This window comes from Panthera tigris, chromosome A2 (genome assembly GCF_018350195.1).
Source record: "Panthera tigris isolate Pti1 chromosome A2, P.tigris_Pti1_mat1.1, whole genome shotgun sequence".
Classification (NCBI taxonomy): domain Eukaryota; kingdom Metazoa; phylum Chordata; class Mammalia; order Carnivora; family Felidae; genus Panthera; species Panthera tigris.
The window spans coordinates 105,272,276-105,416,454 of record NC_056661.1 but is presented as its reverse complement, the minus strand read 5'-3'; positions in this window follow the sequence as shown (position 1 = coordinate 105,416,454).

Below are 144,179 nucleotides of genomic sequence, written 5' to 3'. Positions count from 1 at the left end.
GGGAAAAACAAATTCTAGTGTACAGATTAAATATACTCAACAAACTTATTCAACAATTTCTTGTGGGGGTCTCTTGATCAAATTGGGGGGACACTAAATATGGGCTATCCAACCTGGTGGAGGCTAGCAGCATAGGTGGTGAAAGAATTCATCCAAGGCATACAAAGGAGATAGAAGTTTATTGAACACACCGCAAGGGAGAGGTGGGCAGGACAACAAGGGAGACACTGTCTGCCAGGAGGCAATTGTGGGAGGCTGCAGTTAAAGAGAAAGGTGAGGAGGTTTAGAAACATATGGAATTTACCTCTTTTGGGACCTGTTTCTGGGTGTAAGTCACCCATCGATCAGCTCAGGTTTAGGATATTTTGAGGGGGGTCACCTAATGGGTTTGTTAGTATTCATCCAGGGAATTGGGGTTCATTGTGGGCCCTCCTACCTTACTCAGGGTTCCATTGTTCAAGCTGATTGCCCATAATTGGCCTCTACAGTTCTCGTATTTGGCTATATGACATTGAACTTGGTCTCTAAGAGAATTATTATTTACTTATGTCCAAAATTGATTTTTATAGCAACCATGTTAATATCAATTTTCAGTCATTCTTTTAAGCCCTTATTATTATTATAAAAGAGACGGTTTTTATACCATATAAAACTGAATTCAGAAATTTTAGCAGAGAACTAATTACAACAGAACTTAAATAGAATTAAAGTGACTTTTTGAGAAAAAAAGGTCATGCAAGATTCTGCTTTTTGGAAAAGTGGTAGTCTGCTAATTAAAAAAAAAAGAATACAAATCAAGTTGCTTAGTTTAAAAAATATGTATTACTTCTGTCTCAGATTCTGAAATTCAGAGTATACAAAATGCCTTTCAATAAATCAAATAAAATATGTGTTATTTGAGTCATTTCTGTTTACTTAAATCTGGGTGATACATTGAGGGTCAAGAGGAACATGCTAACATAGTTTTTCCCGAAAAATGGGATTTCTACAATGATGACAATCCAAAAACAAAATTGAGCCAACCAACATGAGATAGTCAATTATTCTTTAAAATTTTTCTGAGAAAGCACACTTATAAGCAAATAAATCAAAATCAAAAGTTCGATATACCGTCACTATAGCTTAACAACAAAAAGACATTTTAATGTGCATAATTTAGGTAATAGTCCCAAAGTAAAATATCATCTTAAATAAACTGCATCAATGAGAAAGTACTCAACTGTCCTTATTTTTCTCAGATGATATAGATGATTAAAAATATTATCACAAAACCAGAATTTTTCACCAATTTTGGCCAAAAGAGATGATAGTCACTGCTTAAAATTCTCAAATACTTTCTTTCCTAAGAAACCTCATCACCAGAGATCAATGCTTATAAATGTACTAGTCTGGCTAGTTTTAGGATTATCATATCTGTAATTATTTATTTTTGTCTTTTATTAATTCGTAGAGGATCTTGTATATTTTAAAATCACTATCAAGTGCATTTTCTACTATCGCACTTAACATTTTCAAAATTCTGCCATGACACACTTCTCTCAGGGTTAGACAATAATTAAATGGAGTATATTTTTTTCTTAGATGGAAAATATCAGTTTTTCCTTTCTTTTTTTAATTTTTTTCCTTTCATTTTTATAAAGCTTAAAATTATTTTGTACTACTGCAAGTTGACAACCTTCCTTGGTCTGAGTTTGGGGACACTGTTCAATTTTCTTCCTCCTCAAGTTGTTTACCACTAATAGTTATTTTCTTTTTAAAATTAGATATTAGATATACTTTAATAATAAAGTACATCAAAATACATTTTGGAAGGATGAGGCAGGCCAATAAGTAAAGAGGGTTTTTTTCATTGGAAATTAAGTGCCCAGTATCCTGAGAATTTTGTCCCCTGAGTGAGGCTTTTGCAGCTAGACTGTGTGGAAATTTGATTTTGGATGTAACTTGAGCTCTTAGGTTGGGGTTAACTACTGGCTTGTTTGTTGTGGATAAATTTCACACTATTAAGTGTGTTATGCCATTAAGTGTAAATTTTATTCACTCTTCTAATGCTAAAAGACACTATGATGAATTCTTGTTACTTACTTAAAAATGAGAAAATGAACTAGGAACTAAGATTCTGAGCCTTTAATCCATAAATTTTATACCAACCTCTCTCTTTCTTTAGAGGATTTACCCTGGGATTAGGAAAAAAGTCATAAATGTTTCTTGATTCACAAGACTCAAACAGATATGCCCAAATATTTTATCTCAGCCTCATACACTTCTAATCTACTTGTATATGACCTAGAGATCCCTACTTTTTACTTTTGTTTTGTGTTATTATTACTCTTGTGCACATCTTCTGGATCATGAGTTTCTTTTTTTGTCTTTTTTTTTTTTTTAACAACCTAAGATGTTGGTAAGAAGAATGGCAGGTGAACAGTCAATGATCTTCTGTACCCTTTCAAGTATTGTTGCAATTCTTATCACAATACTATCTCTATCTTGCTCTCAAGATGTAGCAATGGAGTGCATTCTGAAGCATGTTTTCTCTGGAAATCACACTTCATTCTGATTTGAATCAGAAGCCTCACAGTTGCTGAGCTCTACAGAAAGAATTTAAGCTCTCATGTGCATCTTAGCTTTCTCATCCTGGAGCAAAAGATATTTTAGTGAAGTCAAGTACAGATTGGTGACAGTGAGTGGTTTTATATCCCATAACTTGCTTCTCTATTGCCTTAGAGCCCATTGTGTATCAGGAAAGAAAATACTCTATTAAATTAAGTTTTTCCATTTTTATCTTTTGTGATTCTTGAGTTTATCTGATTTAAAGGCATTCTCCTGCTACTATTCCTGAGAGTCATTGCTAAAACATAGTTCATTTTATTATGGAAACAGAGTAAGCTAATTATCTCCTGAGAACGTGCTATAATTTTAAGGGTTATGCACAAGATGTTAACTAATCACACAGCTCCCAGATATTTGTAACATGCAGCGGGACTCTGAGGTCGTATTTAAATGAGTGCTAGGCATGACTCGTGAGGTGTTGTTTCTGGGGCTGCATGAAAGAAAAACTAGTACATTACGCAAGGTTAAATTTACAATATCTAACATGTCTTGTTTGAGATACAATAGAAGTGTACTATATTTCATCAGTTCCTAACAATCTGCAGAATTTTCTAAGAAATAATACTTTTATTATCAAATATTTATGAAATGAAAGAAGTATTATCAGTTGCCAATTGCAAATATGATGCAAATTAATGCAAACTAGTATGACTTAATATACATGTGTTAAAATAAAAATCTTTTTCAAAATCATACCTTAAAATGATTCCAGTAATATGAATGGGGTGACTTGTGGTCTTTTTCATTTTTAACATATGTTGAAGTCAATGTCATTGCTGCTGGTGATATGAAATTCATTAGACATATTCAGGATTGTCGAATTAACGTGAAAATGTGCAGAACTGACACATTTGATTTGCACATCTATTAACTGTGTATCTTTCCATCAAGACTAATTTTTTTTATTTTTTAATTTATAAATTTCTTTGAAAACACAGCTACCATCCTGAGGTTACTTAGTTACTCTCTATTGCTTCTATTGATGCTTTCCACTTTCACATCCTAACCAACGAGTGAATTTACTCTCCTTAGAGTCCCAGTGCCCTTCTAATTCCCAAAAACCACAGCAGACGAAGCTGAAGCCAATTTCCTCCCAAGTTCTTCTGACATGGTTACTTTCCTATTTTCATTGAAAACTCCTCTCAAAATAATCTGTTATATTATCTTATTTCCTCACTTATATCTCAGACTTTTTTGTCTCTTGCATATACTCTATTTTTTTCTAGTTAATAGGAAATGTTCTCAAATGTTTCTGTTCTTACAATTTTCTTTCTCTTCACCAGTATTTTCCCTTTGCATTTCTCTTCTTCAGTTTCTACTAACATTTTGTAACTCTAGTAGCACTTTTTATGTACTAGCTGGTAAGGTGTTTATTTGTGCACATTTACTTCCTCTAATAGATTTTACAGACTCCGCCAATTAGAGGATTTATTATTAAAAGGAACAACTCATATGTGTATAGGAACTTTCAATTTTTCAAAATGTTTTTACATTCTATTTCTCTTTAGAAAGCAATTACCCTATCCTTCCTTTCCTTTTTCTGTTATTCTTTCTTTCTTCTTTCTTTCTTTCTTCTTTCTTTCTTTCTTTCTTTCTTTCTTTCTTTCTTTCTTTCTTTCTTCTGTCTCTGTGTTTTTCTTTCTGTCTTTAAACCACTAGCTGTCATATAACATTTGTTCAAAAACTACTCATGGGTAGAATAAGGAAGATGAAGTTCTTTTTGCTTTGAACGAATTTGATCCTAAAACCTGATGGGGTTTAAGTTTCTTAAGATAGCCTAGGTTACTACTTGTATCCTCAAAGAAATGAAGGCTTTTCCTATTTGTCAAATGTATTATTCAAGAATGACAGAATCCAAAGAAAATGAAACTCTTTATTTAAACAGCTATGTTTCTTCTTTTTCCTAAAACACATTGTGACTTATTTTTAATTCTTCACAGTACAATTACTCATAATTTAAAAATGGAATTATTTTTAATTACTTAATAAAATAATTAACAAATTATTAACCATTTGAGAGCAAATCTCTTTCCTTAATTCATCAATGAACTTTTTTCCTGCCTATTTTTTGATAGGGCATTTCTGTAAAATACATATTCTGGTGTCTATTAGGAAACATAATACAGAAGTTTAAAAATATTATTATTTATAAGTGCAGGATTTAATTATGACTCAGTAAATATACTGATAGTTTTTAATTTTAAGGTAAAATATATGCTTATTTTTTTGATCCTTAAATAGGACTATCTAAAATGTATGCACTAAGAATAATATTCAGAGTATATGTCAATCTAATGTAGATCTCTTTATTTCATGTTTCTTTAAAGTTCTCTGTATGTAGCCAATCATATTCCTAGAAGTTTACTGTATAGATTCCAAGGCTTTTAATATTTTAATATGTATTTCTTGCTTAAGATTTTCTTACCATGCTCACTTTTTTTTTTAATGAGAAAAAAGCTTAAATTCCTTTCTCGTTGTTAGTGTCTATGACGTGGAGAATATGTGAAGTCATGTTAGGCATAACCAGCATTAGGGTACCTATTTCTTATAACAAGCAAGGACTCTTTTGAGGACATCAGTTATGAAAATCAAACAACAACAACAACAAAAAGGAAGTAAAGAAAGGCCCTGAACTAAATGTGCCCAAAACTCTTTTTCTTCCCACCAACCCAACTAAAACTTCCCCATGTTCTAGGCTTTAAAGTTAGGGAAATTAATTCACAAAGGCAATTTACATATTGTTTAATGCTTCATGTGTTACCACATCTTTTCTGGGCTAATTCTGTCCGCATTTACTCAGTGAAGCACCTCCTCCTAGTCTTATTTCTGTTGCTGATTCCCACCCAAGCAAGCTATATTATGCCAAGAGAAAACACAAAAATTGGCTCTCTTTTATAATTTCTTTATGTTTTCAGAGACTTGGCTGACACCGAATTCCCTACAAACTATCTAATGGTCTTGGCAATTTCCTTAAACAATGCCCCAAAGTTCTCCCACCTATGCCTGAGCAGGTACAACAGAAGGCAGTTGAAAGAAAAGAAAAAAGAATCAACATGCTATGAGCCCCTCAATTTTTTACAGGCAGGTAGTAAGAATCAAGGGTCAAACCATATGGGAAATGTCCTTCAATTTGACCATGAAAATGGAACAGATCTTGAACAAACTGGTTCAACTGTTAACAAAGCATAAGGTGACCAGATGTGCATCTGTTTACCTTCATTTCCTAGCTATTTTCATATCCTGGGGGGAAAAAGTTTCATGTTAATGTCTTGGCTTCTACTAAAGTAGCAGTGACGCTTCTGGAGAGAAGCCTTATTTCCTCCCAGGAGAAAACTAAGTAAGATGCATTTTGATCAAGAGGAAAAACCTGACCTGAGAACCAGGATTAAAATATAACTATAGTCATATATATCAATGTTTAGACATTTAAAAAATAAGTCTTGCAAACCTGGAATACATGTATCCCCAGGGATATGTAATATGGTAATGAAGCATATAGAGATCCAAAGTGCAAATGTGGGATGTACCCTTATAGCATCAGAAAAAAAAATATTGGGGCTCCTGGGTGGCTCCAACTCTTGATTTCGGCTCTGGTCATGATCTCACAGTTTGTGAGATCAAGCCCTGCAGTGTGCTCTGCAGTGACCATGTGGATCCTGCTTGGGATTCTTCTTTCTCTCTCTTTCTGCCCTTCTCCCTCTCTCTCAAAATACATAAACTTTTTAAAAAAAGATAAAAAAGAAAATTAAATTTATTGGTAAGTTAATTGTTAATTGCTTTCAAATACTATTTCAAATTATAATTAGCACAGATATAATGTCTGCAGTGGATTAGTGAATTACTACCATCAAAAGTCAAATTCTTATCCCTGTGATTGGGCACTAGGTAAATAAATCCACATACTGTTTTTAACTTATGCATAATGTACAGGTAATAAAACCAAAGTTCTCTTCATGTCTGAGACAGCCCTATGCAAATTCAGAATAAAATTGGGTTCTGTGCAATTTTTTTTTATTTTTCTCCTTAGAAAATTGGTGAACATGATCTAAATCTATAAGCATCTCTAAGACAAGAGAAACTGGACATAAGCTGGCATCTGAGACTGGTGTGACCTCCACTGGTACCATTAGAAGACATATCTGTACATCTCTGCCTATCCCTTTGGAGTGACCAGCCCCTGGTGTTTCGATGACTATGATGATGATGAAACAGGAAACTTTTTGCCATTATAGTTCTAGAGCCTTTCCCTGATTCTTCTTCCTCAGTAGGCTATAAGCAGGGAGACCATTCATACTGTGGCAGATTGAAGAGTGAAAAGGGTGCTATTAATAATTGTGTTGGGACAATACGAATGTCCTGAGAAAACTGGGCCCATTTATCACTGCTCAAGGGGAAGTTTGAGGAGGAGGAATTAAAATGAGTTAATTTGATATATTGATTCTAAGAATGTTTTTTTGAGATGATATATGTTAAAATAGAATAGCCTGATCCTTCTCACAGCATCTTTCCCCAAAGTGTGCTGCAGAAAATGCCAAAATCCACATCAGGTTTAACATAGAGGACATAATATCAAACACATTTGGAAACCATCTCTGTGGCACATTAATCCACTTCCCCAATACTTTAGGGCTGCTCTTGGGCTCCCCTCAACCGTATAAGTTTCTCCAAGCAAAGTTTAGAATATGTTTAAAAATTTCTAGGAGACAAGGGGTGACTCTTCTATACTACTTTGCAGCCCTCATATTAAAAAGTTCACTAATGGTTTTGCATAATTGTAAAGGGAAAGGGGCAATAAGTCATTTGAATTAAGTTTCTTGTTATGTGCTTAAATCATAATAAATAAATTAAATAATTAAAGTTCCGGGGCGCCTGGGTGGCTTAGTCGGTTAAGCGTCCCACTTCGGCTCAGGTCATGATCTCGCGGTCTGTGGGTTCGAGCGTCGGGCTCTGGGTTGTCAGCCCAGAGCCTGGAGCCTGTTTCAGATTCTGTGTCTCCCTGTCTCTCTGACCCTCCCCCGTTCATGCTCTGTTCTCTCTCTCTCAAAAATAAATAAACGTTTAAAAAAATTTTTTTTTTAATAAATAAATAAAAATAAATAAATAAATAATTAAAGTTCCTTTCAGGTACCATAAGAAAACAGGAACATTTTTACAAAAATCGATTTTTATATATTGGTGTTAAATATATGGCAATGATAAATTGGAAAAACAAAAACTAGATTTTTTTTCTTGAAGCAGAATTAACACATAGAAGTCACAATTTTCTCTCTCCTATACACACACACACACTCACACACACACACACACACACACACACCATATATATATATATATATATATATATATATGATCTTTATATAGATCTACATAAATTTATATTTTATTTTTATATAATTATAAACTTGCAGGGAAATTACCACATATATATGTATGTGTGTGTATATGTACATACATAGATATTAAAATATCTGAAGCTCATATGTGCATTTGGTTTCAGCACGTCATTAACATGATAATGTACTTTTGTGCAACAGTACCTTATGTATTTATAGCATGTTGACTATTTTTCCAAATTTGTTTGAGGATACATATATTTATTTTGAAATTCTCATTTCTCTCTCACTATTGTATGTTCCCGTTTGCTATAATCTTTAAATTTAGTAATTTTTCTAACTCAAGAGTATTTTCTTCATGTGATTCTAAAGGCATCAAATGGAATATAAGAGATATACTTTGCAAATGATTATAAATATTTTTTTAATTAGTTTTGAAAATGAGTATCAGTAAATAGTACCAATATTTTAAGAATATACCTTTAAGGTCTTGAGACAATTTCGACAGGTGGCTTTTATAAAATAAGTACCTTATGACTTATCTGTTCTAATTTTAGTTTCATCATCTGTAATATTCAGTTAAATTTTTTTACCTCACTGGATTTGGATAAGGGGATGGTGAAGAAATATAGGTGACATTTTTATGTCTAACTTAACAGTCATCTGGTAGCAGTCAGTGGTCCTGAAGATATGGAATTTGGTAAACATGAAAGTTGGCTCTTGGAAGCAGATTTGAGAATAGGAGTTCTGGGTATTAAAGCAGCGGTCCTTTTTGCATGCTATTTCCTTGTGTTGGTCTTCTTCCTCCCCTTCCTTCCCGGGCAAACACTGCCTTATCCTTCAGGTGTGGTTTCGGTAGAACCTTACCTGGGAAGTATATATCCCAGTATGATCTGAATGTATTAATTATATTTCTGTAATATTTCATGTATACATTTATCACAGCATGGCTGATATGTATCTCTTCAGAGTATTTACTCTAAAATGGTGTGTTTACCAACTGTCTAAGTACTCACTGAACCCTATTATGAAAGGGGCTATACTGGGTTCCATGTACATGCTAAATCCAAAGCACACACTAAATATTTGCTCGTGGCTTAAAAGTAAAACGTAACTATTCAGAAAAATAAGGATAAAATGATCCTACCACTTAACCTAGTAGTGAGTGCCAGTGCCATGTTCATAACATTGCTTCTGATGAACTCTGGGAATTCCCCAGCCATCAGAACACAAATCTGCCCAATAGAGCTGCAGATATTTGGGCTTTTGTTTTGTTTTGTAACTGTACACATTTTCACTCTGTCTCTCTCTCTCTCCCTCCCTCCTTTCTTTCCTCCTTCCCTCCCTCCCTCTCTCTTTCTCTTCTCCTATCTCTCTGTATAAAATTATTGGGTTTTTTGTTTTTGTTTTTGTTTTTGTTTTTCCCCCTCACAGTAGAACTATGCCTTCCAGAGAACCCTAAACACAAGAGACTTAAATACAGGGTAAATACAGGTTGTTGAATGAAACTGTAATCCAAACATACTATGATGTGAGATTTCTGCCAAAAGCAAGCACAAAGTAAATAAACAGCCCAAACAACAACAAACTCTCTATATACCCCATTAAAATGGCTGCAAAGGCACTAAAATGATATACATAGATAAAAATTTGTGAGGTGACTCCATAGCTTTTATTACTCGTCAAACTTTCTATACTGATTATGATTACAGAGAATAGTATATGTGGATATGGTCATAATAAAAAAGATGGAAAATATAATTTTTCAGGTCCAAAACCATTTATTAATAATATGGTATGCTTACTTGACAAAATTTAGAAAAATGCAATGAAGGAAAAAATCCCATGTTGTGACCACCCAAAGGTGATTACTGTTAACAATTTTATACATTAAATCCATTAAATATTTTCTATGCAGTTTTTTCTTGTAATATTTTTGCATAGTTATATTCTGGCCATCCAAAGGGACATTTTATTATTGAATTATATTCTTTCAATCATACAAGGCTCAAATATTAACTATTTTTAGTAGGGATTCAGAGGGTGCAGAAAAATTTAAAACTTTCCTGAAACCCTTACTCTGTGGTATTAAAAATAATTGCTATTTAGTGTTTTTGAGCTTGTTTGTTTTTGAGAGAGAGAAACACACACATGCCGGAGAGTGGAGACGCAGGTGGAGAGAGAGAAATTTAAGCAGGCTCCATGCCAAGCCAATGTTACATGGCACAAGTTTGGACCCCAGTCTTTTCTACCACCACATCATTCTTCACTGTGGGAATACCAGAGGACAGGCATCCAAGCCTTGAAGTTATAATTTATGCGACATGAGAGACCTGTAGATTGTCCTGTCACCTCAGACTTCTACCAGAATCAACTGCCTTAAACACTAGGCTGAAGCTGGTTATTTTGGAGTTTTACAGGAGGTCAGCTTCTTCTCTGGGAGGTCAGATTACTGGGGTTCAGTCAAATTTGTTGTTACCTAGTAGTTGATGATACTAATCAAGGGTAGACTTCTATGTCTCCTATGCCTCTGTCTTAGGAAAGGAACCCAGGCCAAAAGCGTTATGAGACTAATCCCTAACAGTGAAGCAGGACACACCAGAAAGTAAGAAGTGGTCAGGCGACCACCTCCAGGGTGTGCCTCTGTTCGTCCAAGGCAGACAGGGGAACGTGCTTTGACCTTGTAGGAAAAGCAGCCTGGGAGGGATGTTTGTCTGGTGGCTGTTCTCCCCGCTGGAGAGCGTAAGACTGTATGGGGTCGATCATGGCTGGCAGCACAACTCCAGGGCAGGTATCAAGAAAATACTAATCAGGATCTACAGCATTATTCTCAAATCTCTCCCAATGACTAGAGACTCTAGAGATTCAGAAAGCCTAGAAAGAGGAAGTCCTGTGTGATTATTTAACCACAAGTCCTAGAGTCTCATAATCTGTTATTTTCATCAATAGATACTTGGTAGGGTTACTCAATAGAGTACATCTGGAGACCCAGAGGCACCATAAGCAGGGTGATATTATAGGACACATTGGGTTGGTTAACGATGAATGGCAGCACCAGCAACATGAAAATTACCCAAAGAGCCAAACACCTGTGGAAAACCCACTGAAGAATTTACAGAATCCTGGATGATGTTCTTTCCGAAGGACTCTAATGTCAATTCAGTATCGTACAACATTCCCACCTCAAGTAGTGTTAGGCTTTCCCTTCCTATAAAGGAAGAAGCCTTTATTTTTTTTTAAAACATCCGTAACATCTGGCCTATACTCTGAACTATCTCCTTGGCAAAGACCCTAGAGTTGTTCCATCCCTGTTACACTCTCCCCCAGCACCCTCCACCCCACCCCAGAGCCTGGCATTTGGAGTGTATTTGATACCCTTCCCAAATTTAGAATGAACAACATTATTCCAACTATTATCTCATTTAAATCCAGAAGTGCATTGTCACTGGTGCTGAATAAAGTCACTTCAGTGGTTGGCTACCCCAATAGTAGCCAGGAGAGTGAGCAGTGCCTCCAGGCTTGTATCCCCACATTTAACAGAATGCATTCTGGACGTCCAGACTTCCAGAGAGGGTTGGGATAGAGGAAAGAAAAAAGAGGCATGAAATGGAAGAGTCTGTGTCCCAGCACTGCAATTGTACTACACACAACTCATAAGAAATGGTTGTGAACTAATGGGAACTTCCATACTACCGTTGTGTTGGGGGTTGCATGGCAGAAGGCAAGTTCAACCAGCTTTTTATACTGCTTTCCAAGTTTTTTTCTGTCTTTTCTTTCCATAATTTGACTTTGATATATTTAGGTGTGGATATTTTCCTGTTTCTCCTACTTAAAATTTACTGAGCTTCTTGAATGTACAGATTAATGTTTTCCATAAAATTTGGCAAATTTTCAGCCATTGTACCTTCAAATACTTTTATGCCCCCTTTTCTTTTCCTTTCTTTCTGGAACTCTGATTTTTAATATGGTAGTATGCTAATGGTGCCTCACAGGTTTCTGTGGGTCCGTTTTTTTTTTTCTCTTCATTAGATAACCTCTACTGAAATACCTTCAAAATTGACAATTATTCCTGCTATTTTAAATATGTTTAAGCCCCTCTAGTGAATTATGTTTCAGTTACCTTTTCAACTCCAGATTTTCCATTTATCTCTATTTTATAATTTCTATTTCTTTATTGATATTTCCTAATTGATGATATATTGTCATGATTTGTTTTCATTCTTTAAAAATTATTTCCTTTAGCACTTGGACTATTTATAAAAATGATGTTGAAGACTTTGTCTGCCAATTCCAACATCTGGGCCCACTCAGAGTTTGTTTCTGTATTTGCTTTTTTCCCCTTAGTATGAGTAATAGGTTTTATAATATGTTGTTGAAAATTAGACACTTATGTAATATCTTGTAAAAACTTGGAATTCTGATTATTCATAGAGGTTGCATATTGCTTTTTTTTTGTTTATTTTATAGCAAATTGCCTGGACTAACACTGTGGAGTCAGTATCTCTTGTGGAGTGCAGCATCTAAGGTCATGGTAGACAGAATCTAAAGTCTGTGATATATTCTGTTATTCTCACTTTCATTTTGAATCCTGGACTCCAAGGGGTTTTCCCTCTGTTTTCATAGCTTAGTGATGAGTATATAAATGATACTTGGCCAGCCATTATGTTCAAATACTGCAGCTATTAAGGCATCCACTCTTTTCTTCATGGTTCTGTATCCAAATTGAGGAACACAGTCATAATTCAAGCAATTTACAAACCTTCCCCAACTTTCACTTTACACTGGGCTCTCCCGTTTCATATAAAGAGGGCCTCACATACAGCTAGGGATGTACGGGGAGTTAGAGTCTTCTCCTTTCTCTGTTGGGTGTCCCATAGAGCCTTGAAGATCATCAGAGATATTTTGGAGGTTATCAAGTCCCACTTTGTTGCTCTCATTTCCCAGACAATCTTGCTGCATTTCTGTCTAGCCTACCAATTTACTGTTTGCTCCACTCAGATTTTCAATGTCATCTAGCTATGATGTTGGACTTCTCTGTTCATTTGCCCCTGAGATCACTACTATTCTTGACAATATCTGGGTATATAGTGTTTCTTTGTGTTATGCTCAAATTCTTTCCAACTCCTTCTAGCAATGATTCTCTAGTTTTCATGATTTGCCCTGCTCTGGTAAGAGGCACATTGGTGTACCTAACAGAGCTAGCAAGGATGAATGGGGAGGGGAATGGGAAGAGCCCCAGGTTAACATGCACAGAATCCTACTGTTATTATAAGTTCAGTAGATGTTCTTAAATAAGCGCTTCTCAAACTGTTCTATACTTTAGATAAATATCCAGAGTCTTGAAATAGTTGTTTGTGATATGTTATTTTATTGTTACCTTTTGGAGAGAGGATTTGCTGAATTCCTTTTTCCACGATTCTAGAAATTGTGTCTTTTGTTCATTTTTAAAAGACCCCGTTTAGCAATCATCTAGATGCTCTGCTTGCTGTATCAACTGTCAAGATGCAAATGATTTGAGAACACATTAACCAGATTTTCTGAAATAGCACTTACTGAAGGGAATTCATGGAAAAAGGAACATTAGCAGATATACTTCCCTATTACCCATTGCATTATAGGACATGTGTGTAGCTGGCTGGATGTCACATGCCAGGAGAAGAAACTCGTTATTTTGCAGAGTATTTTGCTTTGTGGTGTTGTAGTGTTTGTTTGTTCATGGTAGTTCCTTTATTTTTTTTTAATGCTTATTTATTTATTTTTGAGAGAGAGAGAGAGAGAGAGAGAGAGAGCGCGAGCACACAAGCAGGGGAGGGGCAGAGATAGAGAGGGAGACACATAACCCGAAGCCGGCTTCAGGGCCTGCCCCGGGGCTCAAACTCACACACTGTGAGATCACAACTTGAGCCACCCAGGCACCCCTAGGATAGTTCCTTTAGAGTAAGTAATAGAAAAAGAGTTACTGGATGAATAGTAATAAACACTTTTTGTCTCTTGATAAATAATATTAAACTGAATTCAAAGAAGAGATTATACTTTCTATTAACAAATTATGGGAGTGTTTTTTCTCGTTGCATACAAACCAGTTGAGACTGATACAAAGGGAAGGATTATGACACATATGATAGGCATAAAAGGGTGACCTTTTCCTTTGCATTTGATTCGTACTAAGATTGAAGACCTTTCTGTATATTTGTTCTCTATTTTCTCTTTTGCTATTGTTCCGTTTACATCTTTTGTAAATTTAATAATTTTCTTAATTTGGCATCATAACAGACAAATCCTCAATACATTTTCTGCTCTATAAATTTCTATACCTAGAAAATTTAAGAGTTAAATGAATCTGCCCTATTGTGTATTAATCATTTTACTATTAAAATATATTTTAGCATGTAAAAAAAAAAGACATGAAAACTTAAGTACTAAGTTGAAGTATTTTTACTTAAAATTAGGCATTTGTACATAAACCTTACTTAATTAAAGGCGAATCAGTATGTAGTCATCAGTTTTCTCTATTTCTGACCAGACAGCACAAGGAGAAATGGGCAGATGAAGGATATGTTTCATTATATGGTAAATAGATTTTGGAAAAAAATTAATTTATGAAAAAGATTATGATAGCTCTTTCAAATATCTCATTTTTTTGTCTCCAACCACTGAACTGTAGAATTTTTATTCTAGTGGGAACTGTGGTATAGAATAATGCATGTTTAGAAAGAGTAGTTTTAAAATAAACCAAAATAATTTTCAATTGTACAAAAATATTTTCTGTTACTATTTTAATATTAACTGATTTCATTTTCTTGGCTTCTAATAAGGTTTGTACACATATGCCACTAACTTATGACTCAGGTTTTTTTTTCTTTTCTGCTATTATATTTTTCCTCATTTTTGGTAAATGGATATAGTCTGCTTCTATAGTGGACACACAATACATAATTTATATGCCTACTTTGTCCCCCAGTACGTTTGGCCATAATATTTATGGAAGTTTTGCAATATTTTCTATAAATGTAATCATTTTTCTTGAAGACTAACATGGACATCTGCTTCCCCCTAGAATCAGGAGGCCAAGTAAGTCTTTGGCTGGGCATTCATCACCCCTACTGACTTTAGAGGGAATATCTAAAACTCATCCAAGAACGGAATTGAGCTCATAAAAAATAAAACAACAAGGAAGTTTTAGATTTTTTATATTTGTGGGTGGGTTCATTTTTATTATTTTTAGCTATTAAAAAGTATTGACACTGAAAAGGAAGAAATGGCAAAAACATGCAAATGATTCTTATTTTAACTTATGATCAGTTCCTTTTTGTTTCAGTGATGTCTCTGCTCAATGGTCTCCCTATCCTGAAATCATATAGTATATCTATTTTATTACAATATCTAATCTGTTTTAAATTGAGTGGAAAGATGAATATTGTAATTCATTTTTATGTTTTGCTTCCTTGATTATCTGCGTTTTGGAAACACAAGTTATTTTCTTAGGTGTATTGCCCTCCATTTAAAGTTTTTACTTTTTTAAAGAAATTATGTAAAATTATCCCTCATATTTACAAAAAACAATTGAGTAAGTCTATTAGTATAACTGTTTGTGTCTCAGATATTTTCTTACTTTCTCCTTCCTTCCTTTTTCTCATTTCCTCCCTCTTTCCTTGCTCTGAGTTTTTATACATACTTCTTCATAATCTAGTACTTAACTTGGTATCACTCTCCACAAAAATTATGTCTTTTTGATCAATACATTTCTTAGCTGAAACAGCTTCGTGAGTAAAAAAAGTAAATAAAAGACTATGTGTGCTTTTGTGTCTGTGTTGTTTACCCACCCATATGTAGAATGGCAGTTCTAATGGATGTCACAAACTAGGTACATGTTGGTCATCTGCTTATAAGGCAACTTTGAGAAACTAAAATCTCATTTTTCTCTACATCTACATTCCCAGGGCAAGCTATAAAACTAATTCAAGCTAAAAATGCCCGGGGAACAAAACAGACTATAGCTATCCATAACCGTGTTCATTATATAATTCCTATCTCTACCTTTACACCTTTATTACATAACATATTCCCTTATTGCTGTATTTTCTTTAGGGAAGAAAGGTAAGTCGCTTGTGGGTGGATGAAGCTCTCAAGTCAGACTTTCCTGGTACTTGCCTCCATGAATGGTATCTCACTGAAATTTTTGATGAGTTCTCTCTGGATAGCTCTGTCCTTTACATTTCTTTGCCTTGGGGAATTTTTGCAGAGCCTGTTTCACAAGGAGATACATTATAACTCTGTAAAAGCATAAACTGACTGAAAAGATCATACTTAGCATGAGTATGGGGATCCAGAGGGAGTGTAATGAGAAAATATGGTTTGGAGAAGGAGCCAAGAGAATGTTTTCAGAGACTGGAATCCATGGTTGGAGGAGATCACATCCCACTTTGTCTTAGATGGCAAGCAGTTGGCAAGACCTTAAATGGAGGGACAAACCAAAGAGGGTGAACCCTAGGTTAGGAGACCACAAATCAGACAGGCCACACTGCTGCCAAAATGGTAGACTGTGGCAATAAACAGTCCAGCACCAAATAGTGACAACTGACCATCAGAAAGCATGACTGATTTTTTTTAATGTTTCTTTTTAATTTCCTTTGAGAGAGAGAGCGAGAGAGCAAGAGAGCAGGAGAGGGGCAGAGAGAGAAGGGAATAAAGAATTGCAAGAAGGCGCTGTGCTGATGGCACCAAGCCTGATGCAGGGCTCGATCTCATGAACCATGAGATCATGACCTGAGCCGAAATCAAGACTTGGGTTATTAACTGACTGAGCTACCCAGGGGCCCCAAGCATGCCTGATTTTCAACACTGCAGAATAGGTGCAGTGTTTTTAGGATAACACTAAAAACAAAAACAAAAATAAACGAACAAAACAAGAAAAAAAAAAAAACCCTCAGCAAGAACTGGATGATATTTTTGCAAGTATCTAAGAATGCTTGAAGTCCAATTTCAAAACTTAAAAACAAAATTTCTTACCATGAAAAGAGCAGAATTGTCGGGCAATGAAATTCCGACACTCAGTCCATCTCTTCTGTACAAACTGAAAGGGCTTCTAGAGAATGGGGTTCCCTTTCACCCATGTGGAGGGATAGCACCCCAGCTTAACTTCCCATGGAATCAAAGACTTTCATCTGTTGGAAGGGGAACTATACCATAAGCTCCAATGTTCCCAAATTCCTCAAAATGCAAAGTAATTAGCTTTATCACATAACTCCTATAAATGGCTGGCACCAGAGGCCTGGCAGTTAACAACCTGATGACCCTTGCATTGATAAGGTTGTTTTCATGCATACATTATAAAAACAAAGAATAAACAGTACAAGGCTCCACATGGAACTGAATCCATGCTCAGTCTAGGACTCACTGGCTCCCTATAAAAGACTGCACTTCTAATGGGTCTTCTATGTTTCTGAACTTGACCTTACAAGTTTTCCTTCTCTTTAACAGAGCCAAAGCCTTTGCTCATGTCCTGTGTCATTGTATAAGTTGTTCTAAACAATTTTCATGTCCCAGATAATACTCACTATGCACATTGCTAAAATGTCTTATTTATGATAGAGTTGCATGTGTAGACTAATATTTATCCTTGCTGCATATGCGTGATGTAAATACAAGTGAAATGCTCACAAGTGAGAGTCTGCCTAGGGACTATACGAATGAGTACATTTTACCATTGGATATAGGGTGTTAGAAACAACGGTCAACAGAAGACAATCAGGCAGAAAGTCTGAGATTTTACCTAAGCTTTAAAGCAGAGGTTGGCAGTGAATGGTTTTTACCTCCTTCAAGTAATAAGCAAACAAACAAACAAACAAACAAACAAAAAGAAGAGGAGGGGAAAAGAAAAGAAGAGGAAGAAGGGGAGGAGGAGGAGGATGAATAGAAGGAATAGAGACCAAAGCACCAAATGAGGCCCAAAAAAGTTAAAACATTTACCATCTGCCTCTTTACAAAGTTTGCAAACTGCTGCTTTAAAATAAGAATCTTCTCTTTTTTTTATAACAATTTAGTAATTTTGTGGCGATGTGTATGTGCATTGTATAGGAAGAAGTGTGATTCATACTACTACAAAAAACAAAAATATCTGTGGCCGCATCTCATAAGCATGACAAACTGTAAGGCTAAATGGATCACGGCAGGCTAAAAAGGTAGCCAACCTTGATGCCTAAAGCTAATTTAAAATTTGTTAACAAACTTAAACATTGCATCCCCAGATTTCACACACCTCCTGAGGTGCATCAAAGCTCAGAAAGGCTTTTTATTACCATCCGTGTGTTTCTATTTTTAGGTGCTGTATTAAAAAACGGTTTTCCCATCCTAATCTTTCATAGTGATTCAAGGCAGTTTGGAAATAGGGGAGGGTTCAGCAGTGTTACATTAGCACTTGTAGCCAATGTTAAGTCTAGCTTTAAATGGCCTTACCTTGAAGGGCAATAATGGCTCTGTAGGCTTTCAAAATATTTTTTGCCCTACTCTTTTGCTTGCTAGTATCTTCAGTTAGGATCTTAGAGCAAGTTTCTTATCTGTTTCCAACCAACTACCTTTGGGATATCTTGCGTCCAAGGAATCCAGGTTTCCTAACCTGAGACCTAAACTTTTCTGTATGTCTCCTTTGGATGTCCAGATCTTATGGGCTAGAATTAATAAACAGTTTAGGGTCTGTCCTTTTCCAAGCCAGAAATACATGATCCTTTTCTTTTCCTAGTTATGTACAAAGTTGGACAATGATTTTATGTAACCACGGCTCACACATAAAAGTTTTAATTATTTGAAATCCACATAGCATTATTTTAAAATCTGAAGAGTACTTTTTATTTATAACAAAATAATTTTTAGTTGTTCATTATATAAAAGTCAATAATTATTAGGCCAAAAGTGTGTTATCAATTCTAATTGATTTTAGTATACAAGAACATAAAGATAGGGTAATATATTTATAGTTTTTAAATTTCTTTCACATTTCGAGGTAAAGATCGTGTGAGTCATTTACATGTATTTTTGAAAAACAGAAAATGAAGTACAGTGAAAGAGATATCAAGGGCCACTTGGAACATCAAGAACTTGGAAATTTCATCTTTGATTCATATTTATCCCCAGAAAAAAAGCCAACTTTTAATTGGGATTTGGCAGGTATTTTGGCTTTATTAATGTATACACTTTAGTCAATAAGGGAGTAGGAATGCCTTTTTTTTTTTTCTATAAGCCAGTCAACTAAAAACAAAATCAATTACAGCTAATAATGTTGAACTTGTATCTGTCATCTCTAGGTTGAAACTACAAGTCCAATTGATTTTATATAAAAGGAAACATAGGTTTACGATTTCAGGGCCATATCACAGCTCTTAACAGACTTAGAGACTTGATGCAGATCAAGTCACATTCAATTGTTGTTCTTAAATTTAAGGGTGAAGATCATATGTTTTATATTTTTGGTACTCCCTTAATATTACGTTTAACCCGACATAGAAGGAGCGGTTTGCTTCATAAAAAAATTCTGTCAATATTTCCAATATTTTATATCTGTATAGTCCTCACAGTTATTTTACTGGAATTATTCCAGTTGATTCTTACAAAACCCTTGTAAGGTAGTAAAGACATATATCTATTCACTTTGCAGACAATTTAAAGCTACCTGAGAAAGGGGTATACATTGTCTCTTACTCTTTTTCACTAACTGTGTTCCAAAATGACTCCATTGTTTTTTCTTCTAAATAATCTGAAATAGATGAGAAAGAACAATTGAATAATTGCTAAAATTTTTAAAAGGCTTAGGGTCTTGTGTTATAGGTAATGTAACTATAATTTTCATTAAAATATGAAAGGAATATATTGAAGTTGAGAATATGAATGTCAGAAGAATTTAGCTAGAATACAGTGCTGTTAGCTGCCAGGTATTATAGGTCAAGAGCTTTTGGAACTGCAACTTTATATACTTAACAAATATATATATATATATATATATATATATATACACACATACATACATATATATGTATGTATATATATATATATATATATACTATGTATGTATATATGTATATGTTTATGTAGATATACTATGTATGTATAAACTTGTAAACATATGTATATATATACATATGTTTACAAGTTTATATATAAACATGTTTATATATAATTTATATTATGTTACAGCTGTAATGAAATTTTTGTGTTTTTTTAAATTTTTTTTAACATTTATTCATTTTTGAGAGACAGAAGGAGACAGAGCATGAGGGGGGGAAGGGGCAGAGAGAGGGAGACACAGAATCTGAAACAGGCTCCAGGCTCTGAGCGGTCAGCACAGAGCCCAATGCAGGGCTCAAACTCACAAACTGTGAGATCCTGACCTGAGCTGAAGTCAGACGCTCAACCAACTGAGCCACGCAGGCACCCCATGAAATTTGTTAATGAAGATGTGTTTCAGTGTACTTTATTTCTACAGGAAGGCTGACACTGGTTACTTTACAACATTTTTAATACTAAAGGAAGAACAAGAATAGATATGCTTTGAGACAGAAAACATTCTAATAATTTAGTCCAGGTCTACCCACCATTTTACACTATTGTGAGAATAAATAAGATTGCATTTTTTTCCTTCATGGAATGGATTTCCTCTCACATCTTCAAAACAAGGTATAATGTCATCAATTAAATGGAAGAAGGATATGAGAGATTAGAAGGACGGTGAATTTTCTCAATCCAGAATGATTTAAAGACGCTTTATAAAATAAAGCTTGTATTTCAGATTTTTTGAAATTGAGAAATGAACACACCAAAGAGAGAATGTTGTAATTAATTCATGTTTGCCAAGCCAAAAGACAAAAATTCAACCAAAACAAAGGCACATCTCAGTAAAACAAGTGTCAATATTTTAAATTTAAAACAAAATTTTTATGAGTTTATTTACTTATTTTGAGAGAGAGAGAGAGAGAGAGAGAGAGAGAGAGAGAATGTGCAAACAGGGCAGTGGCAGAGAGAGGCAGTAGAGAGAGAATCCCAAGCAGGCTCCGCGCTTACAGCTCAGAGTTTGATGTGGGGCTCACAAACAGGGAGATCATGACCTGAGCCAAAAATCAAGAGCTGGACGCAACCAACTGAGCCACCCTGGGGCCCCAACAAATGTCAATATTTTTAAATTACAAATTCTCAACTGATTATTAAGAGACAAAAATGAAAAAGAAAACTGTGTTTACATGTTACTTATTATCAAAAGTGAACACTGGCTATCAAAATACATAGGAGAAGCTGTTTGTATCACAAAACACAAAAGAAGAGTATGGCTAATTGAACAAGGCTTTTCCAACAGTAGCTTTTTTCCTGTCCCTCATAGTGAAGACAAAGGAATCAAAAAGCTTTTCAGAGCCTGGATGAACAGAGCTAAAAAGAAACAAATATGCTCTTCCTTTCTTAGGTTTGCATTCTGCATTAGACTGTTCCACCATTTCACCTCTGTCCAGTGTGGTATCTTCTAGGCTAGTGGCTAACACGTGAATGACACAATGAAGACTCTCTGATGGGCTCTTGCTGTTGGATAAAACAACTCTATATTTAATTATCTGCTTTTCCTTCTATACTAACTACAAACCCTCTTTTCATTTTCTTTTCCTCAAATAGGTTACTTAAACAGTGGCAAGAATCTTAAAAACATTATTTTATTAGTCAAGAGTTCTTATAAATGCCACTTCAAGTTTGGGTTCCTCTTTTTCCCAAAGTATAAATAGTGTAACTAATATTGTCCTAGCATAAATTTTGGCTTGTTTTATTCTTTTGGAGGAGAGTAAAAAGAGATGGAACCAATGGAAGTAAATCAGCCAAGGGCAATGGGACAGCCGTGGACAGTTCATTTAACCTTTCTGCTTTTAGTTTCTTTAATTTCAAAATAAAGTGGTAAGATTAGGTCACTAGAGGTGTACAGATAATTTAGAATAGTGAAGTGTATGTATTGTATGTGAATATCTGTAAGCACATCACAATAAAATCAACAGTAAGCAAGCATCAGATGGAAAGAATATACAGACCCAAACTGATCTGTAAAAACATTATGTCAATATACATAAAGTTTGCTACCTTCAAACTAGAGAAAGACTAGGCAGTGTTTTTTTTAGTTTTAAAAATGGATGAACTATGTTTTTATCAAATTATTAGACATATATAAATAGTGCTAGAAAATAAGAGTTTGTTTCTTAAAAATATATTAATGATCATGGGCTTGTGCTGTGTTTTCTAAATAATTAGGAAAGTTACTGTACAGAAGAATGGAAGGGAATGAGGTTACTTGATATTTGACTTAAACTATCACCAAATAAAGACGGTTACAAAACAACACAATTGTGTTCCTGTTGAACACTGCATAGACAAAATTTAATTTTACTGCAAAATAAATTTTTCAGTGTAAGAAATAAATTTTTCAGTGTAAGAACCCCACTAGTAAAAAGTGTTATATGTACGTCCTCACATAGAGTAAAATACACTGAAAGTTAAGCATGAAATTTAGTATGTATATAAAAGGGAACCCTCACTATCTTCAAGCTCACAATGACTGTCAGTGGATTCAAATGAATGACATTTTAGCCTTCCTATTCCATCCCAAATATAAATTACTCTATATAGGAACTAGAAATTCTCTTTAAATTATTTATTAATTTACTAATAAACAAATACCTGTTTGGGGACATTCTGACGACATTGACTTTTAAAAAATGATTTCTTAAAACATGTTGGTTTTAGTATTTTTTCATATAACAAATAAAATTGATTATTAAAATTAAAGCCAAACTGGAATCACATGAAATCACCAATGTTCTCTTTAGACAGTGTTGTTTAGGTAGTCTTTCATGGGCTGCAAATGGAAAACGTTTTCTAAGCTGGAATAAAGCCTTCATGTCTATTCTTGTCACATCACAACAATTATATTCTTTACTTCTTTGGAGTGAGGATTAGGGAAAGAAAAGAAGGGATGGAGGGAAAGTTAGAGAAAGAAAGAAGAGAAAGAGAAAGAAGGAGGGAAAGAGGAAGACAGAATTTGTCTTCCATACTGAGATTCTGATGATACACAAGTAATTGCATGGAATCCAACTAAATAATGTTATGCTGTTTACTGCTTTAAAGCCTAGAATCACTGTGTTTCTTTCTCAGGTATTTTCAAAAGCTTATCAACTCAGTGATTACCTTTATCATTTAAGTCAGGTCAGTTTTAGGGATTATATTTCAAAGCAAGTGAAGTTTCAACAGTGTTTTCACCATAATAAACAGCATTCTAGGTTCCTTGGTAAAGAAAGTGCAAAATGCAATACCACTAAATCAGGCAAATTCAGTGAATTTTAATTTGTCAGATACAGTTGATTTTCTAGATTGTAGCAATTATTTATGAGGGCTGTGAAACTGTAAAGATCTCATGTACACTTTAGATATACATTTCTATCAGGACTGTTTTTATATAATCTCCTTTATGTAGATGTGGTATAACAGCATCTTTTTATAAATTTTTCCTTCTGTAACTGCTGAAATCTACACTTAACACTGAACACATTATCCTGAACAGCCAATAGGAAGCAATCAGCAAGATGTAGATGGAAATTAGTATATGGTATATTGGAAAAGGCCACTGGAGATGCCCTTTGTCCAGTTGGCTAAGGGAGGACTCTATTAAGAGAAACAAAACAAACAAATACAGAAAAAATACAAATATTGTTAACTTATTGTCTTGCTGGGAATACAAGATAAAGGGAAATTTGGGAGTGAATAGTTTATACTATAAAATGAACAATTTCTGTTATGGCACATGATGAAAAATTATTTGAAGACAGGTCCTTAAGAAATGTCCTTTAAGGCAATTTTTTTTTTCCTCTTCTAAAATAAATTTGATTTTACTTTCCCTTGGGGACTCACCAAATTACATTTTCTTGAGTAATTAGAGAACACACAGTGGGCTAAGAAAAAAAAATACTCAAAAAAAATTGGAAAAGAGTATATTTTTTTAAATGGTGAGTAGAGATTTAACTCGACGTCTCATTAAAGTAAAAATATCAAAATTAGATTCTGAGGCTGATCTGACACCAAAGGCTGCTGACCTACTCCTGAGCATTTATGAAAAACAAGGTAGGGTATTCTTAGCTTGATATACTGAACAGTAGCTGACAGAACTCTGGAAAAAATATCCATGTGTTTCCAGATATTCATTCCATCATGATAAAAAGTCCACAAAGTCTTTTACCCCAAAAATATAATTAGAAGAGTTGATTCATTCATCACTGTTAAAAACAGATTGTAATTTTTAAAAGTCCACTTTGTCGAATTTTTCTCTGTGATTTGTAGAATCATTATTACAATTCAAGTGAGAAGAAATCATCAATATTCATTTTATTTTAGGTGACTACATATCATCAGTTTATCCAAGAAGATGCATGTTTCCTTAAAATGACAATATCAGCCCTAACACTTAATGTAATTTTATACTGATGAAAGTCAAGGTATAACTAGAACAGTACCTTAAACTTTGTTTTTCTTCAAAAGCAGCTTGCTGTTCTTGGTAACTTTAATTTCACACAGATTTTAAATTCATTCAAGTTCAAAAATGTTTGAATATTGCATTTTTAAATCTATAAAAACAGTATATTATGTCACTTATGTGGGTCTTTTTTAATTTACTCAGTCTTTATGTTTATCCATACATTTTATGCACAATTTATTGATTTTCCATATGTATTATATTCTCAAATATTATTTCAAATGTTATTTTTTAAATGTAACACTTTGTGGCTAGTAGATGGACATACAACTGATCTTTTTTAAACTAAATTTGTAACTAGCAATTAAGATAAATACACCCAATATAAACACTTTGCCTGTTGACATTTTTAGACTTTATGTAAATATGTCATATGCAAAGATGCAAATTATATTTATTTTTCCAACTATTTTACCATTTATATCTGTTTTCCTGCCTTACTTCACAGGGGTAGCATCCCCAGTATAATTCTACATGTAAGTGATAATAGCAGACATTGTTGCCTTTTGCTTGGTCTCAAAGGAAAGAATTTAATTATTCACCATCAATTATATTAATCATATGGCCTTTAAAAATCCTCTTTTTAAATCAAAGTTCTCATATAGTCCACCTTTAATAAGAGGTTTTGTATGTAGAAAATTGGTTTTGATAAATACTTTATTCTGAACCTACTAAGATGTTAAGATGCTCTAGATAATTTTCTCCTTTATTCAGTTAATGTAGGTAATTATACTTATTAATTTTGATGTTAAACCAATTCTCTATTTCTAGAATATATATCTCATTAGCTTGTGAAGTACTATTAGTCTCATATCACATATATAAAAATTGAAAATAAAAGATATAAAATGATTTACTAGTCAGTAGCTAAAGAATGGCACAAAAACAATTAGTTTTGCTCTCCCTTATATGGATTATGTATATTGTACACTAAGGCACTTTGTCCAAATGGTGTTTCACATCTTTCATGAAGAGCCTGTAAAGAAACGCTTAAAAAAAAAAAAAAAAGATAATCTTGGGTGAGATGGAAAGACAGAAATATCACTTAATGGTCAAAAGAGGTAAATGAAATGGGGGCTAGAGAGTCAGTCAGATTCACTGACTGAGTCACTGAATATTGCTACAGTGGCAATACTATTCAAATTAATGTATACATGCAATGTAATCCCTATCAAAATTCTAGATGCTTGGGGGCGCCTGGGTGGCTCAGTCAGTTAAGCGTCCGACTTCAGCTCAGGTCACGATCTTGCAGTCTGTGAGTTCGAGCCCCGCGTGGGGCTCTGGGCTGATGGCTCAGAGCCTGGAGCCTGCTTCAGATTCTGTGTCTCCCTCTCTCTCTGCCCCTCCCCCGTTCATGCTCTGTCTCTCTCTGTCTCAAAAATAAATAAAAACCTTAAAAAAAATTAAAAAAAAAATTCTAGATACTTATATTATAAAATAAACAAACTGATCATAAAATTCATATAACAATGCAAGGCACCTGGGATAACCAAACAATACTGAACAACAAGAACAAAATTGGAGGACTCCTACTTTCCTATTTCAAAACTGACTATAGCCTTGTAATCAGAATGGTGGCATAAGCATAAGAATAGACATAGAGATCAGTGGAGAAGAGGTGAAAACCTAGAAATAAACACTTCCATTTATTGTTAGATGATTTTTGACAGTGATTCCAAGATAATTCAATGGAGGAAAGAATAGTCTTTTGAACAAATAGTACTCGAACAACTGGGTAATCTCATACATCAGAATATAGTTGGACCCTACTGCACACCATAAAAAAAAATTTAACTCAAAATAAATCAGGGATGTAACATTAGAGTATTTAAAACTACAAAACTCTTAGAAGAAAATATTGGAGTAAATCATTATCAACTTAGATTAGGCAATGTTTTCTTAGAAAAGACAATAAAAGTAGAGTCAGAAGAGTAGTAATTTGATCGTTATCAAAATAAAAAAATTATTGCACTTCAAAGGATATCATCCATAAAGTGAAAACACATTCTGGGACGCCTGGGTGGCTCAGTTGGTTAAGTGTCTGACTTCAGCTCAGGTCACAATCGCACAGTTCATGGGTTCAAGACCCGCGTCGGGCTCTGTGCTGACAGCTCAGAGCCTGGAGCCTGCTTTGGATTCTGTGTCTTCCTCCCCTGCTCTCACTCTGTCTCTCTCTCACTCTCTCAAAAATAAATAAAGATTAAAAAAAATTAGAAAAGACATTCTATAGAACTAAAGAAAATATTTGCCAGTTCTTTATCTGATAGATAGAAGACTTATATACAGAATATATATAGAACGCTTACCACTTAATGATAAGATTATAAATAACTCAATTTAAAACCAGGGAGGGGGACAAAACAGAAGAGACTCATAAATATGGAGAACAAACTAAGGGTTACTGGAGGGGTTGTGGGAGGGGGGATGGGCTAAATGGGTAAGGGGCACTAAGGAATCTACTCCTGAAATCATTGTTGCACTATAAGCTAACTAATTTGGATGTAAATTTTAAAAAATAAAAAATAAAATTTAAAAAAAATGGCAAAAGGAAAAATAGGCAAAGGATTTAAATCTCTAAAATAGATATATAAATAGGCAGTAAGCACAAGTAATTCTGAGAGCCATCATTCATTAAGAAATTGCAAATCTAGGGGCTCCTGGGTGGCTCAGTCAGTTAAGTGTCTGACTCTTGGTTTTGGCTGGGGTCATGATCTCAGGGTTTCGTGAGTTCAAGGCCTGCATTGGGCTCTGTACTTGCAGTGTGGACCCTACTTGGGATTTTCTTTCCCTCTCTCTCTTTGCTTGTTTTTAACGCTGTCTCTTTGTCTCTCAGAGAAATAAACCTTAAGAAAAAAATGTATATATAAAAGAAACTTCAAATTTTAAATTATGTTAAAAAAGATTTTATGTTAAGTGTTCTTACTACACACACACACACACACACACACACACACAAAGTCAAATAGCAGTGATGGTTGAACAACTCTGTGAGTATAATAAAACCAAATGCAGATTTTAAAAGCACAAATTTTATGGTATGTAAGTTGCATATCGATGAAACTTTTTTTAAACAAATTCTGTGAGAGTAGGAAAATGTTGGCTTTTCAATTTCCAATTATAAATGACACAGATTTATATCACATCCCAGGTTCCACCTCTTCTAAACAACTATAACAAGCTACCAAATGCTAAATTACAGGTCTCTAAGTATCTACTCCTAGAGTCTGATTCAATAGGTCTTAGGTAAGGATCACAATTTTGGGCTTAAACTTATGTCTTAGGTAATTTTTATCGTTACAGAGAGCTTAGAATAATGATAGCCTAGAGTCTTGCTAAATGTGTCCTCAATAAATAGTAATTTTTCTTTATGTTCTTCTATGCCAGTAAGCCTTTAAGAGACTGTATGTGTTTGCGTGTGTTTGCCATGATTACACATGACTATATACACACTCATTTACATCAGAGTTTTCATTTATTTTTTTTTTAATGTACGCTGGCTACTTATGAAATTTTTAGGTTTCAAATGGATGTATGCAATTCTAACTAATTTCTTTTAGGTTCCAGGCAATGAAATCTGATGCAAAATCGACTTTAGAATGTAACCATGGCTGGCCACTGACACATTTTACCTTTAAAAGAAACAAAACAACTCAGTAATAGGCTATAAGCACAGGGATCTCAAGCTATTCCTTGATAGAAATTTGTCTTCCTTCCCAAAGTACTATATAATTTAGTAAGGTTGGCAGTCCTTGCACAATAGATGCCAAGTAATTGAATAGCAGGGGTGTCATAGATTTGATATGGAGTGCATGTGGGTAGAGATGTGTGAACAAACCTGGAGGAGAGCCACATGCAATTTCCCTAGCTGTAGTCAGGATTATCAGCATCACATACTCTCATTAGCACCAAATTTTTATGAAATTTATTTATACGTTGTAAAAAATGTAAAGTCAAATATAAATAGACTGGAATAAACATCTGTGATTACTGAAATCAACACATTTCCTCTATTAAATGTGCTTTCCCTGAGGAACATCTTCCTACAGAGCAAGAAAATTATTCCAAACTCCCTTTAGGTTTGTATGAAGCAACTGTCTCTGTCTTTTCTCAAAGATGCTTAACTGTCTATTGAAAATAGTATTTATTTTAAAGCAATAAATAAAAGTAGTATTTCCAAGAAAGAAATCTGCACAGTGTTCTTTTTGAAATTCATTATCATATTATACCTACTTTGAATTAACTTTATCAATTAATATAAACAGAAGAGCCTGGACACATGTATCAGTCATTCATTAACATTTAGTGTTCATCTGCTCTCCCACTGGCTTAGTTGATACTTCTAGTTGAGTGCCATACTTTACTTTGCCAGCTTCCAAAAAACATTCATGGTTTTGTAAGGGTTGCTTAAAAACAGTGAACCTAGAGCCCCTTGGAAATCTGTATTTTACAAAACAGTGTAGAGTGAAAACAAGTGAATCACATGGAAAATAGCATATTTTTTCTTTCTGTTTGACTTCTGAAAGTCTTCTGATAATGCTCTTAATTTTTTTTATCAGATTTCAATATTCACATCATTTTCCTCCCTGGATTGGCAGAAAAGCAGTCTTGATCATGTGGAAACCCAGAATATAGGAGGTATCCTACTGTATTACTGTAGGTAACTGAAAAATATTAAATCAAATTTTGTGCTTTATAGAGGCAACAGAAGCCACACTGAGTATAGAGCCACTGTCAATAAATTCTCTTTGATGAGATACTTGTTTAAAGCTAAATACAGTTATTTTTAATAGAAATTTGCATTCCTACCTGCCCCTTTTAACACAAGCATCATGTTTAAGAATGATGAATATTAGACGAATATTAGATCCTTTCTGATAGAAAGGAAAATTAGGAATTATGTATATGAACCAAATTTCTTGAAAATGGGAAAAAGTGAATTGTCCAACATTCTGCAGCAAATTAATGACAGAAAGAAAAATTTTGTTCATTGTAACTGCTTTAATATCAGACTTGCCTACCAATTAAGCACATCTCCTAGGAGTCTAAATCAACACATACTTAGTTTTTCATGTTTCTCACCTCTCTCTGGTCAAAGGACACAATTAGTGGTCCCTAAAATATTTAATAGATGACTGATAAGGAAAAAAAATATATGAAAATATATTTTAACAATTCTGATATATCTAGACTCACTTTTTTTCATTTTACAGCTATACTATATTTATCCATCTTCCTATTGACGCGTTTATTTAGGTTATTTATACATTTTTGCTAAGAAACAGTATGGTAAGGAGTGTTTTTTTACATGTTACCTTGTTCACATTTGCAAGATTTTATCTAGTTTATATACCTAAAAATGGAAATTCTGGACGTATGTGTATCTTGAATTTTATTTGATATTGGCAAATTAATTTCAAAGACTGATGTAGCAATTTACTGTTTCACCAGAAGGCTATAAGAGTCTTCATTACTCTGCATTCTCAACAAAATATAATATTGTAATTTTTTCAAAGAAAAGTAGATTTCATGGGCATGGGATTACTGAATATCTTTTTACATGTTTATTAGACATTTGTATTTCCTACTGTGTGTATTTATTATTAATCTATTTAATTTATGTATCTCTTAGATTATTATTTTTTTCACTTGTGGTTCTTTTATGTTCAAGACATTAATCGTTTGGCCATTTTTTATTTGTGTGCATATTCTCTAAACTTCAGTGGATTGTCTTTTAACCTTCTTTTAAATGATAATTTGTGGTAATAAATTGCCATTTTAATATAATCAAATGTGTCATTGTGTTTTTATTTGATCTGATACCATAGAAAATATCATTTGAGGGGCTCCTGGGTGGCTCAGTCAGTTGAGTGTCCAACTTCAGCTTAGGTCATGATCTTGTGGTCTGTGAGTTTGAGCCCCGTGTTGGGCTCTGTGCTGACAGCTCACAGCCTGGAGCCTGCCTCCGATCCTGTGTCTCCCTCTCCATCTGCCCCTCCTCCGCTCATGCGCTCTCTCTCTCTCTCTCTCTCTCTCTCTCTGTGTCAAAAATAAACATTAAAAAAATTTAAAAAATAATATTGATATTTTCTTCTAAAAGTTTAAAAATTTGTTATTTCTTCCCACAATTAGGTATTGTGTATGCTCTAAAACAGTGATCCAATTTCAGTTTTCCCTATATGAACAGCCTGTTCCCCAAAAGTATTTAAAATAAGTCTCTCCCAGGGCGCCTGGGTGGCTCAGTCGGTTAAGCGCCCGACTTCAGCTCAGGTCATGATCTCACGGTTTGTGAGTTCAAGCCCCGCGTCGGGCTCTGTGCTGACAGCTCAGAGCCTGGAACCTGCTTCCGATTCTGTGCCTCCCTCTCTCTCTGACCCTCCCAGGCTCATGCTCTGTCTCTCTCTGTCTCAAAAATAAATAAACATCAAAAAAAAAAAATAAGTCTCTTCCTTCCTCATTTGTAATATTGCCTCTGACATATATCAAGTTCCTAAATATACATGGATATGATTTTATTTTTGTTCATTCTTTATGTTTATTTTTTAGAGACAGAGAAAGAATGTGAGTGGGTTAGGGACAGAGAGAGAGGGAGAATCTGAAGCAGGCTCAAGGAACCAAGCCACCAGCACAGAGCCTGACACAGGGCTCAAATTCATGAGCTGTGAGATCTTGACCTGAGCTGAAGCCGGACACTCAACCGACTGAGCCACCCAGGCACCCACACATAGATGTGATTTTAGATTTTCCATTCTGTTCTATTTGCTATTTGTCTACATATATGCCAACATAATATTTAAATCACTCTGCTTTATTTTTTTTATTTTATTTTTTTTTTATTTTAGTCTTTATTTATTTGAAAGAGAGAGATTGCAAGTAGGGGAGGAGAGAGGGAGGGAAACACAGAATCCGAGGCAGGCTCCAGGCTCAGAGCTGTCAGCACAGAACCTGATGCGGGTCTCGACCCCACAAACTGTGAGATCATGACCTGAGCTGAAGTCAGACGCTTAACCGACTGAACCACCCAGGCGCACCTAAATCACTCTGCTTTAAAACATATTTTGATATTTGGTAAAGCAGGTTTTCCCATCTTGTTTTCATTTTTTAAAATCGTAATTTTTTTCTTTGTCTCATAAAATTTTTAGCCTGCTTTTTAAAGCTTCTTGAAAAACAATCTATTGAGAATTTGGCTGTAATAACATGACATTTTTAGATCAATTTACAGAAAATTGACAGTTTTATAATTTTGAGACTTCCCAACTATGTTAATACTTTTTATTAGACCTTCTTAATATCCTTTAATGGTGTTTTATGATGAATTATATATAGTTCTTAACTATTTTTAGAGCATTTAATACAAAGATATTATCTCTATTGATGTATATATAGTTGCTATACAATATTATTGTTACCTACTATATGCAATTATTATATATTATATATATTGCTGTTAAGATTAGGTTCAGACTCATTTATTAAACAATTTGATTCATTATTTTAGATATCCTAGTTAGATATCTCTTATCATGAAGTGCTTTTGATTTTTGTACATTATGCTTACATCATTCTGACTACAGTAGTTTTAAAAAAATGTTAATATTCTTGAACTTTGTATGTAGACAGTTATATATTTGGCAAATATTCCAGTTATAACACTATTATATGCCAGCTTCCAATCTACCCATCTACACTCTGCTGGGATGCTAAGGCCTTTGGCACCTGACTCTCCATTTGGCCAAACCTGGAAGAGCCTGGAAACTAGCCCTGGAAAAAGAAATGCTCCTTTGTGTTTGTTTGCCATTCTTATTTTGCTTTTTTTAATTTTAATTTTTGTTTATTTCTGGATCAGAGCTTCATCACCGGGCAGCGGCGATCCTTACCAATGGCAGCGGTTGATCCCAGTTTCGTTTTCCAACAATTTCAAATGCCTTTTCAGAAGACTCTGTCCAACTCACACAGAGTCCCTTCTATGAGTTCTGAAAAAACAAAAATACAAAAAGGTAGCGGCTGAGCAGCACCCTTTTCTCAGAAGTTTGAAACCCAGCCCTGCTCTACTGTTCCTCAAATTTCCACATTAAAACAAAAAAAAACAAACTGTATTCCATTCTTTCTATGATCCTAACAAAGCCAGGTGATTTCTCCTCTTGTTACTTCAACAACGTAATGGTGATTGATCCCTTAGGCATTTCTGTATGTGACTTCTGTCCCTTAGCTGGATCCAGGCCGACAAGCCACACGGTTTCTAATCTACTTCCCACTGGAGCTAGTGTATATAACTTTTCATCAGTACTTTATACGCATGTTTGTTATTAGGTGAAGGAAATTCCCTTCTATTTTGTTTCCATAGTTTTTCTCATGTTTCTTTTGCCATTTTTTTTATTCATAAATGTCTACTGATTTTTGTTGAATGGATGATTGATTTTGGAATTTATTTGGATGATTTTTCTTTACTCATTCATTCTCTTAGTGTATACTGAATAAATAGTTTCTGCTCTAATTCTCTTATGTCCCTATCATAATGTCTTAATCGTTCTGCCTTACAATGTATCTATCTTACAGTGTAAGTTTCTCCATCTTAATTCCATTCTTTAAAATTGTTCAAGTTATTCTTTATCTTGTAAACTTCCAACTCCCTTAATTTTTGAGCTGAAAAATGCTATCTAGCTTTGTATTTTTTCCATGTCTCCAAGGTTATGTATTTGCTTCTGAGGACCAATTTGGGGTCATTCTATAAGGCTTATATGTGGTACTTCTTTGTGTTTCTAAAATCTGTAACAACCCTTGGGATTAACTTATTCACAAATGAATAACTTGTGACTTCATTTTCAAGTTTTCAAAAAATTTTACTTTTATTTTGTTTTATTGTATTTTACTAGCTTTTGAATGTTATGCTTGAATTTAATTATGTTGAATATCTTATTAATATTAATTTTATTTTGTGTAAAATATTTGAATTATTTTGATACTTCTTTTGTAACTTTTTAGGTGATCAATTTTTGTATATTGTCCATGTATTAATTAAAATATGTGTACTTTTATTGGAATGCAAGTTTTAGTGTGCATCTATTATATAAAGCTTCATATTTGTATTGATCAGATTTTTATGTGCAAATTGCTTATTTAGTTGATATATTGAGTTTGAGTTATATTTCATTATCTATTAATTTTCTATTCATTTTCTTTTAAATGTTTCATAAATAAATATAAATATATAACTTTAGATGTGGTAATTTCAGAATGATTGTGATTTTTAAACATCATAGGTAGAAAGTCATTCTGTTTTTTGCAGTCAGTTATCATCCTGATATTTTTATCCAAAAATTGTACTCTGTCTGAAATTATAAAAGATACGCCAGTTTTCTTTTTGTTTTGCAGTACTAAACTCTATAGCATGAGTTATAATAACGTAGCCATAAGCATTATTTTACGTCTCTTGATGGACACAATGTTATTATTTTATTTACCAGTCAATATTTGTTTACATTTAAACACATAATTATGGATTTTTCTTGGGTGTAATGCATTACTTCACTTTCATCTCGAGACATGTTTCTTCTGTCTATAAAGTTTCCTCTAGAACTTTTTTTAAGTGAGTCCATTGGTGACCAATGTTCTCATTTCTGTTTGCCTAAAACATCTTTATTTTATCTTCATGTTTGCAGGATACTTTCACTGGGTATGGAAAAGTAATTTGGCTCTTATTTTCATTAAGCATTTTAATTGTATCATTCCATTGTCTACAGACTCATTTCTTTTGGTAAATCTTCCATCAGTGTTATGATTGTTCATTCGAAGATGATGTTCGTTTGTTTTAAATCTGGTTATTCTTAGTTTTCTATTTGTCTACAATTTTATTAGCTTATCTGTGATGTGTTTTTACGGAGTTTTCTTTGATTTTTTTGGGTGTATGGGCTTGAGGTTTATGGAGATTTTGAATATTTTCCTCAATGTCCTTGATGAGTAAAAAATTTCTCAGATATTATCTCTTCAAATAATACTTCTTCCTCTCTTTTTCCACTTCTCTCTCTCTCCCTCTCTTCTCTCTCTTTCTCTATCTCCCTTTCTTTAAATTGTGATTCTAGTTGTGTTTAGGTGTGTTACTGGGTTCAATGCCTGCCATATGTGTCACTTGCATTTCTGTCATGTTCTCATATCTTTTTTTTTTCTTTGTTTCAATAATTATTTTATACTGCTGTATCATCCAGATCACTAATTCTCTTTTCTGTACTGCCTGTGATTTTAGTTGGTTACTGTTGTAATTTTTCAAAGTTTCTATTTGAACATTTTAATACGTTCCTCTTCTTTGATGTAACTGGTGAATTTGATTAAATTGTACTGTGTTTTATCATAATTTCATCTATTTTTGAATACTGATACCACAGTTCATTTGAAGTTGGTGATTGATGACTCTAACATATAAAATGTTCTTGGATCTGTTTCTATTATCTTTTTTTTCCTCATGATATTTTGACATTTTGGCCTGGATCCTGGCATGCCTAATAATTTATTTATTGCTGGGTACTGTTTGTCACAATACATACAGAGGCATTGAATGATGTTATATTACTCCACAGAGATTTAATATTCTTTTGTCAGGGAAATAATGGTGAATAAATTTCATGACCCAGTCAAGAGTGGTCCATTTTCAGTTTTTCCCTACCCCTAAGAATATAGCCTTCCACAGCATGAGACTTCCATGCTACACAGTAAAGCCTTCTACAAGGAGTGAGGTTGCATCATTTTACTAGTCTGGGCTGTAACTCTAAGCGGACATTAGTCTTATTTTTCTTAGTCCTAACTTCACAAAGAAGTTACCCACCTCTCTGCTGTGGCTCAAAAAGTGAGGCTGGGCTCTGACCTCTCTCCTCCAGAGCAGTATGTTAAGTCCCATTTTCCACACATGGGAACTGACAACTGCTCACAACCTTAGAAATCTTTCATCAGTGTCCTTGGTTTTACTCATGGTTTCTCCGTTACTGGAACATACTGATCCTAGAAATGTTGTTCTGATTTTTTTCTCTGTGTATTTTATCTGTCATTACTGTGTCTTTTGAGTCACTGCATGATCAACGACGTTTTGTATGATAACTCTTTCCCCTTTCTGATCTCGCAAACTTTTGGGAATTCAGGTATATTTTACATGAGGTTTATGTATGATTAGTCATTAGTTACATTATTAAACAATATGTTAAATCTATAATTATATAAACAAAATATTAGCAAACCTAATTCAACAGCATATGAAAAGGCTCATACATCGTGACCAAGGGGGATTTATCTTAGGGATTCAAGAATGGTTCAATATATGCAAATCAATGTTAAATACCACAGTAACAGAATGATGGATAAAAATCACCTGGTTATCCCAATAACTGCAGAGAAGTTTTAGTTAAGAAAATTAATTATTTAACAAAATACAGCACACTTTCATAATAAAACCTGTTAACAAATTGGGTATAGAAGGAAAGTACCTCAACACAATAAAGGTCATATATGACAAGCTCACAGCTAACATCACATTCAACGGCGAAAAACTGACAAGTTTTCTTTCTAACATTTGAAATAAGGTGAGGATGCCACTCTTCCTACTGCTATTTCACATAGTATTGTAAGTCCTAGCCAGAGAAATTAGCGAGAAAAGTAAATAAAAAGGTATTGTAAAGGTAAAGTAAAATTATCTCTGTACTCAAAGCAATCTACAGATACAATGCAGTCTCTATTAAACTTCCAATGGCATTGTCACAGGAATATAAAAAAAAAAATAGTGCTAAAACTTATAATCATAAATTACCCCAAATAGCCAAAGCAATTTTGAGGGTAGAATAAAGCTGCAGACATCATACCTCCTGATTTCAAATAGCATTATGAAGCTATATTAAACAAAACAGTATGGTACTGGCATAAAAACAGACACAAAGAGCAATGAAACAGAAAACAAAGCCCAGAAACAAACCTACACATACATGGTCAAGTAACCATTGACAAGGGTACCAAGAATACACAATGGGAAAAGGAGAGACTCTTCAATAAATGATATTGTAGGAGAACTTGACATCCACATGTAAAAGTATGAAGATGAACACTTATTTTTCACCATAGGCAAAATTAACTCAAAATGTATTAAAGACCTAAATTTAAAACCAGAAACCATAAAACTCATAGAATAAAATAGGAGAAAACTCCTTGACACCAATATCATAGGCAACAAAAGCCTATAAACAAGTGGGAGTGCATCAAACTCACAACCTTCTGCAGAACCCAGGAAACAACAGAATGAAAGGAAAACCTCTGGAAGGAAGAAAATATTTATAAACCATATATCTGAGAGGGGGTTAAAATCCAAAAAATATAAGGAACTCTTTCAACTAAACATCAAAAAATAAAAATAAAAATAAAAATAACCTGATTAAAAACTGGACAGAAGACTTGAATAGATATTTTTCCAAATAAGATATATATATGGCCAACAGGTATATAAAAAGGGTGTTCAGTATCACTAATCATGAGGGAAAGGCAAATCAAAACCACAATGCAATACCACAGCATATCTGTTAGGATAGCTACTATAAAACAAAATAACAATAAAAAAAAAAAAGATAACAACCTTTGGTAAGGATAGGATGAAAGGAAACTTTGTATATTGTTATAGGAATATAAACTGGTACAGCCATGATGGAAAACAGTAGAAGTTTCTGCAAAAAAATTAAAACCAGAACTACTATTCAACCTAGCAATCCCACTTCTGGGTATATATGCAAAAGAATTGATGTCTAGGTCTTAAAGAAATATCTGCAGTCCCATGTTCATTGCAGCATTATTCACTATAGCCAAATATGGAAGAAACCTAAATGTCCATAAACAGACAAATGGATAAAGAAATTGTGTTGTATATCTATACAATGGGATATTATTAAAAAAGGATCCCCTGCCATTTGCCACAACATGGATGAACCTGGAAGACATTATGCTAAGTTAAATAAACCAGGTACAGTAGGACAATCATTTGCATATTTATTTAACAAGGTTACTTTTGTTGAACGAGACTGATTTTAAATCAGTTGAATGAGACCTGACTGATACAAAATCATTGTTGGTTTTTAAACGTGAAGGGCCTGATGGAGGGAAGAGATTGAAAGGACAATAGGTAAACCTAAATTCCTTCACAATTTACACAAGACCTTTTTAAAATTTAGTTCCTGTTACCTGACCTGTTTAGATTTACCTTTGCCCACAAACTTTCTTACACATTTTTGTAAGCTTTCAAGATACTTAATAAATATAAAAGGAATAACTTTAAATCTAAAATTAAAGAACTTGTTATAGTTCTCAGAACACATCATTTTCACTTATATTTCTATACATTTTCCTCATGATTCTGTCAACCTTCAAATATACTGCCAAGTCAGTAAAAATGTAACCTCCTTGAAGCTTAACTTAAACTCATTCAGCTAGATGTGGAAGTTTTTTTCTTATATCTCAATATATTCCACATTTATCATCACTGAGACAATTTTGCTTTAAAACTGGTTGAGAAAAGTGATATTATTTTGGAGTAATTTCCATGAGAACTAGGATGGGATACATTTTGGAAATCTGCAAACATAGGCATTTGATTACTGATGAGGGTTACTGGAGGGATTGTGGGAGGGGGATGGGCTAAATGGGTAAGGGGCACTAAGGAATCTACTCCTGAAATCACTGTTGCACTATATGCTAACTAATTTGGGTATAAATTTTTAAAAAATAAAAAATTAAATTAAAATAAAAATTTTAAAAATTAAAAAATTAAAAAAAATAAAAATTTAAAATAAAATTTAAAAATGAATGCTTTAATTGTAAACAAATTTAAAATATTCTGTTGTGAGACTAGGTTAAAAACATAAAGTCATAATATAATGAGAGGTAGGTGGACCAATCAAATGAGAAACATATGTTCTTGTTGGGTTTCTACTTCTTGCCTTGACCCAAATCATATCATCTTATTTTTCTGATTCTTCCAGCTAATGGAAAAATATGTAGGTGTTTATGTATTTCTGACTACACAATATACACTTTTTGCTTTAAAAAAGTTAATAGGAAGTATACTTACTGGATAGGTAGTCATTAATAAAGTTTGTCACCAAGATAAGACTTCAAGTTTCTTCCCTTCAATTGTTTAAAAAGTAAGAAATTGTTAGACAACTATTCATTGTCTTACATTAAAATTTATTTCTCAGAAATACTCAGATATTCTTTTAACCAATTAATATGTGATAATTAATTCCTTTCAGACATATAATACAGAACCGAAAACAAAGTTTAAAATTGAGATTTAGTGGGGTTTGATTTATAATGGAATAGATTTTGTTTTAAAAAGAAGATGCAAGCTAATCCAATTACTGATTGCATTAGAGCTAATCTTGCCTCATCTTAATTTTTCATTCTTTTATTTAAATTTTATGTTTTATTATTTTGTGTTTGACTCTTCTGTCTTCAATATGAAGTAATGAATCAGTGAAGAAAATTGTGAAAACAAATAAAACTAGGGAAAGGCAAAAAATAATTTATAATAACATTAGTCAATACTTTTATATATCTGATGCATGCAATCATTCCTAGTTCTTTGTTCTATACTCATTGTGCAAGTTGACACTGGTGCTTCAGACTAGGTTCCTTCTTAGAGTCTGTGAAAACTTTGAACAGTATTTGTTAGAGAATGGAGTAAACACAACTGTCGAAACCATAGAAAATTGTCCTCTCTATTTTCTTACAACTTTTTCAGTTATGAAGGTAAAAGAAAATGCAATTAGAATAATCCACTAAGAGCTTTATTTGCCACCTGCCATTCTCTGAATGCCTGCTGATAAAAGTGAGTTTTTAACTTGCAGATTTTCCTTGATAGACTGGAATTAGGAAAGTTTCCCTCTAAAGTGAGTGCTCCAGCTGCCACATGGGGATAAATATAGAACCAATCAAATCAAAGTTTGGCAATATGGAAGTAAGAAATGCATGTGATCTGTCGCAAAGATTTGTTATTTGCATAGAAATAAAATCATTAACTCATTTGTGTTTTAAATTTCCCAAAGCTTAATTATAGTTTATTTGATATTTGACCTGATTGTCTCTTACCTCCACTAGGAGGGCAGATTTAACTGGGTTGTTATGATTCTGACTACTTGTGGGTGGAAATGTTTTTGAGGCGATGAGCCCAGGTTGCAATGGGACAGTGATGAATCCCAGTGTTTCCTGGTCTCTATGGCTAGACAATATATGAGAGTCACACAATTTTAGCAGCCCTAGACAGGGCCATGAAACCTCATGTTAGAGTAAGCAAAACTCTCAATCTTTCAACAGCTACAGTGTGGAAACTACAGCTTATTTGTTTTTGGAAAAAAAAAGAAGAAGAAAAAGAAAGAAAAAAACAGAAGAAAGAGAATCTAAACGGTAATTCTCTTAGTTTTGCTAATGGGGAAATTATCTCTGCAAGAATGCTGAACCCATGCCACCTTTTTTTCAAAAGTTGACTGGTATACAGAAACACTCTGTCAGCACCAGAAAGCTCTATGCTTTGAAGCTTTTTTAAATTAAGAAACTACATCTAAAAGGCAAGGTTCATGAAGGTATATGGGGTAATTATTTGTCATTACTCTTGACATTTCTAGAGAACATGACTAATGTCAAGGCTTCTATGGCAAAGATGCTCTGGGTTGATTAGAGCCAAAGGAATTAAGTTCAGATGTTCAATTGGATACAGATTAGGTTAGTTTTCAATGGGACCAGACCTAGTGACACCGGGTTATTTGGGCACTTAGCTACTATCCCTGCTATTTCTCAGAAGGAGTTGCTATTTCCTCACCAAGGTGAATAGTTATTTCAGAAAGTAACCTTCCCTACACCTCCAGTGTGTGTGTGTGTGTGTGTGTGTGTGTGTGTGTGTGTTCACACTCCTAGATAAAAACAAATGAGTGTCAAGGAAATCTTTATTTTTATTTCTGACACTGTTTCAAAACCTCTTACTAAAAAATTGTATGAATGAACACATGATGTCACATTTCAGTTATTTTTTTCAAACTAGGCATCCAAGTGCCCAGACAGAGGAAAAACAGAGTTGTCTTGCTGTGGCTGCAGTTTTCATCCTGGCAAACACAGATCGTTTGCTTCCTCCACTTAAGTTACATGAGTAAGCCCTCCAAGTTCTTGTTTTTAAAGAAAGCAGAGACAGACAACTAAAGAATATAGTTAGGGTTATGAAAGGGGAAAGGAGAAATTAAATGGAAAAGTAAAAAAAAATGTATATATTTATATATATATATAAATAAAATGTATATTTTATTTATATATATATGTATATATATATAAATGTGTATATATATATATATATATATATATATATATACATATATATATATATGAGTGGCCTCAGATCATCAGTAATTTCCTCAGGAGTCAACTCAACACATAATGTACCCTTTTGCCAGGAAACAAAACAAGATATTTTTTGGTTCTGCAAAAAATGGCATGGGACCTTGAAGGCACTCATTTCTAGTGGCATCTATCCCGAGATTTGAAACTTGCTTCATAAAGTTCAAGACCTAAAATTTTGTGTAGTTGATCAATAATTCACTTCGCTTCACAAAACCACTCTGAAATAATGACCCGGGGATTCAGTCTACTCTTCATGTAGAGATTTTTAATACATGGATCACATTTTATGAGCAATAACTCATTAATCTCTGCAATAACCATATTCAGTTAAACATTATTATCCCACATTATAGGTAAAGTGATTGAGGGGAGTTTTTGACTTGTTGAAGGTCAAACTGATATCAGAAGCAGAAGTGGGATGAGGTATGAATGTGATTCCATGACTCCAAATCCTAACTCACGGTCATACATAGAAAAGGCCAACTTTTTTTACTTTAATTTTTTTTTGCCTCCCTCAAAACTTGCACTTATTATATAATTATAGCTAAAATGTCATCATGCCTTTTTAATAAACTGATAATAAGGAAATCTCAGCTAGGAGCTTCCTCTTCAATATTAAACATCATTGCAAAGTAAAATATTTTTCTGTATGAGTATTAAGTTTTAAAGTATCAGTTACAATAAATATGATGTTCTATATTTAAAACATACGGAAATCAGCTCAACTTTTTCCTCTTCTTAAAATTGTTAACTAGGTACTTAGAGACTTTCTGTACGGAGACACAACACAAGAAATATGACAGAGAAACAGTGGCAAACAGTTGAGGAAAGAAAAGAAAAACAAGATATCCATGAGTTTCTTTTAAACCTAAAAAAAAAAAAAAAGAGCTGTGTAAAAGTTTTTCTCACTGATGAAATGAGCTCTTTACATATAAATTATATTGTAATAACAGAGCTCCTGGGTGGAAAAGAGTTCCTTCTCCTGCTGACAAAAATTAAAATAATCACAGATGGCTAATGATCAAAAATACTGACTGACAGCTCTGAAGTATAAGACACAGAGAATATTCTCCAAGGAGTGAGAATATTCTCAGGGTTTCTTAAGCCAACACTTAACGTTGGTTTAAGAGCACCGCCAAGCTTTTTCCAACCAAATATTCATATACAGGGAGCTTTTACTTTATTTTGGAAACTACCAGATAGACTCATAGAGCTCCTTAAAAAAATAATGTAATTCTTTACCTTTGCAATTGCATTCATAATTTGGGATAAAATGCAAGAATTCACTAGGGAAAGCCAGTCCATAATTGTTCCTAAAAAAAACCTTTATAATTCAAGCATTAGGAATCCAGTCTCCTATTTTAAGATATAGGTGAAAAGGGAGCAATCTTCCCAGCAGAATTGGCTGTCTTTATAAATATGTCAAATAATGTCAATAATAGTAACAACTAATAATTGCTGAAGACTTGCTTTGTGTCTAACATTCATTTAAGCATGTTACTTATTTACTTCATTTAATGTAAACAAATAGCCCAATGAAATACATCACATTATTATTCACTCTTCTTTGATGAGGAAAACAAAATTAGACAAGTTTAAGAAAATGACCAGGGTCACGCTATAGCTGATGAATAGTCAAAGAGGGGCTCAAACTAGTTTCTAAGCCTGGTGCTTAATGGCAATATGGCCATTACATTATTTACTAATAGAATATAAATTTAAGTGGAACCACACTGAGACCAATAACAAATGCCCCATTCTATATCACTTGAAAAAAGTCTTTCAAAAATCACTTGATTTTACAATCACCCAAGAAAACAAGTACAGTGTTACTGTATCGAATAACAATTAGACTGTGACTGAGAATTTAATAATATTCATTTATTCACTCATTTATTTGTGGAATCAATTGATGACTAATACATTAAGTGCCTGTAAAGTTTTGTTTTGAGAGATTCAAATATATATAACACTGTTTCTGCCTTTTTAATGTTTATACTCTGTATGGAGACGTGCATGGTATGTATGTATCATACATTTATGCACATGGATGATTCATACAAGATGTGTGTGCCAAAGGCAACAGGTATTCAGTGGAGAGAGTAATCCATTCTATTTGTTTGGTGTTATCAAAGAAGGCAACGCATGTAGGTAAGAATAAATAAGGGCATCACATTTGAGGGATAGGTGAAACTTTGCTAAAGCAAAAATTTGAAAAAGGATTATTTTAGTAACTGAAATAGTTCAGTACATACTAAATATGCCTGCAGAATTAATAATCCCACTTCTATACCCATCTTGGTAAAGTACAATCATAGATGTACAAATTCCTTTAAAAATACAGTCACGTTGTTAGCCAAACAAATGTTGTGGAATATCATAAGCAAAAAATCCTTTTTAAAGTAATTTTTTCAAAGGACCTTTGCAAATCAAATCATAAGGGTGGCAAGAACAGAATTTTTGGAACAAAACTTGCTGTTCTTAGCCCTGGATGAAAGAAACACAAGTTAGTAACCATTTAATAGCTGCTTTTTTATATCTTTGCCAGAATTGCTTATAACGTGCGATTTCTTCATTTGGATGTTACTTATTTCGACTAAAACATTTCCAAGTCAACTCACTGTACTTCACAATACACTGAAATGAGTAAAAGTATTAAAAGCATGCCTGAGGCGACAGAAACTTTGAGGTTAATTTCCATTTCTTCAAGTATATTTGATGAATGATGTGACAAAGGAATCCTAATTAAGGTTGAAATCCTGAATACTAAATAAATTAGAAGTGCCACTACATTCATCTTTCACAGTGATAATACTGCCACTTCTGCTTCTCTTTAGTCTAGCCCTTGACTTTTTGGGAAACCTTTTCTTGTGTATTTTCTTCCTCTATCACTTTCACTGAGAGTAGATCGTGAGTATCCTACCTAGTTTTGTTCAAGCCCAAATCTAAGAAGTCTGTCTCTCACTGTTAAAAACTGAAAACAAACTGAGGGTTGATGGGGGGTGGGAGGGAGGGGAGGGTGGGGGATGGGTATTGAGGAGGGCACCTTTTGGGATGAGCACTGGGTGTTGTATGGAAACCAATACGACAATAAATTTCATATATTGGGGGAAAAAAAGAAGTCTGTCTCTCTTTGTTCTTCTGCTTCTCACTTACTCATCTCTAACAAAAGCAAACATTTCCTTTCTTATCTAATCTCAAAAATGGCTTCACCCCTCACACTGTAATTCCTATTTCTTCTCACCTTATAATATATAAAGGTAAAGTTACATGATATATAAAAATCTTTTAACTTTTCCTAAGAAGTAAAACATACAGCAATTATAACAGTTTGCATAAAACTTAGCTCTTTAGTGATTTCATTTTCATAGTTACTATTATTACCATTATCACTAGGAGTCAAAAAGTAAGGGTGCAAATTGTTGCACCCCTCACTAGCTGAGGCACCTTAGGCAAGTTACTTAATATTATATAACTCTAGTATCTTGATTTTGAACTACGCCTGACTATCATGGGAGAGAACTCAGTGACCCATTATTTTGAATATTGTCCTCCGAGATAATTTAGTCTAGAGAAATAAAACCTGATATTCACAAAAATGGCAAATGCATTTGCTTACAGAACCTGTATTCACAAACATAATCATCAGAAGCTGGATTGGATACCAATGTCCTTCAAAGGATGAATGCATGTACAAATGGTAACGCAACTGTATAATGGGATACTGTTCAACATTAAACAGGATGGGATTTTCTTTTTAAATGTGACTCATTTCAAACTAGTATAGATTAAATTTTATTGTCTGATCCTTGACTTGGTTATTGGAGTATTTTCAGGTGTGTTTTCTCAATTTGGCTATGCTATTCTTCTCTCACAAATATCAATCTTATGATACCTTGATAGAAATCAAATATATCCGATCAAATTGAAGTTATGAATTGAGATGCCCTGTAACTGCAGAAGACACTGTATTTCAAGTCTCATAGAGAATGGAAAGATATAACACATCTCTTCCATTATTCTGATGTGGATTACATTTTGAAATAAAATTGTGATTTTGGGGGCTCAATAAAAATGTTATAAAAACCAAAAACAAAAAGGTGAGATTGTCTTTATTTTCTGTTTTATTCTATTTACAATCAGGTCCTGATATTTAAATTATATGGCCTTTATAAAAAAAATTGGAAAGCTTTCCAGTTTTGTTTTGAAATAACCACAATAATTTTGAAATTATCTGTCTTTTAAAGTTAAATAGAATTTAACTGGAAATCCATCTGATCCTGGGGCCCTTCACCAATTTGTACTGTGGTAATAGATCCATTCAGGTTTTTAACTTCTTGTTAACATCAATATTGACAATTTGCATTTAAATGGAAAATCATATATTTATCGTGATTTTTGAACTGCCACAGACTTGCACACAATGTTCAAGCATAACTGCTTTGAGTTACTCTGTATTAGAGGTGCTTGCTTTTACATTCCAAAATTTTTGCCTCCTTCTCTCTCCTTTAAAACCATCGTCATGAAGCGTTTTTCAGGATGCCTGGGTGGCTCAGTCAGTTAAGTGGCCCACCTTGGCTCAGGTTATGATCTAGTGGTTCATGAGTTTGAGCCTTGCCTCGGGCTCTGTGCTGACAGTTCAGAGTCTGAAGCCTACTTCGGATTCTGTCTTCCTCTCTCTCTTCCTTTCCCCTGCTTATACTCTTTCTCTCTTTCTCCTTTTCCCTTTCCCTCTCTCTCTCTCAAAAATAAATAACACCCTTAAAAATATTTAAAAAGGGTGTTTTTCTATTTTATTGGTCCTTTCAAATAACCAGTGTTTGGATTTGATCATTATTTCTGTTTTATTTATTTACTTGGAAAACACATAGCATTTCCTCTATGCTAAGAATTGTTTTAAGCACTTTACAAATATTGACTCTTTTAATTGTTTATAATAGTCCTGTGAGATAGTATTATGATCCTCATCTTATTGGTAAAGAAACAGAGGAACCACATTATTCTGGATTTCTCTTTTAGTATAATACTTTCTTATTAATTATTTCCATTGAGACCAAGGTCTCAATGCTTTATAGGCTCTGAGATATTTCTTCTATTCATACCTTTCCACACCACTAATTTCACTCTACTCTCTTTAGTGACCTTTTTTTTTTTTTTTCATTTCATTGCTTACTATTTTTTATTTCAATGATTATAGTACTTAGACCCAGGATGATTATTCTTTTTTTTTTCTTTCTTTCCTTAGTGGTTAAGATCACTTACTGTCTGTCCAAGTTTTCTTCTGTCTCTCCTCCAGTAAGCTTTCTATGTTGGCTGATCTTCCTCTCAGGCTACGTAGCTTCTTAGTTATATTGTTAAATGTTGTTGATTTTAATGTGTTAGCTTCTGAAGTCATGTTCTGCTGATCTGAAATATCTTTCATGCAGTTATCTCTCAAATAATAGAAGGAGATGGATCCTTGGCCCTTCAGCAACTGCCTGTCTTCCTTGACTCCTCCCTCTCCTATCCTATCTGGAGAAAACCTGCCCAATCCCTATGTTTCTTCTACCATCCTCATCTCAAGAATAGGGAGTTTCTGCACACAAATTTAGTTCCAAGTCCATCTCTTAAGTTACTGGAAGCCTACACATTTCCATTCAGGGCCAACATACATCCAAGGTATGGGTCATGTGTATGAGAAACGCAGAGGGCTATTTGGATTTGGTGGTCCTCAAGTATTTGAGAACCTAGCTCTTCTAGTACTATATTTGGAACCAATATTGGAGCTTCTCATAGACCTCTGTATCTTTAGACTTTTGCATAAAGGGCAAAAGCTCTATAAACTCCATACCCACACCAGAGGTTTCTACAGTGATCAATATGTCAAGTTGACAAGATTCCCCTAGTTCAAGAGTGGTGAACAATCAAATATGGGAGTATGGAAGATACATCCAGGACAGGCCGCCTTATTTCCAGAGTCTTTCTTCTCTTTTAATAAATCTTAAAAGGGAAGACATATAATTTTTAAAAATTATAATAATATTAATTCAGAGTACCATATCAACAAAAGGTGGAAAGAGGGAAGAAAGGTGGGAGGAAATAAAAGAGCACTATCTCCTTTTATGTAAGAGGGAATCAATAAATATGGAATCACTCATAATATTGACAAATATACTGTGGAGTATGATTTTTTAAACTATAAACCCTACTAGAATTAGAAATAAGATATAGATATTTGAATTTCTATATAAAATTTCAAATAGCGCATATAGAAGTATAACCATCATATTACCCCTACCAATAATAGGTGATTACTATGGATTTGACTTCTGCTAATTAAAAAAAAAATCATAATGTTTATTCATTTTTGAGAGAGAATGAGACAGAGACAGAGAGAGAGAGAGACACAGAGACAGTAAACAAGCAAGAGAGAGGCACCCCCCCCACCCCATCTCTCTCTGTCTCTAAAAAACAAAAAAGAAAAGAAAAACAAGAATGCCTATTTCAGGAGTAAGGAAAGTATTATTTAGATAAGGAGAAGAAAAGCAGAAATAGGAACAATGGCACATAAAGAGATTATTATAGAGACATGACAGGTAAGGGGGAAATTCCTTTTCACTTAATTCCATAGTTGTTGGAACCCTGAAGTGAAGAGTCACGAAATTCTGAATCCGAGAATTGCTTTGAAAGCAAATGACCATCTGAAGGATCCCTCTCTCTTATAGTTCTCATGCTTTGGTACATCAGATTGTCTTATCTCATGTTAATAAGTTTCCTCCATTATTTGAAGAAAAGAAGTCTATCTGTATTCCAGTTTAAATTAAAACAGAAAAAAAAGAAGATGCAACAAAGAATAAAATTCAAAATTAAAATATGTAACATAGTAAAGAGAAAACCTATGAGATACACCAATAAATAAAAATGTGTTAACCACTTGAATCAAATGTAAAAGCAACATTTCAAACAAAAATAAAAAATCCTAGCTGAGAATCTTCACGTAAGAGTCATGTCATTAGGTAAGGTGAAATGTGGACCAAGAGCCCATTTTAGAATTCAGCTTCCAATAATGCAGTGCAGCCATAATCTGCATTAAGAGATAGATAGTAGCAGCAAGAGAATCTGGCATGAGGGTGTAGAGACCAGACAACACATTTTTTTTTCTTAAACTAAACTCTGTGGACTTCCTAAGTGCCTAAAAAGCAGCACTGCACTTGAGAAGTTTCTAGAAAACAGTGTCTACTGCCCCAAATCAAAAAGCAGACTTCTTGTGTCCAATATAGTTCAGAACACCGAATGGCAATAAAATTTTCTTGAGCACTGCTCACACTCACAGATAGTGTTCATCATGAGAATATTTTTATTTTTATTTATTTTTATCTATTTATTTATCTTTAATATAATTTATTGTCAAGTTGGCTAATATACAGTGTATACGGTGTGCTCTTTGTTTTGGGGCAGATTCCTGTGATTCATCACTTATATACAACACCCAGTGCTCACCCCAACAAGTGCCCTCCTCAATACCCATCACCATTTTCCCCTCCCTCCCACCCCCCCCATCAACCCTCAGTTTGTTCTCTGTATTTAAGAGTCTCTTATGGTTTGCCTCCCTCGCTCTCTGTAACTATTTTTCCCCCTTCCCTTCCCCCATGGTCTCCTGGTAAGTTTCTCAAGTTCCACATATGAGTGAAAACATATGATATCTGCCTTTCTCTGATTAACTTATTCCGCTTTACATAGTACCCTCCAGTTGCATCCACTTTGCTGCAAATGGCAGGACAGAGAGAAGAAATAATGGTAAGATTCCAAAACTAACTTCACATTCTTCTTTCCTCTCTCCCCCATTTCTCTCCACGTGTGTATGACTGACAGTGGAGTGCAATACATAAAGGGTAAGCCTGGGAAAACTTTTTCAAACAACCCGTTATCTCATTTTGACTCTTACTAGGAGGGAAGGAGAAAAGGAGAAAGAGAGAAATCGGTAAAATGGGAGAGGGAGAATTCCAGAACACCTCCATAAGATGTATGAATCATACATAGAATTGGGCGCCTTTTTCATCCTGATAAAAACACTGCAAGGGCCTGGTAGTCTTTAAGATTAAGGACTGTCACACCTTTGATCAGTTTCAGGACTGGTTTTTGCTTGAAATGCTACTTTCACATTCTATTTGGAAGAGAATATTGAACTGTGTGTAAATATGGAACCTTTGAGACTGCACCATCTGGAGCTAATATTTGAAGTGATTTACACATGAAACAGAAAAAGAGAATGCACATGAAATTACGCCTTAAAAATATTTCATGGATTAACAGAATCCGTACACTGCCTCCAAATTGTACCTAGATTGCTAATTAAAATGCATTCCCTTACATTCTTAGTTGTTACAATGATCGTTAAACAAAAGGAACTCAGGGTTTTCTGTAAGGGGATATCACTTGACTTTTGCTTTTTGGCATTATTGATCATCTGACTATCTTCCACTTTATAATAAGTTTTCCCTCTCTCCATTCTATATATGTCTACTACTAAATGACATACACTGTGCGAGGATTTGGGAAGACAATAGTGAGTATTTCTAGACAATGATCTCTACCTCTTGAGGATAAGAAATTGGCTAATAAAGTAGGCATTAGTCAATTATTCCCACAATTATATAAAACATATGCTCAGAAACAGTGGTACATAGTGCTATAATAACAAATGTTAGAGGAAACTGACCTATTGAGAAGTCACCAGAGACTTTCCAAAATTGGTGATTATTATGCTAAAATTACTGTCTACATCTTATTATTCCTATATCTTTCCACAGAAAGTGTATCAGAGCCAGGTCAAGCCTTAAACCAGATGTTGCCACTGTTGTTATAAAACACTAAAACCATATGAATGAAGACATGTCAGCTGTATCCGGAGCAAAGATCAGCTTGAAAGTGTGGACCACAAAGCCAGTGCTTATTTTTATAAGAAGAATTTCAATAAAGACTATAATTACTGATGCTGCATATGCTCATCAGAATTATATGATGATTGAGTGAATAGAATAATATGTGGAAAATTCTGTAAGATATTCTGAGGGCTCATTTTTATTCTTTATGTGGAAACTTATAGGAGAAACATGCTATGTTGATTCTCAATATGGGAAGTGTTTAAGTTCCTTATGAATCACTTTAATTTTTCCAGTCAATTCCTACCAAATCATGGGGGTACAGGCATAAAAGATCTTGTTTGGTACACAAATTGTACAGCTGCCCAGTTCCTCAACATCTCCTACACCCATGCATAAGCCCATATATACATAAGACTTTGTCTTTTGTACCAGTCAATGTGCTCAAACATATCAAGACAATTTAAAGGGGTTTTGAGCTGCAATTCCAGAGCTCTATTATACTTCAAGATAGGCTGGTCCAGAGGCTCAAGAAAGCATAAGGAACTTGGTTCCTGTTTCAATCTCTTCTCTGCCCTTCCCCATATTTTTTTTTATTACTGAAGTTTGTTCCCTATATTGCTTTAAGCTTTCTTCCAGGGGTGATAGGTGCTTTATATTCTTTCCTTTTGTTGCTGATAAAAAGGTAGTTTTTCTCCCTCACAATAACAATCAAGAGTCTCTAGAATTCCCCCAATTGGATCAGGTGACACAATAACTGTTTTGGGAAATGTGGATGTACTGATAGGGTTCAAGCATCAAGCTCACCTCCAGATATGTAGTGGCTGCTTGGTGAAGTTGAAAACTTGGAGGGAAACCCGGGTGCTGTTGGGAAAAGGGAAAGTGTAAAATAGATTCAAGAAAGGGAGGCATCCATAACATGCATTATACCAGAGAAATGGTCTTCCCTAAGGATCAAAGAAAGGGATACTCAAAGAGTTTATCATGAAATTTTCTTCCAGCATTTCCCTAGGATACCTAATTTTCCCACACAACAGGAAGCCCAAGGTGACAGTTACATCTAATGCTAACTCATTGGGGGAAAATATGTATGTATGTGTGTGTGTGTATATGTATATGTATATGTATATGTATATGTATATGTATATGTACATGTACATATAGTGTGTGTGTGTGTATATATATATATATATATATATATATATATATATATATTCATTCTTGTCTGTCATGCCTGGTGGTCATTGCCAGGTATGCTCACTTTTAACACTTCAAATTCATAGATTGTAAATTCTTTGCTTGTTAATTATTGGATCAGCAATGGTATCACATATTCAAAACACCCACTTAGTGAGAGTCATTGGCAATTTTGAATGGGGAAGTGTCCAACCAGTTTTTCAGTAGCTATAACATGAGATTTATAAAATATCCAGTTATTATTGGGGGGGGGGATTGAAGAATGTATTCTTCAATTGGCAGTCAGGTATCTTTCCATTATAGTGTTTCATTTGCAAAGAATAAATCAGTGAAACCGTGCAATACAACAAAGTAGAAATTCCAAGAAGTACAGGACAGGTCACAAGTAATGTCTTGGCTATACCTAATAGTACTGTTATGATAAAAGTATCATTTTGGTTAATACTAATAAACCCTGTTTCTATGGAAAATGAATTAAATTTATCTTTTATAAATGGCATACAATAATGTGGGAAAATAATCACCCATGATCCCAGATGGAGAAGAAATCCTCATATAGCAATCTCTCCTAGTAACAATGAACAGGTGGACACTATCAAACCACATAAGTAAATTAACTGAGGTTAAAAGAGGTAAAGCAATTTGCTGGCTACCCTGTGGACTATAAATGGTAGATGGTGTGCAACAACACAAGGACCAGAACTCAGGATGAAGCTGACATTGGGAGGGAGCAGATAGGAGAGTGAGAAAGAAACTGAGGCAGTTCTATGTGGCTGGAAACTCCACACTCATGTTAACACAACCAGACACATAAATGTTTTGCTCATTTATCAGCTAGCTCAACAAAATAGGCCTTTTACATAATGTGTCTGCAATTGTATCCTCTAGAGGTAATCAGCAGCATATTAACCTTAACTATAATAACACATTATCACTATTTTGTTTCAGTTGGCTAATTTGCAAAACAATAGTGAAGATCCTACCCAACATGTAAGAATTTATTCCTCAGTTATTGGCACTGAATAAATACAGTGACCCTCAGTGGAAATATCAGGAACTTGGGAAGGAAGAGCAGTATATACCGTGAAGGAAGAAGGAGCAGTTAGGGAGTTGTAGATCTCATGAAGTCAGCGTTAAAAACAAACCTGGGTCAACCCTTAGGCATAAACTGATGGCAATCAGAACCAGACTTGGAGCCTGAATTAAGGTCAGTTTCATTTCCTCCAATGTGGTTTCTGCTTTGCTAAATATAAGAGGGGATGGGTTATAAGTGGAGAGGTTTTGGTTCATGAGCATAAGTGCTAGTAGGTCTTCTGGTAGATATGTGGGAAGTGATGCTCTCTGATAGGATACAAATCCTCCAATGATTACTCTATTCTCACAAATAATCAGTTAAAAAATTCTTTTCAAGTCCAACAACGACAACAAAAGTTATTTAGGTTTCCAGATATATAGGTTTCCAACGTATATATTATACACATACATACATATATATATATTATACACATATATACATACACACACACACACAACAAAAATAGCAGGCTAAGCTCAAGGCCCAATACCTACTTCATCTTTAGAGTGACCCTAAAAATAGATCAGGTGGATTTAATCTCCTTCCCACTAGTTTTCTCTGATTTACCCAGAAGGTATGCACTATTTGAATGTGACTCTTTGTCCTCGGGGTCCATTACATACCAGAGAAAAGTTTGGAAATTAGTTCAAGAATGCTATTTTTAGAGAGGAAGTTTAGGCACATTGTATTGAGGATAAGGGAAAAAAAAAAAAAAAAAAAGGAAGACACACAAGTCATGGAATCTTTGCTGACCACAGCATGAAACACAGAAATCACAGATATCAAGACATCTTGAAAGATTCTAGAAGGACAACAGATACATATTGAACTATAACTTTAAACATTGCTGGTAGGCTCTTTTTCTACTGTTCCCTTGTTTACTCTCATCTAGGCAAATGGTTTTCCTAGCTATACCTCTAACATGCAACATATTCCTGTAGTAGGGACTTTATACTACCTATTCTTCTGCCTAAAACGTTCTTCTCTCAGATATTCATTTTCCAACTCTCATATGTCTTTCAAGTATTTGTTCAAATTTTGTCACAGCGGGGCTGCCCCCAATCCCCCTATTTAAAAAAATAATAATAAAGATTTTTCTTAATTTTTGACAGAGAGAGAGAGACAGAACACGACTGGAGGAGGGGCAGAGAAAGGGAGACAGAATCTGAAGCAGGCTCCAGGCTCTGAGCTGTCAGCACAGAGCCGGACTAGGGCTAGAACTCATGAACCATGAGATCATGACCTGAGCTGAAATCTGACGCTTTACCGACTGAGCCACCCAGGCGCCAACCGCCCCCCCCCTGCCCCCGGCCCCCTGCCTATTTAATTCTGTATCCTGCCCTCACTTCCTGCCCACCCCCCAGGTATATTCAAATCCTCTAAACCTGTTTTATATTTTCTTTATTCTATAGCACTTATGATCATCTAAATTATAATTTACATACTTATTATTCTTACTATCATTTACTATCTCTTCCTTCTAGAATGTAATCTCCATCAGGACAAATACTTTAACTGTTCTCTTTGCTGATGTATGCAAAGTGCCTACAACAACATGGTGCATAGAAGGCACTGGCTAAATATTCCTCAAAACAATGCAAGATTTCAATAATGTGATAGATAAGAGAGTAAGCTGCCTGAAAGCAGGGGCAGTGTCTTACTAGGCATTATATACCTCATGCCTACTTTAGTGCCTGACAAATAGTGGATGCTCAAGCAGTTTGCTGAATTAACAAATAGAATAATAGATAGGTGGATATATATTTTAGCAGAGACACATATGAATTATGTGTAATCAAAGAGAAAATAAATTATTCAGGATATAGGTTTGGGAAATATGTTATAAAACAGTAAGTATTTGATCTGAATTTTAAAGTACTGATACAGAGAAATTGTCCAGGCTAAAAAGTACATACTGAGAAACAGATCATCAGTGGGTCCCTTGATATTCAACATTTTTTCTTTAAGTGTAGTAAATAAATTACTATAACAAAACACTGAATTTCCTACCTGAGGGGAAAAAATTAAGGCATTATATCTAGCTCACAATATTTCTAATGTTAGAAAAGTATAAAGCCTGATCAGTTACAATTCAAGAATAAATCATGAATCCAAAGGCTCATAAATTTTGAAAATATGTAGAAAAGACAATATTGAAGTAAAATAAAAACTAAAATACCACATTTAAATCTTAGAAAATGTAAAATGTAATAGAACCTTTCTGAAAAAATCTTATAGGTCATAAAACTAGGTAGACTTAAGACTGCATTTAAAGAGATATATTCCTGAAATATTAAGACCATATTAAAAAGTTTCTTGTATAGACAAGCAGTATTAATTTACTCTTCCTCAAAGGCAGTATTTTGACAATTCACAATTTCCCCCCCCCCCCAAGATTTATAAAGGGTTCAGCAAGGCTTTGAATTTAGTATTAAATAAAAATATGAAATTAAAATGAAATTGAAATGTTGTATCTAAAAAATCTTAAGTTTGCCTTTCAAGGTCTGGATTGCTCCTATACAAAATTCCTAATCCTTTCATTTTGATATGTAAATTTACATTAATACTTAAATGTAAAAAAATATATATATAACATAATTGAGATTTCTGCATACCTTCTGAGAAACTCGGTCTATAAAGTAATATTTGGTCATCCCAATCTCAAAAAACTCTGATAGTATCTGTATCCTCTCTTTCAAATGAAGTGTTTAAGATATATACAAGTCACATCAAAAATGCTTATCAGGGGCGCCTGGGTGGCTCAGTCAGTTAAACGTCCGACTTCAGCTCAGGTCACGATCTCGCGGTCGGTGAGTTTGAGCCCCGCGTCGGGCTCTGGGCTGATGGCTCAGAGCCTGGAGCCTGCTTCAGATTCTGTGTCTCCCTCTCTCTCTGCCCCTCCCCAGTTCATGCTCTGTCTCTCTCTGTCCCAAAAATAAATAAACGTTAAAAAAATAAAAATAAAAAATGCTTATCAAATCTCCTGGCTTTTCTCCCCACTCTATTTGCTATCATAGTTGCAAGTGACTGTTGTCTATGCCTGGAGACCTGCATGGACTTATACCCACTCTGTCAGCTTGTGGTTGTCAGTCAGTGAATTCCTTTTCATTTCCACATGTTGACAGTGGAAATCTTTCTAAATACACACCCAATCATCTTGGTCTTTAGCTGGAACCCATCAATAGCTTGCCAAAAGCCTCAGAAGACATTTCATAGTAGTCAGCATGGCATCGTAGATGACTCTAGAATATGTAGCATCATCTCGAAAGCCTTCACTCATTAGACTATCTTTTATTTAGTATACTCACATCACTTTCTCCATTATAATTTTCTGTTTGCTTGTTTGCCTCATTAGCTATATAGCCCTGTTGAAGAGAATGCATGTATCTTATTCTGGAATATGATTAAATACTTAGTGCTTATTATGGTATAATAAGCTTACATGGTATTAACTGATTTGAAAGAAAATTTGCAATTTTTTTCCTCAGTGTTTTTATTTTACATGATGAAGGGGAGCAAAATATTCTACCACAAAATGTGCCACTTTGACATGTGGATTATTTTGACTTGAAAACGATCAAGACTCAGCAGACTAAGGAGAAATTTTTCAGTTCTCCCTTAACTGCCTAAAAGAACTTAGAAAGAGAACCTATCCCAGGAAGACAGCTATTACCAGAGACCTATCTGCAGGACAGGACAAACATTTGTTCAGCAAACATTTGCTGTTCTCATCTTCCTGTGAATTGTCTTCCTCTTTGAAGTCTCAGATCCCTACCACTTTCATTAGCTAAGGAAGGTGTATGTTTCAATTGCCTGTCTGCCTTTGAGTCTCATATTTTCACGAGGCTTCTGTACTTTAAGAAATTAAATTTGTTTCTGTTAATCTGTCTGATGTCAATTTAAAGAGTTCAGACAAAGAACCTAGAAGGAAAGAAGGGTAAATTTTCCCTTCCCTATAATAACTTCAACAGAATGAGAAGATGCACAAAAATAAATGTGGAAGATAAAAACTATCTCAGGTCCATATCAATTATAGCACATTTATAAAATTCTGATTAAGATTGGAATGACTTTTTCAGGTGTCAAGAATATTATTTCCTTTACATTTGAGTATCAATAAATGAGACAGAGAAGTTGTAATTTTGAGGGTGTACATTGGCCAATGTGAAAACCTAATAAACACAAAATGAAAAAAATATCCAAAATTATACCCTGGGTCTATCTTTTTATTACATTGTATTTTTTTAATTGAGGTTTAATTTACATGCAATAAAATATGGAGATTTTAAGTGTATAAATCAGTGAGTTTTGAAAAATGGTTATATCCTTGTACTGGAGCATAGGGGCACTTGTACCCCAATGTTTATAGCAGCACTCACAACAATAGCCAAATTATGGAAAGAGTATAAATGTCCATCAACTGATGAATGGATAAAGAAATTGTGGTTTATATACACAATGGAGTACTATGTGGCAATGAGAAAGAATGAAATATGGCCCTTTGTAGCAACGTGGATGGAAATGGAGAGTGTTATGCTAAATGAAATAAGTCAGGCAGAGAAAGACAGATACCATATGTTTTCACTCATATGTGGATCCTGAGAAACTTAACAGAAACCCATGGGGAAGGGGAAGGAAAAAAAAAAGAGGTTAGAGTGGGAGAGAGCCAAAACATAAGAGACTCTTAAAAACTGAGAACAAACTGAGGGTTGATGGGGGGGGGGGAGGGAGGGGAGGGTAGGTGATGGGTATTGAGGAGGGCACCTGTTGGGATGAGCACTGGGTGTTGTATGGAAACCAATTTGACTATAAATTTCATAAATTAAAAAAGAAAGAGAAAGAAAGAAAGAAAGAAAGAAAGAAAGAAAGAAAGAAAGAAAGAAAATGCATATATCCTTATTATTAAAATATAGAAGCCTCTGGCAAAGAAAGTTGTGGTTTCTATAATACAGTTTAATTTGTCTGTTCTAGGGGAGCCTGGGTGGCTCAGTCGGTTGGGCATCCGACTTCGGCTCAGGTCATGATCTCGCGGTCCGTGAGTTCGAGCCCCGCATCGGGCTCTGGGCTGACAGCTCAGAGCCTGGAGCCTGTTTTGGATTCTGTGTCTCCCTCTCTCTCTGACCGTCCCCTGCTCATCCTCTGTCTCTCTCTGTCTCAAAAATAAATATATTTTTAAAAAAATTTTAATTTGTCTGTTCTAGAAGTTCATATAAATTAAATTATAGAATATGTATGTTCTGTACCACTCTTTGCACATGTTCTTAATGCCACACAATAATTTTGACATCCTTTCATGCTATTGCATATGTCAAAACTTCACTTCTTACTATTGCTAGCTGTCATTCCATTGTTTATCCATACACCTATTTATGGAGATACCATTTGTTCCCGGTTGTAACTATTATAAATAAAACTGCTGTGAAAATTGGTGTACAAATGTTTGTGTGAACCTATGCTCACTCTTCCTCTCGGGTAAAAATCAGAGTTGAATTGTTGAGTCTTATGGTATGTGTATATTTTACTACATAAGAATGTATATTTCACTACATAAGAAAGTGCCAACTCTTTCTTGCAAAGGGATTATACCATGTTACTCTCTCAGCAGAAATATATGAGAGTTCTAGTTTCTCTATTTTCTCATCAACACTTTATAATGTCATTTTTTGTTTGTTTGTTTCTTAGCTCTTTCCATAATGAAGTGTCATCAGATGGTGGTTTTAATTCACTTTTCCCTGGTATTGTTGACTGATATTGTTGAGCATTTTTGATATGCTTATTGGCCATTTTTATATCATTTCTTCCAGTCCTCTGCCCATCTTTTATTGAGTGGTTTATTATTTTTGTTATTATTATTAACAGTACCGTGGTTATTTATATGTTCTAGATGAGTCATTTATCAAATATATGTATCAAATATTAGTAGTCTTAAATATAAACTTACCTTTTAATTTTCTTAAATATGACCATTGAAGAGTAAATTTTTTTAACATAAAATACCTGACTATATTTTATAAGTAGAATTATCAGAAATTCTAAGCCAATAGTGAGACTGATTACAAAACAAATTTTATATTGTTTTTTTGGACCAAAATATGACATAGATCTTCAACTTTTGTATGCCATTCATTATTATCATTATACTCTCAATTTTACTTAGACTTAATATAGTAACAAATCACCTTGAATTTTATGACAAAAAATAACAGAATTGTAGAAAAAACTAAAACCAACTTCAAGTAATCAATTAAGATTTGGGATTTTCAAAGTTAGATGACCTATAAAGTTCAAATTTGTATTAAAATTATAATAGATCTGCTTCACTTTCTTTATATATTTTCTTGATAAATATCTGAGATTAATATAACACTGTGTTTGAACTATACTTAAATTTAATAAAATCACAAGGAAGAGAAAATACATGTACAGCACTATGATGTAAAAATTTCACATGTAAGTGGAACCATGTAGTTTAAACCTGCATTATTTGAGGGTCAACTATAATGAAATACATATGCTAACAAATGTCAATTTGATTAAATAAGAGAATAAAGAATTATTTAGAAGTTAAAAATAATAATCTTGATAAAGATTATAAATGTAGTTTATCCTAAACCTGTATTTTACATTTTGCATATAATACTAATGACCATCAAAAAATTTCACATAAAAACTGTAAACAACCTAAGTATGTTAATGTACCAAATAAATTTTGAAGTGACTAATTTTAGATAGACTTCATCATCTTTCAGGAGAGTAATGAGACAAAGAATACAGTTAAGCCATGTTTCATTCCTGGCACTCCATTAACCAGCTATATGGTCATGGGAGTCCTATAGCCTTCCTTGGTTCTTACTATTGTTAACTACAAAATGAAGGCAGAGATCGTCCGGAGACACATATGAGGATAGTCTTGGCAGTCACATTTTATAGAAAAATAGCTATTTTTTATATTCTACTATATCTGGATGTGTCATTAATTTCTGATATACAATGTACATGTTTAGATAATTCTTAACACTTAATATCTTGCAGATAATTATTAAAAATCCAAACATGTTTTCTAAATGGACCACTCCCTTGAATAGTAAGAGTTGGAAAATGAATATTATAAATGAAACTCACCCCTGGATCATGATTACACTCCAAGACAAATAGGCTTATGACATTAAAATATACCTTTTGATGAAAACAAAGTAAAAAATATACCCATAAAGCAATGTTTTAGAAAAGTAGACATATGCACAACTCATGGTGATTACATACATGCTCCCTTGCCAGAGACAGCTGCCTAAGATACATTTCAATATACTATACCCAATATTCATGCAAGAATATTTTGACTGGGGAAAGAGTATTTATGCCAATCTTCGAGTTTTCAGTCATTTGTTATAATTACGGGAAATATATGAGAGTTGCTGTATTATCTTTTTTCATACTTAAGTAGATATCCTCTAGGATTACCGTGAAGGACTCTTCTCTTCTTTGAAATTTGTTCACTTAGGAAGCTCAAGGAAGGAAGAACTCAAAGGCGGAGTGCACATACTTGAAATCAAAGGTGAGAGGAATCAAGAGAAATGTTTGCGCTGTGGGCTCATCAGGTCAAATCTATTTATTTAATAGAGACAATAAAATTCCCTAACATTATAAAATATATTAATATTACCTGCATATCCTCTATGATCTTCATGTCTGACCAGGCAGGCCTTGAAGTGCCTTTATTAGGCATTTTCTTAGTATTACCTCTTTCTTCTCTAACAATTGAGACAAACTTGGTGTATGACTTCAGTATAGAACAAGTAAAAATGGGGGTGGGGAGACTCTTCATTTGAAAAGATTTAGAGTAAAGGGGGAAGATATTTTAGTATTCGAAGCTAAAAGTTTCTCAACATTGGAACTGTTCATATAAAAATGACTGCTATAAAAGAGGTTGAAAATACTACCTATGGAAGGAGGACAAAGACTTTGAAAACTATCAAATGGAAAATCCTTTCTTGGAGATATTCCAACATTGTTGACAAGGCACATAGCAGCAATTAATTGTATGTAAATTGTTTTTTTTTTATGTAATAGTCTGAAAAGGAATTAGTTCATTTTATTATAGGCTCTAAAACACTTTTAAAATGCAATCAGTCTTTATTTCCATGTTGATAAATCCTAAAGACATTCATTAGGTAGTACTGACTGCAGGCTTTCCATGAAGTAAGGGTATGGAGTGAGTTTCAATATGCATATCGAGTGTGTCTGTAGTGAAGTGAAGAGTAAGTGGCAATTTGTAAAGTTGTATTTTGTGGATTCTGGGTTCTATCCCCTCCTTGGATTAATTGCTGACTTCATGGAGCAAAGTCTCTGTAAACATTAAAGTATAGCAAGTGATCCAGAGTCTTTACCAAGTTTTCTGCATACGTGACTTTTTTATTCAATGACTTAACTCAAAATATTGGCTCTGACTCTTCAATTCACCAGTTTCCTTTCCACTCTAATGGTTACTGATATCTGTCTGCATCTCTATGCCAACATAAGCACTCTAGAGGAGTGGCAATAGTAGAGGAATAGTTAAATGCCTTTTGGTCAAGCAAAGCCTTTACCTCTTATTGCTCCTGAAGCACTTTATTCATTCCATGTATCATATTACTTAATTTTAAAATATTCTAGTCTATTGCTTATGGACATACCTTCTTTTTTCTCTAGAATGTGGTATTCTCAGGACAGAGACCATATCCTTTTAACACTGATATCATGCAACTTGGAACTCAGAAACACCTGAATAATTACATGTTCTGTTGAAGGGATACATGAATAAATACATACTTCTTTAGCGCAAGGAAGACAGAATGCATACATACAGCTTCCCAGTCTTACTGGCTTATAAAATGAGCAAACATTTCTCTTCAGTCCATTGCTGATAGCTACAAAGGGCAACAGATGAGGGTAGAATGGTTATTTTAAGCCCTTCACTGTTTTCTATACTACACTTAGGCCCTCTGTGAAAAAGCATAATGCCATTTGGGTCATGATTTGTCTTTGAAGACACAGAAATTAGAAATAAGATACATCTTCTCTTCTGAGGACTGCACAAATACATTGGGTCTCCCAGGCATGTGGTGCTAGGAGAAGGACCAGTGTCATTACTGAAGCTAGGGGGAAGAAGAGTTCAGAAAGATATAGAACTAGAATTAGACAAGGGATAGTACAGGATGGTTATTGCATAAGCAGCTGTGATCTGTGCTGGGGAGAGGGGGACACAGGTGTCTCTATTTGCCTTGCTAACTTGTTTCTTGTCTCCACTCGTCACAGCTTGAGGGTAGGACTTGGGGAAAGGAAGGTGGGCTTCCATCCTACAAATATGTTTCAATAATGAAGAAGACTCAGGAAGAAAAGGAAAGAGTATGAAATTTAAATGAAATTGGTTAAAAAGGAAGACTTCTTTTTTTCCTCCTTTCCTTCTTTTCTTCCTCCTTTCTATCCATCTGTCAATGTATCTTTTTCTTCTATCATAAAGAACATTCTATATTTAAAAATTCAATGTAAGTTACTCACATTACATAACTATAAACAAAGGTGCAGTGGAATGTGAACTGCTAAATCTGTCCATTTACTTTAAAACAAACTTCATACGATCAACACTTAAGATCAAATTAGGTATAAAAAAAAAATAGTTACAGAGACGGAGGGAGGCAAACCATAAGAGACTCTTAAATACAGAAAATAAACTGAGGGTGGATGGGGGGTGGGGGAGAGGGGAAAATGGGTGATGGGCACAGAGGAGGGCACATGTTGGGATGAGCACTGGGTGTTTTATGTAAACGATGAATCATGGGAATCTACCCCCAAAACCAAAAGCATACTGTACACACTATATGTCAGCCAACTTGACAATAAATTATATTTTAAAAAAATTAGGTTAAGTATTGTTATATAGAAAAAAAGATGGTCAGTGTGTTTTAACCAATTATTTGAAACATTTCCCTAAATGACAAATGGTGGGAACATGGCATGGAATCAAATTTCTAAGGATAGCTTTTCAGCTAATGATTTGTTTGAAAAACCTAAATTGATGGTCAACCCAAAATAAAAAAAAGAGACCCCAGTTTATATCACCACCGGTTTGTCTTCCCTTCATTCGGTAAATGATGGCCTAAGTTTGAATAATTGATCTTTATTGATTTACAATAAAATAGCAACATGTCCCAACATCATAAAAGATTTATATTTTTATTCAGTGTTTATGTTGATATCTTAAGTAGCAAGCACATCACACTTCCCTATGTAGTGACAAGACCAAATGCGCTTTGGCAGAGCTTCAGTATAAAAATTAGAAGGTGTTGATTTCATTACCACTTTGGCAATACATTTGAAAGAGTGTTAATGACTATTAATGGCCTAGTCCTCAGCCAGAAGAATGCCTGAAGTCAGTGAAAGTGGCATTTTATCTGCTCTTAAATATTAAAAACAGAGAGCCTCCTCCAGTTGCATTTGTAAGTGCCTTTCCTGCTCTACAAATAATCACATCCCCCACTTAACTGAGCTTTTAAATATGTTTAAATTCAAGGCAAACCCAACTTCTCCACTCTGGAGGTTTTGCCCCCTTCCTTTTCTTTATAACTAGCACATTTGGCTCTTGTCTGAAAAGTTGAAGGTGAATGAAAACAAAATTATTTTTAAAAGGAACTTTTGTATCATTTCAACTTTGCAATATAGAAACTCCATTGTTTTAGGTTTAACAAAGGAAGAGTTACTTATTTCCTGTTCTTGTTTATTTTTGGAGACAGAGATGAGTCCAAACAATCTTATGATGGAATGCACAATGAACCAATCCATGTTTATGAAGTCCACATGTTTTCAGGACTTTTTTTTTCCCTCAAGTAAGTTTGGATTTTTTGTGTTTTGTGGTTTTGTTTTGTTTTGGTTTGTTTTTTTTGGTCCCTAGAGGGTCCTAAATCAACAAGTTATTAGATGAGGAATGGAAGCTTCTGTTGCAGAAAACACAACTGCAGCTAGACAACAGAAAACAGATGCCAATTATTTGCCAATGGCTGCTGGAAAACAAAACATTTTATGACATTTACTTTGCCTTAGCAGAACTGCTGCTGATGCCAAAGAAATATAAACTGGTCAAATTACCAGCAGCCGGTTTTAAAATGTGGGGTATTATGATTTGGAATCTTGCTCTGCATTTGGCCACTCTGTGACCTACATATTTCTTTAAACAATGATTCTATAGGCAACCTGATATCTTAACATATATGTAAAAAGAATATGTGTAATTGATATGTATACTTAAATATTCAATATATTTCAATGTTCTATCTCTTTGCCTCTTAATTCTGCTAGTTTTTTTATAGAGGGATACAAATAATTTTTGATGTTTGCTACTTGACAGTGACTTCCTTGACACACATTTTTATTTCATGTAACAAAAGCTTCAAATTAAACATCTTTCTTACACTGAATCCAGCTGAATTATTCATTGTTAATGTGATGTCACAAGCAATGTTTAAGTATTTTTCCTCCAGTAGTTAACAGAGACTTAATTTAGTCACAAGCAATATCCATCTAGCAACACAAGAATATAGAATTTCCATGAATATTTTTAAATGAAATGCCTTACTTTTGAGACACATTTCTGAAGAAATATCTCGGGCCAACTTCACTGAAACGAGCAGTTATGTCAAATAAATTTCTACTTTTATCAGCATGAGACTGTGCTGTGCTAAAGATCTGAATTTGTAAATAAAATCTTTTGGAAAATCTTATGTAATAAAAAAGTACCTAGTTCTCCCTCTCCTTCTCTTCGTAGTGATTTGAGCTTTCTTTCAGGGTGTGAAGAAAATCAATTAATGCATTTTTCTTGATAGTATAGAGTTACCACAAGTAATAGTGTTAAATCTGTCATAAGAGTCTACAATGCCTCAAGAAATGTCTTGGGTGACTAAGAATTTAGCTAAATTAGGGATAGCACTCGTATATTTGTTGAAAATGTAAGCTGAAAAGTGATGATCAAACTAATTTAAGGAATGCCATGCTTCTCAGTTTTTAATATGCCCACAGATCACCAGGGATCTTGTCATATTCAGATTCTGATTCAATAGTTTCACAAAGGGGTCAGAGATTCTGCACTTCTGCAAGATCCCTTATGATACTTTCAAAGCAGCTGGTCAGTGGACGACACGTCTAGAGGTAAGATTGAAGATGACTTGAGGGGGGGCCATTCTTTTTAATGTTTTTTTTTTCAATTTTCTGAAATATTCACAACCAATCTCAATTTCAAGGTAACTGGCTAACTTGTAGTCAGGACTCGGCAAACACAAGTTCAGCCCATCTCATGAGTAATAATTACTATCAACTTCCTGATTCCAGTGGAATGTGTGCACAATGAATGGGACTATGTAGGACATGCACCTTCTCCTTATTAGAGTCAATAATAATACTAAGACCTTCCATGGAGTGAGCGTGTGTGAGCAGGTGCATACACTTTTGGAGACAGAGTGAGAGAGAGAATTTGAAGCCAGACACAGATGAATACAAGATTATGTCATGATTAGGGGGGAAAAAAAGAGGAATATATATTGCTTTCTGAGGTACGACCCAAAGAGGCAGTGCATCCAGTTCCCATTAGCTTGTCTTTCTCACTCAGACGTCAATCACACTGAACGTCTGTATAATCATCATAGCAAAGGAAAAGGAAATCTAGTCTCATTTATTTTTACTCCCAATTCCCTGAACAACAGAATCTATAAAGGGACATGGATTCTAGGTAATATTTTAAAAACTTTAATGCACTTTCATTTCACCTACATTTAGCTATGTAATGGGAAGCCCATCTCCCCTTATTTTACTCCATCTTCAGTCAGAAGAAACCTTCCTATCATATCAAAACCACAGGAGGGGCGCCTGGGCAGCTCAGGTGGTTAAGTGGCTGACTTCAGTTCAGGTCATGATCTCATGGTTCATGAGTTCGAGCCCCAAATTGGGCTTTGTGCTGACAGAGCCTGGGTCAGCCTCGAGTTCTGTGTTTCCCTCTCTCTCTGCTCTTCCCCCAATCACACTGTGTCTCTGAAAAATAAATAAATGTTTAAAACACACACACACACACACAGAAGACCATTCCATAAAGTATAAGTATCCTGCCTTACATTCTCTGAGCCCCTATTCTACTGCTATCACATTCCCCAAACAGTGGGGATAAATTGATGGCTATTCCCTCAGGAGATGAGAATTTGGACAGATTGCCTAGCAAGGAAGTAGCTGGCAGGATGTTATAACCATTTAAGGGGGAAAAAACATTTTGTATCCTTTTGGAAGATTTGGGACTCATGGCCACATTGGATGAAAGGATTCTGAATCACACTCCTCCCACCCCACCTCGTGGTGCTAACTACCAATGATCCTTCCACAGATATATTTCTCTGCCTTCTACACATTTGTGCTCAGCCTGATCTCATGACCACATTCCTAGAGTGTTACAATTGTCTTCTAACAGGTCTGCCTCTCTCGAGTTTTCATAAACTCAAAGAACAACATCTCATTAGTCCCCTCATGCTGTTGTCTGTTTAATAGCTTTCATTGACTCCATTTAGCTACAAGAATAAGTCTGACTTCTACACTCTGTCATGCAAAGTTGTTAACAAAATATATTTACATCATCTTTTGAATTTTCAAAAAGTTGGCCTCTCTCATGTCCCAAACAATCCATGCTTACCATCATGTCTGCTTACATTTTACTGACTTTCCAACCTTTTATCTATAATCTAACCACTTGTCCATTAACATTTCCTTGAAGCCTTATGACCATTCTCATCCTTACTGATTCCTTCCACAGCTATTATTATTACTCATTTTGTTACTTCTTCCTATGCTCTCTTCTGGGCTTTTTTTTTCCATTGCTATTACTTGCATTTTAAATGCTATGTTAGGGGCGCCTGGGTGGCGCAGTCGGTTAAGCGTCGGACTTCAGCCAGGTCACGATCTCGCGGTCTGTGAGTTCGAGCCCCGCGTCGGGCTCTGGGCTGATGGCTCGGAGCCTGGAGCCTGTTACCGATTCTGTGTCTCCCTCTCTCTCTGCCCCTCCCCCGTTCATGCTCTGTCTCTCTCTGTCCCAAAAATTAAAAAAAAAAAAAAAAAAGTTGAAAAAAAAAAAATAAATGCTATGTTATATATAGGACCTTAGTGCCCATATCTCTATAATGCTTAGGGGGTAGACATTGGAGTCAGTCTGAATTTGAGTCTTAGTGAGTGAATGCTAATTCACAATACTAATTCATTGTGAATCAGGGATGAAAACATCCGGTTTTTCAGTATTATTGTGGGGTTTCAAAGATAATAAATGTCAAGCACCTAGAACAATCCCTGACATATAGTTTTATTCTCAAAAATGACATATAGCTTTTATCAAATGCTGATATTAAAAGGCAGTAAGCTATGACACACATATCCATCACAGTACATAGAAGAATATGCTGTATAGAGTGAATATACAAAAGGTTTCTTTCCTTTGATTTGGTTGAACTTTTCTGGATTAAATGTTAACTTGTAACTAAGGAAATTATGTGATAGAAATCCTGCCCAATTTATTATGCATCTCTTGTTGATGGAAAGCAATTCCTTTATGGCCATATGTAACCTGTACATGGCTCTGTGCCTTTGAGATACTATAATTTGTTTGACATGCTTATACCTTTCATGGTGGGTCATCATTAGTACACACAATAGAGGATGGCTTTAGCAAAATTGTTGACTACAATCAGAAGAAATTTTAAAAACTGGCCTTGCAAATCACTTTGTCCTCATGAAATAAAAAAATAAAAAAATAAAAAACTCGTAGGTTTGACCTAACTGTAATCATGAATAAACTAATCAAAGGCCTTCAGGAGGTGAATATAATGTATCCATAAGTATGGCACAAAATTTGGCCCATGGCAGATATTAAATTGTTATTGAATGAGTGAGTGAAGGACTAAACGCAAGACATACTACTAATTAAATTCCTGTGGATCTCAAGTAGTAGCTTTGCCTTCCTATTATTGTTGAAGAATTTCTAATTTAAAATTGACCAAAAAAAGTTAAATGTCTTAATTAATACACTTACTCATAAATTATCTAAATACTTACAATACCATCAGATGTTAGTGTATGTGTTAATGTAGTGATAGGGAAATTGATAAGTATGAATATCTGCCATCAGAAATTGTTTAGCAGTGGTAGTAGTATGCTCCCATCACTGAGCTAAGTGCATTTTTTATTTTTCCCCCATTGTTTCGATTTTTTTAAATTTTTCTTAAATTATTTTTTAATTTACATCCAAATTAGCATACAGTGCAAAAATGATTTCAAGAGTAGATTCCTTAATGCCCCTTACCCATTTAGCCCATACCCCCTCCCACAGCCCCTCCAGTAACCCTCTGTTTCTTCTCCATATTTAGGAGTCTCTTATGCTATGTCCCACTCCCTGTTTTTATATTATTTTTGTTTCCCTTCCCTTATGTTCATCTGTTTTGTCTCTTAAAGTCCTCATATGACTGAAGTAATATGATTTTTGTCTTTCTCTGACTGACTAATTTCACTTAGCATAATATCCTCCAGTTCCATCCATGTAGTCGCAAATGGCAAGATTTCATTCTTTTTGATTGCCAAATAATACTCCATTGTGCCATTTTGTCTGTGTGTGTGTGTGTGTGTGTGTGTGTCTGCGCGTGGGTATATATATATATATATATATATTTATATTTATATATATTTATATATATTTATATACCACATCTTCTTTATCCATTCATCCATCTACGGACATTTGGGCTCTTTCCATACTTTGACTATTGTTAATACTGTTGCTATAAACATTGGTGTGCATGTGTCCCTTTGAAACAGCACACCGGTATCTCTTGGATAAATACCTATTTTTAATTCTTTGAGGAACCTCCATACTGTTTTCCAGAGTGGCTGCACCAGCTTGCCTTGCCACCAACAATGCAAAAGAGATCCTCTTTCTCCGCAAGCTCGCCAACATCTGTTGTTGCCTGAGTTGTTCATGTTAGCCATTCTGACAGGTGTGAGGTGGTATCTCCTTATGGTTTCGATTTGCATTTCCCTGATGATGAGTGATGTTAGATATCTTTTCATGTGTCCTTTAGCCATCTGGATGTCTTCTTTGGAAAAGTGTCTATTCATGTCTTTGGCCCATTTCTTCACTGGATTATTTGTTTTTTGGGTGTTGAGTTTGGTAAGTTCATCATAGATTTTGGATACTAACCGTTTATCTGATATGTCATTTGCAGATATCTTCTCCCATTCTGTCGGTTGCCTTTTAGTTTTGCTGATTGTTTCCTTCGCTGTGCAGAAGCTTTTTGTTTTGATGAGGTCCCAGTAGTTCATGTTTGCTTTTGTTTCCCTTGCCTCCAGAGACGTGTTGAGTAAGAAATTGCTGCGGGCAAGATCAAAGAGGTTTTTGCCTGCTTTCTCCTCGAGGATTTTGATGCCTTCCTGTCTTACATTGAGGTCTTTCATCCACTTTGAGTTTATTTTTGTGTATGCTGTAAGAAAGTGGTCCAGGTTCATTCTTCTGCATGTCGCTGTCCAGTTTTCCCAGCACCACTTGCTGAAGAGACTGCCTTTATTCCATTGGATACTCGTTCCTGCTTTGCCAAAGATTAGTTGGCCATACGTTTGTGGGTCCATTTCTGGGTTCTCTATTCTGTTCCACTGATCTGAGTGTCTGTTCTTGTGCCAGTACCATACTGTCTTGATGATTACAGCTTTGTAGTATAGCTTGAAGTCTGGGATTGTGATGCCTCCAGCTTTGGTTTTCTTTTTCAAGATTGCTTTGGCTATTCAGGGTCTTTGCTGGTTCCATACAAATTTTAGGATTGTTTGTTCTAGCTCTGTGAAGAATGCTGGTGTTACTTTGATAGGGATCGCATTGAATATGTAGATTCCTTTGGGTAGTATCGACATTTTCACAATATTTGTTCTTCCTATCCAGGGGCATGGAATCTTTTTCCATTTCTTTGTGTCTTCTTCAATTTCTTTCATAAGCTTTCTATAGTTTTCAGTGTATAGATTTTTCACCTCTTTGGTTAGATTTATTCCTAGGTATTTTACGGTTTTTGGTGCAACTGTAAATGGGATCGATTCCTTGATTTCTCTTTCTGTTGCTTCATTCTTGGTGAATAGGAATGCAACCGATTTCTGTGCATTGATTTTATATCCTGCAACTTTGCTGAATTCATGGATCAGTTCTAGCAGTTTTTTGGTGGAATCTTTTGAGTTTTCCATATAGAATATCATGTCATCTGCGAAGAGTGAAACTTTGACCTCCTCCTGGCCTATTTGGATGCCTTTTATTTCTTTGTGATGTCAGAGTGCGGAGGCTAATACTTCCAATACTATGTTGAATAATAGTGGTGACAGTGGACATCCTTGTCTTGTTCCTGACCTTAGGGGGATGGACATCCTTGTCTTGTTCCTGACCTTAGGGGGAAAGCTCTCAGTTTTTCCCCATTGAGGATGATATTAGTGTTGGGTCGCTCATATATGGCTTTTACCATCTCGAGGTACGATCCTTCTATCCCTACTTTCTTGACGGTTTTTTATCAAGAAAGGATGCTGTATTTTGTCAAATGCTTTCTCTGCATCTATTGAGAAGATCATGAGGTTCTTGTCCTTTCGTTTATTGACGTGATGAATCACATTAATTTTTTTTTGTGAATATTGAACCAGCCCTGCATCCCAGGTATAAATCCCACTTGGTCGTGGTGAATAGTTTTTTTAATGTATTGTTGGATCCGGTTGGCTAATATTTTGTTGAGGATTTTTGCATCCATGTTCATCAGGGAAATTTGTCTAAAGTTCTCCTTTTTCGTGGGGTCTCTGTCTGGTTTTGGAATTAGGGTAATGCTAGCCTCATAGAAACAGTCTGGAAGTTTTCCTTCCGTTTCTATTTTTTGGAACAGTTTCAAGAGAATAGGTGTCAACGCTTCCTTCAACGTTTGGTAGAATTCCCCTGGAAAGCCATCTGGCCCTGGACTCTTGTTTTTTGTCATATTTTTTATTACTAATTCGATTTCCTTACTGGTTATGGGTCGGTTCAAATTTTCTATTTCTTCCTGGTTCAGTTTTGGTAGTGTATATGTTTGTAGGAATTTGTCCATGTCTTCCAGATTGCCCATTTTATTGGCATATAATTGCTCATAATATTCTCTTGTTATTGTTATTATTTCTGCTTGTTGGTTGTGATCTCTTCTCTTTCATTATTGATATTATTTATTTGGGTCCTTTCTTTTTCTTTTTGATCAAACTGGCTAGTGGTTTATCAATTTTGTTAATTCTTTCAAAGAGCTAAATGTATTTTTTAAAGACAAGATTCATGAAGTGATTTGATTTTAATACTAGATCTCATGATTTATGTATTGTTGATAATAATTACTTTGGCCTCATCAAACTCTTATACATCTTGGCCATTAATTATGGAGCAGAATTTCATGATGGGGCTGTTAATTTAATTGAAGACTTATGATTTCTACTACGTGTAGTTTTCAATACCGTTGGTTGTAGAACACTTGCAAAGTGCTAGAGTCTTTATGGAAAATTATGGATCTGAAAATACCTTCTAAATACTTTCTTTGACTTTCTCATGAAGATACATTGTGAAAGATCTGGGAGTAAGAACATATTCTTGACATCTGTAAACATCTAAACAAATTAACCTGCCCAGTGGAACTGATGGATACCTGTGCTCAAAGCATCCACTTGCCTCAGGACTAAGTATTTTGGGGAAGGTTTTCAACACATATCTGGACAATTTTTCTATGGAATGTTTGAAGCTATCCTTTATTCCTTTTTAGTCAAGTAGAATGTCATTTAGCTCAAATTGTCTACCTGAAGCTCTCTCCCTTCCTCTGTTTATTTCATTAAGATGTACGTTGATTTATGATCAGCACTATTTTCTTAAGACAGACATTAATCATAAAATTTTGGTAAATTTATTCCATCAGGGATGAGTCCAATTTCATCATTCTGAAAATCTAGAGTGGACAGTACAATAATCATCAACATCAGTAAGACTTTTATTTAATTTTTTAAATTAACATGTATACAACTTAAAGAACAATGTTTTATATTCCTACCATGCCTAATTATTTAAATTGTTAATAATTATGCATGTATTCATATTAATAAAACTACCATTTACTGCAAAATAAAGTGTATGAGGGATATTATATTGACAACTGGAACAGTTAGTACTAATTTCAAACCAATATTTTGTCTATTTTTGAAACACTGATATTTTATAATGTTATGTTGATTCAAGACCACATATCAGCCATGGAGTAATCATAGTCATGGAATTATTATTTTAACTTTCGAAAGTATGGGAAGATGTTAAATGGGGCATAATGATTTTGTAAAATTTGACTTAAAGTTGAAGGTTATGTGTGAAAGTGATTCCATTTAAAAAGAGGATTTGTAGTTTTTTTACCCAATATCTTCCTTTTGACAGATTTTCTTTTCTCTGAAAAAAAAAATTATATAGGACTGTGTGCTATTTGAAGGAGAGAATGGGAAGGTTTGTTATCTCTGTCCTATGGTAAAAAACAAAAAAACAAACAAAAAAAACAAAAAACAAAAACCAAAAACCCCTCATTCCTCAAATAGCCAATTATCAAATCACATTTCAGGATAACAAAATCAAGAAGAATGTTGTGATAAGTGAAATTTAAATTAAGAATATGGTTATCTGAATTGATTATACATAACTACCACTAATGTGTGTAAAAATGATTTCTCCCTTATTGTGAATAGACTCTGGAACCATTTAATTTTTCTCCTAGTCAGGACTTCATGTATCTGTATGTTATCAACACTGGAAACTCCTTTTAAATAAAATTTTAATTTATATAGATGTATAAAGATTATACAAGTGAATGTTCAGATTATGATATATTCTAATCTACAATAGGAAAAGTAAATAGAAATTCTTCAAGTAGTGTTTGGATTACATATCCATCATTAGAGCTAATATTTTAAATAAAATATCCTATAACCATTAAGCTTATTATAAGCCTGAATAAACATATTTAATAAGTTTGACAATCACAAAATGTCCTAAATTGAATGGATATTTTAAATGTAAGCATTCTAATGTCATTCCTATTAAAAGTCTGCCTCATTAAAGATTTCTTCTTTTGATCTTATGCACTTTTATTCAGCGTGTTCCTCTTGTTGAATTTTATTTGTAATATAGATTCCAGTTACTTGTTTTCCTAAATACATCATTAGATTTCTAATAGTAAGGTTAACACACTTCATTAATAAGTATTTTCAAGCATCCAATATATTATATTTTGACTTAATGCATATTTTAACCACCATCTAAATAAAACTTGCTCTGATTTTCTCTGGCAGAATTACTTGAAGAAATAATAGCTAAAAACATGCCAAATTTGATAAACAAACATTCATCCATATACCCACTAAGATCCTCAAACTCCACAAAAATACAAAGAGATTTACATGTAGACACATCACAAGAGTTAAATGTTGAAAGCCAAAACCAAAAGGAGAATCTTCAAAACAATGAAACTAAAAGCTACCCAGAAAGTGAAAGAAGAATGTAACAAAATTAATAGCTGACTTCTCATTAGAATTGGAGGCCAGAAAGCAATGAGATGACATATCAATATAGATAAAGAAAATTAAGATATCAACCAATAATTTTATAACTAGCAAAATTATGCTTCAAAAACAAGGAAAAAAATGATCGCCAACTCTCCCCCCAACAAAGTCTAAATCTAACTGAAATTTATAGGAAAATGTATCCAGTAACAGGACATACATTCCTTTTGAGAGTAAATGTAAAATCCTCTATGATAAATCATATGCTAGGTCATTCCATAGAAATCAGTAACTTCAAAAGAGATGAAAATGAATATGTTCTTAAACACAAAGAAGTTAAATTAGAAACCAATAACAAACAAAAAAAAAGAAAGAGAGAGAGAGAGAAATTCCAAACTTTGGAAAATAAATGATACACTTCTCAGTAACCTATGGCTCAAAGAAGAATTCATAACAAGAAAAATAAGACAATATTTTGAACTCATTGAAAATGAAATTTCACATATATAAAAAAATCAGTAATGTAGCTAATGGTGTATTTAGAGGAAATTTTTAGATTTAAATGCCTATATTAGAAAAGATAACTTTAAATCAATAACTTTCTACCTTTAAGAAGATAGTAAAGGAAAAAAAAAACTAAAAGGAAGTGGAATGAAAGAAATAATAAATATTAGCACAGAAATTAGTGAAATAGAGAAAAAAATCGTTACAGAAAATCAATGAAACTGAAAGCTGGTTCTTGGGAAAATTTTAAAAGAATGATAAAACTTTGTTGAGATGGGCCAAAAAAAAGAGAGAGAGAGAGACACAAATTATTAAAATCAGAAATGGAAAAGGGCATATATAACTATGAATCTTACAAAAATGAAAAGGATTATAAGAAATATGAACAACTTAATGCTCAAAAAGGAGACAACTTAAATGAAATATACAAAGTCCTAGAAGGAAATAAATTATTTAAATAAATAAAAGAATAAATGAAAAATCTGAATGAACCTATAGCAAGTAAAGAATTTAAACTGGTACTTAAAATATACCCAACAAAGAAAAACTCAGGCACAGTTAATTTTACAGATAAATTCTATCATACACCTAAAATAACAGAAATAAATTATCCCCAAACTCGTACAAAATTCACACTCCAAAATGCTTCTCAACTCATTCTGTGAGACCAACATTAGCCCAGCACTAAAGCCAGATAAATATATGACAACAGAAGAAAAATAGTATCAATGTTTCTCACGAATATTGACAAAAAATCAAAATATTTGCAATACACAATTAAATAGTGTATAAAAATATACATCATGACCAAGTCTAACTTATCTCAGGAATATAAGATTAGTGCAATGTTTAAAAATCAATTAATAGAGGGGTGGCTCAGTTGGTTAAGCATTTGACTTCAGGTCATGACCTTGCAGTTCATCAGTTCGAGCACTTCATCAGGCTGTGTTGACAGCTTGGAGACTGGAGCCGCTTCAGATTCTGTGCCTCCCTTTCTCTCTGACCCTCCCCTACTCACACTTCGTCTTTCTTTCCCAAAAATAAAATAAACACGTTAAAAATTTTTTAAATAAAAAATAAAAACCAATTAATAGAATATAATATTCATATATTAAGAGACAAACCCCCTAGGGTTATCTCAACAAATAGACAAAATGTTTTAACATATCTAACACCCACTTGTGATATTAAATATCTCTCAAAAATCTAGGAATAAGTATAAGATTTGATAAAGAATTTTGATAAAGAATAAGCATAAAAAACCTACAACCAACATTATATTTAATGCTTAATGAGTAAATGTTTTTTCATTAAGCTTAGGAATAAGACAGCAATTTCTGTTATTGTCACTCTTATTTAATAACATACTAGTGCAAAAAGGCAAGAATCAGAAATAAGCATCTAGCACAGAATGGAAGAAATAAAACTGTCTTGATTTTTAGACAACATGATCCTACAGGTAGAAAATTTTAGAGAATTCTTTAAAAAAAACTAATGGGGGGAGGGAGCCAAGATGGTGGAACAACATGGAAGCTTTTTGTGTGTCTCACATCCATGAAATACAGCCCGACCAACACTAAACCATCCTACACACCTAGAAAACCAATTGGAAGATTAACACAACAATCTGCACAACCCGAACCACAGAATTCTGTGGGTACACAACACAAAGAGCTGAACTTGGGGATCAAGAAGCCCCGAAACGGTGACTGGGGGCAGCAGAGGGGGGGGGAGAATACGGGAAAAGTACCCCTCCCCAAAAGCAGCTGGAGAGAAAGTGGAAAATTGGAAACAGCCGTAGGGACTAAACTAAAAAGGGAGAAAGGAGAGGGTTTAAATTCCATTAAGACTGTAAACAAGGGGAGCTCAAAGGCTGCAACCCCGCAGCTCAATACCTGGAGGTGCTCTGGTGGGAAAGGTGAATCCCCAGGAACAGAGTGGGGTCCTGGAGGTTCTCTGGCCACACGGGGAAAAGCGGTTCAACTGCTGGAAGGACATTTGGTAGAGACTATTGAAGACACCTGGTCCCAGCAGACCCTGGAAGGCAGCCACATTTGCTGGTGCTGGGGCCAGGTTGTTGAGGGTGAAGCCTGGTGCCAGATGTGTGTTGCAATTTTCCATGTACCCTGAAATGCTGAGGCTAAACTGTCTCACAATTTTTTGGGGGGGCAGGCTGGCACCTGGCAGCAGTCTAGGGGCACCTGCCACAGCAGGGTCCAGTGGGCGTTCCTGGGTGCGGCCAACATTCAGCCATTGCTCATTCAGCCACTGCTTGGTGAGACCCTCCTGCAGAGGGGTGGAGTGGGTCAAAGCCGCAGTCCTTTGGAATTAAGGGGCTGGGGAAAACAGCCGCATCTGAGACAAAACTTGGGAGAGAGGTACTGCCTGGGGCCTGGTCACGGAGAGTGGAAAAGCAGGGAATGGACAAGACCTGAACGGAGGACCGGTGCACAACTGTGGATCCAGGAGAACAGACTGGGTGGCTGGGTGGTGCCATTTTTCACCACTCCCGCGCATGCGCACCAGTGACCACTGCAACAATCCACCCCAGTAGGCTAGCAGCTCCATCTTGGGGAGAGCGGAGCTGTTACATTGAGCCCTGCCCAACTGGGCCAACTATGCTCTTCAAGAACACAAACCTCACTGCCAGCTAAATTTAAGGACTATAAAGACCTACATGGACTGACCTCTAGGGGAAAACGAAGCAATTCCAGACCTACTTCAATTTGTTAGCAGGTTCATCTCTTCAATTTTTTTTCTCTCCCTTTTTACTTTTTATCTTTTATAATTCTTTTTCTTGAATACAGAAAGAGAAAAAAACTCATTTTTATTTTCAATTTTTATTAAAAATATCTGTCTTTAATTTTTATTACTATATTTTTTTGCGTAAATTTTTTCAAATTCTACTTTATTCCATCGTTTTATTTTAGTCTACTTCACTGTACTCACCTTTTCAAGTTTTCAAACAATTTCCTTTTTTTCTTTTTTTTCTTTCATTTGTTTTCTTTTTCTTGCATGCAGAAAAACTTCATTTTTACTTTCAATTTCTATCAAAAATATTTTTATTTAATTTTTATTACTACATTTTTTTTGCTTTTATGTAAATTTTTTCAAATTCTATCTTACTCCCATCATTTTATTTCAGTCTTCTACAGTGTATTCACTTTTTCAAATTTTCAAATGATTTATTTCTTGTCTTTTCTTTTTTTCTTTTTTCTCTTTTTCATTTATTTTCTTTTTTCTTAAAAACAGAAAATGAAGAAATTCATATTTCTTATAAATTTTTATTTAAAATATTTTTCTATAATTTTTTCTACTATATTCTCTACTTCTGTGTATTTTAGTCTACTTTAGTGTATTAATTTTTCAAATTCTCGAACGATTCCTTTTTTTCTCTCTCCCCCCCTTTTTGTTTCTCTAATCTTTCAAACCACTTTCTACACCCAGACAAAAACACACCTAGGATCTAGCATTATCTATCCTATTTTCGTGTGTGTGTGTGTGTTTTTAATTTTTATATTTTTTATTTTTTTTAATTTCAACTTTTCTACCTCATTAATTCCTTTTCTCCCTTCAAAATGACAAAACGAAGGAATTCACCCAAAAAGAAAGAGCATGAAGAAACGACAGCCAGGGATTTAACCAATACAGACACAAGCAAGATGTCTGAACCAGAATTTAGAATTACGATAATAAGAATACTAGCTGGAGACGAAAATAGATTAGAAACCCTTTCTGCAGAGATAGAAGAAGTAAAAAATAGCCAAAATGAAATTAAAAATGCTATAACTGAGCTGCAATCACGGATGGATGCAGCGGCGACAAGCTTGGACGAGACAGAACAGAGAATCAGCAATAGAGGACAAACTTATAGAGAATAACGAAGCAGAAAGAAAGAGGGAGATTAAGGCAAAAGAGCACGATTTAAGAATTAGAGAAATCAGTGACTCATTAAAAAGGAACAACATCAGAATCATAGGGGTCCCAGAGGAGGAAGAGAGAAATAGGGGTAGAAGGGTTATGTGAGCAAATCATAGTGGAAAAATTTTCAAACCTGGGGAAAGACACAGACATCAAAATCCAGGAAGCATAGAGCACTCCCATTAGATTCAACAAAAACCGACCATCAACAAGGCATATCAGAGTCAAATTCACAAAATAGTCAGGCAAGGAGAGAATCATGAAAGCAACAAGGGAAAAAAAGTCCCGAACATACAAGGGAAGACAGATCAGGTTTGCAGGAGACCTATCCACAGAAACTTGGCAGGCCAGAATGGAGCGGCAGGATATAGTCCATGTGCTGAATCAGAAAAATATGCAGCCAATAATTCTTTATCCAGCAAGGCTGTCATTCAAAATAGAAGGAGAGATAAAAAGTTTCCCAAACAAAAATTAAAGGAGTTTGTGACCACTAAACCAGCCCTGCAAGAAATTTTAAGGGGGACTCTCTGAGGGGAGAAAAGATTAAATAAATAAATAAATAAATAATAAATAAATAAATAAATACCAAAAGTAACAAAGATTAGAAAGGACCAGAGAACACCACCAGAAACTCCAACTCTACAAGATTCATAATGGCAACAAATTCATATCTTTCAGTATTCACTCTAAATGTCAATGGACTCAATGCTTCAATCAAAAGACATAGGGTAACAGAATGGATAAGAAAACAAGACCCATCTATATGCTGTTTACAAGAGACCCACTTTAGACCTAAAGACACCTACAGCTTGAAAATAAGGGGATGGAGAACCATCTATCATGCTAATGGTCAACAAAAGAAAGCCGGAGTAGCTATACTTATATCAGACAATCTAGACTTTAAAATAAAGACTGTATCAAGAGATGCAGAAGGGCATTATATCAAAATCAAGGTAGTCATATCTATAGTCCAAGAAGACCTAACAATTGTAAACATTTATGTGCCAAATGTGCAAGCACCCAAGTATATAACTCAATTAATCACAAACATAAAGAAACTTGTTGATAGTAATACCATAATAGTATGAGACTTCAACACCCCACTTAAAGCAATGGACAGATCATCTAATCAAAAAATCAACAAGGAAACAATGGCTTTGAATGACACATTGGACCCAATGGACTTAACAGATATATTCAGAACATTTCATCCTAAAGCAGCAGAATGTACATTCTTCTCCAGTGCACATGGAACGTTCTCCAGAATAGACCATATACTGGAACACAAATCAGCCCTAAGTAAGTACAAAAAGATCAAGATCATACCATGCATATTTTCAGACCACAATGCTATGAAACTCGAAATCAACCACAAGAAAAAATTTGGAAAGGTAACAAATACTTGGAGACTGAAGAACATCCTACTAAAGAATGAATGGGCTAACCAAGCAGTTAAAGAAGAAATTAAAAAATATATGGAAGTCAACGAAAATGATAACACCACAACCCAAAACCTCTGGAACGCAGCAAAGGCGGTCATAAGAGGAAAGTATATAGCAATCCAGGCCTTCCTAAAGAAGGAAAATCTCAGATACACAACCTAACCCCTTATGCCTTAAAGAACTGGAAAAAGAACAGCAAAAAAAAAAAAAAAAAAAAAAACCCAAACCAGCAGAACACAGGAAATGATAAAGATTAGAGCAGAAATTAATGCTATCCAAACCAAAAAAACAAACAAACAAACAAACAAACAAAAAAAAACAGTAGAACAGATCAATGAAGCCAGAAGCTGGTTCTTTGAAAAAATTAACAAAATTGATAAACCACTAGCCAGTTTGATCAAGAAGAAAAAGGACCCAAATAAGTAAAATCAAGAATGAAAGAGGAGAAATCACAACCAACACAACAGAAAAAAAAACAATAATAAGGGAATATTATGAGCAATTACATGCCAATAAAATGGGCAATCTAGAAGAAATGGACAAATTCCTACAAACGTATACACTACCAAAACTGAACCAGGAAGAAATAGAAAATTTGAACCGACCCATAACCAGTAAGGAAATCGAATTAGTAATAAAAAATATGACAAAAAACAAGAGTCCAGGGCCAGATGGCTTTCCAGGGGAATTCTACCAAACGTTGAAGGAAGCGTTGACACCTATTCTCTTGAAACTGTTCCAAAAAATAGAAACGGAAGGAAAACTTCCAGACTGTTTCTATGAGGCTAGCATTACCCTAATTCCAAAACCAGACAGAGACCCCACGAAAAAGGAGAACTTTAGACAAATTTCCCTGATGAACATGGATGCAAAAATCCTCAACAAAATATTAGCCAACCGGATCCAACAATACATTAAAAAAACTATTCACCACGACCAAGTGGGATTTATACCTGGGATGCAGGGCTGGTTCAATATTCACAAAAAAAAATTAATGTGATTCATCACGTCAATAAACGAAAGGACAAGAACCTCATGATCTTCTCAATAGATGCAGAGAAAGCATTTGACAAAATACAGCATCCTTTCTTGATAAAAAACCGTCAAGAAAGTAGGGATAGAAGGATCGTACCTCGAGATGGTAAAAGCCATATATGAGCGACCCAACGCTAATATCATCCTCAATGGGGAAAAACTGAGAGCTTTCCCCCTAAGGTCAGGAACAAGACAAGGATGTCCATCCCTCTAAGGTCAGGAACAAGACAAGGATGTCCACTGTCACCACTATTATTCAACATAGTATTGGAAGTATTAGCCTCCGCACTCTGACATCACAAAGAAATAAAAGGCATCCAAATAGGCCAGGAGGAGGTCAAAGTTTCACTCTTCGCAGATGACATGATATTCTATATGGAAAACTCAAAAGATTCCACCAAAAAACTGCTAGAACTGATCCATGAATTCAGCAAAGTTGCAGGATATAAAATCAATGCACAGAAATCGGTTGCATTCCTATTCACCAAGAATGAAGCAACAGAAAGAGAAATCAAGGAATCGATCCCATTTACAGTTGCACCAAAAACCGTAAAATACCTAGGAATAAATCTAACCAAAGAGGTGAAAAATCTATACACTGAAAACTATAGAAAGCTTATGAAAGAAATTGAAGAAGACACAAAGAAATGGAAAAAGATTCCATGCCCCTGGATAGGAAGAACAAATATTGTGAAAATGTCGATACTACCCAAAGGAATCTACATATTCAATGCGATCCCTATCAAAGTAACACCAGCATTCTTCACAGAGCTAGAACAAACAATCCTAAAATTTGTATGGAACCAGCAAAGACCCTGAATAGCCAAAGCAATCTTGAAAAAGAAAACCAAAGCTGGAGGCATCACAATCCCAGACTTCAAGCTATACTACAAAGCTGTAATCATCAAGACAGTATGGTACTGGCACAAGAACAGACACTCAGATCAGTGGAACAGAATAGAGAACCCAGAAATGGACCCACAAACGTATGGCCAACTAATCTTTGGCAAAGCAGGAACGAGTATCCAATGGAATAAAGGCAGTCTCTTCAGCAAGTGGTGCTGGGAAAACTGGACAGCGACATGCAGAAGAATGAACCTGGACCACTTTCTTACAGCATACACAAAAATAAACTCAAAGTGGATGAAAGACCTCAATGTAAGACAGGAAGGCATCAAAATCCTCGAGGAGAAAGCAGGCAAAAACCTCTTTGATCTTGCCCGCAGCAATTTCTTACTCAACACGTCTCTGGAGGCAAGGGAAACAAAAGCAAACATGAACTACTGGGACCTCATCAAAACAAAAAGCTTCTGCACAGCGAAGGAAACAATCAGCAAAACTAAAAGGCAACCGACAGAATGGGAGAAGATATCTGCAAATGACATATCAGATAAACGGTTAGTATCCAAAATCTATGATGAACTTACCAAACTCAACACCCAAAAAACAAATAATCCAGTGAAGAAATGGGCCAAAGACATGAATAGACACTTTTCCAAAGAAGACATCCAGATGGCTAAAGGACACATGAAAAGATATCTAACATCACTCATCATCAGGGAAATGCAAATCGAAACCATAAGGAGATACCACCTCACACCTGTCAGAATGGCTAACATGAACAACTCAGGCAACAACAGATGTTGGCGAGCTTGCGGAGAAAGAGGATCTCTTTTGCATTGTTGGTGGCAAGGCAAGCTGGTGCAGCCACTCTGGAAAACAGTATGGAGGTTCCTCAAAGAATTAAAAATAGGTATTTATCCAAGAGATACCGGTGTGCTGTTTCAAAGGGACACATGCACACCAATGTTTATAGCAACAGTATTAACAATAGTCAAAGTATGGAAAGAGCCCAAATGTCCGTAGATGGATGAATGGATAAAGATGTCGTGTACACACACACACACACACACACACACACACACACACACACAAAATGGAGTATTATTTGGCAATCAAAAAGAATGAAATCTTGCCGTTTGCGACTACATGGATGGAACTGGAGGATATTACGCTAAGTGAAATTAGTCAGTCAGAGAAAGACAAAAATCATATTACTTCACTCATATGAGGATTTTAAGAGATAAAACAGATGAACATAAGGGAATGGAAACAAAAATAATATAAAAACAGGGAGAGGGACAAAACAGAAGAGACTCATAAATATGGAGAACTAACAGAGGGTTGCTGGAGGGGTTGTGGGGGGGGTATGGGCTAAATGGGTAAGGGGCATTAAGGAATCTACTGAAATCATTGTTTCACTATATGCTAACTAATTTGGATGTAAATTTTCAAAAATAAAAAATAAAATTAAAAAAATCTGATAGAATTGATAAGCGTGTATAACAAGTTCATGGAATACAAGTCCAATATATAAAAATCAGCAATCCTTTATACTAGCAGTGAAATTTGGAAAAGAGTTCCATTCACACAGCATCAAAAAATTTAAATATTTGGGAAAAATATTAATTAAACACTGTCAACTTCAAAATTATGTTGAGAAAAAATAAAAATTATCTAAAGAAAGAAATATTCCATGCCCATGGACTAGAAGATTCAACATGTTAAGATGGTAATATTCCCAATTTAAGTAGACAAAGTCCTAGAAAGAACTAGATTATCTAATTTGATAAAAGAAGAAGTGAAATAAACTGAATAAACCTATAGCAAGTAAAGGACTTCAAATGATACTTAGAATATTCTTGACAAAGAAAAATTCCAGCACAGATCATTTATAGATAAATTATATAAAATAACTATAAAAGAAATACAAATTATTCCCAAACTCTTAAAATATTCAACGTCTACAACACTTCTCAACTCATTTTTTTCTTTGCCTCTATTTCCCTAGAGCACAAGGTAGCTTCACTCCGAGAAGGTCAATTCCTTTGTTGCTTTAACTCAGGGCTTATAAACAGAGTACTTAACGATAAGTACCCATGGAATGCGAACTTGTAAGGAACGAAAAGAGTGTAGGCAAAGTTAAGAATAGCTAGCTTACTGCCCAGTTAAAAACTAGCATAATACCTAGTATACTGCTTAACAAAGAGTTGGTCATTAATATATGGTTATCCTAAATGAATGAGCTGATTGGTAAATAAGTATTTGTATATAGACTGATGTCAGGTAACAACAAAAACAACAGTAAAGGCCAATATCTGGTGAGATTTTTCCCTAGGCTGAATACTAAGCTAAGCATTTAATTCTTGCAATAACTTTATGATACCATGTGGGTGGATTAATAAACTGTCCAATGTCACATAGGTAGTAAGTAGAATAGGCATGTGATCTTAACCCTATCTGAGTCCAGAGCTGGCCCTTTCAATCATTCGGCGTTATTGCCTCAGTTTGTCATAGTCACAGACAAATTCCGAAATCAGAGTATGCAGTCAAATCATGTGCCTTCTGAACCTTCTGTGCCATCTCTATGCCACCAGAGGATTCAGAATCCAGGACAATCCAAAGGAGACTCTGCCAATGATGCCAAGTGAATCTTGAATTAAACCTTTGACCAGAATCCTTGTGAAATTCTAAAGTGGGCAGATAACCTTACCATCTCCAAGGCTGCCCTTGAATACAATCCAGTCATTGCAAGCTATATTTTCATTTCAAATATTATTCTTTTGTAGTTATCATGGCCAACCACTTCTCCCACTTATCATGCCACATTTTTGCAAATGAAATAGGAAATAACACAATGTAAGGTGTTTTCACTTACTTCCATCACCCCAGATAAAACCAGTTCTTGGTCATGTCTTCACCCCTAATACCTATGTGGATTTTTCGGTAAATCCTATATTTCATATTCCAGAAGTGGGCTTTGTATTTATCTATATCCTACTTTCAGGTGTACTTTTTACCACACTGCTATAAAGGAGCTAAAGTTTTTAAAAAAAGAAGACAAAGTCACATGGATCTTTTTTTTTTAGTTTATTTATTTTTGAAAGAGAGAGAGAGAGTGCGAGCATGAGCTAGAGAGGGGCAGAGAGGAGGGAGACACAGAATCTGAAGCAGGCTCCAGGCTCTGAGCTGTCAGCTGAGAGCCTGACCCAGGGCTCGAACACACGAACCGTGAAATCATGACCTGGGCCAAAGTCGGACTGAGCCACCCAGGCACCCCCCAATCACATGGATCTTTCATGTGAAAAATCACACATATGCTGTATTTGTTTTAGTTATTTCAAAGCTCTCAGTTAAATTAGCTGAAAACATACAATGGTATTCCTTCTGTATCTCTATCTCCCAATGTATTATATAGTCATAATGACATCCAATTTATCTCTACTTAATTTTACTTTTATCATATTAATCCCAACATACTGATTATATTTTATTAAATATTATAAGACATTAATCTTATATATTCTTGATAAAGCACTCAGCTCCTCCTAGTGGATACTAGGGTTTAGCTACAAGTATTAATATTTCTAAATTTTAATAACATATCATTATTGTTAGTTTTAAGCGTATGTTTACAATTCTGAAAGCATGGAGCAAATAGTATCTAAAAAGTTGAGACCAAGTTATGAAAAGCAAAAATAATTACATTTTATTTATTTTTTCAACATAATTTGTTATCAAATTGGCTTACATACAACACTCAGTGCTCATCCCAAGTGGCCTCCTCCAAATACAATCTGTTGACTTTAAGTGGCACCTCATTATCTCCATGTGACTAAATGTATAAAAAGCCATAATGGATATTTTAACCAATGAGGTATTTCATCTATTTCTCATTCATTCTTGTCCCATTTTATAACTTCCTATCAATGAAAACCAAAAAGAAAGAGTTGGGGGAAAGGGGGATGGAAATAATAGCAGATTCTGGATTTACAAAGGGTGGAGGAGAGAGGATAAATTTTCTAATCATCATCTTAATGAACAAAAATGACATACAGAGTATGATTTGAAAGGCATACACTTGATAAATGGCAATATTCAGCTCTTTCCCAGGGGGAAATGCTTGTGAAGGAAGTGCAGTGCCTGGAAGCCACACCCATGTGTGATGGAGTGCGCATCTGCTCAATACAGGCCCAGCCAAAATCTGCAGGTGTCAAAGTGCCAGTAGTGCACACAAAATGATAGAAATGGAGGCAAATTATCTTTTGAAAAGCACCAATATTCCCAAATTTTGTTAATTCTGCATGCATGCCGACATCGGTTGCCTTTTTCCCCTTTATCATGTCATATGTGGAGTTTTATAAAAGTCTAAAAATGAACAATGAAAATTGCTCTCTCTGCAATCAACGGAGCAACCAGATGACCAGGCTGTCATCTCGTCAGCTCTCCTAGGAAAAGCCTTTATAGCACCATTACCATCTTCTTTCCTCCTAAAAAGCAGATTGGAAAGAGGAGCTCTCATTATTGGTATAGAACTTTTGAGAGATATTTCTATGAAGTGTGCAGAAGACTTGCAAATTTTGTGAATCATTGGTTCCCTGTTTGTGGACTGTGAAGCCAATCACTTACAAATTACAGGCCAGATGCTGCCTACCCTCTCACTCTCAGTCCGCAAAAGGCTCTAAATAACTTTGTGAAAATGACACCCTGAATTATTAAAACAAATTTTGTCCCTAAATAAGCTACTCTCTAAGCCAGGATGACGGGCACTGATTGAACAGTGATTTGCTATTATTCTAGAAAATATTGTTTGCCGATGTGATTTATGTACATTCTCTTCGAGTATCTTCTTAAACAGTTTTGTAATAAATACGATATATAGTACTTTATGTTATTATACCGCTTTAATAAAGCAGTTCATTTATCCCTCAAAAAATCCTATGAGACAGAAGTCTTCAGATTTAAAAAAAATTTTTTAGACATTTCTTTATTTTTGATAGACAGAGACAGAGCACAAGTGGGGGAGGGGCAGAGAGAGAAGGAGACACAGAATCCAAAACATGCTCCAGGCTCCGAGCTGTCAGCTCAGAGCCGGACGCGGGGCTCGACCTCACAAACCAGGAGATCATGACCTGATCCGAAATCAGATGCTTAACCGACTGAGCCACCCTGGTGCCCCTAGTCTTCACATTTTTATTATGTGATTACAGATGTGGAAAAATGTAATAGTTGGCCTAGAGTCACACACATAATAATGGTATTAGCAACTCTGGGACCCAGAGTTGCTTTTGACTCTTATTCTTGGACTCTGTTAGGTCATCATGTTTTTATTGTTAATACATTGTTAACACAATGTCTTTCAACATTGCACAGGCAATACACAAATATAGTAGTAGTTCATTTACTATATAAATCAATCAATAAATGGACCTAACCATCATTACCATCATTAGAACTTAGAAGTTAAAGTCAATCCGATAAGTAGATTATAGAAAAAAAAAAAAAAGAATTAGCCACTAATTACACACATCATGAAACCAGAAATATCTACCTGTAGTACTTTCCTAGGACTGCCATAACAAAGTTTCACAAAATGGTTGGTTTAAAACAATAGCATTTATTCTCTCACAGTTCTAAAGTCTAGAAGTCCAAAATCAAGATGTTGGCAGTGCGCTGCTTTCTCTGAAGACTCTAGGGAAGAGTCCTTTCTTGCTCAATCCTAGTTTCCAGTGACTTCCAGAGTTACTTGGCTTCTGGTAGCAAACTCCAGTATTTGCCTCCATCATTATATGGCCTTCTTCTCGGTGTGCCTCTGCATGTCTGGATCCTCTCTTTTTATTAGGAGATCGATCATATTGGATTTGTAGCCTACTCTAATCCAGTATGAGTGCATCCTAACCTAACTATGTTATCATCTGCCAAGACCTATTTTCAAATAGGGTCACATTCTGAAATTTGGGGCAGACATGAATTTAGGGGGCTACTATTCCTCCTAGTATACAACCCTTGCCAGAAACCACACTAGAAACCCTCCCTTCCCTCCGCAATACCATAATATAGGACCTCTTTCTTCTCCTTATCTCAAGAGTTGTTAGAACCCTCTCACATTACAGAGTTCTTGGTAATCTTACTCGATCTAGGATGTCAGAGGTACTAAGCAGTCACACGTTGGTAAAGGGGAATAGAGAAGGAGGGAAAGAGACTAAGTGTTTCTAGTACCACAACTTTATTGTTGTCCCAACACACTTCGTTTTAAATTTTCACTTCTTTATTTTTCACAAATTCATCTTTCCCCAGATCTCAAAAACTCTGGAGAACTCTTCCTGTTCCTCAACATAAGTGAATTTGTAAAACTGTTCAGAATACACAACAGTAGGTCAAGGTACTTATTTAAGAATGAACCAAATCATTCTTCAGTAGCTATTTTATGTACTCAAAGACCCATTTTCTGTAGTGATTACATGTAGGGAGGAACCCTGATTGAGATACCAGATAGTGGCAGGTAAAAGAAAAGGAGATATATCTTAGAATATAAGTAACATTATTCACTTAAAAGCTAGCAAACAAATACACAAACATATATATGAATTCATATAAGCCACTACCACGTGTTAAACAATTGTAGTAGTTTATGATGTGATCTCAGATCATATGGGGTTTTCACTGGCCGCTGTAACAGGTATTAATTTTCACTGTAATGACTAGAAAGGTTAACAAATTTAACTCATCTCTGGAACCCTATTCTTGACTTTCTTCCTCTCATCCACCCTGTAAAAGTCTCTCATTACTGACAGAGTTGTGTAAAATTCTATTTCCTCCAAAATTGAAAGAATGGGGAGATATTCTGTTTTCACCACAAGCTAAGCCAATGAATGACATTGTCTATGAAAGCATCATTACAGTTTTATAACTCAAGATAATTTTACTTTAAGACATAATTGTGAACTGGTTTAGGTATAAAGAGTATAATACACTGAACATTTTCAGTTATCATAATATTGGCAACACATTGTCTTGTTCATTTAACTTATTTGAAGGCAATATTTGGGACAACAACATGGATGCCCACCAGTTTTTTTTGGTTGAGGGATGACAAGAGAGGTTAATGTTCTAATCGTGTCTTTTCTCAAATAGTAGTTATTATTTCTTACATAATTTAATCCTTAAGCACTCTGGTAGGCAGTAATTTTCTTCAGTAGCTATTAATTGTTCTCTCTACTTCAAGCACCATGGAAGGACTAGAAATTGCTGGTCCCTGTGATTGGAAAGGTCTTGCTGATTAGTTCTAAGCAGAAGAGATATGTCAATTTTGGATAGAAACCTTTAATTCCAAGTATAATACCTTTCAGAGTTCTCTTTCACTCTTCCATAGCCTGGGTTCTGAGTTAACTTTAATGAGCAGAATCTCCTGTCAACCTGAATTAGATAAGTGGCATAAGTGAGCAATAAATCTTTGTTGTTTAATACCACAGAAATTTGGCTGATATTTGTTACTGTAGAATACACTTCTCTCACTGATACCACTTTACATTATCACTTGACATATCAAGTGTTACATAAAGGCGACTAGATTATGTATTTGTGGGAGTCAATGACAAAATTTCACACTTTGCTTTTATTCTCCTAGCTTTGAGAACTGTATGTTGACTTAGAGATCATTGGTCAAAAATTTTAGTAAAATTAGAACAAGCAATCATAAAATTTGTATGGAGACATCACGATTCTGGATTTCAAGCTATATTACAAAGCTGTAGTGATCAAGACAGTGGGCTACTGGCACAAAAACAGACACATATATGAATGGAACAGAATAGAAAACCCAGAACTGGACCCACAACTATACAGTCAACTAATCTTCAACAAAGCACGAAAGAATACCCAGTGGAAAAAGTCTCTTCGACAAATGGTGCTGGGAAAACTGGATGGCAACATGCAGAAGTATGCAAATGGACCACTTTCTTAAACCATACACAAAAATAAATTCAAACTGGATGAAAGATCTAAATATAAGCCAGGAACCATCAAAGTCCTAGAGGAAAACACAGGCAACAACCTATTTGACCTTGGTGAAAGGAACTTTTTACGAAACACATCACCAAAGGCAAGAGAAACAAAAGTAAACACGAACTATTGGGACTTCATCAAGAAAAAAAGCTTCAGCAAAGTGAAGGAAACAATCAACAAAACTATAAGGCAGCCTACTGAATGGGAGAATTTATTTGCAAATAACATATTAGATAAAGGGTAGTATCCACAATCTATAAATAATTTAATAAATGCAACACCTGAAAATCCAAGAATCCAGTAAAGAGATGAGCAAAAGATTTGAATAGACACTTTTCCAAAGAAGACACCCCAATGGCCAACAGACACATGAAAAGATGCTCAACATCCCTCATCATCAGGGAAATACAAATCAAAACCACATTGAGATACCACCCCACACCTGTCAGAATGGCTAAAATTAACAACACAAGAAACAACAGGTGTTGGCAAGGATAAAGAGAAAGAGGAACCCTTCTGCACTGCTAGTGGGAATACAAACTGGTGCAGCCACTCTGTAGAACCATATGGAAGTTCCTCAAGAAACTAAAAATACAACTACCCTATGATCCAGCAATTGCAGTATTAGGTGTTTACCCATGGGATATAAAAAATTCAGATTCGAATGGGTACATACACTCCAATGTTTATGGCAGTATTTATCAACAATAGCCAAACTATGGAGAGAGCCCAAATGTCCATCGACTGATGAATGAATAAAAAAGATATGGCATATATACACAATGGAATATTACTCAGCCGTCAAAAAATGAAATCTTGCCATTTGCCATGATGTCAATGTAGCTAGAATGTATTATGCTAAGCAAAATAAGTCAATCAGAGAAAGACAAATACCATATAATTTCACTCATATGTGGAATAAGAAACAAAAATGATGAACGTAGCAGGGAAAAGAAGAGATGGGTGGGGGATGGGCTAGCTGGGCAATGGGTACTAAGGAGGACACTTGTGATGAACACTGGGTGTTGTATGTAAGTGATGAATCACTGAATTCCACCCTGAAGCCAATATTGCACAGTGTTTTAATTAATTTTAAATTGTAAAAATAAATTACAAATAAATTTTTTTATATAATTTTATAATAATTTCCACTTACTCATGGCAAGACTAGCTGTCTTTGCACCATTGCTCTTCTAAGCATTTTCTTTAAATTCTGATTTTAAATCAGTAAATTCAATCTGCCTAGGCCGTTTGCTTAGACTCTATTGCATAATTTCAAGAAAGCCAAAGGTGTTTGACTTGTACTCTGTTTCAATTTTACTAACACTCAATCATAATTAATTTTGATTATCTTAGGCTAAATTAGAAGCAATAGGTAGCTCTGCAGGAAAGGAAAAGGATCAGGACACCTTACCAAGTACCCAGTAGGCAACCCCAACCTAATTTAAGGTATGCTTGATATGTAGCAATAGACCCTGGTCAAATAGCAGGTGATTCTCTAAACAGAATAAAAGTAGCAGCTGTATCCCTGCTCAGACACAGTAAGTTTGTATGAACACGGTGCTTTTCATTAGGCAATCAATAATATATTTTATTGGTTCCAGAACACTGCACAAAACCCACTAGAAGTCATCTCACTCTACTGTTTGGTGTGAACAGCACAATTAACCAAAGAAAAAAATAAATTAGTTTTTCTGAAATCTGGAGGTTTTCTAGTTGTAAAAGCCCAATTACAAATTAGCAAGCTGTGAATAATCAGATTACAAAATAATCAGTCTCGAAGCAGCAAGCACTTCCCCTGTAAAAATCTGCAAAGATTCACAAAGTTCAAGTTATATAGTAATTGATGGAAAATGGAAAGAGCAAGAATAGATATTAAACAGAATCATTTTACCTCAAATGTTAGATTTACTCTAAGTTTTCAACATTTCTCCTCTTAAAGAGGTAAAGATTTTGAAGGAAGGCTATGTCAAGTCGGAAGAGTTTTTGCACATTTGAACTTCAGATTATTTGCTAACAAAATACTCTCTATTTTATTTTATGCTGATATTTCCTCCTTTTTTATCATGTGGTATCATTAATACAGTCAATTTCATTTCACATCAAAAATATCACTTAACATTTTATAGTGTTGAGGCGTATCTGTTACTCTGCCTATTCTAACACCATAAAATGGCACAATTTCATGTCCAGCATTTGAGTTTTTATTACCTCAAGAAAAGAATGTGAAAGCAAAACCAAAAAATTCTTTCAAAAGAAATATATGCCAAATAAAACTCTTCTGCTTCCATCTTTATTTTCTTGCAAGGGTCTTTCCCCCTTGAAACTGGGTTCCTACTCAAAATGGAGTATTTTCTCCCTCCCTCCATATTCTTGCCTCTGCAGGTGCTGACTGAGCCACCCAGGCAACCCTCGTGAAAAACTATTATAAAAATCATGTATAGCTCATGAATTTAGCATCCATTTACATGGATGGGGAAAATGATGGGAAAATGAGATCTCTGAGCATGTATTTTCTTTATGATGCAGGTAGTCTGTTTGTAGTTGTCAAAGTGCTGGTAACTTTTGCACTTAAACTGATAAACTAGAAGAATTCTTCCTTTAAGGATTAGTAGTCTTCTATAAAAGCAATTTTGTCTTTTCAGACAAATCATCGTCATCAACCAGCATAATCATGATACTTCCTACATAGAGTTTCCTCTTATCACTTTCCTATGTGAAGCAAAGTAGGAGGCTTTGAAGCTTTCATCAGGCACTTGTAAATTATCACCTCTGTATGAAATCCAAAGTCTTCCATGGTGATCCCTGAATCTACTGATGCCGAAAGTGCTGTGTTCCAAGACGTTCGAAACTGATACCTCTTTGGTAGCTCAGATGATGAAAGATTTCCAAAGCAAGAGTTAACTTATCATTTTGTCCATTCGGGCACAAGAGTTATATTGCTTCTCCTAAATCAATCTGAGTAGAAGTAAATTTTGTTAAGAAAGTCTTTAGATCAGCTTACATGACCCTTTATGTCCTTAAAGGCAACACATTGCTCCTAGAATTTGTTTTAGTCCGGGTCTCCAAACTTCAGACCTTTGAAAATTACCTCCACGACTCTGCCAAATCTGTATACTATCTTCAATAAACTTAAATAAGTTTATTGCTTAATCTTATTTTGTTCTAAACAGTAATAGCCATAAACCTATCATTTTGAATCATGCTTGTTCTAATGCACACTAAAATAAACACGATGAAAATACAAAACATATGACCTTATATCACTTGCAAAAATGCAAAGTGACAATACTGCATGTGCCACGTGGAGAAATGCCTTTTATTGGATTGTTTGCCAACTTTCCACCTTAGTGTTTCCAATGCAGGTATAATTGAATATGCATCTCTCAAGTTGTGAGGGACTAACCTGAAATAAAATGACACATTTAGGACATTACTTTGAAGTTTTATTTCATTTTCATTCAAAGTTTCCCATTATTCCACAACATATTTGTTTTAACATAAACACTCTTTTTTTTCTTTCATAGCTACCTTTTTAGTAAAATATGTACTCCTAAATGATGTATTAATTTTGTAGCATTAAATATAAGTGTTAATTTTGGTTTGTTCACCCAACAAATAATAATTGTTTTTTTATGTATCAAGCACGACTCTAGACAATGGGTTCAAACAGTGGACAAAATAATGAAGTCCTTAATTTCATGAAGCTTACACTGAAGATAAATAATAGATTCATTAAATGAATAAATTTATAGATAATACCAACAAATGAGTCAAATTATAAAAAAATGATAAATAACAATAAGAATAAAAATGGCAGTGGGTTGGAAATAATCTGGGGACTGAGTAACTAGAAGAGTTTTTACATGAAGAGGCAAGATCCATTTAAATAAGCTCAGAGTTGGTAGTTCAGTTCTCATCTCTCATCTAGAGAAAAGATTAGGCATTAGGCATACGGTCTTTCTAGGTTTGTAATCCATGTTCTATTAATATAGTAGGTTGTATGTAGCAAGGGAAGTGAATTTGTTCCTGTTGGCACCCCTATTAACATACTCATCCTCACTTTGCAGATAAAGAATATGGGACTTAATGATATTATTTTATTTTTTCAAGTTCATCAAGATAATAAAGGTAGAATTAAAACTAGTGCAGTGCTTCTTAAATTTCACTGTAATGAGAATTCCCTAGAGATGTCTTTTAAAAAACTGTCATTGGATTTCCACTCTCTAGATCTAATTTAATTGTTAGGTATGACCTGTGGTTTGAGATCTTTAACAGCTCACCAGATAGGTCTAATGTGTGGTGAAGACTTAGAACTAAGAGTTCCCTGCCTTCTGGTTTTGTGTTCTTTACATTCTGTCATTTTCTTCCTGAGGCACAAGACTAACCTAGATCTGGAACACAGTGGTTAGATTTATAGAGTTCAGGTAACTCCTCCAAGAAGGGTAGTAATTAACACATTAGGAAAAAAATTGAACAGTAGAGAGGTTTATTAGAAAAGTATTTGAGTAGAGAAATTTTGGTGTACCTCTATTGGCATTTATAGGAAGAGAAATTCTAGATAAGAGTAATATGCCAAAAATCTGACAAAAGCAAAAATATAATTTTTGTTTTAAAAAATATTTATTATTAATTTTGAGAGAGAGAGAGAGAGAGAGTGCACACACATGTGTGCGTGTCTGAGCAGGGGAGGGGCAGAGAGGAATAAGGATATAGAGAGAATCCCAAGCTGGCTTTTTGATGTCAGCACAGAGCCCAATGTGTGGCTCGATCTCACAAACTATGAGATCATGACATAAGCCAAAATCAAGAGTTGAATGTTTAACTGAGTGAGCCACCCAGGAGCCCCCAAAAGAGATTTTTTTGAAGTTTTCTAATATTTATTCCTATCATTTGTTTTCTTTTGCCCAGCCATTTCCAGCCATTTATTGAAAGTTGCAATGATTTTGTTAAAAGTTTGCATGGAAGTTGCTATAGCTGATGTCAAAGAAGTTACTGCCTATGGAAAGAACATCCAATGGAAAAAAGACAGTCTCTTTAACAAATGGTGCTGGGAGAACTGGACAGCAACATGCAGAAGGCTGAAACTAGACCACTTTCTCACACCATTCACAAAAATAAACTCAAAATGGATAAAGGACCTGAATGTGAGACAGGAAACCATCAAAACCTTAGAGGAGAAAGCAGGAAAAGACCTCTCTGACCTCAGCCGTAGCAATCTCTTACTCGGCACATCCCCAAAGGCAAGGGAATTAAAAGCAAAAGTGAATTACTGGGACCTTATGAAGATAAAAAGCTTCTGCACAGCAAAGGAAACAACCAACAAAACTAAAAGGCAACCAACGGAATGGGAAAAGATATTTGCAAATGACACATCGGACAAAGGGCTAGTATCCAAAATCTATAAAGAGCTCATCAAACTCCACACCCGAAAAACAAATAACCCAGTGAAGAAATGGGCAGAAAACATGAATAGACACTTCTCTAAAGAAGACATCCGGATGGCCAACAGGCACATGAAAAGATGTTCAACGTCGCTCCTTATCAGGGAAATACAAATCAAAACCACACTCAGATACCACCTCACGCCAGTCAGAGTGGCCAAAATGAACAAATCAGGAGACTATAGATGCTGGAGAGGATGTGGAGAAACAGGAACCCTCTTGCACTGTTGGTGGGAATGCAAATTGGTGCAGCCGCTCTGGAAAACAGTGTGGAGGTTCCTCAGAAAATTAAAAATAGACCTACCCTATGACCCAGCAATAGCACTGCTAGGAATTTATCCAAGGGATACAGGAGTATTGATGCATAGGGGCACCTGTACCCCAATGTTTATAGCGGCACTCTCAACAATAGCCAAATTATGGAAAGAGCCTAAATGTCCATCAACTGATGAATGGATAAAGAAATTGTGGTTTATATACACAATGGAATACTACGTGGCAATGAGAAAAAATGAAATATGGCCTTTTGTAGCAACATGGATGGAACTGGAGAGTGTGATGCTAAGTGAAATAAGCCATACAGAGAAAGACAGATACCATATGGTTTCACTCTTATGTGGATCCTGAGAAACATAACAGAAACCCATGGGGGAGGGGAAGGAAAGAAAAAAAAAAAAAAAAAAAAAAAAAAAAGAGGTTAGAGTGGGAGAGAGCCAAAGCATAAGAGACTGTTAAAAACTGAGAACAAACTGAGGGTTGATGGGGGGTGGGAGGGAGGGCAGGGTGGGTGATGGGTATTGAGGAGGGCACCTTTTGGGATGAGCACTGGGTGTTGTATGGAAACCAATTTGACAGTAAATTTCATATATTAAAAAATAAAAAAAAAATAAAAAAATAAAAAAAATAAATAAATAAAAAAAAAGAAGTTACTGCCTATGTTGTCCTCTAGAATTTTGATGGTTTTCTGTCTCACATTTAGGTATTTCACCCATTTAGAATTTATTTTTGTGTATGGTGTAAAAAAGTGTTCTGGGTTCATTCTTTTACAGGCTGCAGTCCAGTTTTCCCAGCACCATTTATTGAAGAAAGAGACTGTGTTTTTTCCATTGGATATTATTTCCTGTTTGTTGAAGATGAGTTGACCATATAGTTGTGGGTCCATTACTGGAGTTTTTTTCTGTTTCATTGATCCACGTGTCTGTTTTTGTGCCAGTTCCATACTGTCTTGATCACTACAGCTCTGTAATATAACTAGAAGTCTGGGATTTTGATGCTTCTAGCTTTGCTTTTCTTTTTCAAGATTGCTTTGGCTATTTGGGATATTTTTTGGTTCCATGCACAAAATTTTAGGATTGTTTCTGGTAGCTCCATGAAAAATATTTGTGATATTTAAAAATTTTTTTTAAATGTTTATGTATTTGAAAGAGAGAGAAAGAGACAGAGTGCAAAGGGCAGAGAGATACAGAGACACAGAATCTGAAGCATGCTCCAGGTCCTGAGCTGTCAGCACAGAGCCCGATGTGGGGCTCAAACTCATGAGCTATGAGATTATGACCTGAGTCTAGGTCAGACATTTAGATGATGGAGCCGCCCAGGCACCCCTGGTGGTATTTTGATAGGGATTGCAATGAATGTGTAGATTGTTTTGGGTAGGACAGACATTTTAACAATATTTGTCCTTCCAATCCATGGGCATGGATTTTTTTTTAATTTCTTTGTATCATCTTCAATTTCTTTCATCACTGTTTTATAGTTTTCAAAGAACCTCTTTAGTTAGGTTTATTCCTAGGTATTGTATGGGTTTTGGTGCAATTGTAAATGGGACCGATTCCTTGATTTCTCTTTCTGCTACTTCACTATATGTGTATAGAAATGAAATAGACTTATGAATGACTTTGTATCCTGTGACTTTACTGAATACAGTCATCAGTTCTAGCAATTTTGGGGTGGAGTATTTTCAGGTTTTTTTACATACAGTATCGTGTCATCTGCAAATAGTGAAAGTCTGACTTCTTCCTTGGTAATTTGTATACCTTTTATTTTTTTTTTTTTATATGACTGCTGAGTCTAGGACTTCCCATACCATGTTAAATAATAGCGGTGAGACTATACCTCCCTGTCTTGTTCCTAACCATAGAAGGAAAGCTCTGTTTTTCCTCATTGATAATGACACTAGCTGTGGGTCTTTCCTATATGGCTTTTATGATGTTGAGGTATGTGTCAATCCCTAAGGTAGGTATGAATCCCTAGTTTGATATTTCTCCTGAAGCAAGGGAAACAAAAGCAAAAATAAACTATTGAGACTTCATCAAGAAAAAAAAAAAAAGAAGATTCTGTACAACAAAGAAAACAGTCAAAAACTAAAAGGCAACCTTTGGAATGGGAGAAGATATTTGCAAAGACATATTTGATAAAGGGTTAATATCCCAAACCTATAAAGAACTTATCAAATGCAACACTCCACCCCTCCCCAAAAGAAATCCAGTGAAGAAATGAGAAGACATGAATAGACATTTTTCCATAGAACACATCCAGGTGGCTAATAGATACATGACAAGATGCTTGCCATCACTCATCATCAGGGAAATGCAAATCAAAATTACAATGGGATACCACTTCAAATCTTTCAGAATCGCTAAAATAAACAACACTAGAAACAACAGATGTTGATGAGGATGCAGAAAAAGGGGAACCCTCTTACACAGTTAGTGGGAATGCAAACCAGTGCAGGCACTCTGGAAAGCAGTATGGAGGTTCCCCAAAAAATTAAAAATAGAACTATCCTATGATTCAGCAAATTCACTATGAGATATTTACCCAACAGGATACAAAAAATATTGAACTGATGGGATACATGTGCCAAAAAGTTACAGCAGATTTATAAGTAATACCCAAATTATGGATAAAGCCCAAATGTCCATCAACTGATGGATGAATAAAGAAGATATGTATATATACACACCCAATTGAATATTAACCAGTCATAAAAAAATAAGAATGAAATCTTACTATTTTCAATGATGTAGATGGAACTAGAGAGTATTATGATCAGCAAAATAAGTCAGTCAAAGACAAATACCATATACTTTCACTCACATGTGAAATTTAAGAAACAACAGATGAGCATAGGGGATAAAAAGAGAGAGGCAAACCATAAAACAGACTCTTAACTATAGACAATAAACTAAAAGGTGCTGGATAGGAGGCGGGTGGAGAGATGGGTTAAATCGGTGATGGGTATTAAAGAGGACACTGGTTTTGATGAGCACTGTATGTTGTATGTGAGTAATGAATCACTAAATTCTACACTTGAAACTAACACTAACAGAAATTTAAATAAAAATGTGAAAATAAAAGACCAATAGAATATATTTAGAGTATTTAGGGGCACCTGGGTAGCTCAATTGGTTGAGTTTCTGACTTCAGCTCAAGTTATGATCTCATAATTGTAGGTATGATCCCCACATGGGACTCTGTACTGACAGCTCAGAGCCTGGAGCCTGCTTCGGATTCTGTGCCTCCCTCTCTCTCTCTACCCTTCCCCCACTTGCACTCTGCCTCTTTATCAAAAATGAATAAATATTAAAAAGAATTGTAAAAAGAGTATTTAGAGCCCCAAATCCCCTCCTTGCCTCAGCTGGGTAGATGATTGTCATATTTATTTTCACACCAGTGGAAGTATGGGAATTTATTCTCAGGAGAGGACTCTGAACTGCCTAATAAGAGGTATATACCCTCACTCTAACAGTAACCATTACCCTAACCTAAACCCTCTGGAGCTGTGTCTGAAATGCAGGATACCAGGAACATACCTTCATACTAACCATCAATCCAACCCTAACCCTCACCCTAATCCTAGATCTGAGAATGTGGTTCCTGAACACGACAAAAAAAAAAAAAAAAAAAAAAAAAAAAGCTGAGGAGCAGCCTAGTTATTCTGAAGAAGTTCCCAAACATTGAAGAATTGGTAATATTCCTGTAAATGGTTGTGAAGGTAGAAATAAAAGCAGAAGGAACAATTGAACATCTATTTAAAGATTATTTAGAGTCCTAAATTCCCTCCCTGCCCCAGCTGTGTAGAATGGCTGCCATGTTTATTCTCACCCCAGCAGAAGTCTGGGATTTTATTCTCTGGAGAGGTCTCTGAACTGCAGCTAACTAGACACAAACCCTCATGCTGGCCCCAAACTTAACCCTAAATATGAGAAAAAAAAAAAAAGAAGATTTAGTATAGATGTGCAACGGAATATCACTCAGAAATAAAAGAGAATGAAATCTTGCCGTTTGCAGCAAGGATGGAGCTAGGGACTATTATGCTAAGTGAAACAAGTGAGTCACACAAAGACAAATACCCTGTGATTTCATTCACATGTGAAATTTAAGAAACACATGAACAAAGGTTAGGCAAATCTAGAAGGAGACTTTCTACTATAGAGAAAAAATTGATGGTTACCAGAGGGTAGGTAGGTGGGGTCATAGGTTAAATAAGTGATGGGGATTAAAGAGGACACTTGTGATGAATGCAGAGTGATGTACTGAAGTGCTGAATCACTATATTGTACACCTGAAACTAATTTTACACTGTATGTTAACTAACTAGAATTTCAATAAAAAACACACAAAAAAGAAAAATGTATGAAAATCCGTGTGTGTGTGTGTGTGTGAGAGAGAGAGAGAGAGAGAGAGAGAGAGAGAGAGAGAGAGTTTCTGTGTCTTACTCTAAACTCTTGAAATGCCCAGAGCAATTTCGCTTATTTTCTATCTTATAGATTTTAGTACATATTAAACATCTGAACTCAAATTTTCAAACCGTTTTTCTGATGCAACTCTCACCTGATAGGTTTCTTGTTTGAATTCTTAGTTTAGCTACCCACACCAAATTTAATTCGATTAGAAAAACAATGTTATATATCATTACTGAGAGTTGATTTCCATTTAGTGGAGAAACCAGCTCAAAAGCCACATGAAATTCACCAAGAAATATTTTTACTTCATTACAAAAGAGTAAATTATATGTATCTAAATAAAAGTATAAGTAATTTTCTTCTTTTTTATTTTGTGTAATGAATATTTTGCAATGCAAAACTTTAAACCGGAACAAAAAGCATGAGTTATATAGTAATTCAATTAGGATTTTGACACAAATATCATCAGACACGGAAACACAAGTTTGTTTTTTTCTATTATCTCTGTAAGTAAAGAAACCTGGATCAATGTGAGAGGTTCTAGTAGTGTAAATTGCTTGATAGTATTCTTTCTAATTTTTTTTTTCTGAAAAGTCAAGAAAGACATATATTAATCTGCTTCCTAGAGAAAAGTTGGGGAAGCACAAATGAGATATTGTGGGAACAAGTGGGTTGTTTGGTTTTGGTTTCATGACCAGACTTAGGCTGAGTTCACTTTAGTCTTATCAGCACAAGGACTCTTCAAGAGAGATACCAGTGGTAAACCATAATCATAAGGCAACTATCAATCATGTGTCATCCAGAGCCATTCTTTTAGTATTCCCAAGGTAAAGCTTACGTGTAAAACAGGAAAGTTCAAGTTACCTTTAGAAACCCCATATTTTTAAAGGAGAACTGAGAACAAATATTAGTAATGAGAATTCTAATAACGCAGCCTCCTGTCACCAACAACCTAAATTATATGCAGGTGAAAGTTGAAAAAAAAAATAGTGAAGTATGACTATTTTGTCTGCAACATGTTTCACTTAAAAATTCAAGATAATTTCCACAACAGTCATAAGGAATTCTGGCATATATCTCTACATACTAATGTGTAATAGTCACTGACAGACATGTGTATGTGTACTAATGTATGCCTCAACATAAAATGTAATTGGTCCCAACAATTTGCTCCTATGTAAAAACTCATATATGTGACTGTTGTGATCCACTGTCCTTAATAGAAAAGTTCATTGGTTTTATTAGTGGACGATGACGTTAAAAAGTCAACCCGTAAACTCGGTATTAGGGGTTCATAATTAAATTCATCAGATAAATGAAAACTTAGTACTTTAGTTTTTAATATGTAAAGATTATTGGATCAAGTAAGAACTGATAGCAGCTGAAGAGCAAACTCTCACGTGTAGTTTTGTGACTACACAGATGAATAACAATATAACCTTCAGGAACAACACGAGGGACAATTTTTTAGAAAAACAAAGAAAATGTTTTCTCCCTCTTCTTAAGATAAGTATTAGGTAAAATATCATTCTCCTGCCAGAGTTCACTGGGTAGAGATCTAAATCACACTGATGGCAAGAATAAAATGTATTATGGGAGATATGGGTTTCCTCACTCTGAGTGAGACCAGGAAATGTCCAAACTCCAAACTTCTCTAAGTGATCACATTTCCATGATGAGTAAATTGATCTATTTATCTGTCAGCTATCTATTTATCTATATGTATCCAACCACCCTTCCACCTATCCACCCATTCTACCATATTTCTATTTACTCACCCATATGTATTAATGATTTATATAAGAAAAAAATGGAGTATGGATGGGAATGAAAACTTGTAAGTATAATTTTTTTGTTTTTTCTTCATTAAATATGTTGTGCTTCCTTGTGTGAGAAATTGGAACCATTGCTTGAGGAGTCTATGGGGATAATCACTGATATAAAATAACTTAGGACTTCCATATACTAAGGCCACATACTAACAATTTTTTTGGCTGACTAATAAACAACATAGTTCATTGCATTGCAAAAAATAAAAATAAAAGATTCCACAGAACTGCAAAAGAACTTATGTTTATCATTAAAAAGGCCAAATAACAGTGATAGGTTAAGAGATTTTCTTTAAGTAATTTATTTATAAGTCAGACAAGTGTTAACTACCACTTTATCAATTTCTGAGGCTCAATTTTTAACCTTAATTTTGAAAACATTATGCTGTTGTATCTAATTTGACACATGTAAATATAGTCATGTGGTCATAACTGAATCTCTTTCAACAAACTGTCTCTAGCCCCTTGAAGGCTTGCTAAACTGCCTCATTCTTCTACTTTGTGACCAACCCACAGATATGGTAAGGTTCAAAGGGCTTATTGAACAAATATGGAGGAATAACAAAATAAGGTTATTTACTGGCACTTATAATATTCTTAAATATGAAAAAAACAAAAAACAAAAAACCAAGCACTGGATATTTGATCTGTATGGTAAAACCCTTACTAGCTTTACTGGTCTTTATGATGATTTTTATTTCTGAGAGTTGAGACATCTTCAAAATATTAAGTATTTTTTAATCAACAGATTGATATGCAAAGATAAACAAATGAAAAGTATCCCTTTGGAAAGAATGGCTTTTATTAGTGAACAAGAAACTATCCCATCTTATAAAAATACCTTAGAAGTATCATTTTTGCCTTAGTAGATCACAAACATAAACCCTGCTTTGAACAGAGAAAAATGCATTAAAGACAAATAGGATATTTGCACATTTCAAGACAATGCTGCATAAATTCTAGCAGCTTAGGGGGAGGGTATCAGGACGTTAAGTTCAGTATCCAGGCTACTGGTAAGCTGATTTTGCCAGACTGTGATGTCAAACACAAAGTATCTAACAGCTCATAGAAGCAGAAAAGGCTAACAACTTCCACATTCTGTGTTCTGTGATGGAATCTTCTCTGAATATCCCCAGGCCCCTGTTCTTATTTATTTCCCCAAAACAAGATCATTTTAGGTTGTGAGAGAAGACAAGCTTCACTTAATGAACATCATTTGGAGAATACTGTTGTGAGGTGTTTGATTCCAACTGATTGTTAATGTTTCCGCTAGTCACCAGAGGCTACGGACTCACACACAGCGCCACACACGCACATCTGAACTCCTTGATGAGAACAAATAAAAGAAGCCTATCGTATTACCCACTCTTTGTGAAGAAAGTCAACTACAGCTAATTCTGTGTTGCTCATTGTACAGTTTGTGGAATATTCAGGCAATTGTTCAAACATTCGTAAATGTGAGAATCAGATACCCGGGCTTTAATCCAGGCTACGTCACTTACTGAGACACATCACAGAAAGTTAACTTGTGAAAAAGAGGATAAGGCAGTGACATCCTCAGGTTTATGTACACATTAAATATGGTATTATATACACAACTATTTAAATTTCAAAGTAGAATTAATGTTATTAAAAGCCTTCAGGCATCTTCGTCGCAAAGTATGCAAAGATATCAGTAACAAGAACCTATGGAGACAGAGAATGTATTCACTGACTAGAGCCACCATCACAAAGTACCACAGATTGGGTGGTTTAAACACAGAAAAAATTATTTCCTCACAGTTCTGATGTCTAGAAGTCCAAGGTCAAGATATTGGCAGGGTTGGTTTCTTCACAGACCTCTCTTTTTGGCTTTTCTGTGTGTGTGTTGTCCCTGTGTATATACACGGTCTTTCTTTTTTGTGTATCTCTCTTAATGTCCTAATCCTTTCATAGGAGGACACTACTCATAACTGGATTAGGGCCTACCATCACAACCTCATTTTAACTTAATTGTCCCTTTAAATACTTTACCTCCAAATACAATCACATTAGAAGGTACTGGCCTTAGGACTTCAACTTATGAATGAGAGGGTGGACACATTCAGACCATAACTGAGAATGTCAGGATTATCAGATATAAGGTGGCAGGTGGACTGGCTACAGATTCCCTGAAGGGTCAGTCAGATAATCTATAGCATAGCTTAGAACTAAGGGTCTTCAGGGCAGGAAACTTCTCTTGGAGAGTTTGAAAGCTCCAGAATCTTAGCACCTTACACACAGTAGGCTCTCATTCATTGTTGGGTATATAGAATGAAAGTGAACTCAGGATTGATTCAGGTAGGCATCTATATATGTATATATTTATGAATAATAATTGGTCTTTCCAATTATACCTATTAACAAAAGCATTGATTTATCAACATATTATATATAAGAAAATATATTAATATATAATATATTGAGGTATTATACCTATATATATATATATATATAACTTTATAATACATTAGATCATACATGATATTGATAAACCTATAATGTATATATAATATGTAGAAGTTGAAAGACTAGGAGGAACTTGTCCTTTCAAAGAGAAATGGTATGTGAACTAACATGGTAGTATTTCAGAACAAAGAAAAGCTGAATTGAATTACTATTTAGGAGATAAACTCTATAAAACTGGAGGATATTTTAGATGTTATAGTTTGCCAGTGTAGGAATAACTCTACATTTCAGGTTTGTGTAACTGGATGCAGGGACCTGCTGCTATTCCTTAAGATTAAGAGGACTGGGCAGAAATACATTTTAAGGAGAAGATGTTGAGTTCAGTTTTGAACATGATATTCTTGAGATGCACTCAAGATTGCCTAGGGATATTTCAAAAATACAGTGTATATGCGTGTCTGTATGCATATATATATATATCACACTGCAGTAACAAATTTCTCCAAGCTAGAGAATTATATTTTGTATGATTATGCATAGATGCTAATTTTAGGCTTAGATAATTGGACATCTACTATGTTTGAGTACAGTAACAAAACAAGATAATCTCTAATGTCAGCAGTAACAATGTAGATATTAATCAAATAATTGCACAAAGAAGTATAAAATGTGACCTATTGGTAAGCAGGATTTAGTGATGTGAATGTAACTAATACCCTCTACAAGTCCTTCCTCCCTTGATTCGTGAATCCCCCTGTCGCCTTGAGCATTGGTGTAGGTTGTAGGTACGTAAGGAGGTAGGCTCTGTGAATGTACATGCATTTACATGTATTTGGGAAGTTTGGCTTTGAAAATGGGAAGACAATTCATAGCATATAGGTGCCAAGGGATGTGAGGTCAAATGGAGGAAATGCTATTTTTTTTTAATGGCAGATAATTCTGAGAAAATTGACAAACTTACTGGAAGGGTCCAGCTGAGAGAAAAATTATATATAATTGATGGAATAAGACTGCTAATGCTGTAAAGGGATGAAATGCAAAGCCCACATGAAGAGTCTGATCTAAGACAGGAAGAGGGGTGTTCCTCAAGCTTAACAGGACACAAAGAGAACAGTACGTATGCAGACATCACAAGACTTGTATTATGCTTGGTAGTGAGACAATGAGAGAGTACTATGCAAAAGCTGCTGATTTAAAAATATATGTGTATTTTTTTGAAATAATTGTAGGTTCACCTAGCAGTTGCAAGAAAATAGTAGAGTCCCTGTGTACCTCCTAAGATACACATCTTAGGATTTCTCCTAAGAAATCCTAAAGATAACATCTTATACAATGTTTCTCCTAAAGATAACATCTTATACAATGAAAGTACAATTATTAAAACCAAACTACCAGCTTATTTAGATTTCAACAGTGGTTGTACAGTTCTTTCAGATTTTACCGCATGAAAAGATTAAAGTAAATACCAGCACAAACCAGGAAACAAGACTGAGCCATTGACCCCAAAGAAACTACCTCAGGCTACTCTTTTTAAAAATTTTTTTAGTGTTTACTTATTTTTGAGAGAGAGAGAGAGAGAGTACAAGCGGGGAAAGGGCAGAGAGAGAGGGAGACACAGAATCTGAAGGAGGCTTCAGGCTCTGAGCTGTCAGCACAGAGCCTGATGTGGGGCTCAAACTCACCGACTGCGAGATCATGACCTGAGCCAAAGTTGGTTGCTTAACTGACTGAGCCACCCAGGCGCCCCATACTTTTCAAAGTCACAAATGCCTCTCTTTACCCTAACCCCGGGCAACCCCTGATCTCATCTACATTACCATAAGTTTGTCTTATCCAGAAAATTATATCAGTGGAATCATACAATATGCAACCTTTTGAGATTTTTTTTCCTTTAACAAAATGCCCTTGAGATCTGTCCAATTTGTTGTGTTTATCAATAATTTGTTCCTTTTTATTGCTGAGCAGTAGTCCAGTGTATGAATGAACCATAATTAGTCATTCACCCACTGAAGAACATACGGACAGTTTTCAGGTTTTGGCTATTACAAATCTACAATGAACATTCATGAAAACTTTGTGTGGACATAGGTTTTCATTCCTCTGTGATAAAATTCCAGGAGTAGGATTCCTGGGTTATACAACAAACGTGCATTTGTCTCTATAGAAACTGCCAAACTGTTTTGTAGGAAAGATAATCCGCAGAGAATGAGAGGGATGAAGGAATAGGGTGGTAGATTGTAAATATTTGAGGAATGTAATCAAATTTTGAAACATGCTAGCTTTCATATAAAGGTAATATTTAAATGAGTTATTACTGAGATTTTTCAAATATTCTCCCATCAAAAGCATCTACACACAGTGAATATATTTAAATACTATTACATATGAAGGAGCCTGTTACATGTCCACCTCGAGTTTATCATGTGTCCTACTATATACTGCTCATCACAGGATCCATGGGAGAGACTCTGCTTTAAGAGATGTAAGTGACTGTAAAATACTTTTTCAAATGATGTGTAGGGGCACCTGGGTGGCTCAGCCGGTTAAGCATCTGACTTCGGCTCAGGTCATGATCTCACAGTTCATGAGTTCAAGCACGGCATCAAGCTCTGTGCTGACAGCTCAGAGCCTGGAGCCTGCTTCCGATTCTGTGTCTCCCTCGTTCTCTGCCCCTCCCCCACTTTCACTCTCTCTGTCTCTCACATATAAATCAATGTTTAAAAAAATAATGAAATGATATGTAAATTTCATTTGTAAATATCTTCACTAAATTTCACTAAGACTGTAGCCATTATGAAGAATAAAAAGTGACTGGAGTTTATCTGCATTTACATTTGGTTGATATCTATTTTTAAATTCCTGAACATTACAAACTGAACATTTTATATACTTATTAATCACACTGATGAATTACTAAAAATGGCAACTGTATTTAAATGACAGTGAGAAAAATTGAACTTACTCCAGCCTGAAGTCAATTTCCCAGGTATAGCTAAAGGTATAACTTTGCAAATGTCAAAAGTCATAAAGCTCCTTGTATAAAGAGAATATGCTACAGCAACTTAAAGTTTAGAATGTGTCTCTTCACACACTTAAATGTTCAAAAGGCCACTTTACTTTTCAACATGAGTTTCACAAATAAGTATCAAAAACAGCTTTTCACCTTGAAAATAAGATACGTTAGGAACATAACCCACTTACTGTTTATTTTAAAGGCACTGAAGTTTAGAGACAGATTTAATAGTTCTCTTTTCTCTGTTTTTCTTAAAATGGTAGTGGACAGGGCCTGATAAAAACAAAAACATTTCTTTTCAGTTTCCAGACCAATTACATCAGGAAATCCACTAGATCTATCTATCTGCTGGATTACATCAAATTACACATCACGGTGTAATGACTCTTTTTAATCCTTCTCTACACACACTAGTATATAATACAGATACTATACTGACAGCATACTGACATCACCCTTAAAGACACATGGATTATAAAGTGTTACAGACAAATTAATTTTCCCGATAACGAAAATTGTCCTTTTTCAGTTCTGAAAGTGTTTAAATTAAATTTTGATTCATATCTTTCAGTAATGTATCAGCTATTTTCCCACCTGATTATATTTAGGATAATGAAAATTATTTTATCTACGCTTAAAAACTGAAGGCTATTTTTTAATGAAAATGTATTCTTTTGTGGCAGAAGTTAGTAACATGAAGTCAGTTTCAGTTTCTGTCTTTTTCCTCATCCTTTCAGGATACTATTTGACAATGTGTTTGCAGTGGGGCCAATCAGCAGATAGATGGGACTTTTCTTGCATTGTATCTATTGCAAAGTGGGAGAACCAGAATTAAGTTACTATAAGTAACACTCAACTTGTCTCTGAAAACCTAAGTAGCAAGAAGCCAAGTTTTAGGTAAGGGATTCTAAATTGGCTTTCTACACTGAAGATTTAAATTGCTGAAAAACTGATTTTATCACAAACTGGGGATTTTCTGGGGTAAAAATTAAGCAATCCTAAATAAAACAGCCAAATTATATATAATAGTTCCTAAGGAGTCAAGATTAAAGGTCAGAGTTCAATAAAAATCTTCTCAAAAATCTGGGACACATTTGCTACTTGAGGCACATTTGAGGCAAATTTCTCCTTTTAATTTTACAAACCATGCATTGTGTTAGAATTATTGATGTATATCCTTCCCCTCACCCTTGACGTCATTAGCACCTTGAAGACAATGGATTATTTCTTTATCTTTATATATGCCATGGGCCTTCCATGATACTTCAATGAAAGTTCAAACAAGTGTGTGTTGAATTGCAAGGCTTAATCCTAACTTTGAAATGGTGTCAGGGAAAGGAAGGAGCGAGCAATCCCATGGAGGCACAATGCTGTGCTCTCCTGGAGCCTTCTGTTCTCACCTGCATCAGGTGAGATATTCATTACCTTTCCTGTGGCTCAAAGAAATTCTGAGATTTCCCAAATGTCTACTCATCCAAAGGAGTGCAAAATGAATATCCTGTCTTAAATCTAGAAAACTTAGGTTATCTAGAATCCATCTTCCTTTGTTGTCCCACAGGACAGGAAAAATTCAATTTAAGTTTTCATTTGGAACATTCCTCTGGCATTCCCATAGTTCCGTTAAGTAGATGTTAAACTAATTTTAATATGGGGAAACATACATGTGTACCTACCAGGCTGGGAACAGATGTGCCTAGACACGTTCCTGTGCTTCAATATGTGTATGTGTATTAGACCTCCAACATTTATTCTAGCTATCATGCCTTTTCCTGCTTTCATTTTTGAAGGAATTTTTAAATTATATTCTTATCCTACAACATCCAAATGGAAGATGAGATGAAATAAAAGTATCTCTGGGGCGCCTGGGTGGCTCAGTCGGTTGAGCGCCCAACTTCAGCTCAGGTCATGATTTCACGGTCTATGAGTTTGAGCCCCGTGTCGGGCTCTGTGTCGACAGCTCAGAGCCTGGAGCCTGTTTCAGATTCTGTGTCTCCCTCTCTCTGACCCTCCCCCGTTCATGCTGTGTCGCTCTCTGTCTCAAAAATAAATAAACATTAAATTTTTTTTAAAAAAAAGAAATAAAAGTATCTCTGACTAAGAAAAACTGAAAATAAGTTTCTTATAAGAGAAAGATTTAATAGATATGATGTCATCTCTCTATATCATACATGCCAACATGTCACGCAGTGCTTGAAAGCCATCAGCTTCAGAGAATAGAGCCAAGCCCATGAGGCTGGAGTGCATTAAGTAAAATCCTGAAAGCTTTATCAAGAGTTCCACTTTGACATGAGTATTTTGCTTCCCCAATATTCAAATGAAAGATAAGGGATGGCAATCCAATTAGAGAGTCATAATAGAGCTTCCTATATACCCCACATTTACAATTTACTTTTTACATTTGAAGGAAGAAAAAAAAAAACTAAAATCAACTTCAGACTGGGTAACGTCTGTCAACCCATTTTTTATTGAGGCCAGCTCGCTGCCGCTCTCTAAAAGGAAAAGAGACAAATAATGCAAATAGAAAAATTCTGTCTCTATGAATTTTGCATTCATTACCATTCTTGATAAACAACTAAATTTTTGGCAGCAGCAGAGCAGTTCAAATTCTAATTCATGGCCCTTGAATTTTTTACACAATTCGTAGATAGGAAGCAGAGAGGCTAGATTCTGATGGCAATATATAAAAATGTCAATGTCCTTGCATGCATGCATTTATATGAAGAGAAATTCCCGATTTGCAAAAACATCTAAGCTATAGAAAAGTTGAGAAACACTGCTTCCAAGCACAGTGATTAACTCCTTATCCTTTCAATATTATGACTTGCAAGACTTTCTAAATCAGTTAAGGTGAAGTAAAAAATTATTAACTGAAAGATAAGTGCCCTTAGTAATCATCATGGCCAACTCAATAAAGGGTTGCAGAATCTGACTTCTCAGTCACATACAAACTAATTGTGGAATACCTGGGGAAATAGTCAGCAAACTTTTTCTTAAAGGACCATATAGCTACTATTTTTAGGCTTTGAGACACAAGAGACAACATCAAGGATATTTTGGGGATAAGTATACATTATTTTAAATGCAACCATTTAAAAAATGTATAAATAAAAAATAGGCAGTGTGTTAAATGAGGTCTGCATCTCTACGTAGAGTATGTAGAAGCCTGGTCTATAAGAACAATTATACCTTTAGAATTAGATAGGGTTTAGGGGCGCCTGGGTGGCTCAGTCAGTTAAGCCTCCGACTTCGGCTCAGGTCATGATCTTGCGGTCCGTGAGTTCGAGCCCCGCGTCAGGCTCTGTGCTGACAGCTCAGAGACTGAAGCCTGCTTCGGATTCTGTGACTTCCTGTCTCTCTGACCCTCCCCTGTTCATGCTATGTCTCTCTCTGTCTCAAAAATAAATAAACATTAAAAAAATTTTAAAAAAAGAATTAGGGTTTAGCTTCATGATGGGGAATGACAGAATTATTTCAGTGTTAAAGGAAGGAAAAAGGAAATTGTTATATACCTTCTAGCTACATGAAGTGTTACATTACTTTATGAATATTGTCTTTTAAAAAGCACAAAACAACCTTGTTACTAATATGCTATTACAGTAATATTGTAGATAAAGAAACTCTGCAATTTTTATTAATTTTTTCCAAGGTTATTTATTCATAGTTTTTGAGTCCAGGAATGATGCTGAGTCCAGGGGATGCAGCAATGGAGAAGAAATGAGGCCTGACCTCAATATTTAGGAAGGGAAAGGAGGCTGGTAATTAAGCAATAGAGGAACACTTAACCCATAGATAGAGGGCCATAGAGGCTTCTGAGAGGAAGTTTAGAAGTTTGAAGGAATAAGAACAATTGCTTCTGACAAATATAAATGTGTTTGGGAATGTCTGCGTATAACAGCCATGTTTGAGGAACAGCATATAGCTCATTATGAACAGAACAGGAGATAAATGAAGACAAGTGTAAGACATGGGCTGGACAAGTTAGCACACAGTGTCAGGAAGAATTCTGCAGGCCTTTGTAGTGGCTATCTGGCAATTTTGAGTATTACTACCTGTGTATTAGAAAGAGTCTCTTTACTTTTAGTGGACAATCTTTTCCTGATCTCAGCCCATGGCTTTTAAGCGAGTTCATTTTCATTCCCAAATTTTTGGTGTGCATGAATTAAGCAAGACTTTTACTGGAACAATTTGGAAAGAGAGTACTGATTTATGCTATGCATTTTAAACTAGTTTGACTAAAAGCTTCCAGCTTTTCAAGCTCATCTTTAACCTCTTTGGGGAAGGACCTACTGGAGAATAAAACCAGGACAGAATAAAGAGCTGTTGGCTAAACCTTAATTAATTAATTGATTGACTGATTGATTGATTTTCTAAATTTAGTGATGATTGAAAATCACCCTGGAACTTTTCAGCTATGATAGCCAACAAACTACCCATCCTTGCTGAAATTGGTTTGATTTGGTTTCTGTAACTTATAACTGCAACATTTCTAATTACTACAGCCATGATAGTTTTTCAAATGTGTTAATCCATCAAAAGCCTCTGAGGAGTTTTGGGCACATTGTAACATTAAAAGATTTGTGGATTCTGTGAAAAAGTAATGATTAGCTGACAAAAGACTCAAATCCACAGAGAATAGTTTGATGCTGGGTGGTGGTATGGGCAAAAGATGCTAGGTAATGGCAGGTGGGAGTCAAAGGAGTGATATTTATCTATATATAAAGTACTAATATTTAAGACTTGGTGACTGATTGGATGTAAGTGAGGGGGAGAAATAAATCAAGAGATAAATCAAGTCAAGGATGATGTTCAGATGTCTAGTTTAAGCCACTGATTAATGACATGACTTAAGATAGAGATCTTGGACCAGATATGGGTATCACCAAAACGGCCTGGTAAATGGAACTATAGGAAAGCATGAACTCACTGAGAGGAGAAAAAAAAAAAAAAAATTGAGAGGGGAGAGGGGTGTAAGTGATAATTATGAGGAATACCAATGTTTAATGTGTGGTTGTAGGAACACTACAAAAGAGTGAGAAGGAGCAACCAGAGAGTAGGTGATGAGGGTGTGGTCGAGCACAATCCACACTAAAGACATTAGAGAAACTAAGGGATGAAGCATCCACAGAATTAAGCAGCCAGGAGTTTTCTGGCTCCTTTTGTTCATGTAACTTACCCAAAATTCCTGGCTAAATCTAACCTATCTCTTGAACATTAGCAACCTCCTTGGAGAGACCTCTCCTGTACCTGGGTGGCTCAGTCAGTTGAGAGTCTTGACTTCGGCTCAGGTCAAAATCTCACAATTCCTGATTTCGAGCCCCACATTGGGCTCTCTGCCGTCAGCTTGGAGCCTACTTCAGATCCTCTGTCCCCCTCTGTCCCTCCCTCGCTCATGCTCTTTCTCAAAAATAAAATAAACATTAAAAAACAAAAAAGCCTTTCATTTCAATCTGCTCAAGTGTTGCACTCTGTCAAAGACCTTTTCCTATGTAACACTTAGCTAAATCTGTGCTTACTCTGTCCTTCCAAGAAGAGCCTATGAAGGGTGGACAGAACTCATTTCAAGAGTGTGTTTCTCTAGCACCTGTTAGATTGCCTCCAACTCAGTTACTATTTTTTTTTTAAATAATGAATATTAAAAAAAAAAAGAAAAATACTGACTTTTTAAATCACAGCTGCTAAATATCATAAATTTAGTGGAGATACATTCTTTCAAAGAAAGGGAAGAGACAGATAATGTATGTGTGCTTGAGAGCTTTTACAGTTAACTCTCGTGTGTCCACAAGAACAGAAAAAATAGAACAATCTCGTCAATTAATAACAGAGACAATCTATGTTTTGATGATGTAGCAGGGCTTCTGGACCTATATGGCCTGGATTCAAATCCCATCTGTATCTAGTTAGCTATATAACCTGGGCAAATTACTTACATCTTCTGAACCTTCATTTCATATCTGCAAAATATGGTGACAAAATAGTCCCTGAGAAAATTAATACTGTAAAATATAAAGGCACACATTAGAGCTACAGTTACATAGTAATATGTATTAAAGAGTTTTATATTATTATTATTATTATATTATTATTCATTTGATCATAATAACATATATTTTCAAAGATATGTCACTGTGAGGATTTTTTCTACTCAGGTTTACACTTTGGATCACACCCTAACAAGGTGCAAGAGTGATATGCAAGAAAGAAATGTAAAACTGATTAGATAAAACAAACACAGAATTCAAATTTTATCTTAAGATATTCAACAAATATTTATTTTATACACGCACATGAGAACAGGCCTTTGTATAAACATTGCTCCTTTTTCTATCTTAACAAAATAAACACAACTATATGTTTTACAGAATTTCAAATTCCTTTCCTGTTGCTACTGCTCACGTTAATCTTAAATCCTCCGTTCCTTCTTCCCCCAATTATAAACTGAACAATAGAGGCATTCTGGCTTTCAGAGAGGCCTGTGAATAGTAAAGGATAGCTTGAAGCTTAGATAGCACAGACAGATATTTCCCAAGACGTCTTCTGCTCCTTTATGCTAAGGCAGGAAGCTTCTTGGTGTTCTATTTATTTTAAATATCTGTAGGCTTTTTCCCGTAAGAGTGTGATATTATTTTGGCACCCCTACGGTCATTTGTTTACTCTTTTAGTTGTTCCTCCATGAAGAGATTTGGTGAGGGTTCCTCTCACCTTACAAGTTCCTCTATGCCCTGTGGTCTAGAGGCAAATCCTTGCTCAACAACTATAATCCAGTGAATACCCAGTTGACACTATACCAGGCTGAGGATGTTGCCAAATGATCTATGCACGTTGAAAGGTACACCAGTTTAAATCTTGATAGATTATTACCAACCCCCTCAGGGAGTACCAAGTTTTCAGAGCACACCTGACAGCCATTAAGCAAGTCTGGCTGCCTAGAAACACTCTCTCAGCTCCTAAGGTTGATGGAATGTCTGTACTTAGTAGAGTTGATGACATTTTGTGTCTAGCCCATTTTTCATCACCAGCAGAGTGACACATGATTTCATAATTGGTTCAGTATCATTCACTTTCCCTTACAATAGAACAGCTGGAAACGGATTTGAAATATAAATTTTGTGTTCTAAGAAACACTTTAACTTAGTGTACATGTCGCCCCAAGCATCTCTAAAGTAGGTAAGTAGGAGAGGCAGCATAGTGGCAATTGCTTTATAAAAGTACATATAGACTGTACATATATACATATATACATAAGTATACAAGTACACATGTACATATATACTGTATATATATAAATACAGTAACTTTTAATGAACCAGAATTAAAGGATTGGTCAAATATTAAGGGCTGATATCCAAAGAAGAGTAAATATACAATTCAGCACCAAAGAAAAATATTCATCCATACAAAGTTTTAATCATAAAATTGAAATAAATTCTGCCATACACACTACTATGCTATCTAAGGATACATTAAGAAATATGGGAAATTGACCTAAAGTATTGGAACATATTTCAGTGGATACCAGTGTAATCCTTTACTGTGAACATTTTAAGCCCCTTTTAAATGACATTGAATCCAGTCAATTCAATTCAATTCAATTCAAGAAACATACAACAAGAGATCTCTAAGTGCCAAGTACTATAAAAGATGTTGAGTGCCTAAAAAATATGATTAGGATAAAAATCTTGTCCCTAGATATCCAATAATTTAGTAGAAACTATATAAATTCACAGACATAAATGAAATGAAGTGGCTGAAAATCAAGGATTATGCCAAAAAAAATTATGTTTCTAATATCTCTAGCGCTAAACACAGCAAGTTCAAAGTAGCTACTCAATTAGTATTTGTACTATGAAAGAGGGAGAATTATATCTCTTGTTAGGAAGAGAGTATTGAGGAGGAATTAAAATTGCTATTTTTAATTATTAGAGGTTTCTAATTCATGAAGAAAAATGAGAATGCCACTGATTCAACAGAACACTACATTTTTAGCATTCTATTCACAGATACCCTCTTGTCTATTATCAAAACCAGACTAATTAAATTCCACTATTAATTAAATTCCAAAGAAAACAAAAAAAATACTAATATGAGAAGATATATGCACCCCTACTTTTATTGCAGCATTATTAACAGCCAAGAAATGGAAGGTTCCCAAACGTCCGTAAATAGATGAATGAAAAAAAAGAGATGTGATATATATGTGATATATATATATGTGATATATATATGTGAGATATATATATGTATATATCATATATATATCTCACATATATATAATGAAATATTATTCAGCCATAAAAAAATGAGATCTTGTCATTTGCCACAACATGGACAGAACTAAGTGAAATAAGTCGAAGAAAAACAAACACTATATGGTTGCACTTATATGTGGAATCTCAAAACCAAATGAACAAACAAATAAAAACAAATGAATGTACAAACAAAAAGCAGAAACACATAAATACAGAGAACAAACTGATGGCTGCCAGAGGGGAGGGGGTGGGGGGATGGACAAATGGCTGAAGGGGAGATACAGTCTTCCAGTTATGGAATGAATAAGTCACATGGTAAAAGGCACAGCATCAGGAATATAGTCAATGATATTGTAATCTTACTGTAAGGTAACAGATGGTAGCTACACTCATGCTGAGCACAGCATCACATATAGGGGAACTGAATAACTATGTTGTGCACCTGCAACTAATGTAACATTGTGTGTCAACCATATTTAAAAAAGAAGAAGGAAGCGGAGGAGGAGGGGAATAGGAAGGAGGAGGAGGAGAAAGAAGAAGGAGAAAAAAGAGCCACTCTATTCGTGGATGGGCAATGAATAAAATTCCAAAAGGAAAAGACGAGTCTGGGGAAAGAGCTTCTGAAAAAAGACCATACGAACATGGGCACAGTGTAAACAAGAAAGCAAAAGATAAGTTCTCTGAAGACTGAATATTCTACTCTGCATTTACAAGAAGGTTTGTATTGGAAAATTGTAGAAATAGAGTCATATAGGTTAATATAAAGTTAAAAAGACCCTAGAATTTTTAGCTATGTAATATGGATTTATTGGAAAATAAATGAGGAGTTACTGAAGATAGTTGAACAAAGTAATGACAGCATCTTTTGGGTAAATGAATCAAAGTAGCAATCAGGATATGCTGAAAATTTTTAATTTATGGAGAATAAACATTTCAGTGTTAAAGCACTAGCAGGGGTGAGTTTGATTTCAAATTATTATTAAGTTGCCCTGCCTGAGAGTTTACATATCTAGCCCTTAAAACATTATATATTCACAAATCATATATATATATATATATATATATATATACACACCATCCCAAATGAGTATAATTCATTATGTTATAGCATATTAAAAATATTTTTTTAAATTTTTAAACATATTTTAAATATGTTTACTATAATATCAAAGAAACCTACTTATGGAACTAGCTATAATTACTTTAGAACATGCCTTTTTGAGAAAGTTTAAATGGTGGATACAGAAAAAATAAGTATTCTGCTCTGAAACATTTTCCTCATTTATTATAATATTCTCCCAATATCCCTCTATCTACTTCCCTAAGCCATTCAGAAATACCTGTGAGGATTGTTCTTTATATACAGTTTGAAAGCCTCTTATTATAGAAGTAATAAAATCGAAAGGGGTGGTGTCATCTGAACCAAGGTGTATTTAGACACAACAATCTGGAAGAGACCACTTCAGACTTGATTTTTTAAAAGTTTTCTAATGTTTATTTATTTGAGAGAGGGAGAGGGAGAGGGACAGGGAGAGGGAGAGGGAGAGGGAGAGGGAGAGGGAGAGGGAGAGGGAGAGGGAGAGGGAGAGGGACAGGGAGAAGGAGAGGGAGAGGGAGAGGGACAGGGACAGGGACAGGGACAGGGAGAGGGACAGGGAGAGGGAGAGGGAGAGGGAGAGGGACAGGGAGAGGGAGGGAGGAAGGGAGGGAGAGAGAGAGAGAGAGAGAGAGAGAGAGAGAGAGAGAGAGAGAGAGAGATTGAACACTAGTGGGGGAGGGACAGAGAGAGGAGACACGGAATCTGAAGTATGCTCCAGGCTCTGCTCTGTCAGCAGAGAGCCAGATGAGGGGCTTGAACCCACGAACCGGGAGATGATGACCTGAGTGGAAGTCAGACGCCTAGCCTCCTGAAAGGCTGAACCACCCAGGAGCTCCCAGACTTGAATTTTTTAAAGCATATTCCTATCCCCATGTGTCAAGCATAGGTCCAATGGCATCCTCTTTCCCATTAACCCCCAAAGCGACAATGCTCCTAGCCTATCTGGACACTGATCAAACAGATACAAAAATGCATGGCACACACTACCTACAACTGAAATTTGGAGGTTTCCTAAACTTCTCACCTTTGTGCCACTGGTCACTACTTTCTCTCCCCTGTCAAAATGCTGCCACAATCTTTGAAAGTGCCCTTTACATTTCACGCCCACCATCCCCCCTTAGATAAAAGTAAGTCTTCCATGTGATGCTGCTACCTCCTTCCTTCTGTCCCTTCCCCCCTTTTTTCATCCTCTCTCTTTCTCTCCTTCCTTCTCTCCCTTACTCTCCTCCTCCCCACCTTTTGTTCCTGTTTTTCTAGCTTACTTTCTCAGTTTCAGGCTTTTAGAACTAACTGGAATTTCAGGCTTTTGGAAATAATTTCTTTTGGAATTCCTTGCTTTGTTCCTTCTTCTCATCAGGCTCAGTGACATTCATTGCTGTTTTAAATGTGCCTGGGTTTCAAGTACAGTTCATAGCCATCGATACCAGTGAGCTAGGAGATCCATGAAGGCACGGTAACTACAGTGTTTCCAAGCTTATTTGTGCTCATTAATAGCCTGCTCTTTTGTACTGATGGTCAGCTTCGTAAAACACCAACAAAGATAACTGGGGCTTAAAAGAGACCAGCTTAGAAGTAATAAAACTACTTTTAAATATCATTGTTCTACTATGCACAAATAGTCCTTACCAGTATAATGAAACTGCATCCTCATCTACTGAGATTATTCCTCTCAAGCCATTCACATACCTACAAGTAAGATGATGATTATTTATCTGCTCGATTCATCGGTGCAAATGTTCCTTAGCCCACGCAGAGGCCAGATTCAGCTGTGTGGTTTCAGAGATTGGGTTGAAAATATAACACAGTACATGCATTAGAAAAAGGAAATCAGAACATTAAACTACTTGTTTTACCATCTCTGATCCCCCTGAGGCTCAGTGACATTTGGTGAATTTATCTTTCTTGTTAAAAGCAGATTCTCTAACTCCTTGTAGCAGGTGGAGGAAAGATGTAGCAGAATGTTTACAATAAGGCATATAAATCTGTTACATGTGTGTATGTCTGATGAAAGGGAAGGTCACTGCTTAAATTTCAGTTTACTTCCTCAATTTTCAGTTGAATGTTTTCTCCAGTGCTCTGCAAATTAAATATCTCAGAGGACTCTTTAGAAAGAATGAAAGAAGTGGGGGGGGGGCAGAATCAGAGTGGAGGGGAAACAAACAAACAAACAAACAAAATATAAAATGAGGTAATGGAGAATAAAGTCCTTTCCAAAGAGGACATGCGTATATTGCTTTTTTAGGGATTTCATTCCCTAAGTTTTCAGTTTACATTTGTTTGCATTTCAGCGTTACTAGTATCGTTAGGAATTCTTACACTTGACTGGATTTGCTTGTACTGGATAAAGCCAACGGTGACAATGCTTCCTCTCCTAAAAGACAATGCTCTGCATTGGGCCAGTGTGATTAGTCTTTTGAATTTATGGGCCATGTTTCAACTTCCTGTACAGTTCAAATGCTTCTTATTCCAGATTTTTCTCTTCTTCCTACTTGCTAAAATAACCATACTCTCCCAGGAGACTTTCAATTCCCACTGTTTTCGCTCTCACTGCTTTCCACAGAAATATAGTGCAAGGAACACTAGTCTTTACCAAGTAGTCTTCAACTGCTAATCTTCTCTTTCTACTCATATTCAACCTCTTAGACAAATCCTCAGGTCTTCCTCAAATCAGGATCTTTCTAGGCTCTCCTTAATTAATTAGGTTTATGTAACCAACTGTTTTTGAGCATGTAAAAGCTACCGGACAGTAATTCTGTGCTAGACTCTGAGGAAAATTTTCTTTCAACCTGGCCTAATTCCTGACTACAGGAAAATTTCAGACATATAAGCAGAATGTTTCAATAAAATAATATAAATCCAGATAAAGGTGGTTTCCAACCTTGGCTATCCATCAGCATCACTTTGGAAGCTTGTAAATATCCCAATGCCTAGGCAGCAGCAACTCAGCCTAACTAATACAGAAGCTTTGCGTGTGGGCCCAGACTCCTTACGTGATTCCAGTTAGGGGGGAGAGTTGAGAACGATTATTATAAGTATATATTACATATTATTATATGGTTATTATAGTATATATATTATGTTATATATGATTTATATTATACGATTATTATAAGTATACGTAAGTAGCTGTGAAACACAGGGCAGAAGATTGTAACTCCACCAGGATGTTAGGGAAACCCCAGAAGGGGTCGTGCTTCCACAAGTATCTCAAAACTGAGTTGTTGATTAAAGATCTGGGACAAAAGGCCTTTGGGATGAAATGTATGGCTTGACATGGAGGAGGGTGGGAAGATGGACCAAATGGGATCCAGAGGGGCAGGCTTACAGTTACAGGATGAGTAAGTCACAGGAATAAAAGGTACAGCATAGGGAATATAGTCAATGGCCTTGTAATAGTGTATGGGGACAGATGATAGCTACAATTGTGGTGAGCGTAGCATAACACATAGACTCATCCAATCACTATGCTGTACACCTGAAACTAATGTAACATTGTGGGTCATACATATGTCAATAAAATAACTAAACAAAAAAAGCCAAAATGATGCAAAGGAAGTGCAAAGAAAACCGCAAGAGGTATAGCTCACGCAGCTTCTCACTGGTAGGTAGTGCTTTAAGGATAATTATAAGTCAGTCAGTCATACTGGACAATAATGCATGAGAAAGAACATTGAGGAATATAAGTCCTAAAAAATAACACAGGTTTTTAGGGTAAGAGGCAGAGGGACGGACAATGCCTGAATTAGAATCCTCCTTCCTTGGACCTCTACAACATAGTCACTAAAGAACAAGGAGGAGATGTTCCAGTTCTCCTGACGTTTTCTTATAGCCTTGTCAACATCATGTCTCATGATTTCTGGCCAGCCACTTTGCTTTTGATATCTAGGCTATAATACTCACCAGTCAGCTTCAGGATCAGACTCCTTTCCAATATAATCTCTTCCTCAGTAACCATCCCTTCCCTGAAAAGTTGTATGCCCTTGTATATGAATGGGATATTTCTTACTCTGAAGTTCCCTATATTTCAAAAACTTTCATATCAAGCCTTTAAGAACTTGGTCTATGTTTCCAAAGTGGAACTTTGGAACTTCTTGACCGCTTTTTAAAGGAAATGAAACTACATTTAGAGAGCACTATATAAATAAACAAACATTCATGAACACTGTCAGCTGATACCAATTCAAATGGGACAAAGATTCATTTATTGATTATGGAAGTGATCCTGAGTTTAATTTTGAATAAGAAGGTATACAATTACATAATGTGTCAAATAAAGACATTTGGAACCATTAAGTATTGGGCTCACAGTCACAAAATGATCCATATTTACATCCAGCTTCTCTGTATCTGAGATATTAAACACGTGACCAAATTACAGATAACATTGCATGGGTGAAAAAAAATCTGACAGGACTCATCCCTTCCTGCTACAAGCAAATATAATAAGGTACTGTATTGTTTTATTTTAGCACATCATAACATGAAATAGGAGTGTATAAAAATAAAACCTAGAAGACTGAAATCCAATTTTATAATTGTGTTTCTCTAACTGCTAACAATATTTTGGGTGTGGGTTACTAGATTCCAAAGTCTGTCCAGCTCCTGCATTAAGGAACATTATACTGTTATGGAAAATCAGGGTGAGGATAAATCTATTAGGAGAAAGGACTCAGGTTGCTAAAAACCGTCCCTACGAGTGGACAAACATGATATCTTAAATACATAGAGTTTTATTATGGATTTTACACGTTCTGTGTCTCTGTTCTCACACAGGAGCATTAGCATTTTAAGGCATTCTATTCATTAAACAAATAATCATTAGCTTTTTCTTTATTGTAGGCCATGTACACAACACTGGTGATATAATAGGTAAGAAAGTAAAGATTAAGGACAGAAAATATATTCACACAATTAGTGCAATGTCACTTGCTTTGAGAGTGGAGAGTACTCCCATTCATTCGACTCTTAGTAAGTTCTTACCTCAAATTATGTCCTGAATTAGGCACAGGCTCTACCATGGAGACCAGGTCCAATTCCTGGTTTGAAGAGTGTGTGGTCTAATGTAGGGTTTCCAAGACTGGACATTCTGAGAAACCTCCCAGATATACTTAGTCACAACCTTTATGTTATATCCAGGTTATGAAAAAAGAAAAGAAAAGAGAAAAGGAAAGGAAAGGAAAAGGAAAAAAGAATGTTCCAGGTGATTCTGATAATTTTCTGATCAAAAATTCTTTCTCCTCTCCAACAACAAAAGAAAATATTAAATGTTATCCTCCTATTAGACTTTGGCATTTAGGCAATATTTACTGTGATTCTCAACTCAGGTTTTTGTCTCCTTTACTTGATCACACTTTGTAAATGCTGCAGAGTGATCAATTTTCTAAGAGACAATGTAAAAAGAAAATATATATATGTATATGTATATATTTGTGTATATATGTACATATATTTGTGTATATATATGTATATATACAAGCACACACAGAGATTTATATATATATAATATAATAAAATTTCATTTTCATGGAATATAAATATTTTAAGGCTTCTTTTTTTGAAGTATGTTCAACATCTCAATTGCTTTTTGATGTAGAGGTCATTGATGCCTTTTACTAAATAGGTAATGATAGCAATCAACACAAACTATGTGATACATTTGAGATGCTTAACCCAGTTTGGCTCTGATATATACATATGGTGTTATTCTAGTAGAGCATTGAATTATGTTGGCAAGAGTTACTTGTCCATTCTTGGATAATAATACTGGAAAAGCAGCCCAAAACATGTAGCATCTCCATGGGCATACAAACTCAATCACTATGCACATCTATTCATAGAGATTCTTTTTATTTTTAATTTTTTTCTGTGTGCATGATCACCAGTAGAGACTTCAAGATAAACACTTGAATAAGAGGGCCAACATCAGATCTTGAAAAGGTTCTCTCTACTTTTATGTTACAAGTTATTGACATTTGTTGACATTATTTCATGTAATTTCTAATATATCTGTCATTATAGTGCTGCTCGATTTTGACAAGCTGAGAGGTAAGCAAGCATATGTAAAAGAGGCACTCTTACCATTCATAGAGATCATTAATTTTAAAGGTTCAGAAGAATTTGTTTGAAAGCTAGAAAGTAAGCAATTTAAAACCATTCTTTCAAGTTTGGTGGGAAAGAAAAAACACCAAAAGTTCACAAAGTGTTAACCCAGGTGCCATTTGAAACAGGTTAAATTATGCTCTTCTTAAGAGTTAAAGTAAAACAAAGTGACCTCATTGAAGTTTAATCCTGTCCTTCGATTGCTGTACACTATATTAATTTTTTTTTTCACCAGTTCAGCTATTCCAGTATAACAAATTGGCTTTATCTCCATTGGTCAGCTTCTTCCTCTAATGGAGACAACTTAATGGATTTCAATTCTAAATACAGTATGGTTTGTTTCTGAGTATTAATTTCAACTTTAGTTATTGTGAAAATTATGCTCTAGCTTGAAATTGAACCACGTTGACCACTAAAACAGAAAAGTCTAATATATGATCCAAATTAGCAAATTTTGCCCACACAGCAAAGTTAAGTTGGCTTGACTTCCTCATCCTTATAGACTATTTTGCAAAGCAAGTTCTCCATCTAGTGGTTAGAAAGCTGACAGTATAATCCTATCTCATTATTATTGATTCATGATAAATTTATTTAACTTTTAAAAATAAATTAATCACATATATATGGTAGTTGTTTTTTTTTTTTTTTTTTTTCTCCCTGTCTTCTACAGGAGGGGACCAGGCTTCTGTCCTATTAAGGGTATGTAAATTTGGGTCCCTCAACTTGTTGATAAGAGAAGCTGTTCTCTAATCACTTGGTGAGATAAGAATGAGTGAGAATATTATATATAAAGGGGTTTCTGCAAAGTATAAAGCAGCATATCACGAAAACATCATGTTTAACTGTTAGTAAATATTTCTTTTTTCTTGTGAAACTGGACCAAGTAGCAAGATTTTCTCATGAATTAGATATCTCTTGCAATCGGGGCTCTTGGTTATGGTTCTGATCAATTATTTATGTGTTTACTGGGTATGACAGTTTCTACCTGCATATAATGACTAAGAGCACCTCATTCTTCTTTTCTCAAAATCATCGCCAATAAAATGTTCCTATTCCTTTCGTTCTATTAATTCAGTTGTTTCTATCCAATGACTCATTCTTAAAGTAGTTCTCATCCCAAAAGAATTTGTTTTTAAAGCTGTATGTTTATCGACAGGAATATTAAACACCACCACAGATCATAAGAGAGTATTGCTATTTTCACACAAATATGAATGCCTATTATTTGTATCTGGCAATTTTTGAAGGGTTTTCTTTGCTCGTCTAGCAAGTGTTCCTTTGGTAAATTACAAATGCCTCCGTGAACTAGAGCAAACTGCAAGAACCAAAAATCTCCCTTTGTGGGGTGCCTGGGTGGCTCAGTTGGTCAAGTGTTGGACTTAGTTTAGGCTCAGGTCACGATTTCATGGTTTTGTGAGTTCAAGACCGAATCAGGCTCTGCTTGAGATTCTGTCTCCGTCTCTCTCTGCCCCTCTTCCACTCGTACTATCTCTGTCTCTCTTAAAAATAAATAAATAGGGGCACCTGGGTGGCTCAGTCAGTTAAGCATCTGACTTTGGTTCAGGTCATGATCTCAGGGTTCATGAGTTCAAGTACCGCATCAGGCTCTATGCTGATGGCTCAGGGCCTGGAGTCTGCTTCAGATTTTGTACCTCCCTCTCTGCTCCTCCCCCACTCGTGCTGTCTCTGTCTCTCTCTCAAAAATAAACAAACATTAAAAATAGACAAATAAATAAACTTAAAAAATATCCCTTTATAACAACAGATGGGGAGGTTTTAGAAACAGAGGAATGTTAAAATTCATATTCTTGAATCTGCCCGTTTCATACAAGAGAAACAGAGATAGCTTAGAACACTTAAAGGATAGATTTAAGAAGTGGCTTCAGGAGAATGAGATTCAAATACTCTCTTCCGCTACTTACAAATATTTTTATCCCAGGCAGGTGACTTAAGTCTACTAAGTCATGGTTTCCTGTTCTACAAAATGTGTGTAATATTATCACAAGTATGCTTATTAGGAAGATGAGGCAACATATGCATATAAAGTGCTTTTAACAGTGTCTGAGACATACAACAATGTCCAACAAGCCAATTGGTCAATGACATAGTAACTTAAAATGAAAGACCTAGGTCTTAAACCTAAGTCTGCATCCCAGATTTTCCATTGTACCACACTGATGTGGAAATGTTGGGTTTGGAGCGAATGGTCAAAAGGAATTCTTGAGATATCTTCAGTGCAAATGGGTGTTTTTATTAAAGCACGGGGACAGAACCTATGGGCACAAAGAACTGCGTTGGGGTGGGGACCGGTGACTGAGTATATACCTTTAGGTTGGTAGGGGATTAAGGATAACCTAAGTCTCTAAGGAATTTGGAAACAAAGATTCCAGGACTTTGAGAGGGCTAGCTATGGTTAGGAAGAGGTAATTCATTACTGTTTAACAAAACCTTAGTCATAAGACCCTTCAGATGTACATCAGTGGGCCGTATGCTTGAAGGATGATTGCTGACATGTATCTTAGGGGGTAGAGATAAAGGAAGTATTCAAAGGAATAAAGGAGACTTGCTAGATGCTGGAGGTCAGGATAATGTTAAGCTAAGATTGCCTTTTGCCCTTAGAAAAGTGTCATCATCGAGGCAGCTGACTTCCTGGAGGGTCACTCTGCTTGTCTCAGGGACTTGTCAATGAGTTGTAAGTTGTAAGGAAATTTAATTTTTCTCTTTTGCCTTTGTTCCCTACATCAACATGACTGTAATTTTTATCTAAATATTTCATGATAAAATGGTAGAATCATGAAGCTAAGCAAAGAAAGTGCATCTAACAATTGCTGACTTGATAACTTGATGTCTCTAAAAGTTAAACAATGAGGAAACAAATTAATTATAGCTTTAGTGATTGAGTATTCTTCCCCCATTGGACTAAAACCTAAATTTTAAAAAAGTATAATGCCAGGGGCGCCGGGGTGGCTCAGTCAGTTGAGCGTCTGACTTTGGCTCAGGTCATAATCTCACGGTTCGTGAGTTTGAGCCCCATGACGGGCTTTGTGCTGACAGCTCAGTGCCTGGAGCCTGCTTCCGATTCTGTGTCTCCCTCTCTCTCTGCTCCTCGCCTGCTCACACTCTGCCTCTCTCTCAAAAATAAAGATTAAAAAAAATTTTTTAAAGTATAATGCCAATTATATACCAATTTTTAAAAATACAATTATTATATATAAAACTATAAAACCAATTATATATCATGTAGTTATGTTGTGTATCTCCTATTTCTCTGGAATATCTGCAAATGTGTCAGGAGACTATTCTGTTTTAATACCACTCTAAATAATTGCCTATGTTAAATAAACAGTTTCTTTATGACAAAAAGTAAAAATGGTAGTTAATTAGCACATGTATAGAACAGCATGATGAGCTATTAATAAAATGCATGGATTTTTTTTTCTTTAAGTCAAGCAGATTTGTCTTGTATGCTATCTAAAGTCAGGTAATTACCAGTCTTACAGTTCTTTTTTGTAAAATAATAAACTGGAAGAACATTTAATACATATCTTCATTATACTGGAATATTTATAACTAACAATATTTGACAGGAGTGAAATAAATTAAAATATTTTATTAAAAAGTAATCATCAAGACAGTATGCTACTGGGACAAAAACAGACACATAGATCAATGCTAAAGAATAGAGAACCTAGAAGTGGACCCACAAATGTATGGCCAACTAATATTTGACAAAGTAGTAAAGAATCCAATGGAAAAAAGACAGTCTCTTCAGCAATGGTGTTGGGGAAACTGTACAGTAATATGCAGAAGAATGAACGTGCACCACTTTCTTAAACCATACACAAAAATAAATTCAAAATGGATCAAAGACCTAAATGTAAGACAGGAAGCCATCAAAATCCTAGAGAAGAAAACAGGCAACAACTTTTTTGACCTCAGCCGCAGCAACTTCTTACTTGACATGTCTCCAGAGGCAAGAGAAACAAAACCAAAAATGAACTAGTGGGACCTCATCAAGATAAATTCTGCACAGTGAAGGAAACTGTCAGCACAACTAAAAGGCAACCGATGGAATGGGGGATGATATTTGCAAATGACATATCAGATAAAGGGTTAGTATCCAAAATCTATAAAGAACTTATCAAACTCAAAACTCCCCACCCCCCAAAACAAGTCCAGTGAAGAAATGGGCAAAAGACATGAATAGACATATTTCCAAAGAAGACATCCAGATGGCTAACAGACACATCACTCATCATCCGGGAAATACAAATCAAAACCAAAATGAGATACCACCTCACACCTGTCAGAATGGCTAAAATTAACAATTAAGGCAACAACAGATGTTGGTGAGAATGCAGAGAGGAACCCTTTTGCACTGCTGGTGAAAATGCAAACTGGTGCAGCCACTTTGGAAAACAGAATGGAGGTTCCTCAAAAAATTAAAAATACAGCTACCCTATGACCCAGCAACTGCACTACTAGGTATTTATCCAAAGGATACAAAGATGCTGATTTGAAGGGCATGTGCACCCTGATGTTTATAGCAGCACTATCAACAATAACCAAAGTATGGAAAGAGCCCAGATGTCCATCGATTGATGAAAGGATAAAGATGTGGTGTGTATGTATATATATGTACACACACACACACACACACACACACACACACAATGGAATATTACTCAGCGATTAAAAGAATGAAATCTTGCCATTTGCAACAACGTGGATGGAACTAGAGTGTATTAGGCTAAGCAAAATAAGTCAGAGAAAGACAAATAATCTATGATTTCACACATATGTAAAATTTAAGAAACAAACAGATGAACATAGGGGAAGGGAAGCAAAACTAAGATAAAAGCAGAGAGTGGGGCAAACCATAAAAGACTCATAAATACAGAGAAAAAACTGAGGGTTGCTGACGGGGTGTTGGGTGAGGGGGTGAGCTCAATGAGTGATGGGAATTAAAGGAGGGCACTTGTTGGAATGAGCACTAGGTGTTATATGTAAGTTTTGAGTCACCAAATTCTATTCCTGAAATCATTATTACACTACATGTTAACTAATATGGATTTAAATTAAAAACAAAATGTTTTAATTTTTTAAAATTGTAGACATATAACAGAGCAATTTCAAAATACAGATGCTTTGGATAGATTTATTTGTACTTTATTTACTCGAGAAAACTTTGTCATTCATTTCTTTGCATTCAAAGACAATAAACCCTTCTCTAATTAAAGGGTATTCTCTGGAAATTAGGACTACTATATGTAAATGTGAATATGTATTTGCAAGAAATACTTTATAGTTTATTCTAGAAAAAGATCCAAGAAATTATTCCCTCTTTTCTAGTGAACTTAAAAGAATGCAGTTTTTGAAAACTGACTTATCAGGACCCTCTGTACCTTACATGAATATTTAACATTTGTCTCATTTTGATCTCATTTTGAAGTTCACCACTGAAACTGGATGGGATTTCTAACATTCCAAAATACACTGATACTGTGTTTATTCCTAGATAAATACTTATAACTCTTTTCTAAGTTTTCTTTAACATATAATTACAATAAATTAGAGTGTGGGTATAAAATAAATTTCATGAAACAGATAAAAAAAAATTAATGAACCTGTTGCTAACACGTTTAAAAAGCCAATATTGCCATCTAGTGGTTACAGATGAGAAACTTGATTTAAAAGGTTAAAAGCGTAGTTCTTATTTTATCACAATTCAAATAATCTAAACATATTTGTGCAGATTTTTAAGGAAGTTGCAAAAACAATTCACTGCAGGAAAGATCATCTTATTGAGAAAGGGATTGGGGCAATTGTACATTCAATGGGAAAAAAAAAAATCAACACTGACCTAAACCTCTTGTGTTACTTAAACCAAAACAGACTCAAAAAAGATCACCAACTTAAACGTAAAACATAAAATATAAAACTTTTAGAAAGCAATTCATAACAGTTAATATTTAGGGTTTAGGACTAGATAAAAAGTTCTTAGACTTGATTCCAAAAGCACAATCTATAAAAAGAAAACACTGAAAAACTGGACCTCGTCACAATTAAAGATCTTTGTTTTGTGAAAGAGGTATTTTATACTGTTAAGAGGATGAAAAGACAAGCTTACAGATTGAAAGAAAGTAGTTTCAAACTACATATCTGAGAAAGGATTATCCTTTAGAATATACAGAAAGTTCTTAAAACCCAATAGCAAAAAAAGCAAACAATTCAGGAGAAAATGAGCAAAAGACATGAACAAACGTTTTACTGATGAGGATATCAAGGTGTCAAAAAAGCACAGGGAAAGATATACGACAACATTCGCCATTAGGGAAAGGCAAATTAAAATCACAATGATATATCACATCCATTTATTAGAATGGTTACAATACCAAAAAAGGAGTGACAGCGCAAATATTGGAGAGAATGTGGAGAGACTGGATTAATCATGTTTCACTAGTGACAATGTAAAAAGGTAGAGCCATAATGGCAATGTCTTATAAACCTAAACATGCAACTAACATATATATTTTCAAGCAATTCAAATAATCTAAACGTATTTACTTACGCATGCATTTATTAATTTTAATTGCTTCAACTTCGAAGTTGAAAATGATCTTACTGAGTAAATGTTATTTATGAGTAAGAGATTGAATGTGTACTCCCCATGTGTCATAGTTTTTTTTTTTTCTTTGCACATGAGAAATGGAGCCGAAACAGAGAAGGAAAGTGTATTTGATAAACTAAGAAGCATGTAAAGAACTGTCAACACCCAGACTGCAATAAGAACCAAGACATTTTCTAGAATGTTTATGTAAATCATTTCTCAAATAAATCACAGTTACAGAATTCCACTGTCATAAAATTTTCCTCTCTTTCTTTTATCTGTGACTAATAGCAAATATAGAAATTGGCTGGATTTCACCTTTTTAAAAAACAGTCAAAATGACAACTCTTCTTTCTAATATGAGGAATACAATGCATTTTTCTTCACTTTGAATTATTTTTCTTCCCACAGTAGAAATATTGTACTCATGTTTTCTTACTCAAGTGATAGATTACCAGAATAAGATTACATTGGAAGAAGTGCAGAAGCAAGAATGAATATAAATAAGTAATAAATTACAACTATAATATTATGCATGATATGTAATTATATATAATGAATATTCTCATTGAATAACCTTTTTAGAGAATGATAAGATTTTAGTAATATGTAGTATGGCTTCTTCATTTATCTATGGATAAAAGAAGTAGAGATAAATATGCGAAGAACTCTTGACTGAAAGTTAAGATTGAGGGTCTAATTAACCTAAAAAAAAGATGTATGACATTGGGCAAGTCACTTAACCACTCTGAGCCTCACTTTTCATATCTGTTAAGGACAGAAAGGGCTACATATTTCCTAATGCATTTTCCAGCTTGACTACTACATGAAACGAAGCCAGGCAAGAGTCAACCTGGAAAGCTTTATGTTTTGAATGTTTGAGTGAAGGGGTTTGGTGTTACTGTTGTTTCTTTGTTACCATGAACACAAATGTATTTTCAAGAAAATGAGAAGAAATTTAGGCTCAGAGGATTATTTTTTTTCAAGTTTTACTCAAAGATTCCTTGGAAGTACACTTGAAATATAACAGGCCATCATTGTTTAGGATGTTATTAGCTAAATTATTATAAGGTATTGAAATATTAAAAAAAAAGCTATTTATATATTAGCACACTGATTACTAATGAAAACATAAAAATCTTTTCATTTATGAAAATCCTTTGGAAACTTTCTGTTGCATTTACCTCCCCCAACTCCCAAATATACAATCAGTCTCTCACAAAACTGGGCAGCTCTTCCTGCCCATGCGGTCCTGTCCCCATGCTTTAATAAAATCACCTTTTGCACTGGGGGGTAAAAATTCTTTTCATTTAAAGAAGGGGGATCTTCTGAAGAGTGGCAAATGGCTCAGGTCTCCTTGTGATGGGATGCCTAAGCTATTTACTCATTTAGAGAAGCCACTGGAATGAGTTTTGGCCTCACTAAGATCTAGAGCCTGTGGTAAACTAGGGGTACAAGACAGAACCATCAAGGAAAGTTAACTGGGAGCTCAGTAGTAATAACAGTTTAGAGAGGCACCTTTCAAAGACAACGAGCCAACAGTCAAAAAAATTATGGAAATACTTAAGCGCAACTTGAGAATCCCCAGACATCACCAGGGAGCATTTTGAAGAGACTTTTGGATGAGGCTATCAAGACTATATACATGACACATCAACACCAATAAAAGGGGAGTAAGTTTCCTTCTAACTTCTGACTCTTCTGAGACAAGTTACATTTTGGTATTTAGACTCTGTCTGTGATTGTTGTGAATTATTTTGGTTGATTATATATTTATGGAAACTTTAAATTGCATGAGGGAATGGGATGTCTTTACTATTTGAAATATTTGCTGTTTTGCCAAATCTATGGCCCACTTCTAGTAAGTATGATACTAAAAGAGCACTTTTTGTATTATCCTAATTCCTGGTTCTGTGTTATGTCCCAGAATGTATAGTTCTGGTTTTTGTTCTTTCTTCAACTATTTATAACTTATGTACTATTTACACATTTATATATTGCAAGCCATCCTAGATTCATTTTAAATAAAGGGCAATATAATTCCACCAATGTCCACAATTTGGGGGGAACTCACTGCCCTGGATAGCCACTGTAGTGCCTACATATGGCCAAACTACATTTACTATATCAAAGGATTTTCCCCATAAAAATCTGAATAGGGCAAAATTTGGTGACAATCTTAGCTAACTGAAATGTACCTCAGGCAGTGCCATAATGGAAGCAGATCAAATAGTTCAATGGTGCCAGTGTTCAAAGACAGGACCGGCAAATGCCTAGATTTATCCAGGGCGGGCTCTTCCCAAGGAATATATAATCCTATATCAAGTAATCAAGAGATGAAAAACAACATCTCAAAGGCTGTGCCAAGTAGAATTTTCCATTGATAATAGTAACATAATAGAAACTAATTATATATAATAGGATTTATTGTGATGATTATAATTACCATAAAAACATAACTAGACAAAGTGGCTGCAACTGTCATAAACTTATTAGGATATCTGAATGCAGTTAAATTCTACAAACACTTTTAAAACCTTAAGATTTGGGGTGCCTGGGTGGCTCAGTCGGTTAAGCATCCAACTTCAGCTCTGGTCATGATCTCATTGTTCTTTAGTTCTAGCCCCGCGTCAGGCCCTGTGCTGACAGCTCAGAACCTGGAGCCTGTTTCGGATTCTGTGCCTCCTTCTCTGTCTGGCCCACCCCCACTTGTGCTCTGTCTCTCAAAAATAAACAAACATTAAAAAGTAAATAAAAAAAATAAAACCTTAAGATTTATTTTACTAATAGTGATAACATTTTGATGATTTCTATTAATATGTTTATATTAATGACAATACCTAATATATTAATACAGTATTGCTATATCTAACTCAGGCATAATAGCAAAAAAGGACCCAATCTTTACAGAAATTAACTAGATTGATTCAAAGTTATTATGGAATTTTTTTAATGTTTATTTTTGAAAGAGAGACAGATTGTACAGGGAATATAGGGAATATAGTCATAAATACTGTAATACCACTGTATGGTGATGGATGGTGACTACTTCAAGTGGCTTAAAAAAAATGTAATTAAGGTAAATTCAGCAGTGGTCTGAAAGTGTGAGTCAAGGAATTCTCCCAAAACTCTATGCAAAAGAGGAAAATGATAGAAATGCATTAGGGCACTTGGAGGATAGACTCAGTTTCTAATATGCATCTAGTCAAGGGCTGTAAAGGAGCAAAGAAAGAAAGGAGAAAGTTAGAAATCTTGAAAAAACAGTTTCCTAAAGTGAAGACAGATATATGTCTTTAATCAAACTGAATGCCTAACAAGATGAATTTTAGTCATACATCCATAGCTAGACATCACTGTGAAGCATTGAGAAAACATTAAGAGCTGTGGTGGAGTGACGTGGTGACAGAAAAGTTACTTACAGAAGAATAAAAATTGGATTTACACCAAATTTCTCACTAGAGAAACCTAGAAAATGGAGAAACTGTATTTAAAGATGTATGAGATATTTTGACTTAATTCTGTACTCAATGAAACTGAAATTTAAATGTGAAGGAGAAAAGGGCATCTGGTAATAATGGTAACTCTTAAATGGTTCCCACACACTGCCCAGAGTGTTTTTCTGGTGTTTTGTATTTCTCTCCTCGCAAAATGACAGTTTCACACTTCTTTTCATCTCACACTTTGTACCCATCCCCCTATTCACCCCACCTTCTCACCCTCAATTCTGGTGGCTTGCTTCATGGATTTGAGAAAGGAGAAGCAGTGGAATGAACATTCTTATTTTCTGATCCTCAGTCTACCATCTTTCCTCTTAAATACAATATTTCCACTATTTCAAAGGCTGAACTTTCCTCATGCCTCATATCTCTATTCCTCTTGTTACCTCAATAATTAATTCTGCCATTATTCCTTATCTCTTCTGCAATGTTTATTTTTGACTTACTTCTGGATCGTTCCACTTGGCCATGTTCTAATGTCTCCCAATACTCTGTAATTACTGCCTTAGTTCTTGATTCCCGCTATAGTATCTGTTTTCTGTACTCACTGAGTCCTTTTCTCCCTTCGCATTCTTTCTGCCTCCCCTTTCTAGGAAGCCTCTATTCCAGTCCACTATAGAATTTTTTTTTCAGTTCTCAAAAGAATTAAAATTTCTTTTCTCCTCACTCTGACTTCTGTGACACTTTACTGGTTTTTATTAAATATCCTGATTATGTCTTATCTCTTCTCTGGGCTTCTTCTTGCGATCCACTTCTAAATGTTTTAATATCCAGAGCTTAGTTTTAACCTCTTTTTTTTTTCTCTCTATATTGTTCCCTCTCCTGGAAAGCTTTTTTCTCAGATTTCACCTGGCTGTTGACTTTTTATAATTTAATCCCCAACTAAAATGTCACTCCTTCACGAAGTCCTTCCCTAACTGCCCAATATCTCTCAAACTGTATTGTTTTGCTTTTCTTACTTCAGTTATCACTATTGAACTTTTGTGAAATTATTCTTCCTCTTCTCTTCAGAAGGTAATCTTGGTAATCATGAATAAAAGAAAAGGCTCATTTGTACTGTTTACTACCAACTCTCAAGTAACTATATGGTTTCTGGTCAGTAGTAAGTTTACAATTAGGAAATTAGTGACTAAATTAATAAGTAAGAAATAATACATAAAGATCACCTATAATTTTTTTTAAAAAGAGAGAAAGGAGAAATATCTTAGTGATGAAAATGAAAGCAATCACATTTTTAAATATAAATAATGTTTAAGCATATAAAAATATTCTCAGCTTCATAAGAAATAAGAAAATACAAATTAGGTTTATAATATTTTATGTAATAATTAGAATATTATAAAATATTAATAATATTGGCGATAATAATATTAGCTAATACAGGCTTTGGGGAAGTACTTTCACAGTATCAATCAACATTCAAAATTCATATACTCTTGGGGCCTCTGGGTAGCCCAATCCATACAACATGTGACTCTTAAACTGGAGGTTGTGAGTTCAAGGCCCATGTTGGGCCTAGGGTTCACTTAAAAAAAATTGTGGGCTGCCTGGGTGGCTCAGTTGGTTAAGTGTCCAACTCTTGGTTTTGGCTGAGGTCATGATATCACAGTTTGCGAGTTCAAGCCCCGCATTGAGCTCTGGGCTGAAAGCGAGGAGCCTGCTTGGATTTTCACTCTCCCTCTCTCTCTACAACCCCCCCCCCCGGCTTTCTCTCTCTCTCCCTCTCTCAAACAAACAAAATAAATAAATAAATAATTAAACATAAAATCATGTACCCTCGGTGAGCTCTAGGAAAGTTCTCATGAGGATTCCAACATATGCACAACGACTTTCGTATAAGGATGCTAACTGCCGAGAAAAATAAGGCTGGAATCTAAGTTAGCAATCAATAGCAGTAAGTACTGTTTTCTTCCCCATGTTCCCCTCTCCTTCTGTTTGGAAAGTCATCTATCATTTTTTTAAAAAATATTCAGAAAGTTACAAATGCCCATAGTGGAAACAAACTATGTTAAAATATAACAATATGTATGACAGAAATGTACAGAAAATGAACATAAGTAAACAAAGTGTAGTGCACACTCTTTAGGTCTGAGAAAGACCTGGTGTGTGTGTGTGTGTGTGTGTGTGTGTGTGTGTGTGTGTGTAATTAGGAGACAGAAGAAGGAATTTCACATTCCTCTGTAATTTTTGAATCCTATACAAGATATTACAATAATATACAATAGGTAATTTTTAAAAGGAAAAAAATATATATCAAAGAGAGAAAAATATGGCTTCGGATGTCTCTATGACAATGGATTTAAAATGGTGCTAGTGGACACCAAACAAGAGATACATGAATCTAGCTTTTAGAGGTGAAGAAAGAGAGAAGCTCAAGTCTAGAGAAAAGCTATTTATAAAACGAGTGATATTGTCATTGAGGAACTGAGTTAACGAAAGAACGAATCTCAAGGTATAAAAATAGAAATCTAGACAGAAAATGAAAAATTAATGTCATGAGCACATGTTGATACTAGTTGGGAGTCATCAGATGTGATGAGCTCAGCAAGGGAATATAGACAGAATGACAACACAGAGTGGGGAAAAACACCTAAGAGTTGGGCTAAGGAATACAAGACAGGAAGAGTATGAAGGGAAGCAGGAGTAAAATCAGAAAGTGTGGCTTCTAGGAATCCTAAGAGAGTGTGTCTGGATAACTAGAGAATGACCAAGAATTTCAAACAATCTCCAGTGATTAAGCTGGATCAGTATTAAAATGTGTCCGATCATCATATGATGAGGAAGCCAATGGTGACCTTTGGGAGTAAAAATCAGTTTCCATGCAGGCTGTGGTAGAAATTTAGACTGAAGTGGGTAAGTCCCTGTGAATAGGGAAACTGGAAGATATAAATTTAGGTCTTCCTTTTAAAAAGCTTAGTTACATGGGGCGCCTGGGTGGCTTGGTCGGTTAAGCGTCTGACTTCAGCTCAGGTCATGATCTCACACTCCGTGGGTTCGAGCCCCGCATCGGGCTCTGTGCTGACAGCTCAGAGCCTGGAGCCTGTTTCAGATTCTGTGTCTCCCTCTCTCTCTGCCCCTCCCCTGTTCATGCTCTGTCTCTCTCCATCTCAAAAATAAATAAACGTTAAAATTTTAAAAAAAAAAAAAAAAAAAAAAAAAAAAAAAAAAAAAAAAAAAGCTTAGTTACAGAGAAAAAAGTAATGGGAAGGGAGAAGTGAACCAGTACCAACTGGCAGTTAAAGATGTTGGTTCCATGGTGGTTTCTTTGCTGCTTTTGCTGCTTTGATAGTGGTTACTTATTTTATTTCTTAAAATGTTTTCAGAGAAGCAGAGTTGGGCATGTTTAAATTCCGAAAGGGAGAAGCCAGAAAGCAGAAGAAGGGCATGATTCATGAGAGAGAGGAGGAGAATTGGACCAAGGACGAAGCCAAGAGCAGGAATTATCCTTTGATGGGTCCCCAGTGTGACTGACAGGAACAGAGAAAGAATCAAGGATGTTCAAGTTGGTAGGCGGACAGCGGAGGTGGTTTTTGGCTGAAACTCTACATATGACAGACAATGTCGCTAAAATTCACATAACCATACATAGTTTGAGACACATTCATTTTATGATCAGAAGACAAAGATTTAGCTACAATTGAAAACTAAAAGGTGGAGGCAGCAAATAATTGTAAGAAAGTGAGCTTACTGTGTACTTTCAAGTTTGTGTTTATCTGGTCTACTTTTTACTGAGACAAAACTGTGTGTTGTTTCAAAGCATAAAGTAACATCAAATCAACTAAATTTTTATTAGGCAAGCTTCCCTAAAAACTATTTTTGTTTGTGTTTTCATCCTTCCACCAGGTGGCAGTGTAGCTCTACAGGACTCACCTCCTCATGTTACTCGGTTGAATTCTGTTAGGGCACCTGTTACTAGAAACCAGAAGTAACGGACTGAATGGATAAAAACAAAACAAAACAAAAATCTTCCATTTTCCTCTATGGTACCGCTCTTTTTCAGCTACTCACAGGGTCCTCACAGATGCCCAGGAATTATCAGGAGTAAGAACATATAAATTGTTCAAGGAATCTTTATTTTTTAGTAACTGTGGAAACTGCTCTACTCTATTCGGTCCTATCCAAGGGGTAGGAATTGAGAAGGAATTCATAACAGCCCTGTGCTTGTCATTAGTTGAAGTGAAAGGTAGTGGCACACAGCAATTGCAATTCAGTTATGGACTACTAGTGAGCATCTCAAAATCTTGCCTTGTTGTAAAGGCCATGGAATTTATAACCCCTTCTCCCCGGGCTACATCTCATTATACCTAAGAAAGGGTGGCGGAACTTTGTCTATTTACTACCTCTTTGCAATGAAACAACTGTTGCAAGGAGACATAATTAGGATTCTGAAGAGAAAGGCCTTCTCTGGTGCCAGTTTCCAGAGTAATCATTTAGTTTCTCTGAATCTCATCTCTGAAAGATAGCATGTATTCTGTCCTCCCCTTCTTGGAGCTATTTCCGTGTGGCCTTATAATTAAGGAAACTAATTCAGGGTCTGTCATTTCTCATCCCTTACAAATGCTGCAGTGTCCAGAATATCTCCCTGGATAATTAAATCTAAATCCAGATTCCGTCGTCGTTAAGAAGCTTCCCTCAAGGTCTGCAGCTTGAGGATGAATGTTGCCTGAGGGAGGTTGGGGGCCAGGGATTCTGAGAAGACCAAGCCAGCTAGCAGCGTGACCTTCAATAAGACACTCTTCACTAGGGCTCCTAGTCAGCCTTTTGGTCCTGCTAAAACGTGATGCGGAGAGGAAACCCTAGGAAAAAGCCTCTTATGTTTTGCCTACACTTCCTGCCACACTGTATTCAATAGCTTGAAAAGATTACAAGAGTCTAGCAGGTCATTGCTGGAAGTCAGGAACCAATGTAAAGGAACAGGGAGGATAACTGTGTCCCCTTCCTAGAGGGTAGGCAAAGGGGACACAGTCCCAACTTAGGTGAAGAGTTTTTCTGGCTCTAGGAAGTTGATTTCCTTCCAGGGGAACAATTCACATGCCAGCCAGTGCTCTTTAACCTCAATTCAAAAAAAAAAAAAAAAAAGAAAGAAAGAAAAAGAAAAGGAAAGGAAAGGAAAGGAAAGGAAAGGAAAGGAAAGAAAGAAAGAAAGAAAGAAAGAAAGAAAGAAAGAAAAGAGAAAAGAAAAGAAAAGAAAAGAAAAGAAAAGAAAAGAAAAGAAAAGAAAAGAAGGCCAATATCACCCAAACTTGGGTAAAGAAAAGGGGAGAAACACAGCCTTCCTTGAAAGGCTCCTAAACCACAGACTGCTAGTTTGATTTCCATTATTTCTTTTTTGTTCCAGATTCTGAATTTCTCCAGAGAAATTAGATTTTTTTAAGTTATATCCACTTACCTGAACGTGTACCTTAAGATACAGATTAAATAAGTACAACTATGTTTTATTTTTCACAAACATTGATTCAGAAATAGTTTTGCCCCTTATCAATAGCCTGAACTCCTAAGTGCTGGGTACCCTTGTTTTACATTGTAGAACATTTTCTCAAGACACATTCTGCCTCTTTCCCAGCTTCCCTCACCAGTGTATGTGTGTGGTGATGGTGTTGCTATTTAGTATTAGGTGGCAATTTAATCTAAGAAAAATGATCTCGATTTTGGTAATTTAATATTATTTAATATATTAATTATGTTTGTAAAAATTAAAATGACTAATTAGTAAATTATTTATAATACTATTTAACATTAAATTCTTCATACTGTAGATGTATATTTGACTTTGCACTCATCCTTTCCCATCCCATGCTAAATAATTTATTTTGCTATAATAACATAATGAAAAACCTTAAAGGAGGGGCACCTGCATGGCTCAGTTGGTTAAGCATCAGACTCTTGATTTCAGGTCAGGTCATGATCTTGTTCATGGTTCATGGGATCAAGCCCCGCATTGGGCTCCTCGTTGATGGTGCAGAGCCTGCTTGCTTAGGATTCTCTTTCTCCCTCTCTCTCTCTGCCCCTTCCCTGCTCATGCTGTCTCTCTCTCTCTCTCCCTCTCTCTCTCTCTCAAAATAAGTAAAATATAAACATTATAAAAAACCTTAAAGGAGGGGGCAGGGACTATCTTAGATTATAATAAAGCAAAATACAAAGCCCCAAACAATTCTCTAATGTTCTCAAACTTCTCTGTATAATTTTATGTGAAAAAAAAAAAGAACGAGGTTAAGCCTTATGTGCACTTGTCATATGCAGTGACACATAGGTCCTCAATTTATTAAAAGGATTTCCTGAGGGAAGCACAGGAGGCCCACAATATGGAGTACATGGCAATGTTACACAGGTTCCATTGTTCATCCTGAACATGTTATAAAACATAGGCATTTACTGGGGCCCGTTAAACTGAATTACAGGTTATCCAATCTGTCTTTACTTAAACTTGCCATCATGAAATGGACTAACAATGATTCTCCTACTCCTGGTCCAACTGTCACCCAGCCCTATGATGATCTAAACAGATTTTAATTGGCCTTCAATTTTCGTGTCAATGATGGGGACACTGACCAGGAACTTTGAATGAGCACAAGTACATACAGACTATCTTCCTTTAAAGGCTTTTTAGGGGTGCCTGGGTGGCTCAGTCTCTGTCTCTCTCAGTCTCAAAAATAAATAAACATTAAAAAAAAAAAAGAAAAAAGTCATATGTTGGAAGCAAATCCCCAATGTGATGGTATCTGGAGATGGTGCTTTTGGGAGGTGACTAGGTCACGAGGGTAGAGCCCTCTTGAAGACATTAGTGCTTTTATATAAAAGACATCCCAGTAGCTCCTTCACCCTTTCCACCACATGAAGACAGACAGACATAGTCATCCCTGAACCATGAAGCCGGTTCTCACCAGACACTGAATCTGCCAAAGCCTTCACCTTGGACTTACTTCTCAGCCTCTGGAACTGTGAGAAGTGAACATCTGTTGCTTTAGCCACAAGTCTATGTTATTCTGTGACAGCAGCCTCAACAGACTGAGACACTGTGTCTCTGAGTAGTAATAAAGAGTTTGCAGAACAGCAGCCATTGTAGATCACACACTGAATAGCACAGTTTTAGGATATGCCACACCCTATTACTGTTGGACTACGGCTCCAGCTAAGAATCTTCATAGATAATACAGCATTTGAGTCATAGGTACCTCCTCTGGAATGTGACAGGTATTGGGCTCGAGGTACAGACAACACTTGTAAGCTATGCCACTTTCAATCAGTTGCTTAATATTTTTACACTTTGGATCTGCCTTGTGTTATTACTTCAGTCTATAACATTGTGGCAATAATTGTAATAACCCAAAAAAGGTTCCATGACTGTTAAATAAATTAGTGCCCATAAAGAGTCCAGTATGATGCCTAGAACAGAGTAAATACTTGAGAAATACTTGCTATTATTATTGAGATGAAATTTAAAAAAAACGCCAATATTTTCCCCGGGATCTTTTATTAAAATTTACACAGAATGAATATTAGCAGCTGAAAAGTCTCCCATCATTTTAAATTTTTTTTTAACGTTTATTTATTTTTGAGACAGAGAGAGACAGAGCATGAACGGGGGAGGGTCAGAGAGAGAGGGAGACACAGAATCCGAAACAGGCTCCAGGCTCTGAGCTGTCAGCACAGAGCCCGACGCGGGGCTGGAACTCATGGACCGCGAGATCGTGACCTGAGCCGAAGTCGGCCGCTTAACCGACTGAGCCACCCAGGCGCCCCATCTCCCATCATTTTAAAAAGCAGCAGACTGGCTAATTGAGGGTACTCTGTAAGAGTAAGACTACTTTCACCACTGATAACTATGTCTGATGATACTGTCAGGATTTTTACCCCCTAAAATGAAAGCTATTAGGACCAAAAGCTTTCAACTACTCTTTCAAAAGAGTTCAACTACTATATTCTAAACATCAGTGCTGCTCAACATTACACCCACATCTCATATTTATTTATTTTTTTATTTTTTATTTTTTATTTTTATTTTTTAAATTTTTTTTAACGTTTTATTTATTTTTGAGACAGGGAGAGACAGAGCATGAACAGGGGAGGGTCAGAGAGAGGGAGTCACAGAGTCTGAAACAGGCTCCAGGCTCTGAGCTGTCAGCACAGAGCCCGACGCGGGGCTCGAACTCACAGACCGTGAGATCATGACCTGAGCCGAAGTCGGCCGCTTAACCGACTGAGCCACCCAGGTGCCCCCACATCTCATATTTAAAAATCAAATGTTGTGGGGGCGTCCCAGTGGCTCAGTCGGTTAAGACTCAACTTCAGCTCAGGTCATGATCTCACAGTTCATGAGTTTGAGCCCCAAGTCGGGCTCTGTGCTGACAGCTCAGAGCCTGGACCCTGCTTTGAAGTCTGTGTGTCCCCTACCCCCTCTCTGTCTCTGCCCCTCCGCCACTTGCACTCAGTCTCTCTCAAAAATAAACAAACATGGGGCGCCTGGGTGGCTCAGTCGGTTAAGCGTCCGACTTCGGCTCAGGTCATGATCTCACGGTCTGTGAGTTCGAGCCCCACATCAGGCTCTGTGCTGACAGCTCAGAGCCTGGAGCCTGCTTCAGATTCTGTGTCTCCCTCTCTCTCTGACCCTCCCCTGTTCATGCTGTCTCTCTCTGTCTCAAAAATAAACATTAAAAAAAAGTTTTTTAATAAAAAAATAAAAAATAAATAAATAAACATCAAAAAAATCAAATGTGATTAAAAACCAATTACAGCCATACTATTCTGAAAAGTTCTGCTCAAGCAACAAGTGCAAGAAAAGTGTAATTGTTAGCACTGCACACACACTGTGGTTCTATTTTGAAAACTTTCTTCCCTCATGAACAGTATGCATTTTTGCCACACTGGTGTACAAATCCCCAGTGAATGAAAAGCTGTAGCTTAGAAATGAAAATGACAATCTGAATGCCAGTCAGACACCTTTCAGCACCAAACAATACAGGCATTTTTGTCATAGGTACATTTGCCTCAAGCACAACTGGAATTTGGGTAAGTTCTTTATTTAGACTTTTAGTTAATATATGCCCATCATTGTGAACAACGGTTTGGTCCCATAGCTTGTAAGATGCATTGCTGTAGTCTTGTGTCCTAAGACAAGTTCCCTGGAAGCAAAGCCTAAGACAAGGATTTTTGTGCAAATAATTTTTGATAGAGGGACTGCTCTTGGGATTAGCCTATAAAGAAGTGAGCAAAGCAGAGTGTAGTTGAAAAAGCAAATAACCAATGTCTAATTTCAGCCTGATTCTACAGGGAATCGTGAAGGCAAAATGCACCAAAAGCTTGTTCCCACCCCCCCACCCCCAATCAGTGACTGCTGACTGCAGTCTACCCTCAGTGGATGCATGTACATAATGCCATAGAAAAATAAATAAACATTAAAAAAAAATTTTTAAAGGCGGGGTGGGGGGGGGGGGTGCCTGGGTGGCTCAGTTGGTTAAGCCTCCGACTTCTGCTCAGGTCATGTTCTCACGGTCCGTGAATTTAAGCCCCGCATCGGGCTCTGTGCTGACAGCTCGGAGCCTGGAGCCTGTTTCATATTCTGTGTCTCCCTCTCTCTGACCCTCCCCCGTTCATGCTCTGTCTCTCTCTGTCTCAAAAATAAATAAACGTTAAACAAATTTTTTTTAACAACAACAAAAAAATAATGCCATAGAAATTTCTTAGTAAGCCGAGGGAATTCACCAGGAGAAGAGGGAAATTATGAGACAGCGACAATGCTTACAGCTGTTGGGAGAATCTAAGACGTTACCTGGAAAACGTGATCTGGGCCAGCCGCCAACAGCATCCACTCCAGCCACCACGCTACACAGACATTACCAGGGGACCATGGACAAAAGTAGCCAATAGTGAAAAACAGCTCATCACTATCTCTCATCATTCTAATACCAATGTCTGCTTTCTAGCATCATCTTTCTTCTGTGTGGGCTTTTACCTGTATTATTAATTTGCTGCCGAAAAGAGCTACCCAGCTATGACCGCCAATTCTAACCAACTTGTAAGGGTGACAGTACCACTTGCTTTCTAACTTCCTCATGTCTGTCTTTCACTCCTTTCCTTTCAACCACACAGACCGGCATAGCATTCATTATATGAATATGGTACAAGATATGATGGGGCTGTAGATACGTATCTCTGCCAAGGGCCAAAACTCCCTCACCTTATCTTTGCTCTTCTTCTTCTTTTTTCTTTTTTGTTTTTCCTTGTGGAGAAATTACTTTGACTCTTTTGTTTTTAGGGGCTGTGCTTTTTCAAGAATAGATTTCACGATTTGATAATGAGTGCCTAAATGTGTACATGGATGGTCATTGAGAGCAGAAATCAATACAGATAGTTGAAAAACTCTGGGCACGACATGGCATAAGAAAGTAAGGATTGTCTATGGGAAATTCAAAGTCTTTAAATATTTACGTATCAAGTAATATTTTCTTATTTCTACATACTGAATGTTTAGACCGTGACCACTCTAGTGACAAGCAAACATTTGGTTTAATACACTGTTGAAATAAAATAATAAGTAGTGGGGACTTATACATTAAAGTGGCCATTGCTCACTCACCGTTTTGCTTACTTGCTTTGTTTCTTTTCCCCTGCTGACAAATTATTACACAATACTTTATGCGTATTGAAGCTGAAGGCATTGATATGCTTCTGACAATCTGACAGGCTAACAGGAAGAAAGTAAGATAAATGACACGGTGCAAGTTATGAGTGTGTGATGAGAGTCTTCTTCCGTCTCCAAATATTTTAAACAAATTCTATATTGTCTACCATCATGGCTGCCTGTAAAGGTGTGATTCTCCTTATGTATAAATTGGCGGCCTATTTTCTTAAACTGATGAACAAGTACAAGTGTAATTCGAATATATAGTTGATTATTGCCTTTTATTTAATCCATGAAGGTGGCTTTGCGAAAAGGAAAATGCCAAATAAATGTGGACTTAGAAAGGAAGGCATCTACCCCAAAAGGATGTGCCGATAGCCATATCAAGGCCGACTAGTCCTACAGGGAATCCAATGAACGTGTGCCTCCAGCCCCTGCTTGGCTACTCTCTAGAACCCACATTACCTCATTCAAGTCCAATGGCTTCTCCACATTGCAGTTTAATCCTATCAACAATGAAAATAAAAACACCTTTCTCTCATAATTTTTTGGCCTTAATGAGGCACATATGCTATAATGCTTTAAATGTAAAAGTACTACATGAAAGATATTGCTGTTATTTCATGAAGCAGGGAGATACAGGTGGGTAAGAGGTTAGCCAAGAAAGCATCACGTGAGAATACAGGTGTTCTTATAGGACCACTCACTATTGCAGGCTTCAGGTAAACTGAGTCATTCTCTTCGAAAAAGGGTACTTTTACTTCATTCCTCAAACTCACACAGTCTGGTTTAAGTAAAATTAGCTGGGGATAAACTATGCAGCCTACTTGAGGGGATATCTGTGCAGTTATATATTCAGGAAGTAGTGCTTTAATGACCTCCTAAGGCTCCAAAGAAATGCTGGGAATTATATTCTGCTAGCACCTTAATTGTCCCCTCAAAAAGCAAAATTGAAATTAATTGTTCTAAGATATAAGATGGCCATTAAGTATAGACTAGAGAGAAGCTTAGGAATTTAAAATTTTTTAAATAATAAATACATGGGGTTAATAAAGAGAATATAATTTAGATGTCTCCTTTTAATATATAACTATAATAGAAAACATTAATCTCATTCTGATTGATTTTGGTTCTTGATTATGTTCTTGAAAATCTCTCAAGGACAGAGATAACTATGAGAATACTCATTCAAGTATGGCCATAAAGTACAAAGAAAACTTTTGGTATATGGTTACATATATTTTTTACAGAAACAGTTACAAATCATTAGACAAAGAACGTTTCAAAAGTTGCAGACATCAGGTTTCTAGTAAATATTTAAAAATAAATCTGAAAAAAGATATATAAGGAATATACACTAAAAACTACAAAATAATACCAAAGAAATTAAAGACTACCCATGTGAAAGAAAAGATAGACCATGCTAATGGGTTGGAGGACTCAGCTGTGTTAAGATGTCAATTCTCTCTAAATTGATATATAGCTTCGAAACAATCCCAATCAAAATCTTTCTAATTCTGCAATCCCAGAGTTTCATTGTGAAAGTTAACAATATGATTCTAAAATTCCTTTGGGACCTTGAAATTACCTAGAATAGCCAATCATCTTTGCAAAAAAAAAATGAATCTTGAGGAATAATGCCACCTGATGTGATGACAGACATTATTATAAAGCTTTGGTAATAAAAAGAATGTGGAGGGGCACCTGGGTGGCTCAGTCAGTTGAGCGTCCGACTTTGGCTCAGGTCATGATCTCACAGTTTGTGGGTTCGAGCCCCACATCAGGCTCTGTGCCGACCGCTTGCTCAGAGCCTGGAGCCTGCTTCGGATTCTGTGACTTCTTCTCTCTCTACCCCTCCACTGCTCACGCTTTGTCTCACTCTGTTTCTCAAAAATAAAAAATGTAAAAAAAAAGTTAAAAAAAAAAGAATGTGGCATTGGCATAAAGATAGACAAATAGGTAAATGAAACAGAATAGAGTACAGAAATACACCCATACATATTTGGGAAACTTATTTTTAACAAAGTTGCAAAGGAAATTTTATGAGGGGAAAAACTCTTCTCAATAGACAATTCTGGAAAAACTGAATGTATGTTAAAATAAAAAAGAACTTTAACACATACTTTCAACATGTACACAAAAAAAATTCAAAATGGATCATACCTAAATATAGAGTACACGTCTCTAAAACTTCTAGAAAAAAAAAAAAAACAGGAAAAAACAGGAGAAAAATCTGTAACCTTAGTTT